The 144,179-nt window shown below is 38.4% G+C and overlaps 4 protein-coding genes and 1 long non-coding RNA gene across 13 annotated transcripts in view; 3 read left to right on the top strand and 2 right to left on the bottom strand.

Moving 5' to 3' along the window:
* The first annotated feature begins 23,472 nt into the window (after nt 1-23,472).
* On the top strand, nt 23,473-64,793 carry LOC104587169 (splicing factor U2af large subunit A-like). 2 transcript variants are annotated; one of them, XM_010244661.3, is made up of 17 exons: nt 23,473-23,900; nt 39,824-39,996; nt 40,578-40,697; nt 40,931-40,998; nt 41,662-41,732; nt 41,852-41,896; nt 41,986-42,045; nt 49,858-49,918; nt 50,057-50,169; nt 56,454-56,569; nt 57,405-57,503; nt 57,737-57,812; nt 59,178-59,266; nt 62,333-62,486; nt 62,967-63,048; nt 63,417-63,484; nt 64,360-64,793. In XM_010244661.3, exons 1-17 carry the CDS (start codon nt 23,763-23,765, stop codon nt 64,495-64,497), a joined length of 1,671 nt encoding a protein of 556 aa, XP_010242963.1. In that variant the 5' UTR covers nt 23,473-23,762; the 3' UTR covers nt 64,498-64,793. The 2 variants fall into 2 exon arrangements, with proteins under 2 accessions (XP_010242963.1, XP_010242964.1); XM_010244662.3 differs by having other exon boundaries at nt 23,477-23,900; nt 62,336-62,486.
* Nucleotides 64,794-74,663: 9,870 nt separating this feature from the next.
* On the top strand, nt 74,664-76,239 carry LOC104587170 (stem-specific protein TSJT1). The gene is made up of 4 exons (XM_010244663.3): nt 74,664-75,118; nt 75,246-75,486; nt 75,594-75,714; nt 75,901-76,239. The coding sequence occupies exons 1-4, from the start codon at nt 74,907-74,909 to the stop codon at nt 76,089-76,091; spliced, it is 765 nt and encodes a 254-aa protein (XP_010242965.1). The 5' UTR covers nt 74,664-74,906; the 3' UTR covers nt 76,092-76,239.
* A 6,812-nt stretch (nt 76,240-83,051) lies between these two features.
* LOC104587171 (small ribosomal subunit protein eS25y) lies at nt 83,052-85,953 on the bottom strand. Its single transcript, XM_010244664.3, has 4 exons — nt 85,761-85,953; nt 85,560-85,634; nt 85,151-85,285; nt 83,052-83,284 (listed from the first exon to the last, which is right to left on the bottom strand). Exons 1-4 carry the CDS (start codon nt 85,761-85,763, stop codon nt 83,171-83,173), a joined length of 327 nt encoding a protein of 108 aa, XP_010242966.1. The 5' UTR covers nt 85,764-85,953; the 3' UTR covers nt 83,052-83,170.
* A 6-nt stretch (nt 85,954-85,959) lies between these two features.
* On the bottom strand, nt 85,960-104,014 carry LOC104587172 (uncharacterized). Its single transcript, XR_002022097.2, has 3 exons — nt 91,159-104,014; nt 89,601-89,635; nt 85,960-89,436 (listed from the first exon to the last, which is right to left on the bottom strand). It is a non-coding gene; the product is annotated as an uncharacterized LOC104587172 (long non-coding RNA).
* A 32,728-nt stretch (nt 104,015-136,742) lies between these two features.
* The window catches only part of LOC104587173 (putative serine/threonine-protein kinase), a 9,776-nt gene continuing 2,339 nt past the window's right edge, over nt 136,743-144,179 (top strand). For 2 of the 8 annotated variants that reach the window (XR_733559.3, XM_088886812.1), the window contains exons 1-5: nt 136,748-136,968; nt 137,973-138,110; nt 141,626-141,738; nt 143,326-143,536; nt 143,630-143,867. Coding sequence is in view for 2 of the 8 variants with exons in the window: in XM_088886812.1 (XP_088742938.1) it covers nt 138,035-138,110; nt 141,626-141,738; nt 143,326-143,536; nt 143,630-143,867 (638 nt within the window). In the remaining 6 variants the exon portion in view is untranslated. Of the gene's footprint in view, nt 136,969-136,992; nt 137,877-137,972; nt 138,111-138,689; nt 138,850-139,667; nt 139,747-141,625; nt 141,739-143,325; nt 143,537-143,629; nt 143,868-144,179 lie in introns of those variants that run through there. The other 6 variants (XR_002022098.2, XR_016071255.1, XR_016071286.1 and 3 more) reach the window with 6 other exon arrangements.

The raw sequence follows: 144,179 nt of genomic DNA, 5'->3' as shown, positions 1-144,179 counted from the left end.
GAGAAAATGGCAGAACTTAGCGTAGACAAGAACAAGAAATGTCAAAGAGAACATGGTGGAGAGGATGGCGGTGACGACGGCGAGGCTTGGGTGGAACACCATGATGGCATCGGGTGGGGATGAGTCCTCCGCTCATGTCCTGTTTTAAGCATCGACATGGGCGAACAAGAGAAGGAAGAGGAATGAAAGGAACAATGGATTCATAAGGAAAATGATAGAATATATGTCCGGAATTTTATGATCTTCCGACAAGCATTGCAGACTGCAGAGGTTTAGTGAGTCCTTGGAGATGGAGACTTGGATACGGCCGCCATTTGCTTTCTAGGATGTGAAGAGCATTTCCAGTTTTTATACTTTGGAGAAGGGTTTCCGTCCCTCGAATCTAGGGGAGGAATTGGTGGAGTTTGGACACAAACTTTAGAGACTACCAAACTCCAAACACCAAAGCTTGCCTATGAATTCTCATTTTTTGCATGGCCATCTACCATAAAAGAAGAGTTTCCCAACAACAACCAGATCATAGAGTATCTTGATTTGTATGCCTGGGAGTTCAACCTTCTTCGCCATATCAAGTTCAATTCCAAAGTCAATGGCATCGACTACATATGTGTTTGGTTCTGTTGGCATTTATTGAAAAAATGCCGCCACATCAACACCACATAGGTATTGGGTGTTTATTGCACGTGAAGCAAAATGAAACAACTTTTTGGTTTCACCATTTATCAAATAAATGGTAAAAAATTGAAACACTTTAATTTTTGTACTTGGGACATTTGGGAAAACACCAAATTCTTATTTCCCCCAATGCCCCAATGTTTCTTGAAACCAAATGCTAATGTGCTACACTTTAATGGTATTAATCTGAGGTGGAGAATAAAAAACGTTTAAAGTAAAGTCCAACCAAACAACAAAACTAGGAAACATTAATAAACGTTTAAATTAAAAAGGCACAAACGAGGGAGTTTCTACAATTCTCTCCCGAGAAAGACGAGCAAAAATATGCATTGCCCTTTCTTGATATTTTTCTAAAATAGATATTTCATTTTAATTATTATATAAAAATATTATTTTTTATTGATATTAAGGGCAAAAAGTTGCCCTTATATGCTACAAACCCTTATTTTTTTACATTGGATTAACAGAGCACCTATTCCTTTTTGCAAATGTGACTCAGAATGTAAAGTTGCGCACGTTGTCAAATTTGTGAACATGAACACCATCTCCAGTTCTCCACGATAGAACAGTACTTACGCTTCATTATTTCTGGTTTTCTTCTGTACATTTCAATGAGGTAGCCTGGGGAGGGGTGAGGTCCAAATAAGACAACTGCTTAGGAAACCAAAGTGGTTTCGGTTTTGAGCTCCGCCCATAGGTGACCACCTCCTCCCCAACTCTACGCCTGTGCTCAAATTAGATTGGAAATGCGGCAATCTATTCGGCAGACTTCAAATTGTCATTGCTACTTCATGCATGAGAAACCCGATTCATCGTTCTCCGTTTATCCCTTCTCTTCTCTTCCTTGTTTTCCACCTCTTCTCCACTTTTGCAACTTCAACACCTCGGGATTCCTTGAATAGAGGATCCTCTGTCGGTAGGAGATTATGCATCGGATTTCCTTACCTCGCCAGACAAATGGTTCACTTGTGGATTTTATCTTGTTAGGACAAAGGTCTTCAGTTTCTCAATTTGGTTCACCAGTGTAACTGATAAAACCATTGTCTGGATGGCCAATCGAGATTCGAGACCATCCCGTCAATGGCCAACGCTCCAAAATTTCTTTGCGCAAGGACGACACCATGGTTCTCACCAATGCCGACAGCTCCATCGTCTGGTCCACCGACAGCACTGGCAACGGATTCAAAGTCGAGTTCCTCAACACGGGGAATCTTGTCCTGAGAGACTGTCACGGTAACTTATCCCGGCAAAGCTTTGATTCTCCTACTGATACTCTTCTCCTTTTTACAGTCCCAAATGCGGGAAGAGCAGACATATCTCTGCCAGATGTTCATTAGGAAGTTTCGGTTGCCCGGCGATTCCAACGTGTCGACCATCTCGACAAATTGTAAAAACGAGGTTCTCACCGTCACCGTCGAGTTCAAATTCATGGCATGGAGACGGTGTGCAAATCCGTAATGGCAAAGTTGTACCTCACACAGTCCTCATCTGATTCATCCACTGATACCGCCGGTCTACAACATCTTTAATGTCGGTTGCTTCATTGTGGTGAGGAGGATCATAGACGGCACCGGGTCTCTACATCCACAACCTTGACCAGGAGAGCCGCCGCTTTTTTGTCCGGCCACCAGAGCCGGACAAAAACTAACTGACCAATAAATTGAAATCACAACGTGGAAGTAAATAAGGTGTTATCAAAATTCTTTTTATATCGTATTTTTTCTGTAAAATGGGAAAATCTATAATGTAGAAAAAATATGGTATGAAAAGATTAAAAATATATATAAAATTATAAATAAGAAGGTAAAACAAGTATTTTTTAAAAAATAACATATCAATCAAATATTTTTCGTGTAGTTTAATAACGAAAAGAAAGCTTATGTTGAATTTTCCAGAAGTTAAAGAAAGATTTTTATTAAAGTAAGATTTGAGAGATTTTTATGATTTTCATAAATCTCAGGGGAGAGGTTTTGTATTTTACCCAATTAGAGAGGGAGTGGTGGAGCGGGGTACATACATATCAATGTCAAATGATGTTTATGTATTACTGTAATAAATGAGTACAGGGATGGATTTCTTTACTTAATAAATGATGATAGGCTCCATAGCTATAACCACAGCCACAATGTTTCAATTAAATAGAGAAAACGACTGAAAGGCCCGGCAAAAAAAGTTACCCTAAATATTCGTGCCGGCGATAAAAATCATATTAACATGACGAGAGCACAATAACCATCCGTACACCGCCTTCTTTCCGGCCACAAACGTAACCATCCGTACACCGCCTCCTCTCCGGCCACAAACGTTATCATACTGGTTCAAAGAACATTTCTCCAGATATTAATATTGTAGATATTCCCGATGTGCGGTCAATACATGATGTAAGATGGTGTGGTGATGGATCTGTGAAGAATAGATTGGGATTAAAGGACGAAGACAGAAATTGAGACCACGGAGTTGCAATCCGTATGGTGGGACCACCCACGTGACACTGAAAAGCAACGATATGGAAAGGTCACGTTGTAAATGGGGAAGATTCCTCGCCAGACAAATGATGCAGTTGCAGTGGACTAGTCGAGTTCCTCATCGGGAAAGGTCACGTTGCAATGGAAAGGTCACGTTGTAACTAGTCCACTGCAACTGCATCATTAATTCGAACCGGATCTGGATCCATTCCCGATGTATAGCAGATTAGCAGTAATACTCTCTTGATGTGCTCCTCACAGAAGGCTACTCATACCAACCTTCGCACTAACTTTACAAATGCCTCCCAGTGGTACATTGGGACTTTGGTATTTTGTGCTGTTATTCATAATGAGATATTTTCAATACACTGTGAGATGGAGCTGTAAAGGGAGTGTGAGCAGCAAATCCCAATCGATTAATTATGAATGGATTAGGTAATACAAGTTCAACAATGCTTTTTTATCATTCCTTTTTTTAATAATGGTCGGGTCATCGAGCACTCAAGTCATTCCTTTTTATGATAATTGTTGGGTATATTTGAATCAACGTATAGTGGAATCTAATCTAATAGTGTTTATGTCAAATCCGGTCCAATCCGAACATTCAATTGGATTTAATAGAATTCGATTTGAATTTAAATCTTATTGGTAAATCGGATTTTTGCATCCGATTCATTTTCTTTAAAATTAATAAATTATTAAAAAATAAAAAAATATACTAATTTATAAAAATATATTTATAAATAAATAACATATGTAATATGTATTGGATCGGATCTTTTCAGATCGGATAGGAGTAATCTGCATCGTTCTGATTTCTGATCAGATCATATTATTCGATCAGATTCAAAAATCCGAACAAGGGTGATCTGAATTCAATCAAATAGGATTGGATTCATTTGCACTCCTAATTATATATATGGCATCTTTAACGGCTTTGGATTCAAATATCCAGTTCAGATCAGATTGGATTCAAGATTTATATTATTGATTCAGTTTCAAATATACCCTGATTTGAATCCAATCCCGATCCATTTGCATCACTAGAGAGAGAGTCATCCCTTTTGCATGAAAATGAATCATTTATATATGAGGGAGTTTCTAGAATCTTGTTGTAAATGATGTCTAGACCTACTCATGGGCCGGGTAGCTTGATGGCCCGGCGGGCCTGACCTCGGGCCTAGCACAGTAAGTCCGACTGTGTTTCGGACCGGGCTCGAGATTTGTCAAAAAAGTCCGGCCCAGCCCGACTCAACATTATATATTTTACAAAATACATAATATGTATTTTATATATTATATAAAATATATAAATAATATAATATTTATTGAAATATATATTTATAATGTAATATATACATTTTTTATTTTTTTCTTTATAATTTCTCTCTCTCTCTCTATTCAACCGCTTTAGTAGTAGTAACAGCATGGGCTAAATTTTGGGCTCGGGCCCAAGCCCAGGCTTCGGGCTTTTTATGAGGGTCGGGCTTGGGCCCAAGTTGTAGGTCCGATGGTCGGGCTGGACTCAGGCTCGGGCCTTAGAAAAATCTGTTAATACAGAGTGAAAGCCCGGCCTGAGCCCGGCCCATGAACAAGTCTAATGGTGTCGCATGTTGTGGTGATAGTCTTATATTGTTCCTACATTACTGTTTGGTAAGTTAAGTTAGAATGGGTTTGTGGAGGTTCAATGTCCATACTCTTACACAATTACAATACAATGAAAGCTCCGAATGAAATGCATTAAGCAGATGCATAGAAGTCATTCCATCTTCTCAGATGCATAGAAGTCATTCTATTTTCCCAATTTTTGGTACAAGTAAATTGAAATTTTGATGTGTTTTTTATTGAACTGCTTTGAATAAGCCACTAAGGGGGCATTCTTTTTCTGGATTTTGAGAGGGGAAAGTTGGTCAATGTGATTTTGATTCCCATTGACCAAAAATCCCATGTTCTTTTTTCAGATTTATGTGGGGACCAAGGAAAGTTTATTTTCCTAAGTATCACTTACCCAAATAAGTGATACCCATCTCTTAGGTGGATAAATAACTTTCCCACCTTAGGGAAAAGTTTCCAACACTGAAAATGACAAAAATGCCTCGTATAATAATAGATTTTTATGGGTAAAATAATCATTACCTTATTTACATAAAAAATAAAAGAATATGGGATATCATTACCAGGGTAAGTGCATTTACCCAAACAACTTACCGAACTGTGAACGGGGCCTAAAAGAAATTTCAGCGGAAAGCTTTATTGTTGAAAGACAGCTATTATGGTCTTCCCAGGGTCTTGACCAAACATAACTTATGAGCTGCGCAGGTGGAGCCTGCCTCATAGCCGAAAGTCACTACTTAAAAGCCCTCCCAAAGTGTGGCTCTACAGAGTCAGACATCATTTTTAATTTTTTTATGTCGAGCCCTTAGGTTATGTTTGGTTTCCCTACCTTTCCATTTCATGTATATAATAAAAATAGAAAATATCAAAATTTAAATACACAAATTGATAGTTCCACAGTTTCTGGTTGTTTGTAAGCAATACATTATCTAGATATTCTTTTCAGCTACAATCTCACAAGTATCTTTTAGATATTGATCAATTGGTAGTTTATGTTTGTTTGTTGTGCAAATTTATACAAAATTTCACCTCATTCAGTTTCGTATCCATTTGTTCTTTACTACAATTTGCATTTTTTATGCAAAATTTATATTTTGATCTCATTTGCATTTATACAATAATGATACAACCCACTTTTACTACAATTTAGTTTGAGTGCAACATATCAAAGTTCAGATTCTTGGATTTAGCCCTGTGCTAAAACCATGTCGTAGCAAAAAAAGGGCTAAAACCATGTCGTAGCAAAAATGAACTAGTGCTGATTGCTGAAGGCTTAATTATATCATATGAAACTGTCACGTAGAAAGAGTCCATGGACGGCACAAGCTGCCAAAATCTGGATAGCAAAAAGTTTTCTCCTTGGTTCTCTTTCATATAAAGTGGACAACATCGTTTTGCTCCCCTTAGTAGTCCTTCCAAATAAATTGCCCTCCTTACCTCCATTCTCTTAAAATAGGGACCACATCCTTTCACTTCCAATTTAACAAACAAGGCAAAATCAAATCTTAGAGTAAAGCAGAATTTACATTCAGCCCATTGGCACTGCATTTACATTAATACAAACCAATGCGAGACTTTCATTGTTTCATCAATCTCGAAGACATCCTACCTTTCCCCTCCCTCTCATACTCTTTCAATTTCATATCTTTTCCTTCCCCAACCTTTTCTTTCAAACCATATTTTGATATAGGGTTCCACTATGATGTCAAAAAAACATGAATTTTTTTTACCATATCAATCCCATTCCTAATTCTTTTTTATAAAGTTGAATAATTAGAGCTTTTTTTTTTTGAATTTTGAGAAAAAAGAAAGTTTATTAATGCAATTTTGGTTCTAGTTGACCACAATATTCATGTTCTTTTTTCAAATTTATATAGACGCTATGGAAAATTTATTTTTTCTATGTATCACTTATCCGGGTAAGTAATATCCATCTCCTAGATGGATAAGTAACTTTTCCGTGAGGGGGATAGTTTCCAACACTTAGATGGGACAAAATTGCCCTTTTTAATAATAGTTTTTTATGGCTAAAATAGTTATTATCTTATTTACCTAGAAAATAAAAGAACATGGGTAAATGCATTTACCCAAGCAAATATTTCCCAAGAAATACTTGCATGTGTAAGTAACATCTCGAAAAATGAATAAGACCTTACTATTTTTTTATAGGCTGCATTTGTTTGAGGTGTAAATTCAAATTTTACACCATGAAAAAAATGAACCGATTTAGTGATTGGAGGAAATTAAAACCGGTTTATTTTGAAAATTTATACCTACCTTGTTTGGTTGTCAAGGTGTAAATTCGGTGAGATGGTGCAAAGGAGGAGAAGACGATCTATAGAGGAGGGAAGCAGGGCAAGAAGAAGAAAAAGGAGGAGGAGGAGAGAGAAAGATAGAACAAACAATTGCTCCTCTCCAGCTAGTTGCAGTGGAGATCTGCCTTGTTGGGTTTAGATCTACTGTTGCAGCTGCTCCTCTCCTGCTCTCCCTTCGGAGGTGGGTTCAAATCTGCCTTCAGAGCTGGGTTGCAACTACTCCTCTCTGGCTCTCCCTTCGAGGTGGGTTTAGATCTGCCACTGCAACTAGGAATGGCAACTGGGCGAGGCGGGGACAGGGAGCCTCTCCCCACTAATGGGGATAAAGTTATCCCCATCCCCACGGGGATCCCTATCCCCGCAGGGATCCCCATTCCCCGTGATTCTTTATAATGCTATTTGTTTTTGTTTTTTATTTTATTTAAAAAAATAAAAATAAAATAATTAACATTTACAATCGTATTAGAAAATATTCAAACATATTCAACCATATTTTTAAAAATATTAATATATAGATGAATGTTTACATATTTACATATATAGCGTATGCATACATATATATTAGTAGGGATCCTACGAAGTTGGGATTAGGGTCCCCGTAGGGTAGGGAGTGGGGGAAAAATCATCCCCATCCATGCCCCATTCGGAATGGATCCCCACAAGGGTCGGGGAAATGGGGAAAATTGCCATCCCTAGCTACAATTAGCGGTGACGAAAAAAGAAAAACGGGGGGAAGAAGAATAAAAGAGAAGGAGAAGAGAGAGAGAGAGAACGATGTATTTATTACATCGATTATCGATGTAAATTTAAATCAAAATGTAATTTTTTGGTGTAAATTTACATAATTATCAAATACCAGTAAAATCGAACCATGGTGTAAAGTTTACTCCGATACGATTTTCCACCTCAAACAAATGTAGCCATAGGAAAACTCAAGAGAGAAAAAATTACATGTAAATATCATTTGCACATGGATGAATCGATTACTAGAGACAAGAAAAGCTTGTGGTAAGACAACAAATTTAGCAGGAACTTCAAAAGAGAATCGAATTAAAGTTCCCAAACCCGAACACAAGTTACACAACAGTTGATAGGTAGCAATGTTAAAGAATCTAGAGATGATGACGGGCCCTTGGAAGAGTTATCTGTTTTTATTTAACGTCATGTCTACCCTAAAATTGATGAGGTAGGGCCCAATAGTCAAAATAACACCATACATATGTGTCTGACAATAGCCTTTAAAAATCTGAAGGATCTAATGCTACACCTATACTCATAACTACATCATGTCTTCAAGGTGAACAACCTTTGATTAATTAAATAATATAAGCAAGAAAAATCAAGAACAACATACAGCATTCAACGTACTATATATTTTTTAGCCAAATGGCCCAGAAATGATCAAGAGCAAGGGCAAATTAAAACTCATACACGTGCTGCCAGATTTTAGCAAACCTTTTTTGTACTATAAGGTTATAATATTACAGCTAGCTAGGCCATGACAAATTATGAAAAATACAATAATAAAAATAGAAGTCTAAGATGGAATAACCGAGAAGCCCCTTAATTTGTCCCGGTTTTTTTATTTCTCATATAATATTAATATATGTGGGAGTACTAATATAAATAATAAATGATTGATGTTTAGTAAAGTCTTAAACAATCGAAAGCTTGACAACTGGGCTTCTAGAAAAATATCTTTGTTAATTTTTATTTACACCATGTTTTACTGTTTTAACCGAGATCAAATCAAGGCTGGAAAATTATGAGCATAGCCAAAAATGTCATTGGAACTTGTGAAGAATATAGAAAGAATAGAGGTGTGAGGGTATGAGCTAATCATCCATTTTGCTATAAACCCCTCATCCACTAGACCACCTCTAGGTATATCCACTAGTCTCAGTGAAGTTTTTGCGCATGATTATGGAACCGCCGGTGATCCGATGGTCAAATTATTCGGCCTGAGAATCATTTAGGCAATCGGTTTTGTTTTTATTTTAAATTTAGGTCTTAATTAAAAACTGTTGCATTAATCAATAATTCGATAATTTAGATGGTTAAACCGGATCTCCTCAACAGTTTTTAACTGTTTTTATTTTTAACTTTTTTTAGAATAAACCGTCCATTTGAACCAGACAATCGAATTATCGACTTATAAACTAGTGGTAAGAACAATTCCATTTCTGAATCGTCTTTAAAAACCATGATTTTTAGTTTAACCTGAAAGAAAAGGAAAAAAAAATAACATGCAACTGATCCTCATAGCTTTCACTTTGGGTAGGTAAGTGTGCAAAAACAATAAATATGGATGTAAATGCAATTGGTCAAGAAGTTTAAATGCAAATTTGGTTTAGCTTTGTATTAATAAATTAAATTGTATTATATTTAGTTGCGATAGGTACAAATACAAATTTCAAATACTATTTTTAATTCATTGGATTGCACAATGGGAGCAGCATTTCCCATGCTCATATCCTCCTCCCCAAGGTCCCCAACCCTGGTAGGAGGTTATGAGCATGATCCCAAGTCTATGTTGGAATGAGCCAGGCACCAAATAACCAACCACCATCTAATAATCAATCGAGTATATAGTTTGCTATCATATTTTGTAATGCAACCATGTTCCCATTTTAACTATAAAAAAAAACAATTTTATTATATTTTTACTATAACTAAACAATTGAAAATAAGGGTGCTTATAGTTTGGTTAACCTAACTTTGGGTATATTTTTGAAATCAAATCGATACTATTGGTGACCGAAACTGAATCATTGGTTTTTTATATTAATTAACTAAAATCAAATCGGTACCTTGATTTTTTAAAGTATCAAACTGAAATCAGTTTAATCAGTTCGATTAATCAAAATTTTCGATTTGGTTTCATTGGTTCGGTTCAAATTTTCAAAGTTTTAGATTTTTTTTTTACCTCTAGGCTGTGGTTGGAAATGATGCAAATATGTAGAGTGTAAAATGGTTCATATAAATTACAAAATTGGGTTAGTTTTGCACTGACAAATTTACTTTCTTATCAAACAGACTTTTAACTGTAATGCAAGGTTTTAAAAATCGACCTGGAAACGGAATCGTTATAGCTAGTTACCGATTTTTGGATCAGCGGTTCGACCGTCTAGGTTGAACAGTTCAGACGGTTTGCAACTTTGCATTAGTGCAAATATTTATATGTTTATATGAAAAAAGATAATGGAGAAGAGATTGTTGTCGGTTGAGAAAAAAATAAAAAAAAAAGAAGAAGAAGAAAAGAAAGAAAGGAAGGAGAATGGAAAAAAAGAAAAGAAGAGAAAGGAAATGAAGGGGGAACAGACACCTCGCTGGCAGCAACAGACAGATCTGAGATTTGAGATCTGAGTTCTCAGATCTGCGATCGATTTCTCTACAACGTTTGTACGATAGTCTTCTTCTTCTTCTTCTTCTTCTTCTTCTTCTTCTTCTTCTTCTTCTTTTTGTCCTAGATCTCATATCTGAGTTCGTGTGTTTCTTTCCTCTCTACAAATTTTTTAAACTACGAACTGCTGTCCAGGTCAAACGAGTCGACAGTTTGACCGCCTGGGTCAGCGGTTTTCTAATGAAGTCAACGGTTTTTTACCCAAGAACATGTCAAGGGTGAAACGGAACCAGTTGCTTAGACGATTTCTGGGCCAAACGGTCCGATCATCTAGGTCAATGACGGTTCAAAAACATTATTGTAATGGATGCAAGCACAAATCCCAATAAAGCATATGCCTTTTTTTATCAAAAGGCATTAAAAAAATATATTTTCTATGTAAATATGCCTTTTTTTATTTTTACATCTTATTATCAATGTAAATATGCATTAAAAAATATATTTTCTATCATTTATCAATACATAAATATAATGTTGTAAAATGCAAATTTACCCATTTGCATCGTTTCCAAACGCAGCGTAATGGAAGAAAAGAATAGAAAAGGTTTATGATATTTTAACAAAGTTATGTGTGAACAATATACAGTGCAATCTGAAGTTGAACGTGCAATGTGTCACATCCACTGATGAAGTGAGAAGGCATCTGCACATGTCAATGCTTTGGATCATGAGCCAAAGAAATGCTTGCTTATCCACTGGCTAAAATTGGACATATATAAGATTATGATATTTGCCAAGCTCGGAAAGTTAAATCGGTGGCTTTTCTTTCCCCTCCTTTTTCTGTATGAGAGGTGGATTGTGGAAGTCGAATGATGAGAGATAGCCATTGCTCTACCTGGTAAAGCCCATGACAAATGGAAAAGTTGTCAAGTGTGTGCCACAAGTACTGATTTGGCAATATAGATCATGAGCCAAATGACTGTAATAAGAGTTGAGATAGACGAGGCAAGTATGGACCCACCCCTGAAGAAAGAGAGATGCACTAGGCAGGTAACCTCTTGTAATTGTACATTTAGAATATTTCCCTGTAAATAAAAAATGCAAATATAGAGATATTTCAATGTACGATTGCAAAAGGTTGGGTTGTGAAAATGGTTTTATGATGATAGAATCCAAATTTTTTATGACAAGTGGTTATATTTCAGTCCAGCAACAGCTTTTATGTGTGTGTTTGAATACAACACCGCACATTGAAAACATTTCCCTATGAATATTTTCAATATAGGGCTGGATGCCCCTACTTTCAGAATGTGTGCAGAGTTTTTGTTTACATGAGATCCCACCGACCATCGCCCCTATATATAATACCTTGTACATGTAGCATCTCTGGTTTTCTTTTCCGTGGGAATCTTATAATTGGTTATGGAATGGCTCTTGGTGTTTATGCCATTCGCTCAATATACATGGCCAGTGTTTACTCTAGGAGACTACCCATTCATGAATATGATTGATGGCCAAATAGAAGGGATTATTATCTATTAGGGCCCTCACCCAACTCCCAACCCAATTATTCACATTAAAACAAAACACAATGCATAATTATATGATTAATAACATTGTGTTCAGTTTGTATAAGATTGGCCAAAGCATTAATCCTAACCTTTAAAAATAAGGCAGTGTAAATATGTCTAATTGCAAGCTCTTTATGACACGATTAGTGGGCCTTACATTTACTTTGCTCTCTCCCCCGTACATGCTATTTTATTAATGTGTCAAAAAAGAAGAAAAAAATAATATTTTAATCTAACTTGATTAATAATTTTTTGAGGTTTTTTACTGTTCAATCCACTCTTAAAATCCTTTAATTCTACCGTGTATGTGGGGTGGGTGTCAGTTCAGAATTGAGTCAATTCATAAGCGAGTATGAGTGTTATAGGTCAAATTGTTTATAATTTTAAATTATTATAGGTCTGCAGTCAATCAAAATTCTGTGGTGGAGTGCAGTTTAAAAATCCTTAAATTTTTTTAAATAATAATAATAATATCATAAACTAATAACTAATCACATATTAAATCAAATTGACATTTTAGGACTCTAATCTTATCCACCCCAATATTTTTTTGGTTGGATTCGAGTTAACCAAACCCGAGTACTTAATTGGAAAGTATAAAGATCAATTTCTATGAAACCTCTTTCTTTCTTTATTTTGAATAAGAAAATATTAAAAAAAAAAAAGAAACATAAATTCACTTTCATTTACGGTACAAAAAGGTATTCTTATTGGACACCTGCAACAATGAATTTAGGACCACAGTGTTCCCAGTGGTGGTTTAGCTCGTATTGTGTGGGAGGATTGCTTATGGCCTCCGTGTTCCCGTGTGTAACCTACTAACCTCTCTTTCTTCAATAAATTTAGGACCACTCCGAGCTCCGAGCCCAACACGTAACAAGGCTTGTAGCCACAACAAATTGGGTAGGCTTCCTCGTCAGCCCACGGATTGGCTCAACAAATGGATTGTCACTTTCAAGTTCAGAAAGATAAGTATACCGAAGGGGCATTGATGAAGAAGGAGACAGGTCACTTTGAACACTTTTGGCTGTGCGGAGGGGGACAAGTACTTTACAAGTCCAGAAGATTCCAAAATAGACAGAGAGAGAGACAGAGAGGCGCACATGGACATGATCCCCTAACCTGAGGCCCTGAATCCCCGATCAAGTTATGACTTATGAGGCAGATTGGCTGTCACAGTTCCGTACCTTTCACAAACGACAAACCAAGTACAGAGATGACGGATGGACGAAAGCTGGAAACGATGGATGAGGTGAGGCGACGTTTGAGACTGAACAGGGCGTCTGCTTATCCGGCCTCTGCTCCTGACACCTGGTATCTCACAGGCGCCTCACACTTACATTCTATCACGCATTAGAATATTTTCCGTACTTATTAATTATTATTTACAGAAGATGCTCCTAATACACGGTGGATGTGCTTGTAAGGCGCCATGAGGAGCAGATCCCGCTTCTCGCTTATACCCCCCTCTCTCTCTCAAGTCTCAAGCTCTATAGTTTATTCTTCTCCGGAGTCTGGATAAGAACGACTCCTTCTCCTACTCGTTTTCACGTGGGGATACGTAATCCATGTGTTTTGGGGATTAAAACGGACCCGATCTGGATTTTAGTCCATATCAGGCTTATCGGCAATCAGAATCCAGGGTTGTTAAAAAGGATTTGGATAAAGGATACCGTGGATAGACCCATACCCGCTTCGTTTATGTGTTTTGGGCCTTCTACACCACGTGAGATGGAACATGGATATGGGTCTTGGTATCATACTTGATGAGAGGTGATTTGGCCCGATCTATTCACACATGGATATGTGGAAGTGACCTGTTGATTGGATAAGTATTTGGCACTCTGTGCAACCTTAGCAGGCTAGGTCACCTTGGACACCTCAGCCAAGACCAAGGGCTAAGGAGCTCATGGTAGCCTAACCTGCCAAGGTGACACCTAGCCAATTTCTATAAGCTAGCCAGCTATTTTCGAGCTTCACGGGATCACGCCGCACGTTTTTAGGTCTTATCCTCATCCCGCTCGGATCAAACGAACTTGATAAGCCTTATCGGCTAGCACAAAGTTCACCTCCTAGTGCGAAACGAACTCCTAACAGCACGTGCGGAGATCTCGAAGGTATTTTGTGAGACGCATGACATCTCACTTATATAAGGGCATTGACCCCAGGGATATAAGGTATGCGCGATTTAATGCATTCTAGCTCTTTAACTCTCAAGCTTTCAACTCGCACACAGATTATACTAACTTAAACATCGGAGCGCCCACACCGGGTTAGCCACCCCAGGTCCTCTGAGCTCTACTTCATTGCAGTTCGACCGACCAGGTAAGCAACTAACGTTCGAGCTGCCCTCCAGCTAGGAGCAACCAAATCGCGCACCATCAATACCTTCTCAGCATCATAGATATTGCCTAAGGTGCAAGGTGTGAGTGATCATGTTGTAGAACGATCTTTCGATTAAGAATACGACGTTTGATGTTTTTTTACGATATATTTGATATTTGGATTAAAGGTCAAAATGTGGTTTCATGAAATACATTCATTCCATGTATTTGATGAATGTTAATGGATTGTTTTTCTCACAATAATTAGAGGTATTGTCAAAATTTGAATGGACTTGGCCCGAAGGTCTGAAGCAAAGGTATAATAAAATGCAAACTTGGTCAAACCTAAGTTGCGCAGCGCAACAAAGAAGGTAGGGGTGGCTACGAGCCAAGCTCTTTACGAGCTACTCGAGCTCAGCTCGTGAAAAGCTTGGCTTGGCTCGGTTTCAATTGAGCTCCAAGCCGAGCTCGAGCCTAATTTACAAGCTCGATTATTAATCAAGCCAAGCTCAAGGTATAATAAAATGTAAACTTGGTTAAACCTAAGTTGCGCAATGCAACGGAGAAGGTAGGGGTGGCTACAAGTCAAGCTCTTTACAAGCTACTCGAGCTCAGCTCGTGAAAAGTTCGGTTTGGCTCAACTTCAACCGAGCTCAACAACAACAACAACAACAATAATAATAATAATAATAATAATAATAATAATAATAATAATAATAATAATAATAATAATAATAATAATAATAACAATAACAATAACAATAATAATAATAATAGAAAATTATAGAAAATAATATATATAATAAAAAATATTATATATATAATATTTTTTATTTTTATATATAATAATAACTAACTATTATAATTCTTAATTTTTAAAATATAAAATAAAAATATTTTTATATTTAATTTTTTATTTTTATAAAATATTTTTCTCAAATCAAACTCGAGCTTATGAACTTTCGCCTTGAATCATGCTCGAGTTCAAGGTTCTAGCTAAGACTGAGCTCGAGCCAAAAAATTTGGCTTGGTTCGAATCCACCCCTAGGAGAAGGTTTCAAATGATTCAATTGCTAAAATTTGTAGCTAGAGCTGTAGTGAAAACTTTGGGATTGAATCTCGCCTTGACAAGGATTGAGGAGATGGGTTGGGTAACAGCCCCATGGTACATTTCTAAAAGGATGCCACCAGGCTTAATACATGACATATTCTTGTGTGGTCAAAATCGCTTGCTACTCAGATCAATTCAGCAAAATAATACAAGTTTAAGATAAAAAATTGAGTACATGGATGGTAACGCATGAGATATCTTCATCATCAGATCCTTAATATCTTTGGAATAGAAAGATTTCCGAATCATTTCGACAAAGCCATGTCTTTGTCTCGACAGCAATAAAACATGCATTTGCCATAAAGACATTTATTAAGAAAAGCCACAGAAACATAAGATATGATATATTGATACCGTTTATGTCATCGTCAACCATGTACAATTGATCCAGATTGTTGCAGCTAATGGGCTTCCCTTTGTATTAGAAGCGTAACCCAGAAGCTGGGTCCATCCATTAAGAATGGTCCCTGTGGGCCACAAAGATGGGTCCGGTCCAATTGTGCCACCCTTGTACACAGCACGCTTGATACTTAGAGCCCATCAAGAGTTGGCCTCAAAACACCCATCGTCAAATGTAATTTGCCTTTTTATTTGTGGCGCACGGATAGTTGAATCAGCAGTGGCCGTCTTTACAATCGTAGATAATAAAAATAATAGTAGGGGTGTTAATTGGATGGGATTTGGTCTAATCCAATATGGCCCAATATGAATCCATAACAAATAGATCAGGTTCAATCCAATTTAATGAATATTTTGGACTATTTTAGATTGATCGAATTTAACATCTGAACCATCCAATCTGCTCAAATCGGTTTCAATCTATATTGTTTCCAACTCAAATTTGGTCGATTGACACCTGTATTCTTAACTTCTATCAATGGACCAGATATTGATTCAATTTGGCCAAATCCAATATAAATCTATTAATGGACCAGATATTGATCTGTCCAATTCATTCAAATTGATTTTGATTTGAACACTGTCCAACCCAAAACCAATTGCATTGGTACCCTATAATAGATTAGGTATTATATCCTCTCTATTGCATGTATGATGGGCTGCAACTATGCCAATGTTTGGATTTGGACAATCAAGCAGGATTCCTTAGGCCGAATAACATTTTACTCAAGTTGCAACTTCATTCCAAAATCCAAATCGACTTTATGCCTTTTTCTTTCGTCAAGGCTTTTATTGGGCCAAGTGATAGTCATAAATGTAAATTAATCTAGCTTGGGTCAATCCTCAAGCCCCATGTTGGTCCAGCCATGCATGAGATGTCTTTACTTCCATAGTTCCATACGTTGATGGAGCTCGTGCATTCCTCGTGCTGACCCAAACCCGATCCACCCCTAAATTCAGGCAAATCGAGTCTATTTATTAAGGATCTGTTTGATTTATAATAGGAATCTGAATTGGAATTGAAATGGTCTGTTACTATAATTTGTTTGATTTACATAAAAATCAAAATCGGAATTGGAATAAGTTAGAATAAAATTTCATTCCAAAAAAATAAAAAAAAAATGACCATTTTCTCAAATGGGAGATGCCATTCTATAAAGAATAGAAATCGGATTCCGATTCCATCCATCCAAACAGTTGAGTCATTTCAATTTCAATTCCAAACCCCTATTATCGCAAACCAAACAGGTTCTAAGATAGGCAGCAATGACATGTGTCAGCAAAATGATCAGAATGATACAAAGCATAGGCTCCCACAGTCCCACTCCATCAACAATAGATTGGAACTCGGGTTTAGCCCAATACATTCTAGGGGCTAAATTTATTGGTGTGCATGACTAAACCGACGTCAATCAAAGCCTAGCCCATTGGCAGGATGCTCATGGAGTCATGGGTTCAATGTTCAAAGTAGGCCTGAATTTGGCCTATTCATTCTAAACAAGCCCAGTCTACTGTCAGCCAATGAGCCGAACCCATCCCCATGCCAATCGGCCCATCGGCCCAATCCTACTCTTGTATGTAGAGTTAGAGTTCACTATCACTAAGGTTTTTCAAGTACTCATGTAAGTTGGTGTAACTACAAAACAATTCATGTGAAACTTGATGATTTAAGGCTGTATTTGGTTTGAAGGAAACGGTATAAGAACTTAATGGGGTCGTTTTACCCTCCAATAATTGCTTTGACATGTGGCAGTGTGAGAAACAATTCATGTGAAACTTGATGATTTAAGGCTGTATTTGGTTTGAAGGAAACGGTATAAGAACTTAATGGGGTCGTTTTACCTTCCAATAATTGCTTTGACATGTGGCAGTGTGAGGAACATTTTATTGCCCCACATCACAACACATGGCAGTACAATGCTTGATAGCACCTTGGATCACTAGTGGCAGCCACACCCGGGTATATTGATGACAGTCGACCTCTGACCTAGAACGCGCCCTAATAGTGTTGCTATCATCGGGAGATGATGTGCTGTGCGACGTTGTGGGGCACCTCCTTGTGAGGCACAGATGTGAACTCTTCACGAGGAAGTGGGTCCTAAGCAATCTTCAAGAATTGCAAATGTACCATTGTAACTGCTTGGACGTGCCTACTAACACCTACAGCATTTCTCACCCTTCACCCCCACATTGCAGCTTAGGCATGACCGCATGAGTTCTATATAAAGGTAAGCAGTTGGTGCTAGAGACCATCTATTGCACTATGATTCCTGCTCTAGCATTTTTATTTAGAGGTGTAAATCAGGCCATGCTGCTCGTGGCCCGGTACGACGGTCCACGGGCCATGCCAAGCCCGTCACGACCATGCGGGTCGTGCTAGGCCTAGGGTTTTAGGTCCAAGGACAAGCATGGCATGGCACGATTGAGCGGGCCGCCCGTAGACCGGCACAACCCATATATATTTTATACAATATTATATAAATTATAATTATATAATAATATATATTATATAATATATTAATAAAATAAATATTTTTTATTTTATTATACTAATTTATTTAATTATTGTATATATAAGCATATGTATACACAAAATTCATATAAAATTAAAATTTTAAGTTTTTTGTCATTTTTTTAAATAAATAGCTTTGCCTGATGCATGGCCTGACCGACCTGGCCCAAGGCTCGGCCCACAGGCCAGCCCATCCTATGGCATGGCACTGACCTAGGCCATGGGCCGTGCCGAGCCAACCCCCAAAATTTTTATTGAGGAGGGCGGCACAGCCCACTTTACACCTCTATTTTTACTACCTTGGGCATCTCAATATACACTGACTTAAGTGTCGGGTCCATAGCCTAGGATCAAGGTTTGAAGCATTGGAAACGTCAAGTGTATCAGAAAATCAATTTTAAGAAACGTATTGAGATACACCTTGGATACGCATGCGTATCGGAGAAAAACTAAGATACGCTTGAAACACTATAAATACTTTAATAAATCATAAAAATATATCAATAGCACTAAATATAAGACCTCAATGAGGTGTATATACATTAAATTAATATATTTTAATGGTTTTATGAAGAAATATATTATAGTTAATTATAATTTCATTAAACATATGCTTAACTATAATTTATAAATTATAATTCTTAAGTTTTAATGTTTTACGGGATGGGAAAAACCCAACTCTCCTATCCAACCATAAAACATGCATTGGCACAACTTCTAAGTGAAAATATAATAATAATTATTTATTATTTATTTCCAAAAATTATAAAAAATAAATAAACATGATATAATATATTCAAAAAATAGTTATTAAAGAATAAATTTCAATTGCTTTGTGGATATGATAGACCATCCATAGAATTATAATATATTCAATCATTGTGATCAAATGATAAAATATAATTAATTAATTTTTTATTTTTTAATTCTAAAAATATGAAAATAAAAAATAATTATTAATTAAGAAATTTCAATTGGTTAGTGGATATGATAGATCATCCACATAATTATAATATATTCAATTTTTGTGATCACATGATACAATATAATTAATTATTATTTATTTTTTAATTCTAAAAATATAAAAATAAAAAAAAAACTAAAAAAGAAATTTCAATTGCTCTATGGATATGATAGATAAATCCATAGATATAAAACATATTTAGTCTTTATAGGCAGAGAAAAATTACATTTTCAATTTTTTTATTAATTTATATTTTCCCCAAATATCTTCATGAAATTTTCATAAATTTATTAATAACACAAACAAAAAATATGATTTTGAATGTAAGAAATGTAGATCAACATAAATTTAAACATTTAAGAAAAAAAGAAATCACAAGATATTATAAAAATTTGAAAAAGGCAACCTATTTTTGCTATATTTTTTCAAATTTTGAAAAAAAAATCAAAAAATTTAACGATTCACACTTGTTTCTTGCAATTTTTTGCAAATCTAGCACTCTAGGAATGAGGTTTGGAGTTTTAGAGTCATTTGGGGGTTAAAGAAGGCTTATTTCAGGGAAAATAAGCTTGCTTTCTTCCCATTATTTTTTTTCAGTTTTTGGTCATATCTTTTTTGTCGATACGCTCCAATACACCCTCGATATGCCCCGACACGCCCCCAATAATGCCCTGATATGGGTCCGATACGCATGAAAAAAAGATGATACATCCGATTTCCATGCGTATCCTATATCTATTTTTCAAAGATACGATACAATAATGCCCCATATCGGGAATATCATGTCAAAATTTTAAACCTTGCCTAGGATGCCTACCCGGGCCCTCTAATTGTTGTTTCTTCTGCATATTCTACCACTAGAGTCCACATCTTAGCTCAAGGGTCCCATTGCATAAGGGATCAAGTTCACTTTTGATCTTCTTAAAACTCGTAGAAATTTCGTACAGATTTCCTACCTTTTCCTTTAAACCAAACACGGTCTATTGACTTTGTTTTTATAATCATGTTGATAAACTTTTTGTTTCAAATATATATGATTTGATATTATGTTTCATAAAGTATGCAATTATTTAATTAACCTTTTATTGTTTTATTTTTTATTTTCACTTGTGCAATAAATTTAAATCCATTTAAAATGTCATTCATAGGAGCAAGGTGCCAACCAACTAGTTGGTAAGGTCTCTTGCTGGTCGTAGTAGAGACTTCAAATCAAATCCCACCTACACATGGGTTAGGGGATGGGCTACCCCTCATTGTGTAGCCCTTCACAAGATATCAAAAAAAAAAAAAAAGGTGCGACTATAGGAGCTTTCAGCCACACTTATGAGATGTTACATAGGAAATTTGAGTAAGTGTGCAATTAGGGTGCAACTTGAGGCCGGATTGACTCAACCTAAAATTTTACATGGGTTGGGCTTGGATTTTTTGTCCTTGGGCAAGGTTTGGGCCTAAGACTTTAGGCTTTTTCTTATTTGTTGGGTTAGACTCGGGTGTAGCACTTAGGTAATTTGAATCCAGCCCAACTATATGCATTCATAAAAATAGATATATGTATTTACATATATACACACATATTTGCATAAATGCATACATATATGTGTAATTTTAGAGTAGGTCCATTTACTAACCCGAGCCCGGCCCTAGCCCAAGCCCAACTCGAGTGCATCAAATTACAATACGGGCTAAGCTTGAGTTAAGAAGATTGGACTTGACCTTAGGCTTAGGCCTTAGGCCTAAATCTTAGGGTTGGGCCTAAGTTGACCATAAACTTGACCCAACCCACCTGACTTGCACCCTTGCATGCAATACATCAGGGCTTTGTTTGTGTTACCGGTTTTTGTTCTCCACTATCACTAGATCCCATGCTAAATGAAATTACCTGATCCTCCTTTGACTTTGGATGGTCACATATCACTTCTTTGATATAATGTGTATAGTGTTTACCACGGTATAGAAAACTCTACCTTTCACTACGTGGAAGTTGACATAAGCAAGTCATAAAGTGGAAGGCATGCCAATTCAACATTACAAGGGATTATGGGGGTGGGGATTAGAAGTGGATTAGAGTCGAGTTGAGTAGAATATTTGGCTATTCGAGTTTGACTCACTAGCAAGCCATGAGGCTCGAGCACAGTCAAGCTAGAGAGTTGAGCTCGAGTTTGGCTCGACTCAAAAGCTCGTAAGCTCGAACTCGACTATGAGTCAAGCTTCTTATAAAATTAAAAATTTATAAACACAAACAAATTAGTTTTTTATTTTACATATAAAAATTAAGAATTATAAAAACTAGTTCTTATTATACATATAAAAACTTAAAAAATGTATATTTAGGTTCGAGCTCGGCTCGATTAGAAGCAAGCCTATATATTGGGTTTGATTTTGGCTCAAAGCTCAATTTAGATTGAACAGAATTTAGCTTTTTCACGAACCAAGCTTGAATAACTTGTGAAAGGCTTGATTCATTTCCACCCCTAGTAGGGATAGGGCAATTTGTAAGCACTTTAGATATACTACCTACAAACTACTCCCACATCCCTACTATGGAACACCATCATTGTTTATTGAGAACATTTCCCCATGATGACAAAAGAGATATTCCCAATGTACAATTGTAATGTTTTACGAGTAAGGATATAGGAACAACTTGTGGGTAACATATTCAAGACTGGGTGAAGGAGATGCTATGACTATATTCAGAGGGATGCTAAGTGTTCAACGCAGCTATTGGGTCATTGGAAAACATGATTTTGTTTTCAAAAATATATTTTTTTATTGATTAATAAAGCTTAAAAGTATAAATACATATAGTTTGACATGGGATTTCTACATATACTTGCATGGGGCCATGATGTGTGGCAATTAAAAATATTAACTATACTATATTTCAACTTTTTAGGATGACATGGATTTTAGTTTATTTTATAGCCAATTCAATTCACAAAAGTGGTTATTCTTTCAAACAGCTGGCATCTTATTTTTTTTTAAAGAAATAGCCTCTCAAAGGTGTTTACTCGTACTTTCAAACAAAATCTTCATTCTCATGGCACGTGTCTACATACTAAAAAAAAGCATAAACTTCAAATTTTAGTTACCTACACCCTTAAAAAAGGCTATTAGTAATTACTTCCATTAAAAATAAAAATAAAAACAAAAACAAAAACTCATTTCAAATAATGGGGGATTCATAAAAGTAGGTTATTATTTAGAAATGAAACTTGATTTAATTTCTTAAATCAAATAACAAATTTACATATAAAAAATATCAAAAAAAATAATAACCTAAATTTACAATATAAAAGATGTGTGTCAAACAAAATTTATGAGAATACATGAATAAAAAGGGGGAAAGCATAAGATATCAAAAAGACATGTTTTTATGAGGGTTAAATTTCCTTGATTATCAAAATTTACATTGATTTTTGATGGTTATTTACCTTTCATCCAAACGACTACGAAATTCGACTGAAGTGTAAAATTCCTTGGATACGGTATTTACACCTTAAACAAACACAAGGTTTTTGTTTCGAATCCCTTGAATGGGAATGTGGCCAATGTAGACTTGTTCATGGGTCGGGTAGCCTGATGGGCTGGCCCAACCCAACTCGTTCTAGGTCAGGATTGAACATGACTTTAGGCCTGTGGATTCGGGCCTAAAACACCAATCTGACATTTTTTTTGGGGCTGGGCTCAGGCTTTCTCAAAAAAGCTTGTCTTGAGCTCAAACCCGACTTAATAATATATTATATAATAAAACATATTTTATTTAATAAAATATATATATACTATATATTTTTTTCTTTTTTCCTCTTATCTTTTTTTTTTCAAATAATAGTGATTATTTATTATTTTTGGGTTTTGAGGACTTTTAATATAAATAAAACATTTTTATTGAATAAAAAAGAAAAAATTTTGTTTTCAAATTTATGGCTGGACTTGGACTCAGGCCCGTGCTTCAAACTTTATATGAGGACCGGGCTCGAACTCAAGACCTAGGCCCAATAGTCGGGCGATGCTCGGGCTTGGGCCTGCTTGTATTCGAGTCGGCCCGGCCTGTAAACTGGTATAATCGTCTAGACCAATGGCCCGCAATGGGAGGATGCCTGCATGTGAGCAAGCGTCTCGTGTTAGGAGACAGGTGTCATCAGATCATAATGTGGGGAGGGTTGTGGGTAGTGTCTCAACCACTTTGAGTAGCCTCGAAACAGTCTTCGGTGGACGTACTTACCTACTTGCTTACCCCCTTCAAACCCTTAAAACGCCATTAGTATTTTTCTCCATTGCAGGCGCTCGACAAATGTCCAGGTAGATGGGGGCGAAGCAGAGACCAAACAGGCGGAAATTGAAAAAACCGACACAATTTCATCGGGTTGTTACAGTAGTTTAAGACTTAGGGTTAAAGTTCCAACATTGCACTTCCTATTGCAATAAGAATCCGAATTTCAGGGTTACGGTTTGGGATTCTCGCTGGGATGTCTGATTACGATAGTCGATATGATGGTAATGGCGACGCCTATAGACCATCCGGTTCTTCTGCAGAGAACAAGTGGGCTGATCATGGAGGATCCTCTCCTTACGATGTATTCGATGATCCGGACTCGCTAAATAAGGTTGGTTTCGCCTGCCCTTTCATTTTCAATTTTATGTTTTCGTTTATTATTATTATTTTTTATTTTTCTTAATCATGCTTGTTTCTTGCTGCGAGTCAACAGAAAACTCAGCACTAGGTAGAGTAGCATCACGCAAATAATATAATACCTTACAATACTCCAGAACGAACAAGAATTGTAGAACAACATAGTTATTTCTATCTTGTATACTTCATTTGGTTGTATATTCAATTTCGTTGAATAAATACTATGTTGTTGACTCCGCAACCGCAAGATGATGAGTTTGGGTTGGGTCCAAGTACAAAGGGAAAATTCTCCATAAAACAACAACTAACTTCTGCACTATAACTCAAGTGAGGATCAAACTATAGTGATGCTAAGGAAGAAGATACGAGAAAAAAAATAATAATAACAGTAAAAGGTCAAGCCCAGCAAGAATTATCAATAGAACCTCTTCTATAATATCAGGATTTAATAAGGCACTGGGGTCTTCCATTATGAATAAAGAAAGGTAAAAGAAATAATTATTTTAATTTGATGGGAAGCCCCAAGGAGCATAAAGTCTGCTTCAGTCCTTGTGGTAGGAGCAGTATCTGCAGGGTGTTTGGATAGTCATTTACTTAGCATATTAGTTTGCATAAGAACAAGAAGTTTAGGTGCAACAAACATCAGTTTTTACTAGAGGCCTCGACAGCAATAGAAGAAGTCCTTTGGTTTTTTGTTTTTTGTTTTTTTTTTTTTAATTTCTTATACTTCCTAGAAATTCAACTCTAGTTATTTCTTCCTTCAGTTCCAAAATCCCTGTTTAACTCCCTTTAGCCGTCTTGGAAAGCTCTGGTTTCTTCATGAAATTCAACAACTCTTAATAACTTCTGCTGTTCTTTCCAGGTCACCCCATTTAACTGATTTCTTGAAAAATTAGTAAGTTTAGTTTACTCGAGGGGTGTCTTGTATCAAACTGGTAATTTTAATTGGTGCTTTAAGCCTAGAATCCAGCCATGCAATCTGATTTGGAGGATTCTTGCTTTACTCAGCTTGTCCTACTCCTTCATGTACTTGGGAGCACTGTACCTGTTCCAAGTCTCTCCATGTATTCCCCTTTCCTTTTGAAGTGCATTAATGAGTGCTGTTCTATTACTAATAATTGACTTGTGCCAACATAACGTGGTAATATGATAAGGCCCAGTCTAATATGAGCAGCTTGGCCCAGGTAGATAGATACCAGGGGAAGTTCCAACAGAAAACAAGTTAACAGCAAAGGAGCTCCAAACCTGATAGCAGGCCTGATGGGAGAAGGGCCTATGTTATAATTGTGATGAGAAATTTGCACCGGGTCATTGGTGCAAAGCCCAACAAGCTCACCTCTTACAAGTGGAGGAGCCGACAACAGAGTTGACCCAACTCACCCTAGAAGAGTTGGACAGACCACCAGAAGATAGAGAACCGGGATAGTATGAAATTTCCTTGCAAGCTCTAACAGGACTTCCTTTGCCCCAAACATGTGTGTTTTGGGCTCATTATGGGCTGGGAAATCTCTATACTGATTGATAGTGGGAGCACTTCAAATTTTATAACTGCTGACCTGGCCAAGAAACTGGGCCTAGCTGTTTTCAACCCACTACCCCATTCTCAGTTCATGTAGCAGATGGTAACCAGATTGCTTGTGACAGTATGTGTGGTCTCATTGGGTCAAGATTTAGGGGAATTTCTTTAAGGTGGATCTCTATCCATTGAAACTCTCAGGAGCTGACGTTGTGTTGGGGGTTCCTTGGCTAAGCCAATTGGGCACAGTGATGCATGACTAAGCCAACTTAACCATGGACTTCACCATTGGGAACCAGAAATGCCACCTAAAAGGCTTACCTACTAGCCAGTCCAACAACTCACTTCATGCCATGCTCAAATACTGCCAACATGAAGATGTTTCCACACTAATGCACCTAGGTCCTTGGGCCTTGGAACTAACTTTATGTCAAAACAAAGAGCCCATGCACTCCACTCCTGACCCGACCCAACTACTTTACAAGAGTATGACCACCAGGTCCACCGGATGTGTTTTCAGAACCCTCCAACCTTCCACCACACCAGGTCCATGACCACCAGATACCTATTACAATCTGGGGCACACCTGCTAATGTCTGCCCGTATAGATATTCGCCTTATCAATAGACTGAAATAGACAAAATGGTCCAAGACTTGTTGGATAAGGGTTTATACAACCCAGTAGAAGCCCCTAATCTTCTGCAATTTTGTTGGTGAAAAAGAAGGATGGATCTTAGATGTTCTGTGTTGACTATCGGGTGCTGAACTAGATTACTATCAAGGATAGATTTCTCATCCCTTTGATAGAAGAATTGTTTGATGAGTTGGGACAGGCCCATTTCTTCTCCAAACTAGACCTACAATCTGGGTATCATTAGATCCGAGTTTATGGGCCTGACATACACAAGACGACCTTTTGGACTGCAGATGGTCATTACGAGTTTGTGGTTATGCCATTCAGCTTAACCAATGCACCATCAACATCCCAAAGCCTAATGAATGATATTTTTTGTCTGTTCCTAAGGAAGTACATCCTGGGTTTCTTTGATGATATACTAGTGTACAACGCAAATTGGACCCTTCACATGGAACATTTGAGAAGCACTCTTGAACTACTACGATGCCATAAGTTGTTTGCCAAGCCCACTAAGTGTTCATTTGGCCAGACTCAAATTCAGTACCTGGGCCATATCATCTAGGCCGGAAGAGTGATGACAGATCCAGAGAAGGTTGAGTGCATGTTACAGTGACCCGGACCCACTACAATTAAAGGCCTAAGGGGGTTTTTAGGTCTTTCAGGTTATTACCAGAGGTTCATAAGGAGATATGGAGTGTTAGCTGAGCCCTTAACTCGCCTTCTCAAGAACAACAGTTTCACTTGGGATGACCAGGTTGAGAGAGCATTCCCTTATATGAAGGTAGTCATCACCTCACCTCCAATGCTAGTCCTTCCTGATTTTTACAAGGAACTCACTGTGGAGAGTGATGCTTTGGGCAAGGGCATTAGGGCTGCGCTAATGCAGCAAGGCCAGCCCATTTCTCTTCTTTAGTAAGGCCTTAACACACCAGGCCCAACAAAAATCTACTCATGAGAAGGAATTAATGGCCTTGGTGCTGGCCATTCAGAAGTGGAGGGCCTATTTAGTGGGTCAGCGTCTCATAGTCAAGATCGACCATCAGAATTTGAAATACCTCGTCAGTCAGCATGTTTTATGTCCAGACCAGCAGCATTGGGTCACCGAACTCTTGGGGCATGATTTTGTGATTGAATATAAGCCTGACATTCTAATCAAGCTGCAGATGCTCTATATAGAAAAGAAGAGCTGAAGAACTGTAGACAATGGCAATCTCTAAGCCAACTTATCTCTTATTTGAGCTGATTAGACAAGAGCCACAACAAGACCCAAAGCTGATGAGCATCAGGTCCAAGCTGGAAGTGGACCTAGCTTCAACACCGGGGAATGCAAGTGTGGGCCTTGACTTATTCTTTCATGTCCGAATGGTAGTGGCTCAACCCTTGGCCCATATACAACAGCTCATTGCATTATTTCATGATTTGGCTATAGGGGGGCATTCAAGCATTTTGAAAATATATAAGAGAATAGCTGCCCATTATTATTGGCCAGGAATGATGAAGGGAAGGGAGATCCATCATATGGATGGCCGAACCTTGTAGAGAGGTTGGGTGAAATTTCAAAATTTTCTCTCTCTTCTGGGAATCCTATTCCCTAATTTAGAAAACTACATTTTCAAGGTTTGTTCTTGAAACAAACTGGACCAAATTTGAAACCAAAAGGAAGCAAGTAGGGATGTACCTAATACAGAATAATAGTAACTCCCAACGTAGGTGTTCACATCTAAAGAAGTGACCAAAACCCGCATTCACTGAATATGACACAACTTATGGTGAGGCAGGATCAACAAAGTGGTTCTTCAGCAAGAACCCTAATTCTTCAGCAAGAATCACGCAAGGGGTTGGTGAGCACGATTTTAATTTGTTTCTTCTAGCAAGAAACAATATCAAGAACTATTCTTGATCAGATCCAATAGTGGAAATCGAACTGGGTAGGGGCGGCAAGAACTGGAGGAGAATTATGCAGATTGCTAAGTGCATAAACTGGTGAATTCGCCCCCTATTTATAGCCTTCTTTGGATCACCTTCCTAATCCAATTAGGAAAGAGTTTCTTGATCCAAATCTGATATTTGGATCTGGACTCTTAAATGGATAAGACTTATCTTATCCTTTAGCTAATCTTGATCAGATTATAAATAAGAATTCACCCCCTTTTAATTAACTCACTTAAGTCCAGTTCGAAATGGGCTTTAGGCCCATTTAGTCACATAGCTCACTTTCCCTTTAAATGCTGACTAGCTTGGCTCTCTTTGTATGGCGTGGGATCCTAGCATTGATCTACACATCAACCACATGGGTTCAACCTAGCCTTTGTTATAAGGCCTGACCGAATTCACTACTGAATACAGTGAACCCCTGAGTCCATCAGTATGTGCTCTTAATGGGCCCAACATTTATACTAAATGGTCATTGGGTCCAGCCACCTTATGAAGGCCCAAGGACTGTGGGTAGATGCAAGATTAGCCCATCAGGTATAACCCTCAATGGTCTTACACTTAACCTCTCAGCCCTTAATGATCAAACACTGCCCGACAAGAGAGGACCTCTCCCTCGGCTGCAAGGTACAGTGTTGCACTCTCTATTCACATGGATTCCGGGAATTAAAACATTTTGCAAACATTTTGTGAAACCATAATATATATGTATATCTCTATATAAATATATTTTGCAAAAACAAATCTCAACAATTTGAAATCAACTGCCGGCAATTTAGGTTTCCATTAGAGAAAGTGCATTCCTCGATCATTCACTTTGTCTGACAAGGGGGCTGATCCTGTCACTATGATCACCCACTCAGGTTAAGTCTCGGACTATCCCAACATGCCCAGGTATTGACCCCCTTTAAGGATCTCATTGATTGGCATATCAAAAACAACCCAATCCAACACCTAGTGCAGTACCATAATCGAGTCTTGGGGTCAGGTGTAACATTCTAGTTTTACCCATCTATCTCCAAAGTCTAGGGTAATACTGGAATTTGGTCCAGTTCAGGGTTTCAAGCAAACCCACACTACATGTGCCTCAGGTCTCACCCTAACAACTAAGACAAGTCACCCCAATCCACTTGGTAGCACATCAGTGTCAGCCTTGACAGGATAAATCTCCCCAGATCTATCCAACAACTGTGAAGATTCTAAACTAACACGAGTCTTATGAGTGTCCAGTTTAAGGGTATTATACAGAGACACACCAATATAACATGAATCAAATATGTACTTTATTCATTTACAATAAATGTCATAATGTACATCAAGCTGATTGGAGATAAGGGCATACATTGTCTAACAAATGAAGAGGGCCATTTCCTCTTATATAGCTTCTTGTGCCACCTACCAACAACAAAAATATTCCACCCAATCTCTAGCCGATGCAACTATTGCCATTTCTAGGTTGTATATGGGATGAGATCATCTTGGGTTTTGTGGCTGGCCTTCCTAAGTCTAATGGTAAGTTCATAATTCTAGTTATAGTAGACAGATTGAGCAAGTATGCTCATTTTGTGGCTCTCTCTCAGCCTTATTCAGCATCCACAGTGGCTAAGGCCTACATACAAGATGTGGCCAAGCTTCATCGCATACCCATCACTATAGTAATAGATAGAGATCCTATGTTTATGAGCCATTTCTGGGATGCCTATTTTTTCATCCTTGGGGATAGACCTCCATCACTCTACCAATTACCATCCACAAACCGATGGACAGTCGAAGTGGTGAATCGATGTCCTGAGACTTATATTTCAGGTGTTTTGTGGGGGACAGACCCAAAACTTGGGCCCAGTGGCTTTCCTGGGCAGAGTTCTGGTATAATACATCCTATCATGTTTCAGCGGGCACTACACCCTTTCAGATCGTGTATGGGAGAGAACTACCAGCTATTTTGCTGTATGAGAAAGGATCAGCTGTCATTGTAGAAGTAGATGCCTAGTTATCAGCCTGTGATGATGTTCTCAAAGCTCTCAAGGCTCACCTGCGCAAAGCCCAACAGCAATTGAAGTTCATTTATATGAAAACTTGGCATGAGTGAATTATGTTGTATGAAGATTGTTGTTTGGGGACTGTGAGTTGAGAAATCTTACCAGATAACGAAGGGAGAAGAAACTAGGTTCCGTACGACAACGAGGTGGAGACAAGAGTTAAAGCTTGAAGCAAAGAGGTTTGTCTTTGAGGAAAACAGAACCGGAGGACAGGGCTCTTTGAAAATCAGGGAAGAGAAGAAAGACACAGTGTTTTTAGTGGGAGAAGCTACACTATGGCTGAAGGGTTTCATAGAGGGAGCAACTTTTTCGGTAAAAAGAAATGGCTGGAAGACACAGTTGATGTAGTCAAAGAAAAGCTATGAAGCTGTTTTGAGGTGTAATAGCAAGGGCTAGTTTGTTATAGTTACAGAAAACTTTGGAGATGGGAAGAGGCAGATAGTTTGTATACCGGAGGGGAAGAAGAATGAAGGTTGGAATAAGTTTGCAGATAAGCTTTAACCATACCTGATTCTTATGGAAGAAAGTGTGTTGTGTAAACACTGTGACAGTCCAAAGTTTGGTGAAGCTCGACTAAGAGGAAAACATCGAGGAGGATGGAGACCTAACAAGCCCTAGTGCTGCCACTGAAGCCAAGGAGCAGGACATAGCTATTGCTAGTTCGTTGAAGGTTAAAAAGTTGGAAATAGACGTTGAAAAAGGGAGATTTGTTCTCGCAACAAGACAGGAAATTGTAGATTGGAGGCCAATCGTGAAGTTGATAGTTGAGAAATTGCAGATCAAATCCTCAGCAATGGTGGTTCCTTTTAGTAAATTGAAGGCACTGCTCTCGATATTGGAGATGAGTCGGTGGAGTTATCTTTGTTAAAACTGATGAGGGGCCCATACCGATAGAGAAGTGGCATATGTCGTGTAATGAACATGAGATTACAATGGGAAGCTTCACAGTAAAGCTAATTGGGCTCCCGTTCAACTATTGGAATGAAAAAAGCCTTGGTATGATCGTTAGATTTCTGGGAGGGAGAATGGAAGGGTACAATATCAACAACTTATAGGCGACATGTCTAAAAATCTCGGGGGTTAAGCCAAAGGAAATTCCATGATTATTGGCTCTATTCATCGACAAACAATAGAGGAAGTGGGTCCTGTTTGAAGTGGAAGCTCTGTTGTTGAAGGAATGCACTGGGGAGAACAACGATGTTGAGGTGGAGGTAATGTGCTCATGTGGCAGGAGAAGACAGGTTGAAAGAGGAAAAGATGTCGGTTCTCCAAATGGGGAAGGAGAATAGTCAGCGTTTGGAAGTCGAACCATCACCTACGAAGAAGAAGAAAGTATTTCAAAACTTTTGAAAATAATAAAGAAAGAGGGAAAGGGCCATCCTTTGTTGAGGTAGTTAAAAGGGGGGAAACTGAGCCACTGTAGGGTCCACCAAAAATTTAAAAGAATGCAAAATATTGGTCTGAACTAGTTGGAGACTGGGTCAAGCCAACCTCCTTTGTAAACCAACCGTAGGGAGAAAGAGAACCAGACCATGTGACTTTTCTAATAGTAACGTGGGTGGGAAAGAAAGGGGGACACTGTTAGATAATAACTCAGGTCTATCTTCATCCCCAAAACAGTCTCTCGAAGAATCTGTCCAGGACTTCTGCCACACGAACATTGCAGTAAATTCCAATAAAAAAAGGCAAAGATTTGGATGCTGTAGACAGGATCAAAGATCGCCCGAATCCTTGTTATACAAGGGGACATACAAATAATAATGAAATGGAGGACGGTGGTTGGGTGGACTTGGAATTGTCAGACGAAGAGGTTAATGTTGCCAAAATGGAATCTGTGGATTGGAGTTTGGAGGATGAACATGAACAAGAAGATGAGGGTGGAATAATGTGTCATATTGCCTCACTTTTTGCGGAGGAGATAAACAAAGAGACTTTTACCCAAAACCTGAATCTGCTTGGGATCAGAAAAAGGTGCAACGAGACGAGAATGAGTGCAGCTTGGAAGTTGGGGAAGAAACTCTAAACCTTAACAAGGGGAAACCAGACCAAATATTGGAAGGTCTACAGGATGGTTGTAAGGAAATAGTGGATGATCACCAACGGCCTGTCAAGGAGAATCCTAATGGGGATAAGCGGCAGAGTTATGGGAGGAACTACGAGTGTACATTAGAAGCAGAGGGTGCCTTCCAACAAGTACCTAATTTTGGGACGATTGGTGAGCCCTAAATTGCAGAATGTGGCATCACAAGCCGAGCTCTTTGCGCCTCTCTTGTGCCTTCCTCCCTTTCTAAACCAGATCTCTGTGTAAATTCTGTTTTGGGTACTAACAGTTGCTTTATATCTATTGCTTGTTCTCTAAGGTCCTAGGTTGCCATCGAGTCACAAGCCTGAAGTCCAAATTGTTGATGATGGAGGAGAGGTGGGGTCGAGGGACATGGGAGGGGAAGATGGAATAAGCTTAAAAATTTGGGAATTAATAGAAGATTTTCTTGTAGAATTAAAAAGAAGAAATGCAGAAGGAAGAAAGAGACAATGTAGAGCCACATGGTGAATCCTCTTCTGTAAAGTTAAAGAAGGTGGAGGAAAACAATGAGAGGAAACAATTAGGGGTAGAACTTAGGGGGTGATAGAAAGCCACTTTGGAGTCTAAGTTAAACAAATTTTGATATAAGGTGGTCTAGAAGTGTTTGGAGGGCTAGGGGAATAAGCTGGGCAATGAGTCCATTTTGGGGCTCTTCAGGAGGTATAGTGACATTAAGAATGAGGTATTAGAAGGGGTGGGTGAACTTGTTGGTAGGTTTACGTTATTTGTTAAATTGTGACAGTTGGTAGATGGATTTGAGTGGGTTCTGACAAACATTTATGGTCCCAATGGGTACAGAGAAAGAGAGGAGTTGTGGAAGGAATTGGGAGATATTAGAGGGCTATGGGAATGGCCTTGGTGCATAGGTGGGGATTTCAATGTAATCAGATTTGTAGGGGAGACAAATAACCTGAGGCAAATAACTACAATAAATATGATGAACTTTAATGAGTTCATTAATTCTTTTGAACTAAAAGAATTGCCTTTGTTGCATACCAATTTCACTTGGGCAAACCTTCAGACAAACCCTATTTGCTCCAAACTAGATAGATTTTTGTTTATTGTGGATTGGGAGGAGCATTAGGGAAACCTACTATCCAGAGCCTTGCCTAGGGTAACTTCTGACCATTGGCCTATTTCCATTGCCAAAGAAGGTTTGGGTGGTTGGGGTCCAACACCATTCAGATTTGAAAACATGTGTCTAGGTCAAGCGGGATTTGTTAGAAAGATAAAGGATTGGTGGGATGAAAGTAACCCAAATGTGAATTGGGAAGGGATGAAATTTCATTGGAAGTTAAAGGAGCTGAAATCTAAGATTGAGGAGTGGAATATTCAACAATTTGGAAGGATTGAAGAGAAAAAATAGGAAGTGATAGATAGAATTGAGGAGCTGGACAGCAAAGAGAATGAAGGGACTTTTGAGGAAAGGGATGTGGAGGAAAGATGGATTTTAAGGAAGCAATTAGAAGATCTGTTATACAGGGAAGAAGTTAGTTGGAGGCAAAATTCCAAACACAAATGGGTGAAGGAAAGAGATAGGAATACACGATTCTTTCATGCTATGGCAAATAATAGAAGAAAGAAGAACTTAATCTCTAAATTAGTTGTTGATGATGTAACACTCACCCAACAATCTGAGATAGTTGGGGCCTTTGTAGATAATTTCAAATCTATTTATAGGAGACCCCTAAATGGAAGAATTTGGCTAGAAGGGTTGGATTGGCCTAAGGTACCTGAGGAGCTTAAGGTGTGGCTTGAAAGAAGTTTTGAGTTGGAGGAAATAAAGGAAGCTGTTTTCTCAATGGATAGAACTAAAGCACCGGGACTAGATGGTTTTATAATGGCTTTTTACCAAGATTGCTGGGACATTTTGAAACCTGACCTTCAGAGAGTCTTCAATGAATTTTTTGAGAGGGGTGTGATAAACCCAGGATGGTGCTACTCGTCCTAAGAGTTTAGACCTATCAATTTGATAAACATAGTGTTTTAAAAGTGCAAGGCGTAGGGGCCAATTTGCGCTCGAGGCGCAAGGCATAAAGCAAGACGAATGCCTTTTTGAAGCAAGGCACAAAAAATACAAGAGAAAAGCTAAAAAAAGTCAAAATTTAAAAAAATGCCAAAAATAAAAAAATAAAAAAAATTAAACATAATATTAATAAAAAATATAAACTTAAATTTCAAAATAAATGTTTTAAAAAACCTATTATCTAAAATTAAAATACATAAACATGACATATAAAGCGTATTCAAATGAAAATTTAAAAATAAAATCAAACATATAGAACATTTTCAAGCATGTAACACCCACAATCTCTTTTCTTCCTCAATTGCATTACTTCAAGGAGCTAATGTGATGTAAAACATATTACATTCTTGATTCTACAAGCCGCCTTTGTGTTATGCCCCTTGAGGCAAGCCCAAACAAGTCCATGTTAGGGTCTTAAATTCTTAGTTCACACACAAAAAATAATGATTTTATATTTTTAATTGCTTTTTATGTAGATATTTCAGTAGGATGAAAGAATGAACAACATTAGCAAATAGGGGGTTGTCGGAGAAAAAAAGCGTAAAATTTTCAAAAGGTGCATGCCTGGGTTGAGGCGCAAGGTGCATTAGGAAAGGGCTACGCCTAGGACCTAGGTGAGGCGCATACCCTAAAATGTGCCTTGCTTGTGCGCCTAGGCATGCCTTTTAAATCACTGGAAACAACCTTTACAAAATCATTGCTAAGGTGCTCTCAAGGAGAATTAGGGTTGTGCTTCTCACCTCATTTCCCAAAATCAAGGTGCCTTTGTTAGCGATCAGCAAATAACGGATCAGATCTTAATAGCCAATGAGAGTGTGGAGGACTTGAAAAGAAGTAGGAGAATAAGGTACTCTCAAGGAGAATTAGGGTTGTGCTTCTCACCTCATTTCCCAAAATCAAGGTGCCTTTGTTAGCGATCAGCAAATAACGGATCAGATCTTAATAGCCAATGAGAGTGTGGAGGACTTGAAAAGAAGTAGGAGAAAAGGAATGTGTGTATGCTGGATCTAGAGAAGGCTTATGATTTGGTGGATTGGTCCTTCTTACCGGTCTTGGAAAATTTTGGGTTTGGGGTTAAATGGTGTAAGTGGATGCAAGGCTCTATAGATTCTAGCCGGCTGTGCCTCCTCACCTCATTTCCCAAAATCAAGGTGCTTTTGTTAGTAATCGGCAAATAATGGATCAGATCTTAATAGCCGATGAGAGTGTGGAGGACTCAAAAAGAAGTGGGAGAAAAGGAATTGTGTGTAAGCTAGATCTAGAGAAGGCTTATGACTTGGTGGATTGGTCCTTCCTACTACAAGTCTAGCCTTCTTGGAAAATTTTGGGTTTGGGGTTAAATGGTGTAAGTGGATTCAAGGCTGTATAGATTCTTGCCACTACTCTATTTTGGTGAATGGAGTAGTGATAGATCATTTCCCTGCAATTAGGGGCCTTATGCAAGGGGACCCCTTCTCCCCATTTCTGTTTACATTAATTGCTGAAGTTTTGGGCAGACTAACTAGGGCAGATTCTAGACACCTAGTGAGGGGATGGAGACTGGGCAGAGATAGGGTATCAATCACCCACCTACAGTTTGCCAATGATACCATTTTGTTTTGTGAAGGTGAGGAGCTTAGATGGGTTAGGAATTTGAAATTGGTGGTGCAACTCTTTGAAAAAATGTCAAACTTAAGAATGAATTTTGACAAAAGTTGTGTGGTGGGGATCAATATGGATGAGAGTGATTTGGCTGATAGGGCGGAAATTCTAGGATGTGTAACCTCTGAATGGCCTATAAATTATTTGGGTTTGCCTTTAGGAGATAATTCGAGAAATAATAGTTTTTGAAACCCTATGGCGGATAGGTTCACTAAGAGGCCATATAGTTGGAATTCTAGAAGGAATAATAGTTTTTGAAACCCTTTGATTAAGTCTACCTTGACCAACTTTCCAATTACTTCTTATCTGTATTTAGGATTTTGGGAGGAGTGAGCAAGGTGTTGGAAAAATTGTTGAAAGATTTCTTGTGGGAACTAGGGGAAGAAAAAAGAGACCATATAGTTGGGTGGGAGGTGGTCACCATAAGTAAGGAGGTGGGTGGATTAGGGATAGGAAGTATTCAAAGGAGAAACGAGGCTTTGCTTGGAAAATGGTTATGGAGGCTGCCAAGGGAGGACGATGTTGGTGGAAATGTCGGTCATCCAAATATAAGAAACATATCAGAAATATCATATGGAAATATTGTAAAAACTATAGATATGGTGGAAACATTGTAAAATATGCAAAATATAGAATGGTATTTTATGAAATGATAAGAAGCATAAGCACACCTTTTTAAATAATTATCATATTCCAAATCATTAAACAAATCTAAGAAACTAAGGTTATAGACAAAATAATGTGTTTTGAAGTTGCCCTGTAAACCTCAAGATTCAGAGATTCATGATAGAATGAGTTAAAGAAAAATTTAAACTCATAGAAAATGTAAATCGTTGTAATAGATCAACTAAATAATCTATTACACAAACAAAAACTAATACTTCATATTTGAAATGAATATTGAGTTGGCTCAAAGTGGTAATCATTATAAGTTAGGTGGGCAATAACTTGCTAATTCACATACCTACAATATTGTCACCAACTTATGTTATAATACTATCTCTTGTACTCCACATAGTATTGGTAGTGTTCATTGGGGTATATGTCAATTCCAGTAAAGTTCCATGTCATTTCCCATGGAAGTGAAAATGGAAATATGTTATAGAAACTATCTCTTATACTCCACATAGTGTTGGTAGTGTTCATTGGGGAAATGTCGACTCCGGTAAAATTTTGTGTCGCTACCCATGGAAGTGACTTAATTGACATCCGTTAACTGGTGCATCCTTTGTAAGGCAAATGGTGAGAGTTGCTATTCACTTACTATTATCTTGCTTTCTTGTTTCATATATTTGGGAATGGTTTTTCTCTTTATTTGGTTGTAGATGGACGCCCCCACTATATGTACAAAGCTTGTATGCCTCTTCCTTTTTCAGGTGGCCAAAGAAGAGGGGTAGAATTCTTTGGAGATGTGTCAGAGTTGCCATATGTTGGACAATGTGGGAGGAAAGAAATTCAAGGATTTTTAATGAAAAGGAGAGGAATAAGGAGGGCATTATTGAAATAGTTACTAACTTACTATTAGAGTGGTGCATTGGTGAAATCTCTAGATTTATTTGAGAATATCTCCACAGATATGATAAGAAGAAATTGGAAGGAAGTGGCTAACTCAGCACCTGCTAAAACCAAGATTAGTCCCAATTGGTCTCCCCCGGCCTTTGGCTTTACTAAGATGAACTTTGATGGGAGTAGTGAAGGTAATCCGGGGCCTTTTGGAATTGGAAGAACCTTCAGGGATGAAGATGGGAAGTCATTTCTCTATTCTCTGGCCCTATTGGTGTAGGCGATTCTCTTCGAGCTGTGATGGAAGGAATGAAGAAGGCACATGAGCTGGGCTGCCACGAGCTCATTATTGAAGGGGATTCAAAATTGGTTATAGAATGGTTGCGAGAAGACAAGAGGGCTCTTTGGAAGTTTGCCAATGAAAAAAGAATGTTCAACCGGCTAGAACAAGGAGTGGAGATTCAGTTTGAATGGGTAAAAAAGGTGTGCTAACTCTTTTTGCGGATACCCTTGCTAAGCAGGGGGTGGGAAGGGAACAACTGTTTCTGGCCATTTTGTAATTGAATTATATTTCTTATTGGGGAGGGTTAGGACAGTTTACCCCTCCCTAGTCCTTTGTACTTCTTTCTCTATTGAAAGTTTAATGAAAGATTATGTTATTGATAAAAAAATGAAGTTCATTTATGATAAAAAGCACCGTGAGGTCACTTATGCAGTAGGGGATTTTGTATACCTGAAGCTACAGTTGTCAAAAAAAAAAAAAACCTGAAGCTACCTTACAAGCAATCTTCACTTGCCCAAAGAGCCTGGCAGAAACCGTCACCCAGGTACTTTGGTCCTTTTCAGGTGATTGAGAGGGTTGGAGCAGTTGCCTACTGCCTGAACTTACCCCTAAATTCCCAGCTGCATCCTGTATTCCATGTAAGCTTGCTGAAGCCAAGTGTCTCTCTGGCTACCACAGTCAGTCCTTCACTTCTCCTGTTCACTGAAGATGGGAAACTAAAAGTTGAACCCCATCTAATAAAGGATTGGCGATGGATTAAAATTGGCTGCAAAATTGTGAAGCAATCCCTAGTTATTTGGTCCAACCTACCAGTAGATGATGCCACATTGGAAGACTTTGAGAAGCTTCAGCAGCAGTTCCCTCGTATAATCCTTGAGGACAATGTTTCTCTCATTGGGAGGGAGTTGATAAGGCTCAGCCCAATATGAGCAGCTCGGCGCAGATAGATACCAGGGAAAGTTCCAAAAGTAAACAGGTTAACAGCTGCACACAAGCTAACAGCAAAGGAGCTCCGAACCTGATAGCACCTCTGAAGTTTGTTTACACTAGAAGGCCACATCAGCCTTAATCTCTGATGGTTGTAACTGTCTAACAAACTGAAATGAGTGAGTATATAATACTACCTCTGCATTGTTTTTGATAGGAAACAATAACTTTCATTGATTGGAGGTAGATCTGAATTTTCCCCAACTTCCCTCTTCCTCTCTTCCCCTCTTCCCCTTCCCCAAGCAACCACTCAGGAGGTTGAGCTCCCTCAAAGCAGCTCAGTTCTATCATAATATGTGAGACTACTGGAGTCTCAATTGGTTGTAACTTGTAAGTAGCTCAAAAATCAATCAGAAAGTCCACCTGCTGTGGTCGTGTTTTGTTGACATTCTTACCTTTTTCATTGATTGATCTCCGCAAACTACTTTTGGAATTTCTACAAGTTTTGTATTGTTTGATCTCTGTAGTGTGTAGGACCAGTCTTCTTGCATCATGACACAAGATTAACAGTAGCATTGTTGTCTTTTGGAGATCTGTTTACTTGAAGGGGGTTTTCCTCCTAATTGCTACATCAAAGGTATTCTCTTCCTAACCTTCTGTCTTCATGTCAATCTGGTGCTTCAATAAGTCCACAACCTTCAGCTTAGGGAAATTCTCTGATACAAGATAGTAAGAATTCAAGAAGATCTGAAAAGGAATTGCATAGAGAGGGTCTTGCAGGGGGAAACCTCCTAATGAAGAGCATTAATGTTCTTTTTATAAAATTTGTTCTATTCTATAAACTACTTATTTGCCACTAATGATATGTACTCTTATTGTTACTTTCCTATGCAACTTATACTATGAAATAAATGAAGGTTTTTCTTGCTTAAATGACATTACTCCAACAACTAAAATGGCAACATGCATTATACATCTTAGTTCTTTAGCATCTTCTCAAAATCAGTACTCCAAAATTCAAATTATTTGATGGTGTTCAGGTGTTTAACTGACTAACCACCTGACCTATGAAAAAGCAAAATTTACTTGATTGGCTTGTATGGTGATGTTGTTTCAAGATCTGGTGAATATTCTTAGAACATCCAGCATCTTTTGTCCTTCAGGTTTCATTTTAGCTAGTTGGTTCATAGTTTCTATGGAATACTCATTTTTTGAAGCCTTTCCAGTGTCCTACTCCTACCTAGATAGAGTTTGTATATGTATTTAGTATTTACTTGCAAAACAACTAATCCATGTTTAAACTATCCCAGCACACTTATCGTGGATCAGATCATGATAGATCAAGGAATAGAGAGTGGGATCGCGATAGGGAAAGAGATCGAGATCGCCATCATAGAGATTACAAGGATAGAAGCGCGAGGGATGAAAGAGGAAGGGACAAATATGATGATTATGACCGTCAACGGAGCCGTGATTATGACAGGTAAAGTACAAACTTGGTTTTGATGATAGCACTGCTTTTAGTTTTATCACATTTTTAGCAATAATTAAATAGTTGGCTGTAAACTTCAAGATAGCTTTATCTTGATAACAATAGAAAAGAAAAAAAGGAAAAAAAACTTTTAGGAAGCTCTACTGCATCTTTTTTCAACTGCTTTTTGGAATAATCTAAGATGTTTATTCATTGATAAGCTAATAAGATGTTTCCTTCCCTTTCTTCCTCCTAACTGAATGGAGTAATAATTAAACCAAAGTAATGCAGTGCTTTTGTTTTTGTTTTGCAGGGGAATGCCACTTTTCATTTTTTTTGATAAGTAAAAAGATTGTATATTAATAGTCACAAGTAGTAAACAATACAAGCATCCTATGGAGAGGCATGAGATGCTACCTCTCACTTAGACATTAGAAAAACAGAAATCAATTACAACTGAGCCCAATACAAACTGTCCCTGTTTACCACTTCTTTAGCTAACCCATCTGCTATAGCATTATCTGTTCACTTTTCATTTATTTCCTTCTTTCTTTTTGGGTTAAAGCTTATGTGATTGTCTTTTTCCTGTACAGGCACCGAGATTATGATCGAGATAGAAGTAGGAGGCATAAACATAGGTCACCCTCTCGTTCAAGAGATAGATCTAGGAACAGATCTAGATCACGTTCTCGTTCTCGTTCTCGTTCAAAAAGGTAGAAAATTGCATGTTCTTGTTATTTATTTTTGGCTGGATAAATAAATGGAATTTCTTTGCTGATGATCCTTTTCTCTTAGACTGAAGAAAATCCGATAGATTGTCTTGTGGATAATCACCCTTGTAATATTCAAAAAGTTCTAAATGTTAATGGTATCACAAATTTGTCTTTGAATCTTTGAATCGGCTTCAAAAAATTAATGACGAGCTGTGGTTGTATCTTCCCTACAGCAAAAGGCAAAGTGGTTTTGACATGGCACCACCAGGTGCTGCAATGCTGCCCGGTGCTGCTGCTCCAGGTCTGTATATGGCTTTTCTGCCATTTTGTTTTTGCTAGGTTTGCCTATACTTGACTAACCAAATGTGTTTTTTTTTTTTAACGTCATAGAATAGTGGCAATTTATTTCCTAATGGCACTTCCTATTTTCAGCAATTGTTGCTATTAAATATGATTTATTTTTATTCTTTACGGTGCATTATTCTATTTTAATTAGTCATCTTACACTGAAACTGAGAGCCATTGTTGTGTTGTTTGGCTGTTGTTTGTGGTGCTTTGTTTGTCTTTTGTGTTTACCATTTGGGTAAGAAGGCAATGTTGGACTACATGTCCCACTGTGCTACCCATGGGCGTGATCACTGTAGATTTTATGTTCAACGAGGAACCAATGCACCGATTTGCTGGATCTTGTTCGCCTTCAACCGGCAACTTTTGCCATTTTGGTAGACTTACGAATATTTCCCGAACATCTGCAATGATGGAATTTCTTTCTTATTTTTTTATTGATTGGCATTTATTATATGAGATATCAATAAAGGTTGTTAAGCCAGAAGCTAAGGTTATATGCTTAGTTACTTCTAGCTGTGTTGTTGTTGCTCAACTCATGGTAGCAACACATTTCAATTTTGTGGTTATTTGATGTTATATTCCATATTTACTTCTTTGCTTTCTGTCAACTGCATAGGAGCACAATTGGGTGTTCCTCAGACAACGCCAGGAATGCTCCCCAACATGTTTCCTTTTGGGACCACTCAGGTAGCATATATATATATATTAATATTCTTATATAGCATTATCTTTATTTTTATAACTATTTTTTGTTATCTAATTGAGTTATTTTGGGATTCTAATGTTAACTGCAATGTCTGAATTAGCTTGGGACTATTCCACTTGTGCCCCCCCAAGCTATGACTCAGCAGGTATGTTCTCTATGTTTCCTTGTTTCCTCTTCAGCTTTTCCTCCAGATGCTTCTATCATTACCATTTTTCCCATCTTCCATTCTTGTAGGCCACAAGGCATGCACGCCGAGTATATGTTGGTGGTCTCCCTCCTATGGCAAATGAGCAGGTAATTTTTGATCTTCTTCTTGCTTTCATCTTTTCTGAGGTTGGATTTATGTAGTTGTTTTCATGGTATCAGTAGAAAAGAAACTTATATCTTCATCCCCCTTCCCATGTTCCTCTGGTGCTACTTCTTCACAAAGAGCTGTGGTCCTGAAGATGTTCTTCTGGTTGCCAATATTTTTGTCTTTTATATAATCATTCAATAAAGAAATATGCTGTCTCTGGAAACTATGTTGGACTTTTATTTACTGGTGCTCTTATTTCTTCCACCCAAATGGAAAACCATGCTTACTGCCTTTTCTTTCTAGAGCCTGTATCAATAGTAGCCCTTCCAAAAATGCCACTTCATGTCTTTTCCTTATATGTACTCTGTAAAGCTAAATGGAAAGCATCCTCCTGTAAATATTTATGTTTACAGGAAGATCTTTAAGACATATGAGGCTACAGTATTGACTTGTACAATACAAAGTCACTAAGAGTTCTTTGCAGTCATGTTCAGCATATTGGATGTCCATAGATTAATGTTTACAGCAACATAAAAAAAGTTTATGCAAACATATTGTCTCATCAACATCTTTGAAAATAGCATATTGAAATCAGTTTTCTAAAAGGCGTGGGAGGCGTTGTCCTGGAGGCGCGCCTCTAGGCGAGGCGCTCCCAAAACACCCTAAGGCGTATGCCAAAGGCGCTGACACCTCTGAGGCGTACGCCTCTTGTGCTTTTTTCATGAGGCGTGCTAGAGGCGTATGCCTCATCCGCCTCATGCACATTTGATATAAAAAGACAGAAAAAAAGAAAAAAGAAAAAATAACGGTAAGGAAAGGGAAGGGAAAGAAAAAGAGAGAAGAAAAAAAGAGAAAAGGAAAGAAAAGGAAAGGAAAGGGAAGGGAAGAAAAGATAAGGGGAAAGAAAGTGGTTTGCCCCCTGCCCCTTCGGCTGGGGGGCGAAACCCCCCACCCCCTTTTCGATGCAGCCCAATTTTCTTTCTTTTTTTTTTTTTGAGTTAGGGGGGTCTTGCTCCGCTTCGGCGATGTTATGCATCTTTATTCTTCTTAATATAAAAGATTTTTATTAAAAATAAAGAAAAAATGAGATCCCCCCTTCCTCTTCATCCTCCTCCTAACCCCCCTCCTCTTAAGGAGGCTTACGCCTCTTGCTTTCTGAACTACGCCTCACGCCTCGTGTCACGCCTCCGCATTTTAAAACATTGATTGAAATGTTGCCAATATAACAGAATCTCACTGTGTAGGTGCTATCTTGTACTTTTTTTTTGGTTTTATGAATAAAATACTTTACCTTACAATTTCAAAAAGAAAAAAAATGTTGCCAATATTTTTTTTGATGAGTAACTGAAAATTGATTAAATGAGATAAAGAAGAAAGAATGCTTTACATACAAAATGCCAATCATCCCTAAAGTTACAACTTACAATTGCTTACACCTTGAGATCCCTTAATTGTTCCCAAAAAGGTTGAGTTCTATTCATACACTGTCTCAACAAGGCATCAGCCACACAGTTAGCCGAATGATGTACCTATTGAATAGTAATAAATCTCACCCCTCCAAGTTCCCTTATTTCCCTCAAGATGCTTCAGTACTGCCAAGAGGTTTTGCTGATGTTTCTTAGCCTGCCCACAACCCTGAGTCTCCTACCACGATTAAATTCCTGAGATTCAGATATCTTTCTAGTCTCAAGCTTTGTGGTGCTATTCTCAATTCAGCCCTAGTAGAGATATTAAAGTCCTGGAGGATGAGAAACCTTCTATCCATTGCCAACCTCTGAAGAAGTTTTCCCTGGATAAAATATAAAAGACTTACATTTTCTTGACCCAATGAACCACCTTAATTGTAACATTTCTTTCTTCCCAACTTGACTAAAGTATTGCTGCCCTTGTGCATTTCTACATGGTCCTTCCTTTTGATCTTGGTGGAATGAAGAAAAGGCTTTCTAGACCAATACGAATCCATCTAAGGCTAAAGAGAGTAAAAAACCACCCCCAAATTCGAAAATTCCCACAACAAACAACAGGAGATTGACAAATGTCATGTAGCTTCACTTCTATTACATATGAGAAAACAGATATCTGGAGATAGAAACCAATTATGTCTTTTTCCTCTGAAGAGTTTCACATGTTTAATATTAACATTCTCCCAAGCTCCACAACTCTGCCTCCCTCTATGATCTGCTTATCTGGGTAGATGCCATATCGAGTTGGTGCTTTGTTTGAAGAATATCTAACCATAATAGAACTTCTATTAAAAAGGAAAAAAAATTCTAACTATAATACAATTTGCCTTGATTGCTATTTGCTCTTCAAGTAAAACCAATGCTCTATCATGAGATTTTTTTTTTTTTGATCAATAACACCATCTTCATTAAATTAAAAGAAGAGAAGGAATAAGGATACAAAGGGGGAGATAAAATAACTTAGCTCCCCAAAAACAGAAAACAAAGGGAATGCAAAGAAAAAGATTAAAAACTAGCCCAAAAAACAGACTCCCTATTCACTCCTTGCTTGGCCAACCCATCCGCAAATGAGTTGGCACTCCTCTTCACCCAGCTGTACTGAATCTCAATGTCCCTACCCAGCCATAAGAACTGTTTTTTTCATTGTTAAAGTTCCACAAACCATTGTCCTCTGTCTTCAACCAACTAACCACCACCTTCGAATCACCTTCCAGAATCAAACGACTGATATTTAATTCCTTTGCTCTTCGAATTCCTTCAAGCGCTGCAAGGATCTCAGCCCTAAGAGAGTCACCTTCTCCAATAGGGCCAGAGAATAAAGTAGTAACAATCCCTTCCTCATTCCTGAAGACTCCTCCAATCCCAGAGGGCCCTGGATTCCTTACACTGCTGCCATCAAAATTCAGCTTTATAAAGCCAGAGGGGGGAGGGGACCAAAACGAATAAAGAGTCCTCTTGCATCTAGCAATGGAAGCAATCTCTTTCCAGTTTCTTAGCAAGTCATCCACAGGAAAATCTGAAAACAACTTCAAAGATTTTAGCCAGTGGACAACTCTTAAAAGGATTCGATCTAACAATTCTTCCAAAGTTCTTTCCTTGTTAGAAAAAATGCGTGAGTTTCTTTCTTCCCACCAAGACCAGCATACCGCTGCCCTAATACACCTCCACATAGTCTTCCCTCGCTTCTTAGGCCAACTGAAAAAAGAAGGAGAAAACAAACCTTGGACAGTCTCTGGAGGATACCAAGAACACCCAAAACGGGAGAAAACCCACTCCCAAACAGTTTTAGCTGCCTTACAAGAGACCATGAGGTGGTTGCCAGATTCTCCATCAGCTTTACAAAGAGCACATCTATTAGGAAGTAGACAATAGTTGGGTCTCTTTCTCTAAAGTAAGTCTAAAGTGTTGATTCTTTCTAGGAAAATTTCCCAACAAAAAAAACCAACCCGAGGAGGAATAGTCCTGCTCCAAATTTCCTTAATTGGAAAGGACAACCCCAAGGGGATAGGAGGCTGAGTTAAGGTTTCAAAGAATGAAGCACAAGAAAAGGTACTAGAGCTAGAAAGGGTCCAAAATCTGGTGTCTTCCTTAGCAGGGTTTAGGAAGACACCCTCAAGGGAGGTTAGCAGAGCTACCATGCTATCCAAATCTGTATCCTTAATTGCCCTACGCAGGCCAAGGTTCCATCCAAAGCCAGAAGTGGAGGCTGAAGGGACCAAGAAAGAAGATATGGGTTCATTTTTCAAGTCTGATAGAGCATACAAGGAAGGAAACGAATCTTTCAAGGAGAATCCCCGACCTAAAGTTCCCAGAATTTTATTCGGTTACCAGAGTTTAGACCATACCTGATCCAAGGGGAGAAAACTGGAAGCAGATTGTGAATGGATTTCCAAGGAGAAGCTACTGAAGCCCTTGCCAAGATTCCAGGATCCCAGCCATTGTCTTCCAGCCCGTGAATGCTAGCCACAATCTTAGTCCACAATTTATCCCTTTCCAATGAAAACCTCCACAACCACTTCCCTAGTAGAGCCACATTCCTTTTCTTGAAATTACCAATCCCAAGACCTCCTAGTTTTTACTCCTAGTGATCACCTCCCAACTCACCCTATGATCTTTCTTCTTCTCTCCAGGCTCCCAGAGAAAGTTCCTTATTAATTTTTCCAAAAGATTTGAAACCTTTGAGGGGATCTTAAACACTAATAGATAGTAAACAGGTAGGTTAGCTAGGGTAGACCTAATGAGAGAGACTCTCCCTCCTAAAGAAAGATAATTTCTCTTCCAGGCCGCTAGCCTCTTCTCAAACCTCTCCACTACCGAAGTCCAAAAGCTAACATTCTTAGGATTATCTCCTAAAGGGAGGCCCAAATATGTCAGGGGCCAGTCCGTAATTGCACAACCTAGCTCACCTGCAAATTCCCTTAGGTCATTTTCGTTCACATTCACTCCCGCCACACAATTCTTATCGAAGCTTACCTTGAGGTTAGATATTTGCTCAAAGAGTTGTATTGTCAACTTTAGATTCCGGATCCAATTAAAGTTCCCTCCTTCATAGAAAATGATAGTATCATATGCAAACTGTAGAAGTGTTAAGGGAACCTCCTCCCTTCCTACTCTCCACCCTCTTATCAAATTCCTCGAGTCTGCTCTATGGATCAATCTCCCAAACACATCAACAATCAGGGTGAAAAGAAAAGGGGAAAGAGGATCTCCTTGTCTTAGACCTCTCAACGCAGGAAAGAAGTCAACCACAGTCCTGTTCACCAGGATAGAATAATGGCAAGTCCTAACACAACCCCAGATCCACTTACACCACCTGTCTCCAAAACCAAAACTCCTCAACACCTCCATCAAAAAAGACCAATCAACCAAGTCATAAGCCTTCGCCAAATCCAATTTGCAAACCACTCCCTTCTTCTTTGACTTCCTAAAGCTCTCCAAGCCCTCATTTGCAATGAGAATCTGATCGGTGATTTGTCTTCCCTCCACAAAAGCACCTTGGTTGGGTGCAATAATAGAGGGGAGCACCTTCTTTATCCTGAGAGACAGCACCTTTGCAATGATTTTGTACAAGCTAGTCACCAGACTAATAGGTCTAAAATCCTTTGGTTGAGAAGCATCTTTCTTCTTTGGGACTAAGGCAATGAAAGTTGAGTTCAAGCCCGAGTTTATTACACCCCTCCTGTGGAACTCCTCAAAAACTGATCTAAGATCATTCTCCAAAATATCCCAACAATCTTGGTAAAAGGCCATTGTGAACCCATCTGGACCCGGAGCTTTTGTCCTATCTATAGAGAATACTGCTTCCTTTACCTCCTCCATATCAAACATTTTTTCTAACCACTCTCTATTCTCTGCACTTAGAGTCGGCCTATCCAAACCTTCCAACCACACTCTCCCATTTATAGGCCTTCTAAAAATAGATTTGAAATGGTTTACTAGAGCCTCTGCAATTTCTGCCAGGTGAGACAACACTGCTCCATCAACTTCCAAATTAGAGATGAAATTCTTCTTTCTCCTCCCATTTGCCATTGAATGGAAAAACCTTGTGTTTCTGTCTCCCTCTTTTAGCCACTTACACCTGGATTTTTGCCTCCAACTGATTTCCTCCTTAACCAAGATGTCCTCCATCTGCCTCCTCAAAACCCATCTCAACTTCCTTTCTTCCTCTCCAAAGGAGCCTCTCTCTTCCTTCAGGTCCAAATCCTCGATTTGCTCCACCAGAACTTGTTTTCTCTCTTCTAATCTTCCAAACTCCAGCCTATTCCACTCCTTTAATTGTGATTTTAAGTAATGGAGTTTCTTGTGGAATCTCATTCCCTTCCAATCAACTACCGGATTAGCTTGCTCTCACCACTCTCTAATCTTCTCAATGAAATCCGGATGAGTCAACCACATGTTTTCAAACTTGAAAGGGGTAGGCCCAACTCCTCTTATTTCCTCCTTGACCAACACTATAGGCCAATGGTCTGAAGTAAGTCTAGGGAGAGCCCTAGAAGTATTATTGCCCCAGTTTTCCTCCCAATCTGTTGAGAACAAAAATCTGTCCAACTTAGTGCAAATTGGCCTTGATTGAAGGTTGGACCAAGTGAAGTTATTATTTAGGAAAGGAAGTTCTTTGAGTTCAAAAGAGTCTACAAATTGGTTGAACTTCCTCATACTTGTTGTCACTCTCTGTCTGGGTTGTTGGTTTTCTCCGTAAATCTCACCACATTAAAATCCCCTCCCACACACCAAGGTCCATCCCAAAGGCCTCTAATGTCACTCAATTCTTCCCATAATTTCTCCCTCTGCCTATAGTCATTGGGGCCATACACATTTGTTAGTACCCCATTCATATCCATCGTCCATCTATCATGAGAATTTGTGCACCTTCTTTTGAAGAAAGAGGGATGGATGACCATGCCCAGGAAGCTCTATTTCGAAGTATTAAAAAAGCGGCCTATCCTATGGTAAGGTTTGTTTATTGCTGTTGATTGCAAGAGAGTGTCTCTAGGCACTACATAGGAGAAGACGCCTTAGACAACATCCCCTTGAGCAGGAAATGCCTGAATGGTGTTTCCTCTAAAAGTGACTTCCACATAACCTGAGACAAAAGGCAGTATAGAACATTTGTACCTGATGAGCCCAACCAAACAGGATTATGGTCTAGTGAAGTCTAATAGCCTATGTGGTGCTGATGTGGCAAAACACCCTTAAAAAATACTTGAATTAAATAGTTTAGACTGTTTAGTTGAGGCAGCTGGGCACCGTCTGGGGTTTTTGGCTTGGCAAGGTGAGTTGACATCTCTGCAGCAAATATATGTATTTATATAATGTATATTAATAGTTATTATCATATTTGCCATTATAATGTAATCGATTTATTATAAAATTAAAACTACAAATTAAATCCTAAATGATAAAATGTTAACTATAGTACAACTGATCCTCAGAACAATAAGATTTTTGAGTATCCTCCAAAGTAACAGAGAGAGATTAAAAGCCCTATCAAAAAATGGATTCTACACTAGTATAAATATATAAAATGGGGGAAAATTACTTCCTGCTTAATTGTTCATATCTTTACTACTTGTCTAGTTGGTTTCCTAGATGATGGGCCTCCAAAATGCATGGTCAGTCATCTAGTCAATGCCTAGGTGATGTTTTAACTACATTGAACAAAATAAAATCTACACCTTATAACTAAGGCCTAGTTTGTTTGCAGTGCAATTTTACTTGCACTGGTAGGAAAGTGCAAATGAGTTGAGAGAAAATTATGATTACCAGAAATTGCACTACCATGCATTTGCACTGCAAATAGAGCCTACATCACACAAGATAGAAGTCAAACTGGGCATCTTAAACTCAACTAAGAGAACTTGCAGAATACAATAAAAAAAAAGCAACTTGCAGGATACAAAATGGTGAGTACACAAGCCACTCTATCTAAACTTTAGCTTAACATACCTTTGAAATGACCCAAGAATTAGAAGCTGTCACAACCTCTGGAATCTCTAAATATGTTGAAATAGAGCCACATAGTTCTTGGTCTGTAGGTGTAGACTCCAGACCCCATGACTGCATCATGTATGGCTGTGCTCATCTCTAAATCAAATTTACTGGCCTTCTCTTGTGGATGTATATTTCAAGGTTCTATTTTCTTCAGGAAGCTGAACCTTGATGGCTGCTACAGTGGATATCTTTTCACAATATTTCAAAGCACACACTATTCCTGAAAACGTTATGGTGTTTTTTAAGTTATTGCAGGCATTTAGATCTTGATATTATATTTAATTCAAAATCTTACTAAATTGCAATATTAATCTCTGAACCTCTCGTGCTGAGTTTGTTCTTTGTCATTTGGAACAGACTATTGCAACCTTCTTCAGCCGGGTAATGGCAGCTATTGGAGGAAATACTGCTGGTCCTGGTCAGTTTGGACTTTTAGTGTTCCTGCAAATTTATGCATTTTATCTATGTTTGTGTGTTTGTTTATATTTTTACTTCATATTTGCATCCTTACCATTCAAAAAAAAAAGGGAATTTATCCCAACACTTATATTTGTAGGTGATTCTGTGGTTAATGTGTATATCAACCATGAAAAGAAGTTTGCTTTTGTCGAAATGAGATCTGTTGAAGAAGCAAGTAATGCGATGGCACTGGATGGGATTATATTTGAGGTATTGCCATTTTTTTTTTTTGGATAAATAAGATAAGATAAATTTCATTAATAGAAAACTAATGCAGTTACAAGCTTCCCATGGAGAGGCACGAGCTGCGTCCTCTCCTAACAGCAGGAAGAAAGACAAAAGATAGAAAACAGATTCAGTCTACAATTGAGCCCAATACAAACATTCCCTGTTTACCCCTTGCTTTGCAAGACCATCAGCCATAGAGATTGCTGATCTCCCCACTCATTGTATTCTCACTGTCAAGCTCCTTGTCAGGCAGTTGAATTTTTTAATTTCATTCTTAAAACACCACACTATAGAGTCTGGGTTTTGTAGCCAGCCCACTACCACCTTGGAGTCCCCTTCTATTATCAACTGTTCCACGCCTATCTGCACTGCTAGCTGTAGTCCCTGGATAGCGGCTGCAAGTTCTGCCCTAGTAGAGTTTCCAACTCTTATGGGTCTTGAGTAAATAAGAACCACATTCCCAGCCTCATTCCTCAGTACCCCTTCCACCTCTGACGGACCTGGATTACCAAGACTACTGCCATCGAAATTCAGCTTCAAGAAGCTTTCAGAGGGGGTTCCCAAGCCATACTCACTTTAGTCTTTATGGATGAACAATTAGCCACTGCTAACCAATTCCTCCAAATATCATTAAATGAGAATTGATGGAATAGGTCCAGTGATTTTAGCCATAGGATCACCCTATTTTGAATGCAGTCCATCTCTTGTAGTCTTCTCTCCTTCTCTTGGAAAATTCTGGTTATTCCATTCTTCCCACACGGACCAGATCAGCACTTCTCTTGCACACCTCCATTCTTCCCAAGGGAAGAAAGCAGATAAAAAATCAAACTTGCATCTGCTGGCCTAACCAACCTGCACCAATGAGAAGAGCCACTCCCATAAATCTGCAGTAAATGAACAAGATATTAGTAGATGGTTACAGTCCTCACCATGTGACCTGCAAAGAATACACCAAGAAGGTGAGAGACTCGGAGACAGAGAAAAGGTCTTCTTTTTTGTAGAATGTCTAAGGTGTTTATTTTCCCATAATGCACTTCCCAGCAAAAAGCCATAACCTTAAGGGGGACAGGCCTACACTAGATTTCCTTAATAGGGAAAGGCTGGTTGGGGGTAGACTGAGTAATGGATTTAAAGAAAGAAGCGCATGAGAAGGATCCATTCGGCTTGGGTGTCCAAATCCGTTTATCAGGTTCAGAAGGGTCCAAACACACTGTATCAAGTAGGCTTAGCAGATTTGTTAGGGACACCATTTCCTCTTCCCTTAAACCTTTACAAAACCCAAAGTCCCAATTTGGTGTTAATGGATTATTCATAATGGAAAAAAAACTTTGGCTAAAACTCCTTTTTATACCTTGAAATAGAGAACAAAGAAGGGAAAAGGTCCTTCGATGGAGCCTCTCCAACCCAAGTATCCTCCCAAAATAGGACAAAGTTACCATTGCAAACATCATACCTGACAAAACTGAGAAACTGAAGAAGAATGCCATGAATAGCTTTCCATGGTGTTGCCAAGGTTGCCCACCGTGATACTCTAGCATCCCACCCATTTTCTGTTTTTTTTTGATCAATAACGCATTCATTAGCAATTTCATTAATTCAGGATAAAGATGATTACAAAGAAAAAGACAAGCACTCTTGTCTTCCACATACAGCTAGAGAACTTGAGAAAAGAAGAGGAAATGGAAACAGTAGTTTACAAATGGCCCAAAACATTGAGTCCCTTTCTACCCCTTGTTTAGCTAATCCATCAGCCAAGGAATTAGCCGATCTTTGAACCCACCTCATCTTCACTTCCATCTCCCTCACCAGCCACTTAAACCTTTTCCTCATTACTGTAATTTCATAGGCTACTGTTATCTTTATTCAGCCACCCTATTACCACCTCTGAATCCCCTTCAATTATGATTTTTCTGATACTCATCTCCTTAGCTTTTTGTATCCCTTCCATAACTGCATAAATCTTAGCTCTAAGGGAGTCTCCCACTCCAATTGGACCCGAGTATAATGCAGAAATGACCCCATTCTCATCCTTGAAAACACCTCCAATCCCTGACTGTCCAGGGTTCCTTCTACTACTACCATCAAAGTTCAGTTTTAAGAATCCAGCAGGTGGGGGGTCCAAGGCACACTCATTGCTGATTTGCTCTGTGAACAGTTTGCAATTTCTCCCCATTTCCTTAGCATATCTTCCACTGTGAAATCTGTAAATAGCGCTAAGGATTTCAGCCACTATACGACCCTAATATGAATTGTGACCCTCAGTTCATCTACCCCCCTCTCGACTTCTGAGAAGATCCTGGAGTTTCTTTCTTCCCATAGTGACCAACATACTGCAGTCTTCAGTCCCTTCCACATAATCTTTCATCTTTTCACTGTCCACTTGAAAAAAGAAGGGGAGAATAGACTCAACATGTTTGATGGGGGATTCCAGCTTCACCCAAAGAGAGAAAAGGCCCACTCCCAAACAGACTTTGCATATTGGCAAGATACCAGTAAGTGGAAACCAGTTTCCCCCTCCGCTTTGCAGAGAACACACCAATGAGGAGACAAGCAAGTATTGGGTCTCTTTTTTTTTGGAGCAAATCACCAGTATTAATTCTTTCCAAATAGGCTTCCCAACAAAAACTACCAACCCTGGGAGGAATTGGTTTGCACCAAACCTCCTTAATTGGGAAAGGGGGGGTAACAGGATCAGTGGACTGACTTAAAACTTTAAAGAAGGAAGCACAAGAAAAAGATCCAGTTGGGGTAAGGGTCCAAATTCTAGAGTCCATGTTTGAGGGGTCTAAGAAGACATTATCAAGGAGATCAAGGAGGCTCGAGATACTGTCTTGGTCTGAGTCCCTCACAGCCCTTCTCAGACCCAAGTTCCACCCAGGCCCAGAATTGGAAGAGGAAGGGGTGATGAAAGAAGAAACTGGCTCATTCTTGAGGTTCGAAAGAGCATACAAAGAAGGAAACTGATCTTTTAAAGGTATAGACCACACCCAAATCTGTTCTCAAAATTTTATGGAATTACCTGAATTCAAGTCATACCTGATGTAAGGGGAGAAAATTGGTAGCAAATCATGAATTGCTTTCCAAGGAGAGGAACTTGTGGTCCTAGCTCTGATTCTAGCATCCCATCCATTTTGCTCCAGCCCATGTATGCTTGCCACTATCCTAGCCCACAGCTTCTCCTGCTCCAAAGGAAATCCCCACAGCCACTTCCCCAAAAGAGCCATATTTCTTTTTCTAATGTTCCCGAGCCCCAACCCACCACAACTTTTACTCCTGGTCACCATCTCCCGTCTAACTCTGTGATCCCTCTTCTCCTCTCCTGGCTCCCAAAGGAAGTCTCTCATCATCCTCTCCAACCTGCTAGACACATTTATTGGGACTTTAGATACTGACATGAAGTAGATGGGTAAGTTTGCTAGCGTGGCCTTAATCAGTGTAATCCTTCTACCAAGGGAGGTAATTCTTTTTCCAGGATGCAAGTCTCTTTTCAAATCTTTCCACCACTGGATTCCAAAAGCTCTCTCTCTTAGGGTTATCACCTAGAGGCAACTCAAGGTAATTTAAAGGCCATTCCGAAACTTCACACCCAAGCACTTCTGCACACTCCCTAATCTCTCCCTCTTCCAAATTCACACCCACTACACAGCTTTTCCCAAAGTTCACCTTCAAATTTGACATTTGCTCAAAAAGTTGTATCACCAACTTCATGTACTTGATAAAACCTACATTACCTCCTTCACAAAATAGGAGTGTCATCAACAAACTGTAACTAGGTGAGGGGTGTTTCCTCCCTTCCAACCCTCCATCCTCTGATAAGATCCCTAGAATTTGCCCTGTGTATCAACTTCCCAAAAACATCAGCCCCACCCATTTTCTGGCATGAATACTACCCACCACCTCATGCCAAAGTCTCTCTCTCTCTCTCTCCACTGGCCACCTCCAATAGCTACTTCCCCAGTAGTGCTTTATTTTTTTAATCAAATTCCCTAAACCCCAATCCCCCCTCCTCTTTATTTTGGCATACCACCTCCCATTTTATCAAGTGATCCTTCCTACTTTCTCCTGGCTCCCAGAGGAAATCTCTCATCAACTTCTCTAGCTTCTTAGCTTTCCTAGGTGGTATCCAAACACAGACAGGAAATAGGTTGGTAGGTTAGCAAGTGTGGCTCTTATCAACGTGATACTACCCCCCCAAGGATATATAGTTTGAGGTTAACTTCTTTTGGAACCTCTCTACCACTAGACACCAAAAGCTACTCTCCCTAGGGTTTGCCCCTAACGGAAGCCCCAAGTAGGTCATAGGCCAGGACGAGATAGAACACCCTAAGCTTCTTGCTATAGCCTCCACCTCATTGTCCTCCAAGTTAAAACCAACTACACAACTCTTTCCAAACTTGATATTCAAATTTGACAATCTCTCAAAGCCTCTAACTAGATCCTTGAGATTTCTCACTTTCTCAGTATCATCCCCATCACAGAAAATCAGAATATCATCTACGAATTGGAGATGGGTGACCGGAATTCTCCACCCTTTAATCACATCTTCTCTGTCAGCCTTTGAGATCATTCTACTAAGCACCTTTGCTATTAGAGTGAAGAGGAAAGGTGATAGAGGGTCCCCTTGCATGATACCTCTACAAGTTGGGAAGAAGTCCTTCGCCACTCCATTAACTAGGACAGAGTAATGGAAAGAACTAACACATCCAAAAATCCAACTGCACCACTTATTCCTGAAGCCACAATTTCTCAATACTTGTACCAAGAAGTGCCGGTCCACCAAATCATAGGCCTTTTCTAGATCCAACTTTCAAACAAAGCCTTTTCTTTTAGATCTTCTCATATCCTCTACACTCACTGGCAATTAGGATATGATTTACTATTTGTCTCCCTTGTACAAAGGCTCCTTGGGCTTAGCTTATTAGGGATGGGAGAACTACTTTAAGCCTCAAAGACAACACCTTAGCCAAGATTTTGTAAATGCTAGTTACCAAACTAATTGGCCCGAAATCCTTAGGTTGGATAGCATCTGGTTTCTTAAGGACTAAGGCCAAAAAAGTGGCATTGACTCCCGGACTTGATATATGATTCTCAGCAAATTCCTTAACAGCAGCACATAAATCCTCTTTCAAAATGTTCCAACAATCTTGGTAGAAAGCCATAGTAATACCATCCGGACCTGGCGCCTTAGATCTATCCATCATTAACACTGCCCTTCTAATCTCCTCTTCTTCAATATTCCTTTCTAACCACCTTGCTTTACAAAGGTCCTAGCTATTTCCTCTTGATTGGTAATTACCTGCCCTTCTAACTCTAATCTAGCCACTAAGTTCTTCCTCCTACCATTTGCCAAATCATGAAAGAATCTAGTATTCCCATCCCCCTCCTTAATCCACTTGTTCCTTGACTTCTGCCTCCAACAAATCTCTTCTGAGTAAAACCTCTTCTAGATCCTTTTTCAATTGCCTTCTTGATTCTCTATCCTGCACACAACTACCCTTGGGCTTCAGCTTTTCAATTTGTGTGAATAGGTTCAGCTTTTATTCCTCTACCCTACCAAAGTGATCTTTATTCCACTCCTTCAACTTGACTGCACCATCTCTAACACAATATAGTGGACATAACAGTTCTTATTACTCTACTCTCTGCTCTTTTTTCTTATTACTCTACACTGCCTGCCCCCAGGTCGGGACCCCAGTACATGACAACTCTATGTTCTTCTCCTCTAGCTAGGGAATCAACAAGAAGTTAGCTGACCTGGGATCCACATGAATGTGGTGGTCAATCTGTAGATGAAAACCTAGGTTCCCTTATGTGATGTAGGTTTTTATTTTGGGTAAAACCTTGTATGATGTTGTTAATCCAAGGAATTCATTACTCACCTTTTAACTATCCTTTTACAACTTGTGAATCTCCTTCCATTTCCAATCTTCCACGTTCCAATGACACAGTTAATCTCAACCCTTGTAAGAGTGAAAATGATTCAGCTTGAATGGAGTTACCTACAATCTTGTCTTGAATTTGGAACTCTTTGGTGCAAAACTTAGAAGCACTTATGCCTTCTGCTGATTATGCCAGCCAATTTACATGGTTAGTGATTTCTGGGAGCACCATGTTTTGGTGATCTTGTTGCCGGTTTTTATTTTGTTTTAGTTTCAAAGGAACATGTAGTTACTGCCATGAAGTAAATTTTAACCACATTGAATGATGTCAGTTTTTCTTTGGAGCAATGATAGTTTTGCATTTCACTGGAGCTTTTCTCTTAATAGGGTGTCTCTGTGAGGGTTCGAAGGCCTACTGACTACAACCCTTCATTGGCTGCAGCTCTTGGGTCTAGCCAACCAAGCCCTTATCTTAACTTAGCTGCAGTTGGTCTTACACCTGGGTAAGTTGATAATATCAATAATTTGTGAACTATTGATGAAAGTCATTTTTTACTTGAATCTGCTTTTCTGAGTAATTTTAGTTTCTCTAATTCCAAAAGCCTTTATTTTAAGGGCTGTAGTCAACTTGAATTTCTTTATGGATTACTAACAGAATTTTATTAAAATGTTTTAAAGTAGCAGTACACCTGTTGGGGTTGTTAACCTCAGCTAACAACCAAAATACAAAGACAGGAAAACACCAAAGTAGTGTTACAATTACATCACTTTGACCCCCAATACAAACTATCCCTTGTGGCCCCTTGTTTTTCTAATCCATCAGCCAACCCATTAGCAGATCTTGGAATCCATGAAATATTTGCTGGGTTGCATATATTGTTTTTTTATCTGTCTTATAGCATATTTGTACTTTCAAGGAGGCCCTTGGTTTCCCCTTATCCAACCAATTACTACTTTAGAATCCTCTTTGACAGCCAGGCTTCTAAGATTCATTGTTTTGGCCTGTCTTACCCCATGTAGAATTGCCCACATTTCTTTCTTAAATGAGTCTCCAACTCTATGGGGCCCAGAACAAAGCTACAATATTTCCATCACCATTTCTGAAGATCCCCCCTACTTGAAACTTGGTAAAAAAAATTGGGTGTCTTTAGAGTTTGTAGGAATGATTATATAATCTGCTTTCTTGAGGTCCCATGTTCCTAACTTCCTACTGGATTGGAATGTAGGCATTTAATTGAGTTTTTTCCTTGTAAGATTATTGTCATTGCGTATTGTATATATTACTCTTACAGTTACCCACTAGCATTTTTAGCTTGCTGATTCATGTACTGTTGACAGTGCAATTGGTGGAGCAGAAGGACCGGATCGTATATTTGTTGGTGGGTTACCATATTATTTTACAGAAGCACAGATAAGAGAACTGTTAGAGTCCTTTGGGTATGAGACTGAGCCAAATTTCTGGTGATTCTGTATTTAAGTTATTATTTATCCCACTAGGCTTCCTTGCTAAGTTGTTAGTGGTTGTACCTTGTTCTTTTTTCTTTGGCTCTGATAAGATCTCACAAGCATCTGTAGGCGAACCACAATTTTTTTCTTACTTGTATAGCCTTTCTCCAAAAAATTACATGCTCTTGCTGCCTTTATTGGTATGATTTTGACCTATATTGCAGACCTTTGCGTGGATTTGATCTTGTTAAGGATAGGGACACAGGAAACTCAAAAGGTTATGGATTCTGTGTGTATCAGGTATGTGAAATCAAGTATCAGAATCTCAAATGCTTGACTTGTATTGCATTGAAGATTATAAAGAAGCAAATAAGACTGGAGGGAGAGGTTTCCTCAACAGCCTAGTACAATGAGTCAAAAGAAATATCAAAGGCATTATAAAGTAAAGCTATCATCCCACAAAATACAGTCCCAATAATTAGCAAAGTGGTTGAATTTCAGATCCCTCAAAACTTTCAAAACTGACTGTTAATAGAGGCCTATTTGAAAAGAACTCCTTCAAAATTTCCACACAGCTTCATACTGGGCTGAGAACTACCTTCTAAGGTTTGGTCGTTCTCTATCCATAAGCACCAGCAGATTGTAAAAGGGGTCATATTCCATAGATTTTAACCAGTCTATTTTACTTGATCCAACAATTGTTTGTAATAAACCAACCAATGAGAGTTCTGATTACTCAATTGGGAAATAATTCTTCATTCTTTTTCTTGCCTCATGCTCAACTTGCTACCATAGTTGTCAAGGTGAAGCCTATGCGCTCTTGGAGGGTTGCCTCACCTAATCGCTAATCAGATTTGTACATGGTGTTATGAAATACTTTTATATTCTTAAGTTTTTTAGATTATAATTATAGAACAGACATATTATTAAACTAAAACACTCATTTATGTGTTTATATTCTAGTTTCTTTTTTATTATCTTTTTATTTGTTAGGGCTTGATAAACACAAATGCTACATGCTGTCTTGAAAACCAATAAGGAAGAACTTAAAATTTTGTCTAATTAACACATTTTCTTCTTCTTCCACCTTTTCTTCTTTTCCTATAAAAAATAGAGGTGACACCTATATTTTCTGAGTTTTCTGTTATTTCTTCTTTTTCTTCTAATGAATATGTTGATTTTCATAAGAGAAGTGTAAATTCTTTTGCATATGGCTTAGCTAGACAAGGGGTGAATAGGAGCTTTGTTTTTTGGGCTCAACTGTAACTGTGTATTTTGGGTGTCTAGTGACAGTTTTGGGGAGTTAAGCTATTTTAGCTCCCTTTCTATGTATTTTCAATCTTTAACTAATTAATGAAATCTCTGTTATTGATAAAAAAAAAGATATGTTGATTTTCCATACTTAACATGAAGTTCATACTTTTCTTTTGGAAATTATAGATAATTATTAAGGAAATATGGTCACCAGTTTTTATGGAACCTAGGGAATTACCCTAAGATATATGATTTTTTACTTGAAAAAAATCCATTGCCTAGAGTAGGCAACAAGGACCCCCCCCCCTTGCCTGCCTAGCCTTGCCTTGGCATCTTGAAAACTATGCTTGCTAGTTTACATCTTTACTTTTGGACGACTGTTGATATGTCACATATGTGCATGTATTTCAGGATCCTGCGGTGACAGATGTTGCTTGTGCTGCACTTAATGGTCTAAAAATGGGTGACAAAACTTTAACTGTCCGACGGGCTACTGCTAGGTTGGTGTTCTTTAACTAACTAAATAGGGAAACAATAAAGAATTCTTAGTGTTTCCTCTTTCAATTGACATATATTGTTTTTTCATAATGAGTTCTTCAATTTATTCCTCCACACCATCTCACCACCTTCCTTTGATATCATCCTCCTGGATGAGGTGACAGGCTGAACTCTGGGGTTTATAGACTGCTTTATCATCTCTACGATATTTCCAAGAATTCAAATATTGATAAAAATGCTTACTTTATTGGGAGGAATTTTGCAGTAACTTCGCATTGACTTTCCCTATCTAGAATTCTGGGAACTTTTGGGATCAGATATCCTGGTATTCAAAATTTTGTCATGCAGTTTTCCTTCAATCCAGGCCGCCCTCCTAGGGTGGGCAAGTGGTATTTCAAAAAACATTTAGGGTCTGTTTGGTTTGCAGTTAGAAACGGAGTTGGAATTGAAATCCCTTGGAATTAGAGTGGTCTATCCCCCCACCTGTTTAGTTCAGACTGCATTTGGAATCGGAAGCGGAATCAGAATAGGCTGGAATGGATTCTCATTCCCAAGTGAGGGGTCGGGACTGGTCATTCCCTGAAATGGGGGAATGCCATTCCACCAGGAATGATAATTGAGTTACGATAACCATACGGTTGGAATCGGAATGGACCATTCCAGTGTCGATTCCAGACCCCTTTTCCTGCGAACCAAATGGACCCTTAAATTTTTTATATAATATATTTTGTTGGGCATCCTATATTGGAAGCCTCTTAAAGCCCCCCCCCCCCCCCCCCCCCCCCTTGAGGTTGTATGCAAGGTTCAAAATATCGATTCGCCCGATACACCGGTAGGGGTGTATAGGGCGTGTATCGGGCGATTTTGATACTGTTTTGATACTTTTTTTATTTATATTTTTCGAAACCGGTTCAAGGGGGCCGGTTTAAGGCTCCTCCACCCCCTGAACCGGTCAGAACCCCGATACACCCACTGTAGGGGCGTATCGGGGAGGTCCCGGAACGATACGTATTGGCCGATACGTGTTGATACTTTGAACCTTGGTTGTATGATGTACACGACCATATATGTAGTCAGAAATCTGTATTACAGTCTCCTCCCCCAAATCTACTTCATTGAACTTTGAATAGGCCTGGTCTTAAGCCCAAGCCTGAAGCAGTGTCAATGTTAATTCTGGCTAGCACATTGTGCAAGTTGCACTCCTAGTACATAGGCCTTTATAATAATTGTATTATGTAATATGCTGGGGTTTTAGGGCTCACACAACCCTGGCATATTCATCAGTCATTGGCTCAAAGGTTTCATCAATGACACATGTTATTGACTTTCTCTTCCAATGAAGAGATGGAAGGTCTCATGGAGATGCACTAGGGCAGCAGTTTTATGTATGGTTTTGGAAGAGAGAACACTAGAATATTCATAGAAGAGATCCATACCAAGGAAGTGGTAATTGCAAATATCATGGTAAAGGTGGCACATTGGGCTAAATCCTCCATCAATGGGCTTTTATAAAATTAAACTTTGATGTTTGTAGTTTGGACAAACCCGGTGATTCAGGTGTTGGAGATTTTAGGGATGACTGTGGTAACATAATGGCTATTTTCTTGGGATTCATTGGCCTAGGAAATTCAATCAGAGATGAAATATTAGCAGTTCTTCAAGACTTGAGATTAGGGGAACCCCTAATTGTAGGGATATTATAGTGGAAGTGGATTCAAGGGTATTTGTTGATTAGCTCAAAAACAACAAACCAGGTACGTCAAACATGCTAGTACAGACATAAATTGAGAGAGGAAAAATCTGGCTTAGGGTTCCAAGGGCTTTCTTTCACATGGAGTTAGAAATCTGCAAATAGCATGGAAGATGCATTGACAAAGCAAGGAGAGAACCACTTATATTGGGAACATGCTAATTTGGGGAGTATGGGAACATAAATGTGAATGGCCAAAAGTTGGGTTAGATAGCTAGTGCTAGATTAAAACCTGAAGGGTAGGCACATTTCTTATCTTTCACTCTTATCAGGTTCGTTTTACGTGTACTAAGACATTACACATTTAACAATCCAAGAAAAAAACTTTTGAAACTTTTGAAACTTTCAAGCCAATGAGTGAGGAATGAGAGACGGCTCACATGGCTTTTACCATGTAAGGACTCTCAACTGGAAAAGACTCAAAGAGCAATGTAATTGACTATTAACAGTTATTTATAAAAAAAAATATCAAGTATTTGAGTACAATTTGGAATGAGGGCATATGGCTTAGACTGGCCATCCTATGGGATGCTTGGCATCTTTGTAAATACTTCTTGTACTTTATATTATTCAATAGAGTTCTTTACCAATCAAGAAAAAAATATGTAATCACTTCATTTTATAGGGAGATTTGGTGGACCAATAGGTCCCTATATGTGATCGTAAATGCCAACACAATACCTTTTGCAGTTTTGCTATGTGGCAAAAGTGATCCTCGTCTAAGCTCTTTCCCACTAGAACTTTGAAACAACAGTGGACATTATAGAAGGGAATGGTCCACTATATGATGTGCCCAAAAGCTGATGCCCATATATGGAAATAAGACACATAACTACCGTACAAGGTCTCAGTCTAGTGCAGGGCACATTATTCCTCCACTTAGTGAAGAGATTACCTTACCCAGTAAACATTTCATACATGGCCAGCTCCACTGCTACAGAGCCCCAAAATGTTGCTGTGGCAGGTCCAAGCCCATCAGCAACTGATATCGGTCTACCCACAAAGAAGCCACCCATTCACTATGTCTATCACAGGCAGCTACATCAGATTGTTAGTTGGGATTTCAGAAGGCCCTTAAGGGATTGAGGTGATAAAAGCATGTTCTTGTTTTTTCTTTTTGTTAAACTACATTGTTATCCTTTATGCTAAATTGTGTTGCTTTTTTTTCTAGATATTGTTATGCTGGTATTCTATATAGGCATGCTTTAGCATAAGTTATAAGATGACATGAAAACGAAAAAAATTGTCTTGTTTAAGAAAAGGAAGAAATTTCATGATTGTGATATATTGCCTGATATTATTTAGTTGACTTCTACAGCAGTGGCCAGACAAAAACGGACCAGGAAAACATATTAGCACAGGCTCAACAGCATATAGCTATGGTCCTCCAGGCTGGCACTGGAAATTTTCCTGGAGCTATGGCAGCAGATAAAACTGCTGAGTTTCCAACTAAAGTTGTCTGCTTGACTGAGGTATTTAATTTAATTTTCTAACTTTCTTCTTTATCTTATAATTATTTAAATTATATTCACAAATCCGATTGTCTTGGTATTTTTGCAACTTGGGCATATAAATCTGAATTGGGCTACAGATCTTTAGGTTGAGTTGGGCTGGCATCTCAAGACCTTTTTGTTCTTGGGTTCGGAGGTCATGGTCAATTGGGCTTTAGGTCGTCAGACAATTTGAGCCTGGCATATGTTTTGTATTATATTGTGCACATTGTCTGCTTCATGTTTGGTTGGATTACAGGGGTTATTGGTGTTTATGTTGCTATGTAGTGGGTACACTTTATATCATAATTTCTTAGCTTTACTATTTTTTCTACATTATTTTTTGAAAGGGGGGAAGGGGGGGGGGGGGGTCCTAAGGTATTCATAAATTAATTGCAGTCTCTGATCTATTTGTTTGTGGACAATTATAATGCCCTTTCCTGATGGTGCTATAACAAAAAGGTTGTTGGTGCTGATGAGCTGAGGGATGATGAAGAATATGAAGAAATATTAGAGGACATGAGGGAAGAAGGCAGGAAGTATGGTATGTCTAACTTGATCCTTGCTAAAAACCTAAAACTGGTATATTTTTTTTCAACTAAAATAATGTTTTAGCTGATTTTGTACATGTTTATATCTAATTTTATATCTTATAAGTTTGAGGTGGAACATGCCATAGCACCTATGCCTGCTATGCAGTTCATAAAATGACATCACAAATAAAGGGTACTCCAAATTTGTCTGAAAAGCTGTTTAAACTGATTGAACTAGATGAATAATTTTGAAAACCTAACAGAACTGGTCTCCAAAGCTGGTTGAAATTTGGAGATGATACCCTTCTATCTAGACAATTTTTTTAATACATTCAGTATATCAGTGATTAAAATTATTTGACCTGACTGGACTAAACAGGTTCCTTGGTGAATGTTGTTATCCCTCGCCCAAGTCCAAATGGAGAACCAACCCCAGGAGTTGGAAAGGTACTCTTTTCTTTCCTTTGGTTTTACATCTAATATTTCGCTTGGTTTCCAGATGTTTCAGTATATGATTGTGGGCATTTTAACTTCACAATTCTGGAAATGTTAACTGCTAAATGAAACCTATATGACCTTGATACAAGAAAGTTTGTTGATGTTGGCCACATGTGGTGAACTCAACTTGCTTGCATCTTGGCCACCTTGATACAACAATTGATTATTTTGTTTAACCTCTCCTTACTTGGGGAATCCACCATAAAGTGAAAAGTTGCTCAAGTGCTGGCAAAACAAATAATAAGGATTTGTAAGGAGATATATATGGACTCTTCCAAATGGATAAAGTGTCCATTAGGGGGTTTTCATGGGTTGGGCCAGGCCTGCAACTTTAAATTGTCATATTTAATATTATATATGTATATATGTACATATATGTGTTTATATCACCCCTACAACTTTAAATATGAAAATATGTAGTTATGTACATTATGTCATATTTTGATATTATATATACTGGGCCGGGCCGGGCCGGGCCGGGCCTGAGCTAGATGATCACCCCTAGTCCATGTTGAAATGCATTGGATTCTGACACTTTAGGGATAATTGAGGGACACTTCAACATGACATTTTCATTTTCTCTCCTTGCTCGTTTAACATAATTGAACAACTAACGTATACAATGGATGTCAAATTTCCTATAAAACACTATTTCATAACAAGCATAATCTTTTAGGGTTGTCCTTGTGATTTTTCTTTTCAAAATTTGGGACTACCCATGTACTTTTATTTAGTTAGAGACTGCTTAATACCTTCATAACATCTATGCAAATTCTGTGGTTTTGCTACAATCGGCTCAATAATGTGATTGGACATTGATTCAGGTGTTTTTGGAGTATTCAGACATTGGTGGTTCTTCCACGGCGAAGAATGCGCTGAATGGTAGGAAATTTGGGGGAAATACGGTCACTGCCATTTACTGTCCTGAAGATAAATATTCTAACAGAGACTACGAGGGATAAATTGATTAGGGATCACAGGTACATTTATTGCTATGTAGCTTGAATTGCAAAAAGTATATCCTAAAAATCTCGGTAATTGTAGAAATTTTCCGAGCTAATTGTTATTGTTGTCATCTTAAATATATCACAAATATAGCATGTTTGTCTCTGAACAAGAAACATTTTCTTGTGAAGACAAGTTTTCGGGTTTGGCCATCTTTTCGGCCTTCGGTTGGAGTTCTTAACGTTGTTGAAGACTATTGTGCTTGTAATTTTGGGCTGTTGGAAATTGGGATGGTTCACTTCTCTTTGTTGAATCAGGATTCAAGAGTCCATTTTATGGAAAGCTCTCATCTGAGGGCCACTGGCCCAGTATGGTTGAATTATATAGGAGCATGATCGGGCCATCCGGAAGGTGACTCCTGGCTGGATGATCCATGGGATCTGGAGGTGCTATATATGGCAGCACCACACAATTATCTTTAGGATGACCTAGTATCTAGGGGTCAAGTGCTTTTCGGGCATTGACATTAAGGGTACAAAAATTGATTCGGGTTAGTGGGCTGAAGTTCGGGTTCGGGTTGAAACCATGAATTCGACTTTTCAGTTGGGTTAGGTTTAACTTTGAAGGTAGCAATTTTCTAATCTATTTCAAGTATGATACTCTTAATACCACCGTAACATTGTGCATGTACATTATAAACCTTAATCCGTTGATATTAAACCCAAAAAAAAAATAAAAAATGAAGTGGAGACTGAGCCAACCCAACCCAACTCGAGTCCAACCCTTATTGGGAGTTCAACAATTCCGGTTGGGTACTTGGGTAAAGGTTCATATCGACACCCTCATTTATACTGAAAAAAAGAGTAACGAATTTTTCAAAGCCTCGATATGATGCTATACTTTCTTCGGTAGTCCATTCCAGAAATGGTTACTACTGTACAATATTATACTTCACCAATGGATGCCAAATGCTGGGCAATCCTGAGAGGTGTAACTTGTAAGAAAGCTCCACAAACTCAACTTCACCTCTGTCGCTTTGAAGCACAACCACCTTTTAGCAAGTTGGAGCATACGAGGAGACGTAATCGATGGCATCAGACAGGACCTCTATTTTTTTGCTGGTTTCTTTGTTATGCATGTAAAAAGAACTGAAAACCAAATAGCTCACTATCTGGCTAATAGAGCCTGTAACAGATAAGACTCCTTTTTGAATCCTCTTTAATGCCTTGGCATGCCTTGATCCTGAGAAGGCTCTTCTGTTAGTTGTTTGTTCGTTTCTTCTTTAGTTGTTCTTAATAAAATCCTTAGCTTACCCCCCTCCCCCCCCCCCAAAAAAAAAAAAAAAAAAATCTTGGACCGATTTGCACCCCTAATTGACATGGCAAGAGAAGATCAAGAAAGGGCATGGTTTGGCTGAAATGGCATGTAAGCGTTGTTTGTAGTGCATGTTTTGTTTGCATTATTGGTGTAAATGCATGGGAGTGCAAATGGACTGATTGTAAATACTGGTTTATTTTGGGTTTGATTGTTTGGCTTGTTTGGAAGTAAACCTGTTCATGGCTAGGCTTTGGGATTGGTCCATGAACATTTTACACTGTTGCAGGCTTGGGCTTCAGGCCAGGCCTATTTAAAATCTGGCAAATTTTCAAAATGAGACCAGCCCATGACAGGTTTGGGAGGAGTTAGATAGGAAACAAAATAGTTGCACTCCCATGAGAGAGAAGCAAGGTGTGAAGTGAAATTTTACATCGATTTTTTATATACAAAATTTGCATTATCAATGAGTGCAAATTTTGTATGAGGTAACAATGCAAATCATGGTTATAGTAAATAAATGCATCTGGTTCACATTTATGCTGCAAACAGGGCCTTAAAGCTACCAAAAAATGGAACTAGAGGTGTAATGTATGCTGAGCTGGTTGCGGGTCGGCACAGCCCTGATGCTACAGTACCGTGCTGGGTACGGCATGGGAATCCAGGTTGTCTGGCCAAGGCTGCGGAGTGGACCGGGCCTCCAAAGCATGACCCAGCATGGACCCAACATGTGAGCCGGCATGGCATGGCACATGCGTGGCCCGTGGCAGAATATAGCTGTTCGGGGGTCCCAACAGCTATATTTGCTTTTTACAGCTATAAATTGCCATTAGGGGCATTTATGTATTTTTATAATTGGGGGCAAACAACAACTTAAATGCCTATATAACAGCTAGCTTAGGGGGGTATTTAAGCCAAGTAACATAAATAACTAGTTTTGAAAGTTATTTTGGTCAAATTAACCCCAGGCCCCAATTCCTATAAAAACTCCTACCCTCCCTCGTTCTCATTACAACAACTATCATATTCTCTCACATTACATTATATACTCTCATACTCTATTACTCTCTATAAAAGCTCAATTCAGCAATGCCAGGTCTCTCTCTAGTAACTGCCACAGAAGGAGAGAATTATAATGGAAATCTCTGGAAAGGGGAGAAGAAGAATAGTTTGTGAAAAATGCAAACATGATTTTAAATGCTACAGCAGTGGTGGCATTGGCCATTTGTATAGACACATGGCATCTCACTTAAAATAGGGAAGATGACGAGAGCAACTTTTTTTTTTTTTTGAAAATCCGAGGAAAGCAACTTGAATGAATGAATGATCAACTCCATTATATTAAAATTTTAATATATTTTTTGTACACATTAAATTTAAAATGACAATTCTTTCCAACTTATTGTTGATTATTCATGTTAATTTTATGTTATTATATATTTTTTTCTAATTTTTCTTAGTTTAGGAAAAGTGGAAAACAGCACTAGAAATCTAGAACCTGTAACCGGAGGCTCAGCCTGCCATTTCCCGGCTCCTCAGGCCCAACACATCACGGCCCAGGTTCCCAGCCATGCCGGGCCTGACCTGGTAGGGTACCATGCTACCCAAGCATGGCCCGCCAAGGCCCGAGGCCCAGCCCAGCCTGGCATGGATGGCATCCGGGCCACCTTCAATCCGTGCCATTCTGGCTCAACACAACCCACATTATATATTTAAATGGAACAATAGGGATGTCATATGTGTCAAAAACAAAAAGGGTTTTTTACTGTTCAGTCCATCCCTGGAAATCTTAGCTCCACCGTAAAGTGGAATGAGTTCTGACTGTGAATCGATACTAAATCGACGGGTAGGATGCAGTTTATAGGGAGGCTAATAGTAGATTAAGAAGGAACTGTAATTTCAGATTTATGAGATGGAGTGCAGTCATCCCAAAACAAAATACGTCCAATCCATGAGTTCTTTTTGGTTGAGGATAATCTGAGATGATGATGATGATCCCCTCTATCCAAGAATGTTAAGATGCTTGTTGGGTCGTGGGTGGGATTTATTGTTCAAGCTGAACCATTCTCATCGTGAGAGGCTTGATCTTTGAAGAAGTTGTCACCCCCTCAGCCTCCGAGATGAAGAACTGAACGAGTGTTGCAGCTCCTATGTGGCCATACTATCACTCTACTCGATTTATGATTCAGCAGCATGGATAAGATGCTCGGCACGATATCACAGTCGAAAAAACCAAATCGACCCAATTATGGTAATGAGCTGGGGTTGTCAGCGGATGACGCCCTATCTACTACGGTCCATTATGTGCTTTTGTCCATTCAATTACCCTTTACCATATTCTGTTTGACAAGGTCTGTCTGCTGTGTCCATCCACATCTGTATTTCATACAAACCCTTTCACGATTTTTGAAGCAAAAATGTATGCTGCCCATCTGATTTACCTGTACCACTTATTTCTTGGAAGAATGACCGATCTTCAAAATTTATAGGCTCAAAGTATTGTGGGAGTATGTGTCAGTTCGGAATTGATGCTAATTTACGGGCGGGCATTGGTGTATAGAATGTGGATTGTGGACCTTTTGAATGTTTATAGTTCTACAGTGGAAATCAGAAATCTGCATTGGATAAATTCGTACTTCACTTATTTCTTTATTTTCTTTTTTATTTTTCTATAGGAAAGAGATCGTTTTAAGCAAAACATATATGAATTTATGTTTCTAATTAAAAATTTATTCTTTTGCAACATTTTGATTTTTTATCAAATTAAAAGTTAAAATTACTTTTACAGAATAAAAACTTATTCAGCAATGAAGTATGGTTTGGGATAGATGGATTAAGAAGTAGGGTTTATTATAGATTTAAGAAAAAATAAATATATATTTTTTAATTTTAGGAGTTGGAGGAGTAGAGAGTGATCCTTTATATTTAGTTCAAGCTTTTTATTTCTTTCTTTCCAATCTCGACTAAGTAACCATATGAATAATGGTTTTAACAAAAAAGGTTTGGGGGGGGGGGGGCAAGGACCCCAACCAATATACTTGACTCTGCCTCTGCAGCAGCCTCAAGTTGCAGCTTAAATTTTAAGTTGAATGGTTCTTTGTCTCACCCGTCAACTTAAGTTTTCCTTAAGATGGTATTACAGTTTGTTTGACTAAGTCGTCTAATTCCATTATAATTAATTAAATTTTCACACAAGGTATGAATGGTGCTTTGTTTTTCCAAGTCCAATGGGCTTTTTGTGTGAAAGGCATGTTAAAGAACAAAAACCTATTCATGGGACCTCACCTAACAGCTTAAGCTCTTAGGTTGAATGATTCTTTGAGAATTCTAAACAAACTTTACTTTTTTTTAGGCTGTGTATGAGTTTTCCTACCTTTTTCCTTCAAACCAAATACAGCTTTTAAGGTTTTTCATTTCTCATTTGAATTTTGAAATGCCTATTTTCCTGTTTTATTAAATGAAGTTTTAATTCCAACCTTTTACTGGTTTAATTTGGTTACAGAAATCATGTTTTTCATAATATGGTTAGTCAATTTCTAATTAGATTTCTTGCCAAGTTAGGTTGGAATCATATCCTGCTTCTTGGCCTTTTCTCCTCATAATTGTAGAGTATCCTGCTTCTTGACCTTTCATTATCCACTTGTTCTATATGGTGGAATTATTATTTTATACCTAATATAAAACAAACAATCTCAGTTGACTTGTCATTTTCTTCCTTTTTCGATGTTTTGCTTCTCATCAATATACGTTCATTTTTAATCTTATCCCTGATATTGCCATTCTCTGAAAATCCTAATCCTGGATTTTTCTTATTTATTTATTTTGAAAACCTAATCCTGATTATCTTCATTCAATAGATACAATCATTTTCCTTTTCTTAGGTCAACCAAATATGTCTTGTTTGATTTGTTTGGTTATGTCCATTCAATTCCTGCAAAAGAACAAAAGAAGCCATCCTCTTTAAGAGCTTCTAAGTTTTCAGTTTTCACCCACATCCATAAATAAATAAATAAAAAGAATGGCTAAATATTTGGATACCGTGCTTGAACACGGATCTCCTTAAGTTAAAAATCATGTAAACATTTTGAAAGCACAACATCCAATTAGACATGGGGAATATCTTTCATACATATATGTTAAATTTATGAGAAAATGGTCTCGATGTATAACAGAAAGATATGATATCTGAAAAAATTTTAACCAACTTGTATCATAAACGTGATACCCAATAATGTATTATTTATCAAAATTCATGAATGTGTTTTAATTGATCAAAAAACTCTTCCAATACCATATCTTTTTCAATCATAGATTTTCCCTTCAGAAAATCCCATCTCACTACGATTGGGAATTGAGTGGGTGGAATTAGGATTGTGAAACCACAACAATTATGAATTATATGGGTATGGCGGCTAAACCATTTGGTCCATCGCTGAAGCCCTAAATTGATTTGGATCAAATTTCGGTCTAACATGCACGATTTTAGCTAATAAAGTTTCAATAGTCAAATTGGTTTCGCGACTACTTTTGCATCGTTTGAATTGTAGAGGTTTCTCAAACTATTATCTACCAGTCAGTACTCATGATTATCGTCTATTGTATTCCTTGAGAATTTTATTAATGAATCCTACCTTGTGGCTTAAAAGAAAAAATAAAAAACGAATATCCAAAAAAATTGGTCGAACCGCTTAGGCCGTGAACAGCCCAGCTTTAGGCTTACCATCTGATGTCCCAAATCCCAATGGTCCAATGGGATTTATGACCGAGTTCATTTTGCTACCAGTGTCGCAGCACAGGGTTAAATTCGAAAATCAAGGCCTTTGGTTTATGGCTTTGGCTATGGCCCCGCTAAAACGTTATTTTATTTAGCGCTGTTCACGGGTTGGTTTATTGAGATTTTTTTAATCGATTTGACTTGATCAGGTTACCTAAAATTGAAACCGAAACCGATCCTGTGTTAAGCAAAACCGACCTGGCCGATTGGGTCAGGTTGGATCGGTTTGGGCCGATTTTGGCTCTAAGTTCAACCATGCTTGAGAGTCAAATTGTATTAGAAATTGTACTTGAGTTGAGGGGCTAATGGGGGTAGACCAAGTTAGAATAGAAGTTATCAAGAAAATAGAAAGTCAAAATGTATTAGAGAAAGAAGACTGAAATTTGTATATTTCAAGAAACCTTCTAATCTAAGTAAAAAATAACACCTAATTATAATTATAATTGGTTGCCTATTTGGTGTAAAAGACCATAGAAATTAGGATCATTTGATTCTTTTTTTTTAATTTTTCTAAAAAAAATCATTGTCTAATTGTTTTACAATACTTGTCATTAATGTCATTTTTAACTAGAAGACTAGAAATTAAGTTAGGTTGTAACTAAGATAGAGACAACTTAGTTAAGTAGGAACTAAGTATGTTGTAACTATTAACTAGGAATTAACTACTAACTACTAGGTCGGTTTGGTTCGGGTCGGTTTCAGTTTTCACACATGAAAACCGAAGCTGACCTGAACCATCGGTTTATAATTTTTTACAACCCGAAACCGACCGATATTGAAGAAAGCCTGGTCAACTCGGATTGGGTCAGTTTGGGTTGATCGGTTTGGTCGGGCTGGGTCTTCTTATGAACAGCCCTAATTTTATCTATTTCAAGATATGGTTGTCAATGGGTCGGTCTACCCAGTAGACCTGAACCATTTGAACCATATTTATCCGTTCTGATTCTATGATTCATTCTGATGGATCAGTTCTGATTTTAATTTATGTGTCTCGATTAATACCGGTTTGGGATTGGTTTTGACTGTCCCAAACTGATTATATATACATGTTTTAGAGTTATACGTATGCCTAAAATTGTAATTTTACTTTTTACACTTAACCTCAAGCTCAAAAGTTTTTGGTCTTTACCCTTTTGTTTTGCTTTTGCCCGTTGAGGTTTTAACTTCTCTCGTCACTTTCTCTTTCTTTGATAAAGTTTCTCATCATTATCTTTGTGTCTCACCGATTCTCATTCACCACCGTCTCCTATACACCAAGCTCTACCATGGAGAAAGAAAAAGAGAAGACGGTCGGGTAGAAGAAAAAAAAGCTTATCACAGTTTAAATGCCACCAATGTAGACTTGGGACTAGGAGTAACAGATAAATGAACGGCTAATAAGTGGGCTCTAGATAATCACTGGATATTTCAATTCTTGAATAAGTAGGCAGTCTAATTTTAAGATCACTCGGTATATATAGGTTTGCTTAATTTTTTCCCATTAGCTTCAATTTAATTGCTATTATTCTGATTTTAGTAAGGTTAAACTGAAATTATATAAGACTATAGGCTGCTGATTTTTAGAAAAATTATATCACAGGTTTTTTTGACAAATATCTTGCTGATATTCTGATAACAAGTTATTGAATACAATGTTCTTTTCTTATCAAATTAGCATCAAGTAAGCCATTTGTTGCTTTGTATTCATTAGTAATATTAATTAATTAATTAATATAGAATATTTTATCAAAAACTACAGGTCTCACTATATTAAGTATGGGTTTTTATTTATAGGGTGTTTGGTTCTGTGGGCATTTATTCAATAAATGTTGAGACATAGGCGTCACTTCAGCAATTTCCCCCTCTTGCTCTTCTATACGCATCGAGAATGACAAAAGTGGACTTCGATTTTTGTGCACGCCTACCATTTGGGGAAGTTATTTTTTAAAGCTTCCATAAACAGTCAGGTGTTTTTCAATTGTTACGCTGATGTAGAGCCTAGTGGCGCCTAATTGTCATAAACGGTTGTAATTATCACATTTATCAGTTTTGCAAGCAAATAAAGTACAAACGTTGAATGAAAAAATGTAAATGGAACCAAACACATACTTAATCGAGTTAAACCTGATTATTCCAATTGGCTCGTTGGTTTGGTACCGGTTGTGAAATAATAAAACCGATTGGGTTTGGTTCGGTTATGATACTGTCGATTTTAGCAATTGGTTTGGAACCGTTCTACCCTATCCCAAACCAAACCCAAACCGTTGACAACCCTAAATCAAGATAGTGCCACATCAAAAAAGCTTTAGGCCCCATTTAGTTCGCAAGAATAAAGGTCCGGAATTGGAACCGAAATAGGTTATTCCCATTCATGTTAGAATGGCATTCCCCCATTTGTGGGAATGGTAGTGGTGCAAAATCCGATCCTATTTGGTCGAATTTGGATAACCCCCGTATCCAATCCGATGTATTATATATTTATAAATATAAATATATATTGTACATATATATGTTATTTATTTAATTATAAATATATTGTTTATATTATATTTTTATAAATTTATTATATTATTTATTTTTTTATAAAAAACATATATATATATATATATGATGAAAATAATTAAAAAAATACTTGTATAATATTTTTTGTTTTTTTATTTAAATTAGCATATATTTTTTCTTTTAATAATATATTAATTTATAAAAAAAAACAAGTCGAATCAAATCAGATCCAATGATCCGATAGGATTCGAATTCAAATAGAATCATTTGCATCCCTAGGGAATGGCCATTTCCTCCCCCTCCGTTAGAATGAATTTCCATTCCTGTCTGAATGGACCATTTCAATTCCAATTCAGACTGCGAACAAAACGGACCCTTACTTTTGTTTCTGTCAACGCTACGATGGCAAAATGTGATTATTCACCACATCAGTTCGAAGTTGTCTTACGGAAAATAGACCAGATGAGGTGGAACCCAGTCATCTGTGGCTGATGATCCTTTGCGCTCGCTCTGGATATCCGTTGCGTGTCTTGAATCAAACTTGCACGTCCTTTTAGCTCGACGTTTCCCTTCTCTTTCAATTTTTTCGCTTCTCGATTCCCATTCATTCCAAAGGTAGAATGGGACCCACCGCACACCACTTTGAACTCTTACTAATCAAATACGGTTGGCGCAATTTGCAGAGACCGGGCGCCTAACACTGATGGCAACATCTCCCGTACGTATACGTTAGTATTCACGGGAGATGTTCTTAATGCATGGTGAGATGTACCTGTAACGCGCCCGATGTGAGGAGCAGATTTCAATTTGCAATTTCAGGAGGATTTGTCAGGGCCTATACTTTTTCCACCTTACCCTCGTACTTTCCACTTTTCTAGGACAAGTAAATCTCAACCGTTAGATTAATCGACCGAAAACATATCATCATCGATTCACCATAATTCGTGATCTACATATGGCCCACAAATAATGGTACGGTCTAGATGATGTCTTACGGGGCGTACCGTCCGCTTTATTTGATTTGACGCGTAGAATTGTAGAAAGCTCTTTCTAGCCACGTGGCGTACATGCAATTTTCTACTCAGTAATGACGTGTAAAGTGCGGCCAGAGAGGGGAGAAAGTGTTATAAATAAAGGGAAGAAGACATCGTAAAGATTCTGGGTTGGTCACGTGGTATTGTCGGACGTCTGACGTGGCAACTTCAGCGAACACCCGCGTCCCATCTATCCATTCCATCCACAGATTAGTCCACATACGGTGAGTCGCTTTGAGTAAAGCGTGGGCTGTGCTGACTCGGTGCATCGTCACAGTGCTTCCCTCGGTTGCCGGTTCTGGATAAGTCTCCCGTCTCCGACACTTAATTCTTATCCACTCTTTTCTAAAATTAGAAAAAACCTCTATTCGTGCATCGTTATGCACGCTGAGTAGCCTGTATTATCCTTAATCAATAGCATCGAAAGAAATCTCGTGTAGGGACCACTCGGCAGATTGGGTGGGTACGGAGTGCTGGAGTAATAATTGATACACGAGAGAGCATCAGAGGCTCAGAGCAACGTGTCGTGATAATGATGGATTAGTTCTATCAAAAGAAACGAAAACAGAAAAAATTAGAAGAAAGGATGTCGAGAAATCGTTAATCTTATCTCTCTACTCACAGTGAGACATCGGTTTAATATGACCGACTGGATAATTTTGCCACGCCATAGCTGTACTCTATCACCCTCCAACTATATATATACTCCAGGACGACTCCTCTTTCCATTCTTCATTGCTTGCTTGCAGGAGAAGTTAAAAGGCAAAGAAATTCAATTCTCTGGATTCTTATATTGTGTTTGCTTAGTGAGATAGAAGAAGAAATGTTGGCGATATTTCACAAGGCGTTTGCTCATCCTCCACAGGAGCTGAACAGCCCTGCCTCATGCAGGGTGGCTAGAAAGCTTAAGACACCAGAGGAGACTCTCAAGGAGTTCCTCTCCTCTCACCCCCATAATAACTTCTACATGAGCTTTGCTGACGCAGCGGTGTTGGCGTACGCTCGCCCCGGCCGCTCCTACTCCATTTACCAGAGGTACGTACGACGTCTCTGGTCTCTGTTTGGTTTAGTTTGATCTAATGGTGAAGCTACTAATGAATGAGATATCTTGAGGAATTAATGGGTTGGAAAACTAATTAACTAAGGGGGTATTTATTTGCAGGTTGTTCTGTGGATTTGATGACATATACTGCCTGTTTCTGGGGAGCTTGAACAATCTATGCACCCTCATCAGGCAGTATGGCCTGTCCAAGAATACCAACGAGGCGATGTTCGTCATCGAGGCCTACCGCACTCTCCGAGACCGTGGGCCTTATCCGGCCGACCAGGTCGTCAAGGATCTCGAAGGCAGCTTCGCTTTCGTCATCTACGATAGCAAGGCCGGAACCGTCTTTGCTGCACTGGTACGATCTGCCACCATTCTTCTCTCTCTTTCTCTATCTCAGACAAAAACACAAGCACATTATTGATAACGGCTTGATTTGCGGTTGTGATGAATGGTGATGTGCAGGGGTCGGATGGAGGGGTCAAGCTGTTCTGGGGCATTGCAGCGGATGGGTCGGTAGTAATTTCAGACGATGTGGAGGTCATTAAAGGAAGCTGCGCCAAATCCTTTGCGCCTTTCCCCACAGGTACGTGACGTGAGGGGCATTTTGGTCATAACATGTAAAGGATCGGGGCTATAGCTCACAAATTACATCTTTGTTTACATAATAAGATACTACAACCTCAACATGCTTAATTAATAAAATAAGAAAGTAATGGCAAAATTACTAAAATAGCCCTTAAGTTTTAATGGTGGGTGGGACCGTGTGTAGGATGCATGTTCCACAGCGAGGGAGGGCTGATGAGCTTCGAGCATCCGATGAACAAGATGAAGGCAATGCCAAGGGTGGATAGTGAAGGAGTCATGTGTGGGGCCAACTTCAAGGTTGATGTATGTTCCAAGATCTACAGCATGCCACGTGTCGGAAGCGAAACCAACTGGATGCTATGGGAATCACATTGACATAGATGGCAGACATTGCTGTATTATTTGTAGTTGTGTGGCATGTTTATGTGTAAAGTGTAATGTGTATGGGGGGTTTGGGTGGATGTGTAATTTCTCTCTTTAATGAGTAGAAATATGAAATAACATTTCTTTTCTCTTTGATTAATGGTGGAAACTGGAAATTGTTAAGGAAAGAAGTAGGTTTGCATTGCAAATGACGACGATTACTTTTTTTAAATCCTGAATTGTAGCAATAAAATAGCAAGTGCTCCCTCTTTTGCATCGGATGCGTCGATGTGACACTGAATTGATTCGCCCATTAATTACCAACCATTCTTACACCGGTAGAATTCATTGAGGGCGTTATATCCTTTATTTTTTTTGCGTTTGGTAAGAATATAGATGTAAATATGATTAGTGATTAGAATCTTATCTTTGTTTTTTACATTGATCAATTTTGAGTGTAAAGTTTGCATTTATTTCTTGGAATTCAATTTTGCATTCATTTTGATTGCGAACATATTAGAAAAAAACAAATTGTTGTCATTTTTAGTATAGAAATGACTCTTTCGCTCAGTTTCGAAAGAGTACAAAATCTTATATTTTGTATCATTTTGTATCTATTTGCAATGTATATATAGCCTTTCATTAAGACTCAATTTATTTAAATCATAATTTGTTTTTCTTCAGATTTGACTTTGTCTTATTTGTTCATAATTGGTAAAATAATGATAGTAAGAAAAGATGCAAATTTTGTATAGTTTTTGAGAGTCAAAATTTATTTTTTCAATGAATATAAATGAGAAAAAAATACAAATTTTATATGATAAGAATGCGAATCATAATTATAAACAAACATATTCAAAACTGAACTAAGTTAAAAATTTATATCCAGTTCAGATGCAAGCGGTTTAAAGGAAAAAGTAATAAATTCCAAGTTTTCAACACAGCCCAAAATGTACAAAGCAAGCCTGAACTCCTGATGATTTGAATTTTTCAAGTTTTCAAACAAACAAAGCGAAAAGAGTCGTGCAGGGTGTGACTTGTGAGCAATCAGCTAAGTGACGCTGGGCACCACTAGAAAACGTAGTAATCAACTCCGCATTGGACATTTGGAGATAAGACAAGATAAAACTTTAGGATTAATGAAATCGAACTTAACTAAAATACTAAACAGGCAATAATTAAGTGGCCGTTAAGTGCAGTGGCTTTTGGCTTTCTGAGATTGGTCCTACATAGACAATAGATATTCATGGTCGGGCTCGGGTTTGGGTTTCGCCAACATTTGAATGGGCCCGTCCCGAAGCCTGAAGCCCAACCCAAAAACAGGTCTAGCGGACAGTTTTAAGTATGCTCCTTTTTTGGACTGTCCGTTGGGCCTCTTTAGATAGCTTACTTGAATGCCTCAATAACAGCTGAAACAGCTTAGCTCTGATTGTTCAGCTCAGCCCTGCCAAACGGGCACTATCCATCTTCCAATCCGGATGATGGTGGCTTGATGAATACAGATTAAGGTACGATCACAAAAGTGCGTTTTGGTTTTGCTACAAATATTTGGACCATATATCCTAAAAAATTTTAGCTTTCTTGATAAAGAACCTTTTCGATCATTAAGAGGTGCCTAAATCACCCTTCCTAAACATAATAGATTTTTTAATTGTTTCTTTTAAGGTTTTAAAAATCGGATCGGACACGGAACCGTTATAGGACCAGTTCCTGAGTTGAATAGTAGTTCGAAAGGGTTGAACAGTCCGATCATCTGCTTCGAATGGACAGCCTATTTTGACTTAAAATGAATAAATAAAATAAAGCTGACAAAACCCGTTGTTTGGGTCAATGGGTCAATGGGTTGGTCGCTCGGATCAGCGAGTCACTGACAAGATCAACAATTTTTTAGACAAAAAAAATGGTTTTAAGGTGAAACAGAACCGATTACCTAATCAATTCCAGGGTCAACCGATCTGACCGACTAATCCAGTCCGGTTTTCAAACCATGGTTTCTTTGGTCTATAAGCTTTTTCTTTAACGTCTAATTTGCTTCCAATACAATTTCATTTACACTGGTTTAAAAACGTATGAAATCAAATGGGCTGAAGAGAAACTCTGTTTTACTTTTGTTCTAAATTCTATTTTGTTTTGTTTATTTACATTTTACACGGTGAATGAAGTACAATAAAAACTGATGAAGGGTGATTTAGTCCTCCAATGACATTGTGACACATGGCATGATAGGATTGCCGCATGATACCTTAGCGTCATACGAACAATCGCGGGTCCCACTAAATCAAGGAGGCACATCCCTGACCAATCTGAGCACCTCGTATACAGCTCGGGCACCTTGAGAGAGCGGTTAGCAACACTTCGTCCAAGGTCGACTTGTGGTACCTCGTCAGTATTGGTTTGAGGGAGGGACCTCGACAGGAGGAGCGACCTCCCCCGATGCACTTATCAGACTAGCTGAGGTCCAAGTGGTGACCTACGAGATGTGCTCGCCGACCTCCTCTACGTGAATCTTTTCACTCCCGGGTCCTTTAGAAATCAGCTTCCACACCAATCATTCCAGAGGCAACTGGATAAGGCACGAAAGCCTAGTCCGTGTGCGAAACAACCTCCAAGGACTTTGGATCGGTAAGTCACATCCTCCTAGGGATCTCAGACGTAGTGCTTGAAGCTCACACCAATAAGGTGACCCCATTTTCTAAGAAAGGTATGTGCAACTTAGCATTCATAGCACTCTAGCTCTTTCGCTTTTAGTTCTCTCAACACTCTTCGCTAACTTAAGCATCAAAGTGTCTATCCTAACTATAGAAATCTGGACACTCTGATCTCTCTCTCTTGCAACTCGACCAGACAACCTACTCAATATGACATCCAAGGTGTCCACCAACAGAAAACACTAGATCGCACATCATAAAAAATTTAAGCAAAATAAACAAAAATATGAAGCAAAAGCAACAAGTTGTCCATGAGCCTAATTAAAAGCAGCAAGTTGCTCTTTATTTTGGCCTCACGAGACATCAAGTTACACATGTATAATGGAAAACCTAATGACATGCTGACTGCTAGTACATGAAAATGCAGAAAAAAAAAAGTTGTAGCAAATGAAACACTTGACTGCTGTAGGAGTCTGTCTAAACAAGCAACTGAGGTTGATAGCCAAAACCTCTTGCTTTTTTCTCTGGAATCGGCGTATTCCCCCTGTTTTAACTAATTGCCTGTCCTCTTAAATTCAAGTCATAGAGCCTATGCATCACCTCTATGAACTTGAGATGAAGATAAACAGGCAAAACTGATAAAAATAGGAAGAATAAACAGCAATCCGGCTGTTTATCTGCTGCTGCTGTTAACATAAACAGCAAGACATTAAAAGCAATCCGGCTTTTTGTTTTTATGCCCATGAACTTTTCCCACATCCCTACCCACAAAATGTTACTGCCGTGAATTGGGAATATCTGCCTAGTGTTTTTAAAACCGGATTAGACTGGGAAAACCAGGAACCGATCAGGTCTTCAGTTTCATTTCACCCTAAAATCGCTTTTTGGCCAAAACTGTTGATTTGGTCATTGAATCATTAACCCAGGTGGTTGAATAGTTGAACCATTGACTCGGATAATATTTTTTGACCTTTTATTTTTTTTGTTAGAGTGGGCCATCCATTTGGTCCGAACGATCACACCATTCGACCTGAGAACGGTCAGAACGGTTACTTGCCCGGTCCGGTTTTAAAAACCTTGCATTTTCCCATGAATGAAAAGAATTTATAGGCAGGAGATCCGAGCTCTAATAAAAGAGGATGGAACGTGTTAGTTGCAAATTGCAGTGCTAAACAATAATGGATGACAAAAACCTTCAAAAAATAAGCCATTGGATCATTTGCTTCTGAATAACATAGCCAGTAATTGTACTGCCATACAACCTTACATCATTAAACTTAAACCTATCTGGAGTTAAGAATTGAAACGTTACAAAACGGCGCCTAAATTACCAGTACTTTACCTCATTTACGACTCTTGTAGATAATTTGATCTTTACCGTGTGGACATAATATACGAATCGCGGGTTGTTTATTCTTAGTTCCATAAATGGAGTGAGCTTCTCCAAAAAAAAAAAAAAAAAGGAAAGAAAAAAATGGGGCCAATATCGATATGGGTTTGATTACATCCAATCCTATTAAAATCCAAGTCCAATTAAATTTAATGAATTGGCCTCATCAGGCTTCCGAAAATAAGGTTACTTGTAATCAAACGACAAACCGAAATTTTGGAGTCCATTTGGTTCATGGGAATAAGAGTTTGGAATTGGAATTAAAATCTAACTCAATTCCAACTATTTGGCTAGGTAGAATTTCCAATTCCAACTGTTTGGATGGACAGAAACAGAATTTGATTCCCATTTTTGGTAGAATGGCATTCCTCCAATCTTCTATATGACTAAGGGGTTATTCTATAGTGTGGATGAGAAATTGGTGGGTGTGAACTAGTCCACACTACACCCTGTAGTAGGGACTAATCCACACTACACTATAGTCCACAACTGTTCTGAACTGTGGATAAACTGTATGAACTGGACCAGTCCACACTCATAGTGGTGTTTTGTAGTGTAGTGTGGACCGAAATGAATGATATACATAATTAATCATAAATATGTAATTTTTGCATTTTGTATGATAAATATTTAAAAAAATGCATCAATGAATTAATATTAATAAAAAAATATCAATTTCTTTTTTATAAAACAACAGTAAAATAATTAAAACATATATAAAATACTTAAAAGATATTATTTTATTGATAAAAATATTAAAAAAATAAAAATTAAAGAATTTAGTAAGACAATTAATATTTTATTGACAAAAATATTAAAAATAATATTTAAACAATTGATACGAGAAATATTTTGTAAGATAACCACGACATCTAACGATTTATACAAACTAATAATCCACTTATTCCCGTACTAGTTGTAAGGCAAGCATAATGACAAAAAGTAGCACTGTTTGATTAGAATTCATTTGAAATTTAGAATTTCTTCACCAATCCCGGTCTCAGAAAATTGGGTTTCTCTAAGAAATAGAATTAGTGCTTGTGGGTCAAAACCAATATCAATTCTAGGGAAAAATCTCTGTGGCTTCTGAGAAAACGATTGTAAGCAGGAATGAAAAATGTCTCTGGGCTTAATATGGAAGAAGAGCAAATTGATTTGCCTCCTGGTTTCAAATTCCACCCCACCAATGAAGAGTTATAACTCACTACAAGGTGGTCGACAGCAGCTTCTATGCTATAGCAATTGGAGAGGTAGACTTGAACAAGTGTGAACCTTGGGATATGCCATGTAAGTTTTTTGAAAGAGATTTTGTCTCTCTCTCTCCAGTGTTTGTTCCTGGATATGAATTATGTTTTAACTTTAACATTTGTGTTTTGTTGAATAAAGGGAGAGAAAAAATGGGAGAGGAGTGGTACTTCTTCTACATTAAAGACAGAAAATGCCCAACTGGTTTGAGGACCAACAAAGCTACTGAAGCTGGTTACTAGAAAGCTACAGGAAAGGATAAGGAGATTTACAGAGGGAAAAGACTTGTCAGAATGAAGAAAACTCTGGTTTTCTACAGAGGAAGAGCTCCAAAAGGAGAATGGGTCATGCACAAATATAGGCTAGAGGGAAAATTCTCTCTGTCTAACCTACCAAAATCAGCCAAGGTAGAGTGGAGAGCTCTTCCTCTGCTTTCCGTTGTTCATCGACAATGTTATTGTGTGGTCCTTGATGAGTTCTTTTTCTGGTGTCGTTCGTTCTTTTATAGAACGAGTGGGTGATATGCAAGGTGTTCAACAAGAGCTTAGGTGATAAGAAAATTCAAGACTGTCGTTCGATCGTTTGTTCTTTTTCTACTGTCATCAGGTGAGAAGAAAATTCAAGACTGCATGAAACACATTATCAAAGGCAACCCGTGGAAGAAACCCATCCACGAGAAGAAACTGTTGTCGAGAAAATAAGGTGTGGACCGGTCCTGTCCACAATGAACCGAATGCTGGCGTGGATCGAAATGGTCCATCCACGAGATGAAAACAGTACCGAACAGCACCTAAATAGCTATTCCTTCCCCCTCACATGGGAATGAGAATTCATTCCCTATTGATGGGAGCAAGGTTTAAAATATTGCAATGTGTCAGGTCGTATTGGTTGATACATATCATTCCGATAGGAAATTGATACACAAAACATGTAAAAAATCATGTGTTCCATTTCTTTTCATATGTATCAGCAGATATGGGCCCATATCGGGCTATTTCAGATCTGTATTGGTCGATACAAGCTAAGTCTAATTTCTTCATTAATTAGTTAATTACTCCTATATTGAAGACAAGTTTAAATTGAGCGTTGAATTTTATTGCCTAATTACAATTCTCTCATTAATTCTATTAATTAATAATTCTCTCTCATTAAATTAGTTTTGTTAGTGTAAAACCTACAAATATTAACAATAGCAAGACTTGAACCTTGGTCACTAGATTTTAATGCCCATAATTTCGCCACTAAAGTACTCCGATTTATTTGTTATAATTATATGCATTTTTAGTTTTAAGTCAATTTTCTTTTTTCCTAAATATACTTTGCTTATTCATTTTCTGGTATCGGCTAAAGCTAGAGTATGGGGATATAGAATCTGCAGTGGGAAGAGAGACTCCGCAACTTCACCTGTCCCATGTTTAGATCATCTAACCCCACCATCATGGGGCTTAGTGGTCAAGTCAGGTTGAAAATGGGTACAGGTCGAATGGCTAGCACAAGTATAATTATCCATTTGTAGTTTATTTAAATGGGAGTGCAGTACACTAGTAGACAATTGCACACCCTTAGGTTGTGTTTGGTTGGAGTGCAAATGTTGAATCGTTACAAATTGTAATCCTGTTCAGATTTGCATATATTTAGTTATACTTTAAGAAATAATTGGTTTTTATGCAAATTTGTATATAGACTTGGGTTTGTATCGAGGAGAGGAGAAAAAATTTCTTCCTTAAAACGAAAGAATAATTTTCTCCGTAAATTAATCAACATCCATAATATAAAACAAAAAATAACAAAAGAATAAAAAAAAACGCCTAGGTATTAGTTGCCCTTGTGTAAATCTGCTGGCTTGCATGTGCAGACACCATCCTAATAAGACCTCTTGCCATTAATTCCCTGATAGCCCGCCGTGCCAGCGATCCATTGATCTGGGAGTAAAACAATGAAATGAATGTGTGTACTTGAGTAAAGACAACATGTACAGAGTGGTAGTTGGAGAACAAAAGCATGCTTCAAATTATTTTTGGGATAATAATAATTTACCCAGTTGTCCGAATTTTGAAAGTTGAATCAATACTCAATAGAAGTTACAAAAAATGCACTCAAAAAATCAAAATCACACATTCTGCTAATTGGCAAATAAATATATAAGAAAATAAGCATACACATAAATATGTGTTATTAATGGTATAATATAAGTATCTATAGAGGCTTTGAGATGCTCTACCACCCAAGATAGCTTTGAACTTGGTGCTCTGCCACTGTTTCAACTTTCTGCTTTTGTTTTCACTTTGCACGCCATTATACAAAGAAACAGTATTATAAAAGGCATACGGGTGAGTCTGATTTTAGGGGGGCGTATTCTCACCTGGATTATTGCTATATGTTGATGAACTAACCTTAAACTTGAGGTTTGACGAGGTAATTTATCATATTATAGACTGAAATTATTACTTTTAGAGTTTGAATAGTATAGCCTATGTTGGATTTAAACCTTCAACCTACAATCATTGTACTACCATAATGAAGCTCTAACGAATTCACCTAAGAAGACTTTCTTTTCAAAATTTTGATTCCATATCGTTGTATAATAAATTCTTTTTTTATAGGTGACCCCCAACTTCATTCAGGCGAGTGCCTCATGCATCAGTCTCAGGCTCAGACTCTAGGAACTCCACTGCACATTCATTAAACACAAAATATACACAACTCATGCAAGACCTGTCCATGTTAAAAGGCTCGTACAATATAGTACGCATGTCTCAGAGGAGTTCTTCATATGATAACATGTCCCAATTGATATTTTTATCACTTACTCCTCTTCCTCAATATCTAAGAGATTTTTCAAGTCAATTCCTATGTTAGGGCTATCCTACAAAGTATTATTATTATCTTTTTTTCAGTTGCACAAACAGTAAATTATCAGAAACAAATGTACCATATCATCATCATCATCCTTATCCCAACTAAATGGGTTCAACTACATGAGTCCTGTTTCTTCAATTCGTTCCATTTAAAGCCATTCATTGTTAAATTATTAGTGTCTATTGATGTCCTTTTTGGTCTACCCCTAGCCCTACTAGCCCTTTCAACTTGTAACAAATTACATCCTGTAATCAGTGCTATTGATGGTCTTCTATGCTCATGCTCAAACTATCTTAGTCTACTTTCAGCTCATCCATCTTAGCATTTGCATTTCTACCAAATTCATTTTCTAGACATGTTTTTTGACTGCCCAAAACTCTGCTCCATACAACATAGCTGGCTTTGCAACTGTTTTTTAGAATTTTCCTTCTAGTCTAAGTAGTATCCACCTATCACATAAAAGTACAGATGCATCCCTCCATTTTGTCCGTCCAGCTCTAATTCTTTGAGTGACATACTCCTCAATCTCTCCTTAATTCTTTAGTGACATACTCCTCAATTTCTCCTTTATTATGAAACGCCTATTCAATACCTTGCAATATTTCATTACAATAGCAATATAGGTACATGAAATAGGGTTGAAATACTAACTACAGTTGTTAATCTCTAACCAACAACAAAACGAAAACCATTTATAAATGTTCCTCACTAGAACTAATAGTCATCACTTCATCGATGTCAGACTTCAACCGGTAATTTTAATGTCTGATGAATCGACAATATCGTGTTCAAAAAAGAAAATTCATTGTTTATTAAAACTAAACCATTAACTCAAGAAGTTGTCAAAGTATAAAAGGAGAAAAGCTTAATAATTTAACATATGACAAGTAAAATAGCAAGGAAGACAACTTAACAAATGACAGGCTTACCCTTAATCTGTCAGACAAAATGGAAGGGGTGATGAGCTTATATTTGGGTGCTTCCGATAGGAGCTTGTCGTAGGTCGCCTGGTCAAACAAAACCATGTTGTTCACCTTCTCCTTTTGCTTTCCCTTGCTCCACTTCTGTGTCATTGAAAGTAAATAATAAATATATATTAGTAAATAATAAAAATACATATAATAGTAAATAATAAATACATATAAATAATAAAAACATCCGTTTTTCCTAAATAACAGAAATCAGACTGACTAAAACCAAAATCAAATCGAGCCTCAACAATGAAAATAGTCCCCAGACTGCAAAAAATAATAAGAATAAATAAAATAAAAATGAATTAATCAATAGACAGATGAGATCGTGTAAAAAACAGAGGTGGAAGATAGGCATTATTTAAACCTTCTTCTTCTGTTTACCGCCCCCAGATTTGGCAGGCTTAGAAGATGGAGGAGGAGCCTTTTCTTTCTTTGGCGCCTGAAAACAAAATAGCAAGTTCGTTAAGGGTCAGTTCCTCGTCTGAATTTACAGGAACAGCAAAACTAATGGAATTAGCATGTAAAGTTGGTAATAATGAGAGGTAAAAAAAAAAGCAATGCGTACCATCCAATTTGAAGCAGTGAATAGTTACAGAGGAGGAACGAGGGCCCTGACGATGTGGAGATGCAGGTGCCTTGGAAAAACCCTTGATCTGGTTTTCGGTGATTTTATACGAGAGGTCTGATCTGAATCAATCAATTCAATATGGCATGGGATTTCTGAAAAAGCAATCCAGCCGCACATCGGGAACATCTGTCTACTTGTACGGAAGATATTATAGATGACTTAATCTCAGTGTTCACATGGTCCTTGAGCCGACTTACCTTATAGTCTAAAACACTTTCTATAGTTTAAGACCTATTTAATTAATGTATCTTTCACAAGAATTGTTTGTTTTGCCATATGGTCAACAAAACTTAGTGAAAATGTTTAAGGGCATGGCCTAGGGGTGATCTTTTCAGCCCGGCCCGGAAAATCCGGGCTTGGGCCTAGGTTTTTTTGTTAAGATTCGGCCTCGGCCCAAACGGGTTGGGCTTGGGCCTAATTTTTTAGGCTCGACCCTAAATATATATATATATATATATTATTTAAAAATATTTGATAATTGATGTTTTATATATTAAATAGAGATTTGTAGGAAATTAAATATTTTAATCTTAGGGTCCTAGATCTTATCATATTCTAATTTAGTATTTAATAAAATATAGAAATTACTAAACCCTAATCTTTCCATTCTCGATTCTCTCTCTCTCTCACCAATTTTACAAAACCACTGCCCAATTTCACAAAACCACCAATTGAAACTTATAAATTACAAAGTATAATTATTTAATTTCTTTTATGTTAGTATTTTTTATCTTGATATTAAATTTAAAGTTTCATACAGGTACTATAGTCTCCACGATAATAACTGAAAAAAAAAGGTATAATTGTTAGATTTTGGAACTGAAATACACCAATTAGGCTCGAAACCTTGGCCTGGCTCAGCTCGGGCCCAAGCTTATAATTTTAGGCCCATAATGCGGAACGGGCTCAAGCCTAGCCTCAGCCCATTGTTATGAAGGCAAAGCCCGGATTGGCCCATGATCACCCCTGCCATGGCCTCATGATTATTTATTTCAAAAGTACCCTTACCACTTCTTTGCACAACAAACAAAATTGACCAAATAGAGCCAGATAGAGTAGTTGCTCGTGTCTTTGTAGGGACAAAAATGGTATGCTCATTTTTATTTTCTTTTGATTAAATTTATTGAAATGGACATTAGGGCCAAAATTGTCATTTTTTACAATCATCTAATGGAAGGTAAATTAAATAAATGGATTGCAAACTATAGGGGTGTTTTATTAAAACTCAAACTATAGGTAGGTTTTAGTAAATCCATGAAATTGTAGGGAGCATTTTAGTAAATGGCACTTGCATAAGGAGATGACAGTGAATAATTATAGGGAGATGCCAATGAATAGTGAATAGTGACCGATGAATAGTATGATTAGAGGGTTAACAATATGAATAGTGAATGATGGAGCCAATGGAGAAAAGAATATGGAGATGAGTATGTTATGCAAAAAACATATTGAAAACAGTGATTGAAAATATTTCTTAATATAATGAAAACAGAGATTGAAATATTTCTTAATATTGATAATTATAGAGATATAGATCAAACAGATAGATTCTTAATGATGATACAACAACATACAATCTCTTACAAAATTACAAAGCTCACAAACAACACACTTCTAAGATCACTCGGAAAAAAAACACTCAAACTATTACAAAGCATTGAGAACTAGGAGACTTCTGCACTTCGGAAATTTTTTGAACACTCTAAACAAAGAGAAGAGCTCCTTATATAGAGGCTGCCGAAGCTTCGAGAGAGAGACAGTGATGAGCCACTTTATTCGTTCTTATCTTCAAGGCTTCTATTATTGAGATGCCTTTTAACTTTTCCTTCGCGCATCTGAATTATTAAGTTGGTAACTTATCTTCATATTGTCCTATTAAGACCAACTGACGTAGCTTTTACTATTCAGGATGAGATGGAATATTCAATTAGTGACTTGAAGAGTGACCTTAGTGCGGGCTGAGAGATCGGACACTCTGTCTCGATGTCCTTCGAGATTCCTTTACTTTTTTCTTTCATTCTTTTGGCCATTCGAAGGGACATGTCTTCGAGTTCTTTCATCTTCCTCTGAAGCGGGTTTAGGGGTCTTTGTGAGATGAAATTTATCCCACCACTTAATTTCAACTATGTATCAAGATGGTAACTCCATTTTAGAATCCAAGAAAGACGAAATGTTTTAATGAATTCGAATTGCTAATGTTTCATTACATTCTTTTTTCATAGTATATAATTTCGGACTCATATTGATGTATTTTTAAGATTTATTTTAATTTTCCAAACATATTTTAATTTTCTCACCATATTTATACCTAACCAAAGCATATCTCAATTTATCTTCTTAGAAATGCCTTTCCAATTATTTGAACTATCGTCCTAAATATACTTTGCTTATTCATTTTCTGGTATCGGCTAAAGCTAGAGTATGGGGATATAGAATCTGCAGTGGGAAGAGAAACTCCGCAACTTCACCTGTCCCATGTTTAGATCATCTAACCCCACCATCATGGGGCTTAGTGGTCAAGTCAGGTTGAAAATGGGTACAGGTCGAATGGCTAGCACAAGTATAATTATCCATTTGTAGTTTATTTAAATGGGAGTGCAGTACACTAGTAGACAATTGCACACCCTTAGGTTGTGTTTGGTTGGAGTGCAAATGTTGAATCGTTACAAATTGTAATCCTGTTCAGATTTGCATATATTTAGTTATACTTTAAGAAATAATTGGTTTTTATGCAAATTTGTATATAGACTTGGGTTTGTATCGAGGAGAGGAGAAAAAATTTCTTCCTTAAAACGAAAGAATAATTTTCTCCGGTCATCAGTCGAAGTAAATAGGTATTGTCATTGCATCAGTAAATAGGTATTGTCATTGCGAGCGAGAAAGGTAACTCTAGTGATCTCCACGATCTCTAAAATTTAAGATAGGTAAATCTGTTCCCGTTTTGATATTTGGTCTCTCATTTTCTTTTTTTTTTCCTGTTTTCAGGTCATCTACCTCTCTAGAAGAAAGATTTTCTCCAAATCCATTATTTGTCTTCGTTTTTACCTTCATTTTCCGATTGCATATTTGGCTTGGTATCTGTATGTCTTGGTGTGATGGTGCTTGTTCATATTGTGTTTTAAATGTCTTCGGATATATATGTTGGACCAAAGGTTTATACCTGTCTCTCTGCTCATAGAGATTGCTATAGGTTAGATTTATTGAGAAATTGAGTATCTTCTAGTGCTTCAAAAGGTTCTTGTTGTCCCGATTTCTCTCTTTCTGTTCCAGAAGATCATTAAGCATATAGCAAGTTTTCTCAGGGTTGAAAAGGAACCCAAGTCGTTTTGCATCTATTTGTACTGTTATGTGGTTGTTATCATGTTAGATGTTACAAAGAGATGATTCAAAAAATCAAAACAGAACCAAGGAGTAAACTCATTTTTACCTGCTCAGAATTAACAAACTAATCATTCCCAGTTAAAATTATAATAAAATGAACACTCCCTTTTTCTATTGAGTACCATGGTTTGTCCTTTCCAATAGTGGACATGGGAAATATGTCTCATAAGGAACTCCACATTCTCCACCAGAGTTTGGTGTTTTGTATATTGATCCAGAGCTTTCAAAGTCTCTGTAAATGTTATAAACAAGGAATTATATCAGCTAGCTATTGAAAAAAGATGAAAAAGAGCAATTCAAGCCCATAGAGGCTTGATATATTTACCATTAGTTTTCTCATATGTTCTTCTATAAGCATCCACAAAAAAAAAAGAGTTTATAAGTGAGAAACAATACCTTTCATGGTTGCCAATTGCAATCATATAAGAGACCTGAGAAGCCATAGGTTTGATGGGGTGAAGAAAGAAATAAGTGGAATAAGGCTTGTTCAAAAAAACTAATGAATTCTGAGAACATAATGTGTTCGGTTTTTGTTTTTATTCTATCAAGGAAAAAAAATATGGTAAAGATAATCTTTCGAATTGGTCTCTCTTTTGGTAACAAGAATTATGATTATGATGGTCACTTTAGCTAATCTATACATTCAAGCAGTGTTGTAGGGAATCTGCTAAAATGGATGAAGCCATTTAAATCATAATGTTATTTTCAAAGTGGGGAATAAAAAGAAAAAGAAATCCGTCACTGCATTATGAGAACAAGACAATCATTCTTAGTTATGGAATTGCAAAATTCAAACCAAGGCATATGTGCTGTGAGCGTCGGAAAAACCGAGCTCACTTGCCACTTGGGCTGAGAATGGAGTTGCCACCCATTAAACATGAAATTGGAGTTGATGGGGCCCACATGGGATGCTGACAACAAATATCTGCATACTAAAAGACTAACAACCTGAATTCATTAAAGATTTAAAACATATTACTAAACTTAAATGAACCTAAAAGAAGCATCAACCGGTCATCACAACAAAGAGAGCACGACTTGATACAACAAAATCTGGAAAGAGCATGTAACAATAAATAAACAACAAAGATGAAACTCAAAGCATCATAACTAGAAGTAAACACTTATACTAATGATATTCGGTAGAAGCAAAGTAGAATAAAAAAACTACTTGATAAAATGCATCAAAACTAGCTAAATTCGTTGTTCGGGATGGTGGAATTAAAAGCTATCTGAAGAAATTCCAAATTCTGAAATAATACCGAATTGAAAATTGATTAACAAAACATATCAGAAGCTGAACTAATAGTTTAGTGAGATACGTAAGGGAATTAACGGAGTTAAAAGCTATTTGAAGAAATGAGAAATTCTGAAATAATGCCGAATTGAAAACTGATTAACAAAACATATCAGAAATCGAACCAACACAGTTTAGTGAGATGCATCAGATAATAAACGGAATTAAAAGCTATCTAAAGAAATGATAAATTCTGAAACAATACCGGATTGAAAACTGATTAACAAAACATATCAGAGGCCGAACTAATATAGTTTAGTTAGATGCATTAGAAAAATAACGACAAAGGAAAAGACAAAGACCTATTGTTACAGTTCGGTAAATGTATCAGAGAAAATCTAAGAAAGAATAGGAACGGAACCGACTAAACTTTCTATCCGACGGCCATCACTTTGCATGAACTACAAACTATCTGAAAGAAGAACAATATACCCCCAGGCGTTCATCTTTAGTAAAAAAAATCCAACTCAAAGAAGAAATGTAACATAGAAACCGAACTGAAACTAAGAAAAACTAGTAGGATTAGGCAGAGTATGGGAACTCATAGAAAATCGATTCTTTCCCTTTCTCATCCCTGGTTCACAAATATATAAAAGTAAAAAGAGAAAGGATAAAATAAACTAAAATAGAGAGGCAGAAATCTGATTGGGGGATTACCTGACTGCGCTGATTCCCAGGACGTCGCCGGCTACTACAAAGGTTGGCCGAACTTCAGTAGGAATAAGGTTGGTCCACTTCAGGATCTCACAGAGTCCCGGATTGTCTGGCATAATCAGGCACCGATGCTGCACAGGAGTGTTCGTTCCAAGCAGGAGTTAGCTATACAACTCCTTTGTTCTGCGTTGAAGGTGGGATAGACGACAACAGGAACTAGCGATGGAGAAAACTATGCTTTTCAAAACAAATAGAACTAGAGGAAGAGAATAGGGGAGAGTCGGTGGTGGTAGAGATTCCGTCTCACCGCCACTGTGTTACTGGTTCTGGCGGAAGGTGAGAAGGACAAAGGAGAGGATGAAAAAAAAAGACTGAGAGAGGAGAGAGAATAAGGGAAGGGGCTCGGCAAAATCGCAGAAGGAAGATGTTCTTCTCTGCTCCGCCACTGGTTCGAGTAGAGAAGAAGATGAACAGTTAACTCTTCGATTCTTCCCGATTAAGGCGAATGAAGAGTTTACGTTGAATTTATATGGGAAGCGGGGCATTTTCATAATTTTGAGTCAAATGGGGTATTTTGGTAATTTTTAGAAGGCTAGGTTAAACTGGGTCTAAGAGGGTCAAACCGGGTTCTTGGTTCAATGATGGGTGGTCTCGGGTCAAAAGATAGAAAGTTGAGATGAGTGGGTTTGTGTGTGTGGGGAGAGTGGGTTTGTGTGTGTGGGCTAATAGGATTGATAGATATATAATCTTTTTGGATGAAGAGGCAAATAGGGGTATTGATTGAAATTTCATGGGGTGGGGCTTTTAGACATTCTAAGTCAGCTGGTGGGGTCAAATTGGTCCGGACAGGCTTGGATTGGGGTAGATGTGGAAAGGAATCGATATGATTAATTTGAGGGCTCGAAATAGAATATTTGTGTGATGAAGGAGAAAATAAAGATAGTTTTGGGTGAAATTTCTATGGGAGGGATTTTTGGTTTGAGATGACTGGTAAAATAAAATTGAGGCAACTGGGCCCAAACGGAGCAGATTTGGAATGAGCTTTAAAATGGAATCTTTGTGTAATTTAGGGTAAATGAAGGTGTTTTGGGCTGGAATTTCATATGGAGGGGTTTTTGGGTATTCTGGAGTGGTTGGGAAAGTTTGATTGGTTTAGATGTGTTTGGATCAAGCGAAGATGGGTTGTGGGTGTGAGAATGGTCAAAATGAAATCTTTGCTTGATGGACGGGTGAACGAAGGAATCTTGAGTTCAAATTTAATGGGTAGGTGCTTTGGGATGTTCCGGGTCTGATGGTCGTGTCTGATTTAATGGTTGAGGTGTAAGTGAGGGTCGATCGGGGCCATCGGATAGGTATCAAGTAGGTTTAACGGTGTATTTGAGGGCTCTCGGGGTGAAATTTGGGTTTTCTAGGTTTTTGGGTGTTTTGGAGAGGTCGGAAGAGTCTTATTGGGTGTTTGGGGTGAATTGGAAGTTCAGGCAGCGAACTAAGCAAAAATCAGATGTTGACAACTGCCCCTCTTTGTTGTGAGGTAAGAAACTATGAAACAACAAAGACAAAAGAAGCACACAGAGATTTTTCGAATGACAAGCTTAGAAGAAGGGCAAGACGAGGAAGGAGAATTATAGTAAGGGAAGGTAAAGAAGAAGGGGAATTCTTGGCAAAGCGACCTTCCCTAAGTATCAAGAACCATCAGAATCAAGTTACATTTGCCCTAAAAGAAAACGATTTATAATAGGAAAAATATTTGGAGAAAAGACCCCTCCTTACGGAATCAGGGATATGTCTGTGAAACTAGATTTGAGTAAACCTACAAAAAGAATTGCATCTAGATAAATATGCGAAATCTGGATAAAAGTAAATATACGAAATTTGGAAATGGAAAAATCTGGGTTAAAGTAAATCTACGAAATCTAGATCTGGGTAAGCTTACGAAAAAATTGTATTTGGATAAATATGTGAAAACTGTATTAAAGTAAATCTCAAAAATCTAGATCTGGTAAATCTATGAAAAACTGGACTAAAGTAAATCTGGATCTGGGAAAAATACGCGAAAACTGGAATTTAGTAAATCTAGGAAATCTGGATTTGGGATATCTGTGAAATCTAGGATAATCTACAAAAAACTGAATTAAAGAAAATCTGGGGAATCTGGATCTAGGATATCTGTGAAAAACTTGACTAAAAGTAAATATGGATCTGGGAAAAATCTATGAAAACTGGAATAAAGTAAATCTATGAAATCTGGATTTGGGAAATCTGCGAAAAACTGAATTAAAGAAAATCTGAGAAATCTGGATTTGGGATATCTGTGAAAAATTGGACTAAAGCAAATCTAGATCTAGGAAATCTGTGAAAATTGGAATAAAGTAAATCTAGAAAATCTAGATCTAGGATAAAAATGTGAGAAATTGGATTAAAGTAAATCTATGAAATATGGATCTTGGAAAATCTGGATTAAAGCACATCTGTATCTGAAAAAAATCTGAATTAAAGCATATCTAGATCTGGAAAACTAGATTAAAGTAAAGCTGGATTCTAGATCTGGGAAAAACTATGAAAAACTAAATTAAAGTAAATTTGGGAAATCTGGACCTGGGATAAAACTGTAAAAAACTTGACTAAAGTAAATCTGGATCTGGGAAATATGTGAAAACTGGAATAAAAGTAAATCTAAAAAATTTGGATCTAGGATAAAACTGTGAAAAATTGGATTAAAATAAATCTGCGAAATCTGGATCTTGGAAAAACTGGATTAAAGTACCTCTAGATCTGGAAAAATCTGGATTAAAGTACATATGGATCTAGAAAACTAGATTAAAGTAAATCTAGATTCTGGATCTAGGAAAAACTGCGAAAAACTAAATTAAAGTAAATATGGGAAATCTGGATCTAGGAGAAAGCTATGAAACTGGAATAATGTAAATTTGTGAAATCTGGATCTAGGAAAAAGTTGTGAAACTAGAATAATGTAAATTTGTGAAATCTAGATCTAGGAAAAAGTTGTGAAAACTGGAATAAAGTAAATATGTGAAATCTAGATCTACGAAAATCTAGATTAAAGTACATTTGAATTTGGGAAACTAGATTAAAGTACATATGGATTTGGGAAACTAGATTAAAGTACATTTGGATTTGGGAAATTGGATTAAGGTCTATGAAATCTGGATCTGGGATAGAACTATGAAAAACTAGAATAGAGTAAATCTGGGAAATCTGGATGTAGGATAAATCTATGAAAATTTGGATTAAAGTAAATCTGCGAAATCTGGATCTTGGAAAATTTGGATTAAAGTACATATGGATCTGGAAAAATCTGGATTAAAGTACATCTAGATCTGGAAAACTGGAATAAAGCAAATATGGATTCTAGATCTGGGAAAAATTGTGAAAAACTAAATTAAAGTAAATCTATCACTAAGAAAGACATGTGAGAGACAAACAAATCAATCATTAAGACAAAGGTTCAAAATTCTTACGAAGCACAACCACAAAACACCAACAAATATTCTTTTGTGTTTTTTAGAACATTTTGGAAGATTTGACAGAGTTTCAAACATTATTCTTCTCTTTTTTCCTTTCCTTTTGTTATTTTTTTCATTATTTGTATCATCTTTATTTACTCCATTAAAACTAGTACTAGTCAAGGGAAGGAGATTTACAAATGGGATTTCTAACACGGGTCAAGGCATAAAGGCTGACATGATCGATGGATTTTCTGGATAAGCAAAAGTATATGATGTGATGGTAAATCCAAGATAGAAGTTGAGTATGCACTAAAAAGGTCAAGCATCTCAAATTGTGGCATAAGTATTTAATTATCGAGCAGAGCACATGGGCATGAAATCTAGGAATGGTAAGAAGGGAAAACATTAAAACTCAAGGGTAAGAGTGCCTTCAACATTGACTCATATGAGAGTAATTATGTCAAAAAAAGTCCATGTCTAGTTCGCATCAAATGAAAGCATATATCTGGTCACTACTCGTTGAGCTCATAAGCATGTGTGATGGAATTGTAAATTGTTGAACAAGGGATTCGTCGTAAGAAAAGCCCTATCATAGGGGGTCCGCCCCAATTTTTTTCTCTTCCTTTTTCTCTTTTCTTTTCTTTTTTTTTTTTGTTGAACAAAAGAGGTAAGCTATGAAGTTGATATTTTAATGGAGAAAGTGACGATTATGATCCTTCATCGTCGGCCAAATAGGTTTGTCTAGTGCTAACTTGTTGATTTTTCAAACATCGAGGAGGTCTTGTTTATTAGGATGAAACATGGTATGGGATAAAAGTTACAAATGATGGGTTAAGAGGCTCAAATAGCAATTAATATAGGCATCAAATGCATGGATCATCTCTTGGGAAATTTGATTGAGAGTAGCTCTAATCATCATATTTTCGTCATCATTCCTTTCTTCCTCTTCTTTTTTTTTATTTTTTTATTAAGGTTTTTTCTTCTTAGCCATATGGAGACTACTCTTCATATTCTTCATCAACATGAATCGTGCCTTCTTATTAATCAAGAAGGACTTTATTTTGGGACGAAATGTAATGGGTAGGGAAAATCAAAACTAACATGTGGGTGTCATCATAGAAACTCCCATAATGATGAAATCACCTTAGTGGACCCAGTTTCTTTTGACTGCTTCTTGATTCTCCATTTGTCAATTCACTTTTGCATCAATCTTCATTGATAATTGCTCCACTTTACTTGAGCATTTAATTCTTAACAAAGCTGCCAAAAGTTTTTTTTCTCTCTTTTTTCTTTTTGCTCTTGCGCGATTGCTCTAATCACATTCTACTTATTTTGACACCCACTCACTAGAATGTGTTTATTGCGAAGAAAAGATTGATAGGAAGGCTCAAAGGGCCAACTAGGGGATTTTAATATATTATCAGGATGGAATGCACAAGGACAAGCAAGTGGCCAAGGATGGTCTCCATTTCATTATTGACTGCACGTTGCATATTAAAAAAGCATATGTTGAGCATAGTATATGTCGAGCAAAGCCCTTTGGGCATTCTCCTTCCTGTCTCTCTTTCTTTTGTTTTTGTTTTTTTTCTCTCTTTTTTCTTTTTCTCTTCTTTCTTCTTTCTTTTTTTAGCCCTTTGATGATCCCTAAAGTGCATTCTACGGATTGGCTAGTTTGCCGAAAAAAAGGTCTAACGTATAAGCTCAACTAGTTAACTAGTGACTTTTGCAAATTCAAAGGATCAATGAGGAAAGAGGAATAACTAAGGATGCCTTCAAGTCATTTCTTTAATTAATCGACAGAGCATTAGGTTAGAATTGTGCCTTTATTCTATGCGAGCTCAGGCAATATTCAAAGGGAATGTGCTATGCTTGAGCAGTTGCAGTTCTGCCCTAGTTTGGACAAAGAAGATGGCTTTATTATGGATTGGGGGATCTAAAGGAAGTTCAACTAAAGAACTCTTGATCAACAACTGACTTTTCTTCAAGCATGCTTTTGGGATAGACAACCCTTAATGGACTAATCACTCTTATATGAATAAGCATCTCAGGCAAGGGAAAGAGGAATGGGGGAAAATAATATTTTATTTACAGAAGTGGCCGAACCCATGAGATTGGCTGCTTTATGTACCCCTTTGAAAGGGATCAGGCCAGATGTAGTTCAAAATGGAACTGGGCCACATTAAGGAAGAAACAATCAGATTTGCTAGTTGAGAAGTGATGAAAAGAATTTTGTGCCACGACTCGATAACTAATCTGATAATATACGCCAAGTTACGGGTCTAGGTCAAAGCATTCTTACACCTTTCCTTTCGAAATTTGGATTTTATTTTATTTTTTTCTTCTCTCTTTTCTCTTCTTTTCTCTTTTTTTTTGAATTTTCCTATTTTTTTTTATTTTATCTCTTTTTGTCTCCTTTTTCTTTGCATTGACTAGTTTTGCATCAGAATAACTGGGAATCACTAGATTAGTATCCAAACTAGGCATATCTCTATAAGCCCATGCAAAAAATCACTATTTCCACCAAGCCCGCTCTTTGCTCATGGGACAAGTCTGCTCGGTGCTCCAGTAGATACTTCCTTTGGCTCACCTTCAATACCCAAATTTATGGCCTCAAATTCTATTTTTGGATTATTCTCTCCAAATCACTCTATTTGATCAAGAAGCTCTTTCGGAATTTTCACACCAGGATCTTCTTGTTCAATGCCCATGAAGGTGAAGTCTAACTTAATATCAAAATCGTACAGCTCAAGTGTGAATTCCTGGAACAAGAAAGTAATGAGGGGAAATATGAAATACTTACGATAGGGGTCAGACCCGTGATATGGGCAGCACTATGTACCCTTGTGAAAGGGATCAGGTCGAACGTAGTTCCGCTAGTGTCATGGAATGACATAAAACATTATTGTATTCTGACTATTTACATTAGAAACTCTCAATATGAAAAAAAGTGGGGTAGAGAGCATTGATTCCCCACTCTGGCATTACAATTCAAACCTGAAAAAATGATTTAATTTCATTGTCGGCTCCCAATACTATGGGACAGGCACTCCAACCGGTAACCTCTCCTAGGCGGATTAAATGCGTTGGATCGACATGATCATCTTGGTCCATCTCGCAAACACTACCATTATAAAGCTTTGTGCCAAGCCGGGGATGAGATTCTTCTCCCTCTTTCGGATTAACAAAGATCCCCATTCCACATTTTATGAAGTTGATGGACAAACTGGGACCAGCTCCATGATTAGGGAGAGGGTTTTGTGTTATGCTTATACCTGGTTGTGGTGAGGGGTCTGATATTGGATTGAAGGTAATTAGGTTCTTGTCAATCAAATCCTGGATAGCAAACTTTAATGTTATGCAATGATCTGTGGTCTGGCCGGGCCCCTGGTGAAATGCACAATATGCATTCTCATCATAATGCTTGGGTTTGGGCTCTTGAGGCGGCTTCCACTTCAATAGTTTCAAGTATCCTTCTTGAACCAAGGTAGGCAATAACTGAGAATGGGGATATAGGATATGGATGAGTTCCCTCCATTCCCTGCAGGGATGAGGACCCGTCGGGGGATAAATATGAGGCATGTTGTTGTACCTGGTAGGGGGATGTTGGGGGTTTACTGTAAGTGCAGGTTGATAGGGCATCATCGGGTTCGGTGGTTGCGATGTAAGTGGAGGGTTCATTACCAAAGGTGGTCTGGCAGGTACAGGTTGAGCCTAAACGATGGCTACAAAGCCAGTTTGTGGAAGGGGATAGGTGGAGACTGCATGGATCTCAGTTTCAGCCTTCAACCTGGGTGAGGGTCTCTTTGGTCCAAGAGTAGAGTTTGGTCGAGATTCCTACCCCAGATATGACGGGATTCATATGCCCGTGACGCATAGACTCTTCTATCCTCACAACACTCTTGACAACATCGCTGAAGTCCTTTAATGGTTGGGCCACTAACAGTGTATGGTAGGGATCCTTCAAGGTCCTAATGAAGGTCCTAACCATTTCCTCTTTAGGCAGGGGACGGCGGAGCTTGGCTGCCACCTCACACCAGTGGTAAGCATAGTCTAGGAATGATTCCCCTGACTTCTGACTCATTAATTCCAAATCGGCTTAGTCTAGTACCAACTCCATGTTGTAAGAAAAATGATCAAGGAATGCCTCCGAAACTTTTTTCCACAATTTCTTTTTGTCCTCCTCCAAGTTAGCGAACCATGTCTTTGCACTGCTAGTCAAACTTTTTTGGAACATCTGAATCAATAACTTTTCATTGGACCCGTACTGAAACATATCTCCACAGAAGATTTTCAAATGAGTTTGAGGGCAACTCTTACCATCATATTTTTCAAAATCCCGGATCTTAAACTTCTCAGGCAGCTTAGCGTTGGGGTAAAGACATAACTCTTTAAAGTCCTTGACCCCTAAATTATGCACTCCTTTCAATTGTCTCATCTCCTCCTTCAGTTTTTCTACATCATCCTTCAGAGGGGTTTGAAACAGGGGAGGTGGCATAGAGAATTTGGGTTCCTCCTCCCCAAAAAGTGTTAGGGAGGGTTGGGTATAAGCTTGTCCTGGGAAGCTAAAGGAAGGCTGTCGTAGGGGTCGATGGTAAGATTATTCTGTAAAAGACAACTGAGAAAAAGGCTGATGATACGTTTGCTCTATGGAGCTAAATACGAGTGGGGCGGAGGTGCAAAATTGAAGGATGATTGGGGCGAGGATTGTTGAGACGAAGCTATGAAGGTAAAGGGAGGGGGTGTAAAAGTGTTGTTGGTGGTTGATGTAATGGGAGGCATGGTAGCGGGTGCGGTTCCTGATAATGGGGGCTGAGGATTTGGACTTGTGGAAAAGAGATGATGTGGCATTGATTGGCTATGTTCTTTACGAAAGCTGCAAACTGAGCTATTACATATTCCATTTGCTCTTGAAGTTTCAGGTATTCAATATATGGGACCAAGGCTGGTATCCTCGAGTTTGACAGAGCGACTGAACTTGTGGATGAAGGGGGTGTCATAATGCGATTCTTGTGCCATTGCTCTCGCAACAGATCTTGTGATTATATGCCGAGCTGTGGGCCTAGGATTTCCAATGGTGCTTTGATAAACCACCAAACTTATTTAGTAATTAATCGTCTCTTTTTTTTTTCTTTTTTCTCTTTTTTTTTTGAATTTTGGATTCTCTTCTTTTCTTTTGTATTTTGAGTTTCTCTTTTTTTTGGGGTTTTGATTTTTGAGTTTTTTATTTTTATTTTTTGGGCTTCCATTTTTTTATATTTTGAAATTTTCTTCTTTTTTTATTTTCCCATTTTTTAATTTTATATATTTCTTTTTTTTTGTATTTTGGTTCCCCCCCTTTTTTTTGTTTGTATTTCCCCCCTTTTTATTGATTTTGGGTTTTTCTTTTTTATGTGATTTTCTTTTTTTTTTGTATTTTGTTTCTTTCTTCTCCTTTTTTTTTGTATTTTCCCCCTTTTTTGTATTTTGACTTTTCTCTTTTTATGGATTTTAGATTGTCTCCCTTTTTTAATTTGCATTTTCTTGGGATTTTGGATTTTCTATTTATATATGTACTTATTTTTGCATTTTATCCCTTTTTATTTTTTATTTTTAATTTCCGGTCCGTTTAAAATGAAACATGCAATCAATTACAAATGAGGTAGCAGACCCCGAGAGTCCAAGTCAACATGCAAGCTGGATACATGAATTCAAAGGAGGAACCCGGATCCCGCGGCTGCAAAATCTCCCGAGTTTTCCTCCGTCCTCACCAAATTAGTAGGGTTCTAGAATTCTAATCAGTTGGGAGGAAGCCGGATACATGAATTCCAATGACCCAGTCCTTGGTGGGGTTCTAGAATTCTAATGATTGGATGCAATGCATGCTTCATTCATAAACTAATCACCACAAGGCATAACTTAAAGTCATGAAAGCAAATACCATAATCCGGCAAAATCCAAGACCCGAGTCTGATTACATGCCCATTATTTTCTATTTATCCTTCTACTTGTAAAAAGAAACAAATATTCAATTAGCCATTCAAAGCAATACTTAAAATAAACGATGATCAGTCCGATTAACCCATGTGTTGAGTTTTAGAGGCCCTATAACCCCATTGTACTAACATTAGCATTCGGCTACCACAATAGACCCTCCTTGAACTTTAAACCAGAAGCTTAGTGCTGCTAGTGGGCCCCTTTTGTCTAACGATAGCCACCCAAAGATCTCTCCTTCACAGGCGCATCGATCAGCACACCCAACCAAGACTGCAATTAGTGTCAAAGACAAAATGGCCTACCAAGCTGAATCGGTCGTAAATTACAATCTCCCCTACCAATCATTGAGGCAGAATTGAACCCAGGCCCATCCAAAAGGAACAACCAATGCTATTGTGAATAGGTGATTGACAGAGTGCCGTAACGCACCATTCATACCAGGCCCATCCAAAACCTAATCCTAGCTTTCTAGGCTTGCATACAAGAAGGGCATAACCTATAGTTAAGCAATAACCAGTTGAAAGGAAAAGGACACTTGGGCTTTATTTTCAAAATTCAAAGTGCAGATCCACAAGAGCAATATAGTGCGCAAATGGTACATCTGACCCTAGAGAAGCAGTGTACCTGAACCTGAATCTTAAAGGATCTGCACCTCACTCTTTGAATTCAAAAAACCAGGCTTAAACTTCAACAGGAATTTAGCTTTTATTGAATTTTTTATTTGATTTCATTTACAAGCAAACAAAAAAAAATAAAAAGGAAGAAATTTCAAGAAAGAAAAGGAACTTCAAGAACTTCTAGTGATGCATCCTCCTTCAAGACATCAAGAACTTCTCTTTTGCTTTTTTATTTCCAATTATATATTTTTTTGACTTTTTATTTGATTTTTAATATTTTTTTTGGGATTTTGGTTATTTTTAATTTACTTTTTTTTTATATTTTCTTTGATACTCTTCTAGGTGTAGCCTAAACTTCCTATCCTTCTTTTTTTATTATTTTTTTTTATTCTTATGATTTTTCTCTTTTTTTAATTTTTGATTTTATTATTATTTTTTAGTTTTTTTATCTACATATATTCTATCCCATTGTTCTATTTCTATTTTAGTTTTATTGGACTCTTGACATTTTTATCTATTTTTTGTTTCATTTTATTATTATTTTTTATATTTTATATGGGTCCCACAAGGGTTAAGCAAGCAAACAAAGGGGAAGTGGCTAATATCTTGAATAACTAGGTTGACATGTGGACAGTGATGCATGAGGGGAGAGTTTGACACCTAGACTCAAGGCTCCAACAAGGTTGTTGTCGGCCTTCAAACCTCCTCCCGTTGTGCAAACAGGCTTCTTTGGTTGGTTGCTGGTTTGTGGGTTGTCGATGCAATCCAAATGGCCTAGCACCTACTGCCCCCCTCCTAATAGGAAATTGGATGCTAAAATTTAATGCAAATGGTGTGTGAAGAGTGTGGACAAACAAACAAGAAATCACAGAAATAAAACAATAAACAGATATCTACTAATCATCAAGAAACAAGCAATTATTATTCTAATAAAAGAAAAGCAATATAGAAGCATGTGTATACAAGAAAAAGCTATTAAGCCAACTGGACCCAATGTAGGCCCCACCTATGGTCCAAGAAATCGTCATTTTATGAGCGTCGAAAAAACTGAGCTCACTTGCCACTTGGGCTGGGAATGGAGTCGCCGCCACCCATCAAACATGAAATTGGAGTTGATGGGACCTACGAGATCGACATCGGAAAGCACATTCAGTTTAATAGTGACTCCCACCACCTAAGGCACCGGCCAAACCAGTATGGGGAAGCCTCGGATGGTAGAGGAAAGAGGTTAGGCACTCCTCTCCCAAATCCAATAGGTGGGGCCTACATGAAATGCTGACAACAAACATGAGAAGAACATGTAACATATTACTAAACTTAAATAAACCTAAAAGAAGCATCAACTGGTCATCACAACAAAGAAATCACGACTTGATACAACCAAATCTGGGAAGAGCATGTAACAATAAATAAACAACAAACATGAAACTCAAACCATTTAGAAAGTAAACACTTATACTAATGATCGGCTATTCGGCAGAAGCAAAGTAGAATAAAAAAACTACTTGATAAAATGCATCAGAACTAGCTAAATTCGTTGTTCGGGATGGTGGAATTAAAAGCTATCTGAAGAAATGCCAAATTCTGAAATAATACCAAATCGAAAATTGATTAACAAAACATATCAGAAACCGAACTAATAGTTTAGTGAGATACATCAGGAATAAACGGAGTTAAAGCTATCTGAAGAAACGAGAAATTCTGAAATAATGCCAAATTGAAAATTGATTAACAAAATATATCAGAAATCGAACCAACACAGTTTAGTGAGATGCATCAGAGAATAAACGAAATTAAAAACTTTCTGAAGAAATGACAAATTCTGAAACAATACCGGATTGAAAACTGATTAACAAAACATATCAGAGAAAGAACTAATATAGTTTAATGAGATGTATTAGAGAAATAACGGCAAAGGAAAAGACAAAGACTTATTGTTACAGTTCGGTAATATGTATCAGAGAAAATCTAAGAAAGAAAAGGAACGGAACCGACTAAACCTGCTATCCGGCAGCCATCACGTTGCATGAACTACAAACTGTGTGAAAGAAGAACAATCTATCCCCAAGCGTTCATCTTCAGTAAAAAATCCAACCGAAAGAAGAAAGGTAACACAGAAAACGAACTAAAACTAACAAAAACCAGTAGGATTAGGCAGAGCATGGGAGGTCATAGAAAATCGATTCTTCCCCTTTCTCATCCCTGGTTCACAAATATATATAAAAACAAAGAGAGAAAGGATAAAATAAACTAAAATAGAAAGGAAGAAATCTAATTAATGGAGGATTACCTGACTGCGCTGATTCCCAGGACGTCGCCGGATACTGCAAAGGTTGGCCGAACTTCGGTAGGAATAAGGTTGGTCCACTTCAGGATCTCACAGAGTCCCAGATTGTCTGGCGTAATCAGGCACCGATGCAGCACAGGAGTGTTCATTCCAAGCAAGAGTTAGCTCTACAACTCCTCTGTTTTGCGTTGAAGGTGGGATTGACGACAATAGGAACTAGCAATGGAGACAACTTTGCTTTTCGAAACAAATAGAACTAGAGGAAGAGAAAAGGGGAGAGTCGGTGGTGGTAGAGATTCCGTCTCACCGCCACTGTGTTACTGGTTCTGGCGGAAGGTAAGAAGGACGAAGAAGGAGAGGAAGGAAGAAGAAGACTGAGAAATGAGAGAGAATAGGGGAAGGGGCTCGGCGAAATCGCAGGAGGAAGAGGTTCTTCTCTGCTCCGCCGCTGGTTCGAGCAGAGAAGAAGATGAACAGTTAACTCTTCGATTCTTCCCGATTAGGGCGAATGAAGAGTTTACGTTGAATTTATATGGGAAACGGGGCATTTTCATAATTTTGAATCAAATGGGGTGTTTTGGTAATTTTAAGAAGGTTGGGTTAAATCGGGTCTTAGAGGGTCAAACCGGGTCCTTGGTTCAATGATGGGTGGTTTCGGTTCAAAAGATGGAAAGTTGAGATGGGTCTGATCACTGAGAGTGGGTTTGTGTGTGTGGGCTAATAGGATTGATCGAAATAGAATCGTTTTAGATGATGAGGCAAATAGGAGTAGTTTTGAATGAAATTTTATAGGGTGGGGTTTTTAGACATTCTAAGTCGGTTGGCGGGGTCAGATTGGTCCATATGGGCTTGGATTGGGGTAGATGTGGAAATGATCCGATTCAGTTAATTTAGGGGCTTAAAATGGAATCTTTGTGTGATGAAGGAAAAAATAAAGGCAGTTTTGGGTGAAATTTCTCCAGGTGATGTGTTTGGATCAAGCGGATATCGGTTGTGGGTGTGAGAATGGTCAAAATGGAATCTTTGCTTTATGGGCGGGTGAACAAAGGAATTTTGAGTTCAAATTTCATGGGTAGGTACTTCATGGTGTTCCAGGTCTGATGGTCATGTCAGTTTAATGGTTGAGGTGTAAGTGATTGTCGATCGGGGCCATCAGATAGGTATCGGGCATGTTTAACGGTGGATCTAAGGGCCCTTGGGGTGAAATTTGGGTTTTCTGGGTTTTTGGGTGTTTTGGAGAGGTCGGAAGGATCTGATCGGATGTTTGGGGTGAATTGGAAGTTCAAGCAGTGAACTGAGAAAATTCAAATGGTGACATATGCATAATTACCACTACAAAGTTTTTGGTGTATTTGTTGTTAATTAATTAATCAATGGACATGGTGCTACCACTAGCAATCTCAAAACCTTCTTGAATTGTGTTAACATGTGATAAAAATTGAATGGGACCATCCAGATTTAACATGGAGTACACACTAAAAACACAACTTGACAACCTAAATGAAACTTTTGTTGAAAAGCTAATCTAACATATATGATAAGTATTTTGTTCCGTATACACAATGGCTTTAAATGTGTAAAGATATCTATTTTTCCCATGTTTAAGGTTTCGCTCATGGTTATGGACAGCTTGAAAGGGTAGTTGAATTGAGGGGTAATAAACTTCTTGCATCTTTCTAACTCCATTCCATTTGTATAAAACAAATCTGGTAGATTGCAAACCATTACAACTATCAAACAAACTAGTTAACTAAAGTTTTCTAAGTAGATATTCCAAGTTATAATATTGTTGATATTGGGTCTGTAGTAAATCTTTGCTTTAATTTTATTGGGTAGATTATAGACTTTCTTTTTCAATTTCTCTACAGCCATCTTTTGTTCTTCCTTAGTCAATCTAGAGTTTCCTTGTGGATGTGGTTGTATATTTCATCCTCCCCTGTGGGAATTGTAGGTCCAAATGCCTGAATAGAGGATTCACCCTTTGTGCCGTTTCATTATGGAGAACAAGAACTTTTATTGAATTGCGAAACCATTCATGTTGATGGTAGTATGTCAGATGATGATAGATAACAAAGAAAAGAAGGTATAATGAAGATAAATAGCTTGATAAGATAATATCTTGGACATTTTATTGATAACATATAGTTTCAAAACGAGTTCTAATCTTTATATTCCAGTTTCAAAATTACCTTAAAGCTTGTTTGTTCTTCTGTCATTATCATGTAATTTAATCAGTTACTAACTGTTGTTGCTAAGGATGGGCCGAGGGAAATAAGGTAACTTTGCTTCCTTTGCCGAAGGTTGACGTGTCTGAGAGCCGACCTATCCGAAGGCTGATGTGTACAACCTGAGAGTAAGAAAGCACATCAGAGGCCCCAAGTGTTATCCTAGGGGCAGTGTCTCCAACGGTCAAGTCAGTCGAGTGCACAACAGAGGTCGGACAAGGTTTGAGGTGAGAGCTCAGACAAGGTAACTCGGGAACAAGAAAGCTAGAGAGCAGCAATTGGTGAGATGCCAAGATGATTTACCTAAAGGGGAAGACCCCCATTTATATTTGACCATGGCTGGAGTTAGTTAGCAGCGGACGGGCCAGATTGCTTCCTGGCGATGCCATGTGGCACCATTCTAGCCCCTGCCTCATGCGCCTACATCACTAACTTAATGTTATATTTTTTACATTACTAAAGCTACTAAAAAATTGAAGAGGAAAAGAGAAAAGCCTATATATTGTTATCCGAATTTCAAGAATTTTCATATTTGTTATGCTTTTAATATTTTTATTGCTTATTTTATTTTTAGGAACGGTAAGAACTAAGAACCATTTTTTCTAAGAGCACAAAGAACAATATATGATAATTTAATTGACAATCTTTTCTATTTTGTTTTGTAGAAACTTAAACAAAAAAAAAATACTTATAAGAATATGTACTACAAAATAAATTTTTGCTTTTTTTGTTCTTTGTCATTTTCCATAACCTAGGAGACTAGGCTTTACTACCACGTAGAATCCCTATGCCTTGACAAATTCATGTATCTTGTAGAAAAGAGTGAAAATGGGCTGGATTGTTGTCATTTTTATTATTTATATTTTGTTTATTGTTTACATTTATCCACTCCTATTGAGCCCTATGAACTGTTCTTCCATCTTCCCTTCATCTCTTTTCTCTTCTCTATCTCTTTCTTTCTCATTGTTGAAACCTCTTTTTCTTGCACAATCTACACAAAATCCTTTTAACCATAATTGTTTTTTGGACTAACAACTTGGTATCAGAGCCAAGTTTTGTGCAGAATTCTTTTTCTCATGTAGTCTTAATCCAACCGATTGCATGAGATAGTGGAGGGTTGTATCAATTACTTCTTGCGACTTGGTTCAGTGGTTTTTGGGGAGTTTTGTTAATGTTGCCCAAGTGGTTCACCATTGACTTGGGGAAGATCCCAAGTCAAGGAACCAGAGAAATGAGGAGATTTCAGTTTTGGATTAAATGCTTGCTTTGGATTGAAATGATGGAGATTTATGTTCTGTTGTTGATCCTAGAAGGGGTTGATTGCATTAAGCTTTACTTTGGAGGAAGGAGTGAGAGAACATTAGTTTGTTCTCTATTTGCTTGTTCTTTTCATCGTGGGAAGGTTTTCGGGAAGACTATACACCGATTGGCTGCATCTGTAATTGTTCTTAGCATTGTATAAATTTCCAACATTTGGATTGAAATGTTGGAGATTTATGTTTTGTTGTTGATCCTAGAAGGGGTCTATTGCATTAAGTTTTACGTTGGAGGAAGGAGTAAGAGATCAACAGTTTGTTCTCTATTTGCTTGTTTTTTCATCATGGGAAGGTTTTCAGGAAGACTATACACCAATTGTCTACATCTGTAATTGTCCTTAGCATTGTACACTGATTATTCTCTATGTTGGTAAGTTAACGGAGATGTTTGGAGCAGATTCTAAGATAGGTGGTGACACCTATGTGAGCTTAATAGTTGGTGATCTATTTGCCTCTCAAGTAACCATTACTAGGTTGTAAGGAAACAATTACTTCTAAGTCATTGTTAGATAGTGTATGCCCTTAACTCCAATCAAATTGATGTATATATACATTTATTGTAAATGAATAAAAGTACATTATTGTTTCATGTAGATATTGGTATATTTCTATGAAATTACCCCTTAAACCGGACACTTATGAGATTCATGCTAGTTCAGAATTTTCTTAGTTGTTGGATAGACTTGGGGAATTTATCCTACCAAGGTTGACACTGGTGTGCAACGTGTGTTTGGTTGAAATACTGAATTCGGATCATTTTCTAATTATGCCCTAGACTTTGGAAATTGATGGGCAAAACTGGAAAGTTACACATAACCCCTAGACTTGAATATGGTACTACACTAGGTGTTGGATTGGACTATCTTTGACATGCCAATCAATGAGATCCATCAAGTGTTAAAACTTGGGTATGTTGGGGTAGTTTGAGAATTCACTTGAGTGGATGATCATAGTGATAGGATCGGTCCCTTTGTCCAACAAAGTGAATGATAGAGTTTACACTCTCTCTGATAGAAATCTAAACTGTTGGTAGTGTATTTCAACTGTGTTAGAGATTTGGTTTTGCAAAATATACTTATATGATATATATAATGTATTATGAAAAATGTTTGCAAAAGACTTTAATTCCCAAGATCCATCCAAGCAGAGAGTGTGACACTGTACTTTGTAGCCAGGGGAGAAGTCCTTCCCTGTCGAGCAGTGCTTGATCATTATGGGCCGAGAGGTTAATTGTAAGAGACAATTATAGGGCTGATTACTTGATGTGATTTATCTTACTTAAGTCCATTATCCTTGGATCTTCATAGGATGGTTGAATTCAAGGATAATTTAAATGTAAATGTTGGGTCCATATTAAGCCAATTGTGATGTGCTTAGGGGTTTCACTACGTTTAGTACTGAATTCAGTCAAGCCTTTTCATAGAGGTTGGGCCAAACCCATGTGGACTTATGTGAGGTTATTGTGGGGTCTCATGCCATACCAATCAGGCCTAAGTTGGCCATGAAACACCATTGGGTCGTGAGCCTTATAGTTGATGGACCTAAGGCCCATAGTTAATACGATTAATTAAGTTGTCACATAACAACTTAGGGCGAATGTGGGTTTGGATCTAAGTATGGAGCACCTAATCTTATAAGAAGATAAGGTATATTTCTAATTAGAGTCCAAATCTGATATAGATCTGGATTATCTCCTAATTAGATTAGGAGATAACTCCATAAGAGATTATAAAAGATGAGGGGGCGGACCAGTCCAATACAACATATTTTCGTAGTTTCTGGTTCTCTCTACACCTTTTATTTCCCAGTTTTTCCCAATTCGACATCAGCTATCTAGGACTGATATAGATTAGTTTTTCCTCTAATTTTTACAAGAAAAATTCAGGGGACATTAGGCTCATCATCCTCAGTTTGATTCAAGCAATTAGATCTCAATTTTGTTGAAAATTATGTTGTTGAATCATCTTCACATATACATTGTGTCATCTTCAATAGAGGCTAGTTTTAGGATTGATTTGGGCGTGAACTTCCACCTTGGGATCTACGTTTGTGGTATCCGTGTTAGGCACAAATCTCCCTCTTTGTTTGGTTTCAAATCTAATCCAGTTCAGTGTAAGACCGATTCAGAAAAATGCATTTTTCTTTCAAAACATAGGAAATTTGATTCTTAGAATAATTATGAAATTTTTAAAATTTCACCCAACCATTTAGCATGGTTCGACCATCCATATAATGGATCATTTCCCTTCCAACAATCACAAGATATAAAGATTCGCATTTGAAAAGAAGCCAAATTTCTGGGACCCTAAACATGCTAAGTGGGTCTAGGGAGATATGATAGTAATTTCATGGCTAATTAATTTTGTACAACCTGAAATCAGCCAAAATTTTCTATGGATAAAGACTTCAAAAGAGATCTGGGATAATGCTTATGAGACATACTCTTAGGCTCTTAATGTGGCTAGAGTTTACCAACACTAACATTTATTAATTTCGCAATTTCGCAGATTCTCATTCATTTGTTTCTTTTTTTTTTCTGTTATTAAGTGAAGGTGTCTCTGACACCTTCATTTGCATCTGATTCAAGACTATAAGGTAGAGATTCAAACTGCTATGTTGTTGAATGGATAGGTTGCTAATCAGGCTAATTTTTTTTATTCTTTTTATTTTTTTTCCAGCTAATCAGGTTGCCTAATTTTCTTTATCAGGTTGCTAAGGTGAATAGGTCTGAGTTCATGACAGGTGCAACTTAGGTGCTATATGTTTTGGATAGAGATATATATGGTGTTTTGGGTTTGAAACTGGTATGAAACTGGTATGAGTATGTTTTTATTGGAGAACATGGGCTAGGTTTAATATATGCATGGTGTTTTGAGTTCATGGCAGTACCATTGGCTGGGTCATGGTGTTTTTGGTTCATGGGAGGACATGGGCTAGGATCGATTTATATAAAGTATTAATTAATATTAATATATGTATAGACAAACTCCTAGACACTTGTGCTTTACATTTAAATTTTATTGCAAGCAACCAAACGTATGCTAAAATACAGGGTTGTTTACACGGTTGTTGATGAAGGAAGATTTGGCCCGACCTCGTAATCACTCAACACATGGCAAAGGCAAACAGTTTAGAACAACAGCGCGCCCAAGGCGCGAGCACCAAAGGGAGGAACCAGCAGTCCGAACTCCCTACTAGGAGCCCGAGCTCCCTACTAAGAACCCGAACTCCCTACTAGGAGCTCGAGCTCCCTACTAAGAACCCAAACTCCCTACCAGGAGCCCAAACTCTCCCTTAGGCCCTGAACCTCGCAAGGCAATGACCCGAACTGGCCCGCCTCATGGCAGTTCGGGGCACTCCCCTATCTGAACTCAAGACTTGATCTCGCTCACCACTCCAGCACTTCGCCTCTAGGACGCTAGACTGAACAAACGTACCATACTTGACACCGAGGATGTCCGTATCCAAGGGCGGCGCACCTGACTGACTTGGGATTTGACGCTTGACAACCGCACTTCAAACGGCCACCTGCCACTGTCGTCACCAGCCACAGAGACGGCTCCAACAAAGGGAGCAGTGGTGGTTCTGCCCAACCAGAGGGGATGACATCCGAACTGGCAGGAGCTCAGAAATAATCATACCCGATCTGACAGAAGCTTAGAAGTGAGTGCGCGAGGTGGTTATAAAAGACTCCCTACCCCCAAGAACAAGGTAGGTGAACTTTGTGCCATCTGGTTTTATCTTGCCTTTGAGAGAATTCTAACTTGAGCTTCGGAGCAATCACACCGGGTTCCCCTCGGAGCTTCCTCATCTTCTCTGTTTCAGGTCCCCTGTAGCTCCGTTCAGAGGCTAGGTCGTTGACAGTTAGGACCAGCCGGATTGCGCACCATCAATTGGCGCCGTCTGTGGGAATTGCTTCTAAAAGCCTTCCTCTAAAACTCTCATAACCTCCTCTTCTTCCAAAAATCCCAACACTCATGGCTTCTTCCAGCAATGCCGGACGTGGCACAGAGACGAGCACCACCGGGGAACAACTCCAAGCCCCCATGGTGTGCATCGACAGTTCACCATCCTCCTTCCGGTGGATGGGATCCCCAGCTTGAATGCGCCTCAAACAGTGGCGCCCAAAAACCTTCTTGCCATGAACGTCCCTCTTCCACTCCTTATGGAAACAACTTTTGCTGAACCAACTACTGTCCCCTTGGCGAACCGCCAGAACCAGTTTGACGACCTAATGCAATGCATGCGGGCAATGCAAGCCCAAATGCAACAATTCCAACAGCATGAACTCCAGCAGCACCAAGTACTACACCACCTCTCTCAACATCACTATCAGCAGCAATTCCCCCAACTACCCCTGAACCAGTCACTGCTTCCACCTCGGCACCCTGCCCCGAAGCCGGTTAAGGCCTCCCCTCAGGGTGGACGCCCTCACCTGGGAGAAGCCTCATGGCTCCAGAACCCCCCTAATAGCCAGGCCTCATCCCCAGGCCGAAGGGAAAGAAAAATCACCCCCACCTCGCAGCTCGCAGGCGGGTCAAGAACCTCGCCCGCAAGGTCAGCACCTCGGCGCTCCAGGCCCGAGTTCCCGCTCACAGAGAACCGATTCAGTGCCCTACCAGTAGGCTTCCAACATTCCGGGCAAATCGAGCTCGGCAACACAGAAGCCAGCAGCGCCAGTACCAGACCCACTCAACAACGAAGGCGTCGGTGAAGTTGCCGAACTGCCACCCGTGTCCTGCCCGAGCTCAGAGGTAAGGAAGAGACGAGCTCGGACGAGGTAAAAGCTGCCCCGATTCTCTCAGTTCCTTCCCCCCTCTAATCAGAACTCCTGGCAGTCCCCATGCCCAGAGACTTCAAGCTCTCACCTTTGGACAAGTATGATTGGTCCTTTGACCCCAACGACCACGCCGATGCTTTCCAATCCCAAATGCACCTTGCTAGGACCAGTGAATCATGCATGTGCGTGGCCTTCACCACCACCTTCAGGGGGGTGGCCCGCACCTGGTACAGGAACCTAGCCCCAGGATCAATAAGAAGCTGGACCCAGTTCATGCAGGCCTTCACAGCACACTTCATTACCAGCAAGCGGTGCCCCAGAACTGAGGAAAGCATCTTCGGAGTAGTCCAGAGAGAAGGAGAATCTATCCGAGGCTACATCAAGCGGTTCAATGAAGTGTGCTTGCAGATACCGCGATTAGACCCTGCAGTACAGCTCGCGGTGGCCAAGAGAGGAGTAACGCACAAGGAGTTTAAATGGCACATGGTAGCCAGCCAGCCCGCGACCGTGGCCGAATTCCTCAAACTCGCGGACAAGTTCATGAGAACAGAGAAAGAGATCAACCAAAGGACCGAAGGCGGGGTTGAGAAAAGGAAAAGAGAAGGTGAGCCCCCCAACCCAGGTGACAGAAGAAACCCGGCCCGGGAGGCGAAACCGAGCCAGCCGTCCCGAGCTCCCTTAGCAGGTCAGACGGATTACACGCCATTAAACACGAGGCGGACCGATATCTTGATGACGATCAAAGATGCCCCATACGTAAAGTGGCCACCTCGCCTAAAGGGGAATCCAAATGAGAGAAATAAAAATCTGTACTGTAGTTTTCATAGAGATCACGGTCATAGTACCGAACAGTGTAATAATCTCTGGGACGAGATAGAGGGACTCATCCGTCGCGGATACTTGAGAAATTTTGTACAGCATAATAATAATAATAACAATAAGACAGGTCGGCAAGGGGAGCACGAAAAGGATGCCCCCGAATCCAGCAGCAGACCAGCCGAAGCGTTGCAACGACAGCCTCTGGAAGAGAGGCCAGTTCGGGGAACCATCCATGTGATAGCGGGAGGTTCGGTGGTAGCAGGGTGTACTTCGGCAGCAGCCCGGACGTCAGTTCGCGAGGCAACCCGAGAAGAACAGAACCCTCCAAAGAGGCCGAAGACAGAAGAACCGATCTTCTTCACGGAAGACGATGCGCGAGGTGTCCACTACCCCCACGATGACGCGCTCGTCATAAAACTAAGGATCAACGACTTCGAAGTCAGGCGCGTACTTGTGGATTCAGGTAGCTCGACGGACATCCTCTTCAAGTCGGCATTTGACCAACTACAGTTGCAGAGAAGCGAGCTGAAGCCCTCAAACACTCCTCTGGTGGGTTTCAGCGGAGAGGAAGTCAGGCCCCTCGGGAAGATAACAGTACCTGTGGAAGTCAGCACATGGCCTTGTGCGGTCAGACTCGACCACGATTTCCTGGTGGTCGCGATCCCCTCCCCATACAATGCCATAATAGGACGGCCATTTACGCATATTCTGCGGGCAGTGGTCTCCACCTACTATCTGGCAATGAAGTTCCCTACGGACTTCGGTGTGAGGGTAGCGCGGGGCGACCAGCTTGAGTCCCGCAAGTGTTATGTTGCCGCCCTGAAGGGAAAAACCAAGGCGGCTGACGACCTCGAGCTGGAGCGGCCTACGGAGCAGAGCGAGGAACGAGCTTCACCCACAGAGGAAACAGTCGCAATTCCGACTTCGGCTACGGATCCAGCTCGAACGATACAAATCGACGCTTTCGTCAAGGAGCCTCTACGAACCGAACTGGTGAGTTTCTTACTTCAAAATTTAGATATTTTTGCATGGTCCGCGACCGATATGCTCGGTATTGACCCTGACCTTATAACTCACAAACTTAACATTGACCTTGTAGTCAGACCCATTAGACAAAAGAAACGCAACTTAGCCCCAGAGCGCTGGAGGGTGGTCGACGAGGAGGTTGAAAATCTCCTCGCAGCAGACTTCATAAGGGAAGTTCATTACCCGAGCTGGGTGGCCAACCCAGTGCTGGTGAAAAAGACAAACGACAAGTGGCGCATGTGCGTCGACTACACCAACCTGAACTGAGCTTGCCCAAAAGACTGCTTCCCCCTCCCCAGAATTGACCGCCTAGTGGACGCAACCTCGGGACATGAGCTGCTAAGCTTCTTGGACGCCTACTCAGGTTACAACCAAATCAGGATGGACCAGTCCGATGAGGAAAAAACCAGCTTCATAACCGAGTTCGGCCTGTACTGTTACAAGGTCATGCCCTTCGGACTGAAGAATGCTGGGGCGACCTTCCAAAGACTTGTAAATAAGCTATTTCGGCCCTTAATTGGCACGAAAATAGAATGTTATGTAGACGACATGGTCGTCAAGACGCAGTTCTCACATGAGTTAATACAAGACTTAGATTCTGTTTTCCAAATTCTGCATCGATTTACCATGAAACTAAACCTCAACAAATGTGTCTTCGGTGTCACCTCGGGTAAGTTCCTAGGGTACATTGTCAACTGGCGCGGTATTGAGGCCAACCCAGACAAGATAAAGGCCATCCTAGATATGAGACCACCCTGGAATAAAAGAAGTTCAGAGGCTAAACGGTCGCATAGCCGCTCTGAGTTGCTTCATGTCCAAATCGGCAGACCGCTGTCTGCCTTTCTTTAAGGCAATCAAAGGCAAAGGGATCGAATGGACCCGAGACTGTCAGCTCGCGTTCGACGAGCTAAAAAGCTACCACACTACCGTACCAACCTTAGCCAGGCCTGAGGAAGGTGAGGTCTTAGAACTGTACCTCTCGGCAAGTGACGAGGTGGTCAGTTCGGTACTAATAAAAGAAGCAGATCGGGTCCAGCGACCCGTCTACTATGTTAGTAAAATTCTGCAGGGAGCAGAGGCGAGATACCCGCAGATAGAAAAGCTAGCGTATGCACTGGTAATTGCAGCTCGGAAACTCCGCCCGTATTTCCAAGCTCACACTATCGTGGTCTTGACCGACAAACCTCTGAGGCAAGTCTTACTTAAGCCCGAGGTTTCCGGTCGGCTAACAAAGTGGGCCATTGAGCTCAGCGAGCACGACCTCCAGTATAAGCCACGAACTGCTATTAAGGCCCAAGCCTTAGCAGATTTTATCGCCAAGTGCACGTTCAGCCTCGAAGCCCCTGGGCTGGTTGAGCCCGAGATCCCCAGTTCGGGCGAGCCCGGAGCTCCCAAGCCAATAGAGTCTGAACCCCGTGAAGTAGCAGCTAGTGTGGCATCTCTCCTAGTTAGGCCAAACACGAACTAGGATGAGGAGCCCTGGATCCTTCACGTAGATGGCTCCTCGAATCAGTAGGGCAGCGGGGCTGGAATAGTCCTACGCGACCCAGGTGGCACGAAATTGGAATACGCACTACGCTTTGAGTTCACGGCATCCAACAACGAGGCAGAGTACGAGGCACTGATAGCCGGGCTGAACTTAGCGCAAAAGGTAAGAGCAAAGCACATAGTTATCTGTAGTGATTCCCAGCTCGTGGTCAACCAGGTTATGGGCGAATACGAAGCACGCGAGCTCACTATGATCGCATACTTGGCAAAAATAAGGAAGGCTCTGCTCAACTTCTAGTCACACTTCATCAGACAAATCCCAAGGTCAGAGAACACTGAGGCCGACGCCCTGTCCCGGTTAGCCAACACGAGTCACAACACCATAAGAACCGTGTACATAGAGGACTTACCTCGACCTAGCATTCTCGGTGGGGCAGAGAAGGTCGCTCCCGTCCTTGAAGCAGAGCCAAGCTGGATCGACCCACTCACGAGCTTCTTGCTAGATGGATCCCTCCCTGCGGACCGCAATGCAGCCAAGAGGGTGTAGCGCCAGACAGCCAAATTCGTCATAATAGACGAACGGTTGTACCGACGGTCTTACATGCTCCCCTACCTATGTTGCTTGCGACCTGCCGAAGCCAAACTCGTACTATGTGACACCCATGAAGGTCTGTGCGGCGGACACCTGGGGGGCAGAGCCCTCGCCCAAAAGGCACTTTGACAAGGATACTACTGGCCAACGATGAAGGTAGAGGTGGTCGAGCTCGTTAGGAAATGCGACAAGTGTCAGAAGCATGCCAATATCCACCATCAGCCTGCTGCCGACCTCAAGTACCTCACCAGTCCATGGCCCTTTGCACAATGGGGCATCGACCTCCTGGGGCCTTTCCCGCCAGCAACAGGTGAGAGAAAGTTCCTAGTGGTGGCAGTAGATTACTTAACAAAGTGGATAGAAGCTGAACCTCTGGCAACGGTCACAGCCCGAAACATACAGAACTTCTTTTGGAGGAACATAGTATGTCGCTTCGGGCTACCTCGGGTACTGATCTCCGACAACGGCAAACAGTTCGAGGATATCAAGTTCCAAGAATGGTGCCAAGATATGGGAATTCGTCAGAACTTCACATCGGTCGCACACCCGCAGGCAAACGGTCAGACATAAGTAATGAACAGAGCCATCCTTCGCAGACTGAAAGCACGACTAGACCGAGCTAAAGGGTTGTGGGCAGATGAGCTACCAAGTGTTCTATGGGCTCACCGAACTACGGAAAAAACCGCCACGGGAGAGACCCCCTTTAACCTCACCTACGGCACCGAAGCGGTAATCCCAGCAGAAATTGAAGTACCTACACTGCGACTAGAAGCATATGACGATCAGACAAACGGAGACGAGTTACGCACCAACCTCGACCTACTGGATGAGGTAAGAGACCTCACGCACATCCGGACAGCGGCTTACCAGCAAAAAGTAGCTCGGTACTACAACGCCAGAGTAAAAAAGCGGAGCTTCCGCGTCGGCGACCTAGTTCTCCATAAGATCATGGTACCCGAACCTGGCGTGGACAAACTTGGACCAAATTGGGAAGGGCCCTACAGAGTAAAGAAAGCACTTGGGGGGGCATACGAACTCGAAACCTTAGAGGGTAAGCAAGTACCCCGAGCATGGAACATCGTCAACTTAAGGCGATACTACGTATAGACCACCAAGCGAAGTGGATAAAATCGCTACCAAAGCCAAAGGGCTAATGCCGAGCTAACGAAGGAACCTCGGCATAGGCAAGCAAAGAAAAGTCAGCCAAAGGCGAAGTGGAGACAACGAGCTAATAGGGACATCGGCATCTCAGAGACGGTATTAACACCAAAACAGGTCACGCGAGTGCGGCCACCCGAGCAAGAAACAGACCAGACGTATGGTCAGTTCGGTAAATACGTTCAATTCGGGAGAAAGAACAACCAACACTTAACCAAAAGAAAAGTCATTCCATTTCAAAATAAGGGAGTACATTTCAAAAAAAAAAAAAAATTTACAGGCCCGGAGCTACTTCTTCATTATCGGAAGGCACTTCAGCAATACCCGAAGGCCCTGCCTTGCCCTCTGAATCTGGCTCACCATCAGCAGCATTGGCCATCTCCTGAGTTATGCGTGAAGTGGATATGGCACTGATATCGAGCTCGGGGTACGTATTCCGGATCATCCACCGGCTTAGTTTAAAACCCCTTCTGTACGAGTCCACCATCAGGTCATCAAAGCGTGGCGAGGCAATGTACTCATCGACGGCCTTCTTCTTGGCATCTTCGATGCCTTGAGAAAAGATCTGCGTCTTCTCCTTAATGTCCTCCTGAAGGTACTCAATCTGATGCTGCAGATCCAGCCTCAGGTCCGCCATGTGCTTCATCACTACTCCCATGGCCTCGGCATCTCTCTGAAACCTCGCCTGCCTGATCTGTGCAATGCGAGCAGCCGCCTCAGCAGCTCGGGAAGTCGTCTCGGCAGCACGAAGAGCCTCTTCGGTAGCTCGCGCCTGCCTCGAGCTCCTTTCCGCCTGGGCCGCCAAGGCATGGATAGAAGAGTTCACCTACCAAAAATAAAGAACAAGTGATCAAAAGAACCGACAACAAGAAGGATAAAAGCAAAAGAGCTCGAAATAAAAAATCTGACTTACCACCATGGCATGAGTGACAGCACGACAGGTCACCTGGTGCAGAGGGAGATCAGTCCACGCCGCGACCTCCTCGAGGAAAATGGCCTCCTTACTCTTCTGAAGAGCGTGGGTCGGCGACAGCACACTCATGAATTCCCCTAGGGCCCCCGAGCCTGAGGGCCCAGCTCGCGTATGAGCAGACCCAGAGTAAGCAGGTGCACCAGAGTAGGTGGGAGCCCCTGTGTAAGTAGTCTCAGCATAAGGGGCCCCTACCGCTTCTTGCATTGGAGGAGCCATCTCGGGCTCCCTGGGCGGATCCTCTGACGAGTAGCCTGGTACCTCGGGTTCCGCATCCCGGGGCAGCTCAGCGCGAGTTCGCTTGGTGACTCGCTTCCTCCTCTTCATGCCTTGAAACAAGTGCCCACCACGAGTCCTTTCTGAGTCCATCACACCTGCAAAAAAGAGTTCAACATCAAAAAAAAGCAAGAGAAATAGAGCAAAACAGAACCTCTAAGTAAGGAACCTACCTGAACTCAGGCCGGCCGCAATGAGCTTGGCCTCCATTAGATACTGTTGGCACTTTAGCCCAAGCCGCGCCCATTGCCGGAAGCCCTTCACTGTCTCTTTGTCAAGCGTCACACCGGAGTCAGGGGCGGCCATCCCCCACCCGGTCTGAAACGGCCACCCTAGCACACTTTGCACCCCGAAGTAGTCCCGCTTCCACGCCAGGACCTTGTTGGGAAGTTCATGTAAAAGCTTAAAACCCGGGCGAGGAGACAGGTAATACGCCCGCCTACGCCTGGGAAGGGGACCCGCTTGCTTCTTAAGCATTAAGATGGAAGAGAAAATCTCCAAGTCTAAAGGAAAGCCCTGTTCGCAAAATAGGGAGATTGTCCCCACCAAATTACGAATGGAGTTTGGGTGAAGCTGGCCGACCGTAATGCCGAAGTGGTTCAAGACCTCCACAAGGAGGGGATGGAAAGGCAATCGCAGCCCCGCAGCGAGCTGCTCCTGGAATATCACGATCTCATCAGGACCGTGTTCCCAAGGAAAGCTACCCGAAGGTATGAAATAAGCGTACTCCCCAGGCAAGTTGTAATAAGTAATAAGGGATTGGAGCCCCTCAGGCATCATGGTCGAGGGGCCAAACTTGTCTAATGTCCGACCCCGACGAGAGGTGGATGCCAAACTACCCGGTCCGACTCGACCTACGGGTTCGAACTCTTCCTCGAGCTCTACCTTCGGCTCGCTAGAACTGTCAGGAGATGCAACTCGGTTCGTGGATCCTGCATCTGACCCACTCGAAGAACCGTCAGAGCTATCCGAGCTAGACATCGAGGAGAGAAGGTGGATTCTAGGAAGGTACTCACCCGGAAAAAGGCTTGAACAGACTACGGGAACTTGAACGAGCAAAAACCTTGAACGCGAACTGAAAGCCTGGACGCGAGCTGAAACTTGGACGCGAGCTCAAGAGGCAAAGCACAGAAGTGACAAAGCGACTGGGGTCCCCCACTATTTATACCCACAGTGACCGAGAAGCAACAACACAGATCAAAGCCAATCCGACAGCCCGCAGTCACGCTGATCGCACGTCCCCTGAGACCGAGACGTGATTAGCGCACGTCTTTCTGAAACTGACAGAGCGTCGGCGCATGTCTTTTTGAAACTGACAGAATGCCAATGCACGTCTCCTCACATTAGAGGCGGCAACGACACGTTTTCAAATCTGAAAATACGCCTGCTGTCACGTCTCCCAGCGGCACGCTTTTTGAATTTTTGAAATAAAGTGCGCGCTGTCACGTATGTCAGCATTTGTAGGCAAGTCGGCGCGTTTCCCGCCTTTTGGGCGCTCAAAGAAACCCAAAAAACCCTGACAATGCACCTCACGCTATCAGTCAACCGAGATTCGAAGTACGGGACAAATCCACCTGCCACCTTGCGAACTCCCCGTGCCAGGGCAAGACCCTTGGCACGAGGAGTGGGGGGCAATTGATGAAGGAAGATTTGGTCCGACCTCGTAATCACTCAACACATGGCAAAGGCAAACAGCTCGGAACAACAACGCGCCCAAGGCACGAGCACCAAAGGGAGGAACCAGCAGTCCGAACTCCCTACCAGCAGTCCGAACTCCCTACTAGGAGCCCGAGCTCCCTACTAAGAACCCGAACTCCCTACTAGGAGCCCGAGCTCCCTACTAAGAGCCCAAACTCCCTACCAGGAGCCCGAACTCTCCCTTAGGCCTCGAGCCTCGCAAGGCAATGACCCGAACTGGCCCGCCTCATGGCAGTTCGGGACACTCCCCTATCCGAACTCAAGACTTCATCTCCCTCACCACTCTAGCACTTCGCCTCCAGGATGCTAGATTGAACAAACGTACCATACCTAACACTGAGGATGTCCGTATCCAAGGGCGGCGCACCTGACTAACTTGGGATCTGACGCTTGACAGCCGCACTTCAAACGGCCACCTGCCACCGTCGTCACCAGCCGCAGAGACAGCTCCGACAAAGGGAGCAGTGGCGGTTCTGCCCAGCTAGAGGGGATGACATCCGAACTGGCAGGAGCTCAGAAATAATCATACCCGATCGGACAGAAGCTTAGAAGTGAGTGCGCGAGGTGGTTATAAAAGGCTCCCTACCCCCCAAGAACAAGGTAGGTGAACTTTGCGCCATCTGGTTTTATCTTGCCTTTGAGAGAATTCTAACTTGAGCTTCGGAGCAATCACACCGGGTTCCCCCCGGAGCTTCCTCATCTTCTCCGTTTCAGGTCCCCTGTAACTCCGCTCAGAAGCAAGATCGTTGACAATTAGAACCAGCCAGATTGCGCACCATCAGTTGTTAACCAAACGATTTGAATAAGTGGTCTTGTAATCTGGTTCCCATTTGCATTCACTTAAACCGCTACACAATTGAAATGTAACGTACATAGTTTTATTTGCACCCCTTCCAAACGAAGCCTTAATAGATAAATTAGTTTAATTCATAGCATTAATCTTTTGATCGCCAAGTCGGGTCCTTATATCTGATCTAATGCGACGATAAATGGATTCACTTTCATTCCTTGGTAGACCTATTCATCATCGGGCTTGGGTTTAATTTTTGTCAAAATTTGAATGAACCTGACAAAAAGCCTAAGCCTGAAACAGTATAAATTACAAAATATTAATGGCCCAAAAAACCGAAGCCTGGCCCGTAAACAGGTCCATCACATATAAAGAGTAGGAAATTGCTAAAACAATTAGTTCAGCAAAATGTAGAGACAAGCTAACTGATTGCATAGATTTGGCTTACCACCCTCAGTCTCACCCCAAGACACTAAGACCAACATATTTCCTTTTGAAAGTCATCGCCTGACATGGCGGACTAGAGTATAAGTATTCCATTTGTCATTCCTTGAAAGTTGATGGGTCAACTTTTCAACTAGCAAGTATTTGTTACTTTACCTTTTCCCAGTCTGGCCAGGACTTGATCTAGATATCTCAAAACCTGCCTTGCAGTCATCTAAGGGAGCCGGTCTACTAGTGGTTTAGTGAGCTTTCAGAGACCAGCAACCTTCCAAGTAGGGGTGCAACCGATCCGATCCTATTTGGTCGAATTCGGATCACCCTTGTTCGGATCTTTACTTGGATTGAATAATAGGATCCGATTAAAAATCAGATTGAATTTGGATCTATTTTATTCAATCCAAAAAGATTTGACCGATATATATATATATTATATTTATAAATATAAATATATGATACATATATGTTATTTATTTATTTATCTATAAATAATTTTTTTATATTATATTTTTATAAATTTGTTATATTATTTAATTTTTATAAAAAACATATATATATATATGTGATGAAAATAATTAAAAAATACTTATATTTTTTTTACTTTATTTAAAATAGTATATTTTTATTTTTCTTATAATAAATTATTAAATTTTAAAGAAAACAAGTTGAATCGGATCAAATCCAAAGATTCGACTTACCGATAGGATTTGAATTCAAATAAAGTCCTATCCGATCCAATTGGGTCGAATTCAAGGTTTAAAATTTCGTCACGTATCAACTGATACGTATCGGTTTTTCAACTTACCGGCACGAGAGACAATCCTAAATCGAAGGTACCATCTCTTTTCGCCGTGCCAAAACAGTATTGAGTTTGTACATGTTGGTATTGGCCCGTTTAATACACGATGAATTCACTGTTGTGGAAATACGAATAAAATAGCCTTCGAAAGAGGGCTTCTAAACCCATTTCAGAAGACCTCTTTCTTCCCCAAACCCTCCAGAAACTTTCTTCACATTCCTAGAGACTCAAATTTAGAAAAAACCCATCAAAACACCTACAAAATTGAAAGGTTCAACAAGTTTTTCAAGGTTGTTTAAAAAGTGGCGAAAATATGTATGTCTTTTCAAAATCCTTTACATTTTCAGCCAATGTTTTTCTGTTTTTTAGTTTGGATGCTTAAAAACATCTTTATGTATGCTGATCTGCTTTTCTTGTGCAAAAAATCCTACTTATTTTGCTATTATATGTAAATCTTTGTGAATATTTGAAGAAATTCCAGAATAATAAAAAATCTGAAGAAAATGAAATTTTTAGGTTTTTCTTGTGATCTACCTCTAGAAATTGATTATGTTGTAGACCTATGGAAGATCTACCATGTCCATAGGTTACTTGAATTTTTTTTAAATAATTTATTTTTCTTAATTTTTGGAATAAAAAATATATAATTTCTTTAATTTTATGTAATCTAACCCTATAGGTTGAGTATGTTGTAGATCTATGGATTATCTACTATGTACATAGATCGATTGAATTTTTTCTAAATAATTGGTTTTTTTATTTTTAAAAAAATTTTGGAATAATATATATGTATATGTATATAATTTCTTTAATTTTATGTGATCTAACCCTATAGGCTGAGTATGTTGTACATCTATTGATGATCTACCATGTCCATAGATCAATTGATTTTTTTTTTCTAAATAATTGATTTACATATATATATATATATATATATATATATATATATATATATATATATATATATATATATATATATATATATGTTTTTTAATTTTCGGAATAAAAAAATTATTTATAATTTCTTTAATTTTATGTAATTTAACCATATAGGCTGAGTATGTTGTAGAACTATGGATGATCTACCATGCTCATAGATCAAATCCATTCAATTTTTCTGTTACATATTTACTTTTCCTAATTTTAATCTAATTTTTAGAATAAAACATGAAAACTAATTATTTAGTTTTTAGAAAATTAGAATGAAACATGCAAAATAATTACTTGATATATTATGTCCATAAATCCATTCAATTTTTCTGTTTCATATTTACTTTTCCTAATTTTAATCTAATTTTTAGAATAAAACAAAGCAAAATAGTTATTTGAATAAAAATAAATAATTATTCAGTTTTTAAAAAATTAGAATGAAACATGAAAAATAATTACTTGATCTATTATGTCCATAAATCCGTTCAATTTTTCTGTTACATATTTATTTTCTTAATTTTAATTTATTTTTAAAATAAAACATCCAAAATAATTATTTGAATAAAAATAAATAATTATTAAGTTTTAGAAAATTAGAATGAAACATGCAAAATAATTACTTGATCTATTGTGTCCATAAATCCATTCAATTTTTCTATTCATATTTACTTTTCTTATTTTTAATTTAGTTTTTAGAATAAAACATCCAAAATAAATATTTGAATAAAAATAAATAATTATTAAGTTTTTAGAAAATTAGAATGAAGCATGCAAAATAATTACTTGATCTATTATGTCCATAAATCCATTCAATTTTTCTATTACATATTTACTTTTCTTATTTTTAATTTAGTTTTTAGAATAAAACATCCAAAAATAATTATTTGAATAAAAATAAATAATTATTCAGTTTTTAGAAAATTAGAATGAAACATGCGAATTAACTATTTGATCTATTATGTCCATAAATCCATTCATTTTTTTGTTACATATTTACTTTTCTTAATTTTAATTTATTTTTTAGAATAAAACAAGCAAATACATTGGAATTGAATTAAGTACTTTATTAGATAGTATGTTTTTATCCCCATATATTGATTATAATATGTTTTTTTTTTCATAAAACCCACTAAAACATGTTATTTGTATACATAAATAGCTCATTTATGTGTTATATTTAGTGATATTGATGTTTATTTATGATTTATTGGAGTATTTATCGCATTTCCATGTATATCTTAATTTTTCGTCCATATCCATGCGTATCCAAGGCGTATCCTAATACGTCTCTTAAATTTTCCTTTCCGATACGCATAGCGTTTCCAATACTTTAAACCTTGATCGGATTGAATCCAACATGAATAATGTCGGATTGATTCAAATATGATCCAATCCGTTTGCATCCCTACTTCCTAAGTGACAATTTAGTAATGGTGATCGGTGGGCTGATTGCATTTCTAATTGAGCCAAGCAAAGATAACCAACAAGACATGATATTTTACCATCTCCACAGAGTTGATAGAGTCCACCCAGGCAAACCAGAATGAACAGATAATTGAATACATCGTTAGTATAACCAACCATTAAATCGCAGTTATATAGCTTTAATGCAAACCATGGAGTGATTAATCTGCCAATATTGTTCATAACCAGTTGGTCAAGTTTCACTCCAACTTCATATGGAGATTTTAACTCTAACATACGTGTATTCCATTCATCTTTCTTTTTGAAGCTCTCTTTGACCCCCAGCCCAAAGTGGCGTAACCCAAACTCGTTAGCACCTACCAAACAAGTGCAATCAACAAACATTGAAGTTGCAGATGAAAGGCCAACTCAAGAGACCATTATATTATCCATGAACCAATTCAAATCATGAAGAGAATGACCCTTCACGAGTTACTAATACTTTAGCCCACCTTCTGGTCAAATGAGCGGCAAACCTTCTAAGGCCCATCTTTTTCTAACAATCAAAGCTTATTAATACAACATATCCCGGTTATATAAAATGGTATATAAGAAGAAACAAATAAATAAATCTCATCTTCTAAATGCCCACCACCTTTCAGCTTGAAAAAATACAACCATATGCTTCTTGATGACATATTAGGAGGTATCTTAAGCTCGAGGAGTTCCCGTACCCAGTGGAACAAACATGGCATACTGACAGGTTGATCATTCCTTCCACATATCTGCAAACTCATCGGGCTCCAGTGGATTTGACAGCTCATGCATCTTCCTCCTTGTCTTAGCTTTAATCTTCTTTGCATACTTGCCAGCCTTTTTCTCTTCTCTAATGCACAAATCTGAGTATCATATATTGGAAACATAAGAATTTGTGAAATCAATTAGGTTTCCCAAACAGGGACCCTCAAGGATTCAAGAGGACCCTTCGGGTCAAAAGAGAAGGTGGGGGGAGGGATTTTCATCCATAGAGATAGTTTAACCTGGTTTGGAGATACGTAAAATGGGTTCTCGTACAGTGTTGGACCTCCAAAGCTGCCACCAAATATCTTGATTGAATTTAAACAGAACCTTGGGCCAACCTATCCACAACCAATTCCCAAGTCAAATATTTACTTTTTTGCACCACAAATGCTGGATATCTTAAAATTGAAACTTATAATGAAAAACCTCAACAAGGGTCATTTTATCCAGATCGTCCCGATCCACTTTATCCATTTCAGTGTGAGGAACAGAAATCTGTCAAAGAGAGAATATCATCATAACTAGCTTTTTGAACAGGAAAAAATTAAAAAAACAAAAAAAAAACAGCAAATGATGTGCAAAACAAGGTGAAGAATTGAATGGAAATATTGTCAGGGAATGCTTAATTATGTAATATGATGCAAGGTTCAAAGTATCAATATATATCGGCCCATATCACCAATACATATCGTTCCGGGACCCCTCCAATATGCCCCTACAGTGGGTGTATCGGAGGTCTGACCGGTTCAAGGGGTAGAGGAGACCTAAACCGGCCTCCCTGAACCGGTTGCAAAAAAAAAGGCCTAAAAAACTGTATCGATTCGCCCGATACACCTATACTGGCATATCGGGTGTATTGATATTTTGAACCTTGGAATGATTACAACACTCTAATATAATATTTAACTATACTATTATGTGAAAATAGAATAGTATAGACCATCCAATCAATCACCTAGTACGGAGATATACACAAAATTCAACCAAATGAACTCATTACATTATAGCTTCTTTGTGGTCATCTGCTCATCCCCTCATAAACATCCAAAAGAATATGGGATATCTAAACTGCTTTTTCTTGGACTAAGTGGCCAACTAACTGCTGGCCACTCATTTATAGCCCCATACAAATGTCAAAACATACACTATCCATTCATTATTTGCCAGAATCCCAAAATCTCATACCTGGTAATAGGTTTCTAATTGCCTCAGTTGGATGAACACAACATGCATAATTATTGGCAGGGTTCCACAAATTAATTTTTCAAGCTAAAGGGCAATTGTGCATGTTCTTGAGCAGATAAGGCAGTTCTATCAAGTTAACTTTTTTGATGACTAATAGTAAATTTTATTAATTCAAAAACTGATTTAGAGTTGTAAATTCATACAACATCCCAGGGAGAGGTGCGAACTGTAGCCCCTCCTTGAATCTTACAAGTAAACTAGGAAAGAAATATAGGAATCATAACTGAATCCAAAACAATTCTTCCCTATTTACCCCTTTCTTGGTTAACACATCGGATAAAGTATTTGTTTATCTCCCCACCCACTGTAAAGATACCAACATATTCCTTGTCAACCAGCTGAATTTCTTCATTTCATTCTTGTAGCACCATATAGCATCTTCAGGATTTTTCAACCAGCCCACCACCACTTTGGAATCCCCTTCAATTATTAGATGTTGTACCCTCAATTGGTTTGCAAATTGCACCCCTTGTACAACAATTAATAGATCTACCCTAATAGAGTCCCCAACTCTTAAAGGACTCAAGTAGAGCAACAAAATCTCTCCCTTCTCATTTCTCAAGACACCCCCAATTCCAAATAATCCAGGATTACCCATGCTACTTCCATCAAATTTCAGCTTCAGTGAGCCTTCAGATGGAGGAGACCAACTTGTAATTGACTTGTCCTTTAAGAGTGAACACCTCACAATTGCTAACCAGTTTCTCCAAAGTTCATTAAAAGAGAATTGATGAAAGATTTCCAAAGTCTTCAACCAAAATATTGCCCTGTACAACACATAGTCTTTTAATTCCTAATTGCTCTTTTCCTTTTCTTGAAAGATTCTATCATTCCTTTCTTCCCAAAGAGTCCAAATCAAGGTAGCACAAGAACATCTCCACATAATTTTTCCTCTTTTTGTAGGCCAAGAGAAAGTAGAATGGTTAAAGATCATACAAACATCTGCCGGTAGACTCCAACTACTCCTAAACAATGAAAGTAGCCAAGTCCAAAGGCCTAGAAAAGAAGGACAAGATATTAGTAGATGGTAAAAATCCTCCCCATGAGCTCTATAGAAGGTACACCAATTGGGAGAAATACAAAGGAAATGTCTTCTCTTTTGTAGGTTATCTAGACTATTTACTTTCCCATTGAATACTTTCCAACAAAACGCCATAATCTTTGGGGGAACTGGCCTACACAAAATTTCCTTTAACAGAAAGGGTTGTTGAGTAGAATGCTGAGAGATGGACTTGAAGTAAGAAGCACAAGTAAAGGTTCCTTGGTGTCCAGGAGTCCACACCCTTTTATCTAGCTTGAAGGGATCCAAGCAAGCCTGATTAAGGCAACATAGCAAATCAAAAAGAGATTCAATTTCATCATCCCTTAGTCCCTACAAAACCCAAAATCCCAATTAGGAGCCAAGGGTGTTCCCAATGGTGAGACAAATTTTGAGACCATCTCTTTTTTATACAAAAAAAAAGCATGAAATAGCAAAGGGAAAAGGTCCTTTAGAGGGGTGTCTCCTACCCAGATGTCCTCCCAAAAGCGAACAACATTGCCAGAACAAACTTCATACCTAATAAAATTGAGAAATTGAGGAAAGATGTTGTGAATGGCCTTCCAAGGTGCTGCCAAGTTAGTTTGCCTTAATACACCAGCATCCCATCCATTCTCTAATCTCCCATGAATGTTTTCCACCACCTCATACCACAACTTCTCACTTTCCAATGGCCATTGCTACAACCATTTCCCTAGCAGAGCTTGATTTTTTTCAAACACCCTCACAAGTCCCAAACCCCCCTCTTCTTTACTTCTGCAAACAATTTCTCAATTAACCAAATGATTCCTTTTTTCTTGTCCCGGCTCCCACAAGAAGTCTTTTATCAACTTCTCCAACTTCTTAGCTTCCCTAGCTGGTATCCTAAAGATAGACAAAAAGTAAGTAGGCTCCTAGCTTCTAACAGGTTAACTTTCAAGTTCTAACTTGTGCAAAACCATCAATATGATTTTCCAATCATAACACACCCATGAGATGTCACATGTTGAACACTTTGGAATGGTTCAAAGGCAAAGACATGTATAATATGGGGTAAAAGCAAGACCAAACATGGTGTATTTGTGCTAAAATGCATGGTACAACTTAAATTGGATCAGCTGAGTTACATAAAGAAACGGTTAAAAACAAGGACCAAAACAAAACTTCCAACAAGAAATGCAAACCATACCTGCTAATTGCAGAAAGGTTTAGATTTCCTGTGATCCATTAATTTGGAGTTCCAAATATCTGGAAGTGGGTAAAACGAAAAGATGTCACATTTTTAAATAAAAAAAAATGAAATTGTACCTAAATATTAAATAGTGTCACCAAACTGGATTAACTATAAAAAGGTCAGAATCAACCATATGAAAGCATAATTCCTTCAAGGAGGTAAACTAAACTATCTATAAAAGAGAGCATCCACCAATAGCATTCATGACACACATACAAGGATTGAACCAACAACTTGGTTAATCTCTTGTGGTGGTTCATGAATACTAGTGGTTCTTAAATGAAAATCCCACAATTAATTGTCTCAGCTCTCAGTTAAGTGTTATCCTTTATCCCCTATTCCTCTTATCAGTACCCTACTTTAGTGATTTGCTACCATACATATTGATGTTTACACATCCATCATGTCAAAATTGGCATTTTGTGTAAGTGAGCTCAGCAAACTAATGTAACTTCAGACGGATTGGAGAAAATGTGCTCAGAAAATGCAAATAAAAGATGATTTTGGGTTAAAACACTAGTGAACAATAACACTGGGTAAAAGACTAAATGATATGGTGATTTAACAAAGAACCAGTGAGCCTTCAGAGCACTATATATAGAGGGAGAGGTTCATACATTATATGGGTGTGCCTTAGAAACTTAGAGAAGGCCTAAAGGTATCAAGTACAAGATGGGAGATGGGTTGAGAGTCAAAAAGGACCTTTATTTATTTATTTATTTTTGATCCGTTGGAGAGGACCATATTTTGACAATTAACCTCTTAAGGAATCATTTCCCGCCCTATTTATGGTTGCCAAGGATAGGGATATTCTGCTGATGAATTGTTATGATCTGATGGTTAGGAGGTTGGAGGAAGTCTTATCCAGAATAAGGTACCATTCCATCATCTATGTTGGGCTGTGTGGAAGGCAAGGAACAGCAGAATTTTGTACAACAAAGAAACTGAGATTGAGGGGGTAATTAGGAGAGTGATGGCTGCAGTTCACTTTTGGCTATCAGTGAAAGGGGTTCAGGGATGTCCCTCAGTCGGGTTATTTTCTCCCATAAAATATGTTTTGGTTAATGGTGTTGGTAAGGAGACTAAATGTTAGTAAGTATGAAATTTTTTGTATATCCCAAACATTTCCTCTAAAGCTAATACAAGCAACACATTAACTTTTTCAAAAAAATAAAAAATCAACTTAAATAAAATAAAATAAAAAGAATCAAATAATCATAAAAAATGCTAGCAAAATTACACAAATACTCTTACAACTACCTAATGAACATATCTATATCTAACCACTGCAAAATGTCAATGATGCATTCAGTCAACAAAGTCCTAACGTATAAATTCGATGGTCAGTTCCCAAAATAATAACATATGGGCCCCAAGTTAACCATGGCAATGTGTTTTCAGCTCTCTATCTCTATCATTATTGCATTATAAGCCTATTCTTGTCACCTAAAGTGGGGATAGGATTAGGAATGATCATGTTCTAAAACTTCCTTTTGCCTTTCCTCTCACCCTCCTCACACATAGCCTGAATGAATATCAAAGATGCCCCTTTCCTCCTTTACGGTGTTGTTAATTTCATCATAAACAAACATGACTCTGAATGTGTTGCTTAGTCATTTGCAACCCTAAGAAAGTGGATGTGGGTTTAGGGTTTATTTACAACTAGTTTGGACTTTGCCGAGGCATTCCACTCGGAGTCGGACAAATCATGTAACCCCCTTCACCTCTGCTGTTATTTCCCTTTGTCATTTTTTTTTTCTATCTCTTTTGCATTGGTCTTAGCCGGAGGTTTAGGAAAGGGAAGAAGGCCGACAGATCTGTTGAAACCAGCTCCCGTAGGCTCTCCTTCCTTTCCTGGCCCCACCGTTTCTTTTTTTTTTCTTTTTTTTCCTGATGCTAATATCTTCTCTGTGATATCGATTGATTGGTATGATTGTTGAGTCATGGGATTAAAATCTCTTGTAGTGTTAACTGTTAAGTTCTATTATTTCACTTAAGTGTTCATTTGTGTAAGTTCGATTCTTATTTCTTTTTTCTTTTTTTTTTATGGAAAATCCTCAATTGCTTCAAGCTCTTTTTATTGTATTCAGCTGGATATTTTGAATCTATGGAATGGTAGATACATTTGGATTTCTAGTTGAATTCGATTTTGATGACACCTGAATTTGGTTTCACTTGTCTTTCATGCTAATTTCAGAGTCGCAAGAAGATAAGACCACCGCTGTCAACCTTTTTTTTTTTCCCAAATCAGTTAGCATGTTTTATTTTAGTTTACTTTCTTTTATCATAAACATGTTTATCCTTCCTTTAAGCAGAAATCTTAGCAGTTAAATACACAGCATGTTCTTTTTTATTTTCGTTATCGAATAATATAGTTAAGGGTTGTCTTAAGTATCGATTAGTTGCTCATGCCTATTATTGGAATTTTATGTGGACCTCACCTATTGGATTCGGGAGGGGATGCCTAACCCTTTTCCCCTCCCGTCCAAGTCTTACGTGGATTGGTTAACTAGTGCCTCGGGCTTTGGAGTCACTATTAAAACAAAAGCATTTTTGAAAACCATTTCAAGAGACCCCCCCGTTACCTCAATTTCATATGATTGATGGATGGCGACTCTAAATCCGGCCCAAAGTAAATCTTTTCGGGATGTTCACACCCACTCAACTGTTCACAGTTGAACCTTGGTCAGATGATTGATGCACTTATTCCATTAAATTATATCTATTGAAGTCACAATTGAATGACTTCAATAATAAAATGAAGTCTGCCTTTTTTTGACAAAACAAAATAAAATAAAATAAATAGTAAAGTCTGCCAAATGTTGCACATAGGACTATAATAGATTATAAGTAGTCTTTTGAGTCACAACACCTTAGTGGCCGTGCTAGCTTGGTTAAGTTGGTATGATTGGGTTCAACTCACTTATCGTTTAAGGCGTTCAAGGCTACATTTGGCATTCCTTATTTTAAGGATTTATTTCCTTTTTGCTGTTAAAATACTCATATGAATATTAAAATTTTAGAATTCATATTGGTACCCCATAGAACGCACCCCACAACACATCCCAACCATGTATTGGGAACATCTCCCAATGATAAGTATGAAAGGTGTTCCCAGTGCACATTGAGATGTGCATGTGGGGGTGCTGATGTGAACTTAAATTTTTAACTGCTAATGGAGATAAGTCCTTAAAATAAAGAATGCCAAATAAAGCCTAAGATGAATTCAGATGGGCACCCCCACAAAGAGTGCCTCACATGCACCCCACAAGCACATCCACCCATGCATTTGGAACATATGTCGTATTTGTTAGGGGAGATGTTCCAAATGCATGGGGATGTGCCTGTGGCACGCGTGTGGGTCCTGTGGGATGCACTATGTGTGGAGCCCGTTTGAATTCATTTAAGAGGAGAGTAGCTTGTGGTTGTTTTCATGTAGGGTCCATATAGATACTTAGACAGCCTATAAGTCATGTTTGGTCAAAAATCCATAAAGCCAAATCAGCTATGCCAATGGAAGGATTGTCAGCTTTAGCCTCTTTTGAATGCCTTATCTATAGGGCGCCTTGCTAAGATAATCTGACTTCTCTCACTTCGTATGCAGCTAAGCTGTCTAGCAGACATACGAACTGATGGTGGCTTAATTGATAAGTTATCTGATTTGTTGGAATAGAGACTTGGGCTGTGTTTGGAAACGATGCAAATAAAGTGTAAATCCTGGTTCGGGATAAATTTGTATTCTGGTTCACTTTTGCCTGTATTTGCCAATATTACATTTATGCATTGACAAATGGCAGGTCAATGCATATTTACATTGATAATAAGATGTAAAAGCATATCAATAAAAAAAAGTAAATTTGTATTCAAGTAGGCTTTTGATGAAAAAAAATGGGCATATGCTTTATTGGAATTTGTATTTGCATCCATTATAACTAAAAGTCTGTTTGGTAAGAAGATTAATTTGTCAGTGCAAAATTTACCCAATTTTGTGATTTATATGAACCGATTTACATTCTACATATTTACATTGGCACTTATTTGCATCGTTTCCAAACGCAACCTTGGGATCAAATCCTATTGCCACCCAAGTTGGGGGCTAAGGGAGGGGTGCCAAGTATATCCATACTCTGAACCATGGTTGAATCAGCTTAGCTGGAACTAAAGCTTATTTTCAGTTGAATCATCCTAAACAGATCCTCAATAAATCTCCCACTAAGGGGTGTAATTTGGGCGGGCTCAGGTTAGGGTTTTGTCAAATATTGAATGGATAGGGCTTTTCTTTTAAATATATGGATAACTTCTTATTTGGGGTAAAATAAAGTAGGAGGTCAGTCATGTGTTTGAAAGAGGTCATCTTGTTGGATAACGTTACTTTGCCCTAAGGCTCAGACCTGGATTAAGCCTAAGGGGAGACCGAATCAGCCCCTCACAACGTCCCACAGCACATCTCCATCATGTATTTGGAACATCTCTCAATGATGACATCATCATTCTTAGTATTATCATCGGGTGATGTTTCCAATACATGGCGAAGATGTGCTGTGGGACATTGTGGGGGGCTGATTTGAACTTGTCTAAGGGTTAGGCCTGGGCCCACAATGGCCCAACCTGAAGGCCAACAACCTACACCCAACCCATATAAAAGTGTGGGTTGGGTCAGTCCAAGTTTAGAACGGGTCCGACCAAGGTGTACCCCTGCGTGCATCATCCTAAAGAGAAGATTCAAGAGGCCTGTAATGATCAACATAAAGACAAATGAGCTGACTTGATATTTTGGCATTATCATCACAAAGAGGAGCTTCCGGATTTTTGTTTCTTCCTATTTTCGGGGAAAATTTAATCATGGGATTAAGAAGTTTAAAACTTTCTATTACATATCCTTTGTAACTAGTATTTGGGTGTTTCTGCTTGAGCTGTAAGAGATGAAATTCTCGTATACAGTTCTCAGAGGGGGAGTCTTCTTGGGTTACCTATCTCAATAAAGTATATGATTGGTTCGAAGAACACCTTAAAATTCAGGCAATTACAGATGATATAACTAGTAAATATGTTCCACCCAAAAGAGACATCCTGAATTCATATGAAGACTTGTCCAAATCAACCATCCAATACTATAAAAATAAATTGCATTCATCTCGGTAAAGAAGATGTGATTTCATGTGGACCAGGTGATCTATACAACTATGGTTGTAGTGGAAGAGAGAGAGAAAGAGAAGAGAAGAGAAGAGAGAATTTTTCAATTGGAATTTGGGGGGAAAGAAAAAAAAGTTCCCATCAAATTTAGAAAGAAAATGTAGAATCCCTTGCTACGTTCAAAAAAATCTTGTCAAATACACCTGCTTTGTGGAAAAGGCTCACACACACCAGGTTTGATTAGATCATCCAAAAACCAAAAGTCTTAATAGCGCGTCCTAGAGAGATACTCTGATAAAATTTGCGGTGCGATTTGCATTCTATGGTAGAAGACTTTGGATGGTTTGCTCAATTGTCAAACAAATGACAAAATTTCAAGCCAAATTGGTTGATTTAGTGCGTTTGAAGATGATGAGAAATGCATAGTCAATTGAAAACACCATATTGTGAATTTAAGCCAAAAAAGTGTGAACAAGATGTACAGCGAAAATCTATGATGTGAAAAAGACGTGATATTGAAAGAGCTTTGATCAATTCAAGCAGCCATGAATTATGACGAATACCACCTGATTGATCACCTCTTACTTGATTGGATGTAAATTTTGTTGATATCATGTCTTTCTGGTATTATAGTCGAACCCTATGCAATAAGAACCAAATTGGAGTGTGTGAAGGGAGGAAAAGAGGTATCTACGTAAAACGTGGTAAGTACTCAGTTTATTTTTGAGCCAGAATTCAATTCATTGTTCATTCCAAACACGGTGATAAATTCTTCAAGTCAAACTATGCACAACTGGACTGATGGGCCGGGGAGTCAGTCCATGAATGATAACTTTGGCAAAGATCCAAGAGCATAAATCTTCTGCTTTACCAAAAAACGAGAAAAAAACAAACTTTCTGCTTTGAGAAAACAACTAGTTTCATTTTGCAATTGGTTTGGTAATTTGCAAAGAGGTAAGGTCTGCTAGAGTTTATCTTCGCTTCATAATGTTGTGTTTGGTACCATTTAGCATCATAGGCTCAAACATCTAGAGAGATCATGTCAAACCTTGTTTTGTTGGTACTTGTGTTGATCAGGTGTTGAATAAATATTCGGTATATTGATTCTCATCCAGTGGTCAAATTAAAAAAAAAAAAACAAATGTTTACTGGTAATTAAGTCATTATTACACATCTAGATGCACATCTAATGGTTATGCAAGCATGACATCAAGGAAAAAAGAACATTTACTATGGAGGTAGGGTTTATGATTCAGTGGCATATATATATCTGATGCACCTTCGTATACTTCTAAACTGTCACATAGGATACTAACTAAGATGGTGTTTGGTTCTATTGTCATTTATTTAAAAAATGGTGCCAGTTTAGTGCTACATAGTGACATATGTGTTTCTCCTAAAATATTGTTTGGTTAATTCGTTTATTAAATTAATGTTTGTTTCTATTTGTGTGAGAGCCCTGTGTTGGAGGAAGCTTCTTTTTAATATTTCCCCCCAATATTTGGACGTTTTTTTCACTATTAAGCTTATGTGGTGTGTAATAGCATCTAATGGCACTGTGTGAGACATCAAAAAAACATTTTTCAGGATGAATAAAATATAAAACATTTATTAAATAAATGAAAACAGAACCAAACAGCTATTAAGAGTCAAGTCATTGGATGGTTTCTTCAAATGGGTAGAGCTGATAGAGGAACAGCACCAATGATCTCTGTAGAAATGTTTCATAATTGTTTTAACTCAAAATAGTTTCAACTAAACAAAAAATTAGCATTTAGGCTCAGTTTGGAAGGAATATAAATACAAATATGTTTAGTGCAAATACATACAAAATACAATGTTTTGTACTCTACATATTTATATTTGTACTCCTTCCAAACTTAGCCTTAAATTCAAAACGTGTAGTTGTAGTTTATTGTGGGTAAAGAGTTAATCCATCTAATTTATACCCCTAATTTATTAGAGGAAGCAAAAGGGATTGAAATATTTAAGAGGAAATGAGGGTTTTGGTGGGATTGCAAGAAAGAAAAAAACCCTATGAACTTTAGGTTTGGTTGCAGTGTAATTTTATTTGCATTAGTGCAAATGAAAAGAATACACATTCTGATTTAATTTTGTGTTGGGTTTTACTTTATTTTCATTTGTACTGCAATCAAACAGTTCAAATTTGTAACTGTTTGATTGTGCATCATGGTTGTGCATCAGTGCAACAGCCTTAGGAACATATCCCCATAAATTTAACATACATGTTCTAGCTTTAGTGGGAGAGGTGAGATAATTACAACTTACAAACATTGACTGTTGTAGAGAGAGATCTTATCGGAGAGAGTAAAGATAGCCTTTATTGAAAAGCACTGAGAGGAAAGGAGTCTTGACCTACCTCTTCCCTCTCTATAATGAAGTCCATGTGAGCATATAGAAACAAATCAAAGAGTCTTCATGTAAAAAGAAAAAAAAACGAAATTGGATAGCTGACTTTGGAGAGTTTTCAGGTTTGGAAGAGGGGCTAATTCTTTTTGTAGCCCATTTTCCCAACTAAAATAGTTGGGTTGATGTTGATGGATCTTTGGAATCTTTACTACCGCAATTTCAGGCCAACAACCACAGACCAATTCACATTTCTGAGTTCTGACCCAAAGGGGCACTGAGACGGTGAGACCTCACTACACTTGTTTTTATCAAGGGGCACAGTTCAGATATTCAAAATGGAGATCACATCTGCGTCCCACATGCACATCTCAGCTTGCATTGGGAACATCTCCCGAAGTTGTGGGAGATGTTTTCAATACATGCTGTGGGGTGTTTGTGGAATTGTGGGACGCAGATGTGATGATATAGTAATAGCAAACATCTGAGTTCTGACCCCACAAATTCCTGATGTTCGGTGTATGATCATACATTTTGACCAGATTTGATTCACCCGCCGTGCTCATGGTGTAAAGAGTCAACGACTCGAGTATCATGCTTGCATATGACTCTCAATTTCTCAAACGCGTGTATCGTATGATTGAAGTATTTTTATATGTTGTCACGGGAAATAGTGAATCGAGACCCAGTAAGAAAAAGATATTTTATTTCACGGGGGGAGAAAAGAAATACAGCGGAAGGAACGGTCTTTGTCTGCTTGAAAGGTAGGAAGGCTTGAGGGAACGAGATATGAGTTATATAACGCGTCGATGTCTATTTCAGTATTTTGTATTAGTGTCAGAAGAAGAAAGAAGAATCGTTAAGAAGAAGAAACTCGAACATTTTATTATTCGATTCAGAGATTTCTGGGGTTACACGAGTCCTGGAAAAGGCCTGAACCTGATTGTTTTCGTTTCGAGGTAAAGCTTTCTTGGAGGGAACTTAAACGTTGTATACTAGCTTCCATCCTATCTGATGGAGATTTCATCTTCTAATCCTTTTACTTTCTTTCTTTTTTTGTTTTTGGTTCGTGCAATTGGATCTTCATGGTGTCTTCTGTATTTGGAGTCAAACTTTTAGGTGTTTAAACTTTGTACTACCGAAATGAATCAAATGATTTCTTTCGCTCCTCAATTTATAGATTTGATATAAGCCCATTAGTTCTGAATTCGGTAAACGTTCTCTTTTTTTTCGGAAAGAAGTGAATTGGAAAGAATAATACTTTTAGAGGAGAAAATTGCTGATGGCTGCTCAAAGAGAATTCAGGAATCCAGAAACTCGAATTTGAAGCAATGAATATATATATATATATTTCTTGCAAAGTTGTGCCAGTTTCTTAGTTCGACTTGGCAATCCCAATTTTACTGGATTTTCATAGCCCTAACTTAGTTCTTATTTAGTTGAAGCAGCATCTCCATTGAGACCTCAGAGCTGGCTTCTCTTCACATGTAAGAATAGAAAAAAGAAAAGGACCACTCATCTAGTAAAACAGTTCGCCGCCTTTTAAGGAAAAGTACCCTTCTACCCAGATAAAACAATTTTAAGGAAAAGTACCCTTCTACACAGATAAAGCAATGTCTTGATTTGAAAGGTTATATTGCGCATGAGATAGATTCTGTTTCCTGTGCAAATCCATATGTGCCCAACGAGACAATTGATGTTTCAAATTTTCAGACGGTGAGGAATGATTAAAAGAATGAAAACCATGATACTCAAATTTAATATTATGTTTGAATTAGGAATGGACACGGTAAAACAAGAAAAAGGTATCTTTTCATTTTTGTAAGGGGAGGAAATCAAAACTCAATTTGGATTCATGCTATTACTCGTAGGTTCTTTTTTTCTTCCTGATAACTTATTCTTTTATCATCATTTGGTCTGATACAATATGGATCCATGATTTGTATGTAAATCAACTTGGCAGCCTGAAGGTGCATCAAATTGCACACATTGCAGAAAATTGACACCTGATATTTCTACCTGGATATGAGTTGTGGTTGCTTTGGTGGCTCAGTGGTGGAAAGGAAAAGGCATCCTTTTTGTACTCGTGGAGATGCAAATGGTATGAGTTTTTTATATGCTCAGTCTTCACATTTCCCTAGTCTATGAAAGAATTATGTGATGCAAGTGTACTTATCCATGATGTGATAGCCTGTTGTCATTTGACTCCTAATTCAGCTAGAACTTTGATACATTTGTGTCGCACAGATAAACACAAACACAAAAAACATGCATGAACACAGACACACTAGCAATGAGTCTCAAGGACATGTTATCTGACTTTGAGAAGAATATGAAAATTCAATTGGAATATTAATTTTTTGTTTTTTTTTTCATTTTGAAGGTCAACCATAACTGTTTGTAAGTTAGCCTGAGTTAATCAAATAAAATGGAAAAGCCATGGAATAATTAGCATGTTCTATATGGTGTAATCATGGTGATGGGGTTTATGCATCATGGCTTGTGCAAATGAAACACGTTTATCTCATGATTTAGCATTTCTACACATTGGCCATCTTCGATAATAATGTCTTGTTTCAATAATCCATAACCTGTACCGCTTTGATCCACTTCAATGTGGAAAGATATTATTATGCTATACTGAGATATCTAAAGAACATTGTTCTTTCTTCTTTGTTAGGTCAGGAAATGCTCTGCATTTCTTTTAATCATCTTTTTCACGAGGGCCCATTGCTTGGTGCAGTGGTAAAATGTCAGGCTGAGAAGTGAGAACATGGGTTCAAGTTTGACAGCATCCACTTCATGAACGAAGATGCTGAAGCCCCCTGCCCCCAGCATTGGTTGGTCCCCTATCTTTTTCACAGTGTATTATAATTAAAATTGTTAGTCCAGGTAGCAAGCTGAGACCAGCCACACATATTGTAATATAGCTATATTGGTTTAGCATAGACTCTTCCATTACAAGCCTGACCATATTGAATTGTGTCCTCAAAGTTTTCTTTTAAGCCCCTACATTCTAACACAAAGGAGAACCTTTTGGTTAGAAACAAAGCAATCCTAGTAGTACAAAGTCCCCTAAACTCTGGGCTAATGATGCTATTTCTGGCTAGCTCCTCACCAATTGCTTTTGTAGTCCTAGGTGTCAATTAAGAAATATGTTTAACTTGGAAGCCAGAGTGTAGGTCTGTTTTATGAAGTGTGTTAGATATCATGAGCCATAAATATACCTTTAATGAAACCAATTACCATCTTTGGGGTCTGCTTACACCCAGGCTTGTGTAGCCCTTGTTGTTTGCCTCTTTTACCAAAATTAAAAAAAAAAAACCATCTTTGAGTTGCTTTGACCATATATCCTTTGAATCAATTGAGGAAGATGAGCTGAGTGGGGCCTTTAAAAAAGGTGAATAAATTCAAAAGTTTTAACAAGAGAGAGAATAAACTTGCTGCAGTCGATTCTAAAAATGTCAAGTAGCTAAGATCAAGATCGTTTTGGAGGTGGGAGTGGCTGAAAATTGCGGTTGTTGTTCAGTTTTTTGGAGTGCTTTATGGGGTTCTTTTTTCTTCTTGGCTTGGGTGGCCTTTTTTTGGTTTGTGGGCTGGTGTTGTATTGGGGATTGGATTTGAAGTTTATGGTTCTCATTGTTGTTTCCTTTTCTAGGTTTGGGAGAGGTTGGTGGTTTGTGTTTTCGTCAGACGGGTTTGGTCTTTTAGAAGTTCTTGTTATGCTCTTCTCTCAGGTGACTTCTTGTCACTTTCTTGTATTATCTTTTTTCCTTAATAAATTTTATTTTTATCTTCAAAAAAAAAAAGGATGAGCTGAGACCAAAGGATAGTCTCTCAGCTTTGACAGAGTTGCCTACATTAATAATCTAAAGCAGAGTTCTGCTCTAAATGTTATTCACAAAACCAATCTTTGTGATGCTCAGTTTATTCTTTATTCTATCCTTACATGCTTTCCTTTTCGTTGATCAAACACCCTTGATCAAAAATGTTACTATTATAAACTGGAATTCATATGTGATATTCGTGGATTTGAGGCCAATGAACATGAATCTCATTTATGTTCTAATGAAGGAGATGCAATTGAAGAGAAATCATGGAGAAAGAATTTTTTAATATTTTGGGAAGAACATGGAAGTGGGGCTCACAGATCCTAACGGGAAGTCTATTAGGAGATGCTAGATGGTTGCAGTGCTAAGTAGTGTTCTACAAATTTACTATATTCAATAAAAATGAAGTTACAGTGTATAGTAACTTTGGGCTTACAATTTATAATATTTTCCATAAATTACTATTTATAGTAAAATAGTGCTTTACTTTTCTTTTACTTGTTTCTTTAGGTTAGGTTAGAAAATTATAGAAGTTTTTTGGATATTATGTTATGGTTTCACAAAATCTTTTCATCATCACTAAGTATCTGACTTTATTAAGGAAAGCCTATGTCTAGCCTACCATAGTGTTTTCTAAATCTATTGTTAAGCTTAACTTATTAAAAGATGGAATTAATATGATTTTTTGAAGTTGTGACCTCTCTCTCTCTCTCTCTCTCTCTCTCTCTCTCCCCCTCTCCCTCTCTGATTTGAGCACAAGCACTGTATACTTCTCCCCTCCACTATGATACCAGGACAGTATCTGATACTGTATCCAGCCATGTTCTTGCCATATCAGGGTAAAATAACCTTTTTGTACCTTATAGTTTATAGAGCTATTTCAGGTTGCGCCTTCTTCTTTTAAAGATTGGACATGCAACTTGTTTTTCACTCCTACCTAAACTTTCGAAACTTCATTTTTTTCCATCCTAAATCTACCAATTTCTTCTCTAAGCATACTAGAAACATCAAAAATTAATTCTCAAACATTTACTAGATCAGTTTCCTGTATAACCTACAAACTTTATTGCTGCTTCTCCATTTAGCCCATCACAGATCTGCTTTATATGACTATCTCTCTTCTCATCCTACATCATGTTCATATGAGCATGTATCATCTTAATTTATTTGTTTGGACATAAAAAAAAACTTGTATGATGCCATCATCCTGTAAATTGTAATGGACTGTTGAGGATCAATGTTTTTAAAGGTGTTTGAGGCATATGCCTCAAGGCTTGCCTCTAGTTGAGGTGCATTCAAAATACCTGAGGCATATGCCTCAAATGGAATTTGCGTGAGGCATGCACCTCTTTTGTGCCTCATGTGCCTCATGTGGAAGGGAAGGGAGAAAGAAAAAAAAGAAAGGAAGAAGGAAAAAAAAAAGAAAGAAGGAGAAAGAAAAGAAAGAAAGAAGAACTCCTCTTGAGGATGCTTACGCCTCTTGCATTCTAAACTATGCCTCATGCTTCTTGGTAATGGAACACCTTGTAACATGCCTCCCACATTTTAAAACATTGTTTGAGGTCTCCTGCCTATTCACAACTCTTCCTGAAAAAATGAAAAACTAGAGATTGTAATCTTTAAATCATGGCCATGATTTAAAGATTCAACTTTGTCATCACCAAGTTGTCTTTTGTTTGCAATTTTCAGATGCCCTTATTTTCCTCTTGTTGATCATCTTTCTGTTCTTTAACTTTCCTCTTTTCATTTCTTTATTTTTATTTTTTACTTCTATGGTTGTTTACAGAGTCTGTGCCAGGGAATGTTAAGATATTCCGTTATAATGAATTGAAGTTTGCAACAGACAACTTTCATGAAAGCAATAAAGTTGGCCGAGGAGGGTTTGGAACTGTTTACAAGGTATTCACAGTTCGAAAGTGGTAGTTACTTTTGGTTTGAAAAAATTAAAGAGGACAATGTTAACTGCATATGAAATCATCTGATATTTGATTTTATTTTTTATTGATAATCAAGGAATCATTTGGAAAAGAAGCAATGTAGATGGAACAAAAATACAACCTAAATGGCTTTGAGAAAAGCCCCAAAATTGGGGAAAAAATAGTGGTACATTGTATCCCAACCAGAATGAATAAGTTTTTTTCATTCTGTGTGACCTTGGACTCTTATGATTGTTGACCAAATAAGTTTTTTTCCTAGAAATTTAAACTGGGCTGCGTGGCCATGTAAATGAAAATGAAATAAGGCCATAAGAAAAATAACAACCTAAAACCATGTCTTATCCCAACTATATGGGGTTGGCTACATGAAATCTGTTGCCTTTGATACCCTGAATTGAAGATAGGATTAGCTGAATGCTTTAGCTATTCGACAGGCTGTGGAACCAATAATAACACTCCACACCAGTCTTAAAATACATGGGATCCACAACCATTCAACCTCTCAGTGTGGGCTCCATGTATTTTATCACCGGCGTGGAGCATTATTATTGGTTCTACAGCCTGCTGAACAGCTAAAGCCTTCAGCTAATCTGAATTCCCTGAGTTGATGTGAACATTGTTTTGCCTTATTTTAAAATTTATTACTTATGTAAAAAGGGGGATGTATATACATTGTGCTGTTTTCTGTTGCATGACCATATATGTTGACATTTGTATCACTCCTGCTACTGTATTTTCACAATAGCAGGATGTTCTTCACCCATTAATAAAAACCTCTTTGATCATTTTTATTGATAAAAAAATTATGGCCAATGCCACCAATCCAGTAAATTATCTAAATGTTAAAGTTGATGTTGTGATGTCTTTATGTCATGAAATGATTGGAAAAGGACGCCACATGTGAAAATGATCAAGAAGGAAATAATATAATAAAAGGAGGCACAAGTAAAAAGATTGTTTCTTCCTATTTCCTACGCATAACGAGTCCTGTTTCAACAAATCTTGATCTGTGATGAGCACACACTAACACGTGCTCTATAACTGCTCATCCCATTGATGAGGTCCAGCCATTAAAAGTTGAAGCACGATTTATTTGTGGATTTTCAATTGACATTATTTGTTAAGAAGCTAAACAATATTGTTGCTGATAAAAAAGAAGCTAAACAATATCTTTTAACACCTGAATCGTCTTGCAAATAAATTTCCTTTTCCACTCCAATTTATTCTATGCTCTTTTTATGCACCATTGTCCACTTATAAAACAGCAGAGCTTGAAAATTATCCATGGAAAAGCATCGGTTTTAGGTATTTGCAGAACAAAGGTGACCTAGAGAACTTTTTGTCTTGTACATTTTTCTTGGTCATCACTATACAGGAGCTTGTTGAATATTAGTGCCTTCACAATTTTTATATTTTCTAATGATCACAAACTTAAGCATTACTATTACATATGCTATTAAAGTTGAGACTTTTAAATGATATTTCTGTATTCTTTCTTCACTTCAGTGTCTAAATGTCTATATCAGTTAATTTTTATGCCATTTTACAGGGAATCCTTAGCAATGGAACACAAATTGCTGTTAAGGTCCTTTCTACTGAATCAAAGCAAGGGACAAATGAATTTTTGACAGAGATTCAAGCAGTCTCAAATGTCAAGCATCCAAACCTAGTTGAGTTAATTGGTTGTTGTGCTCAAGGAAACAACCGAATTTTGGTCTATGAATATGTTGAAAATAACAGCCTTGATGGTGCATTATTAGGTGATTTTCAGCAGCCACCACAGATGTATGACTTATTACTATTATTCTGGAGGAGGCATTTAAAAGATACTTTGCTTGCCTTGTTCTTTGTAGGTTCCAAGAAGAAAACCATTAACTTAGACTGGGATAAAAGATCTACCATTTGCATGGATACTGCCAGAGGTCTGGCATTCCTTCATGAAGAACTTGAGCCACATATCGTGCATAGAGACATCAAAGCTAGTAATATACTTCTTGGCAAGGACTTCATTGCAAAAATTGGAGACTTTGGACTGGCTAAACTGTTCCCAGAAAATATAACTCATATTAGTACACGAGTTGCAGGAACCACGTAAGTGATCAGATAGTAAAATAAATATGGCAGTTTATTTATTCTATTATATTGCATGTTATTGCTTTTTTTACCCACATTGGAAGCTAGATGGTTTATGCTGGCATTTTTTTTCTGTTGGAAAATTTTGGCTATTTTTTGTAGTCCTTGTAAATGTAATTGATTAATTGAACTTCAATTTTTTTGGTGTCTTATTTGATCTCTCTCTCATCCAAAAGAATTACTCGCTCTCTCTCTCTCTCTCTCTCTCACACACACACACACACACACACAATTGAGATGCTTCTTATATTAGCATTAATTAATATTAAA

Source organism: Nelumbo nucifera, chromosome 1 (genome assembly GCF_055504915.1).
Source record: "Nelumbo nucifera cultivar China Antique chromosome 1, China Antique-T2T, whole genome shotgun sequence".
Classification (NCBI taxonomy): Eukaryota; Viridiplantae; Streptophyta; class Magnoliopsida; order Proteales; family Nelumbonaceae; genus Nelumbo; species Nelumbo nucifera.
The sequence above is the reverse complement of the archived record's forward strand: the minus strand, read 5'-3'. Positions and strand labels throughout refer to the sequence as shown.

Coding starts and splice junctions, on each gene's coding strand:
- LOC104587169 (XM_010244661.3), top strand. CDS start 23,763: ATGTCTGATTACGATAGTCGATATGATGGTAATGGCGACGCCTATAGA. Junction 56,570..57,404: donor GCAGTTGGTCTTACACCTGG/GTAAGTTGATAA, acceptor TACTGTTGACAG/TGCAATTGGTGGAGCAGAAG. Junction 62,487..62,966: donor AAGTTGTCTGCTTGACTGAG/GTATTTAATTTA, acceptor TATAACAAAAAG/GTTGTTGGTGCTGATGAGCT.
- LOC104587170 (XM_010244663.3), top strand. CDS start 74,907: ATGTTGGCGATATTTCACAAGGCGTTTGCTCATCCTCCACAGGAGCTG. Junction 75,119..75,245: donor TCCTACTCCATTTACCAGAG/GTACGTACGACG, acceptor ATTTATTTGCAG/GTTGTTCTGTGGATTTGATG. Junction 75,487..75,593: donor GAACCGTCTTTGCTGCACTG/GTACGATCTGCC, acceptor GGTGATGTGCAG/GGGTCGGATGGAGGGGTCAA.
- LOC104587171 (XM_010244664.3), bottom strand. Junction 85,286..85,559: donor GCGGTAAACAGAAGAAGAAG/GTTTAAATAATG, acceptor TCAATGACACAG/AAGTGGAGCAAGGGAAAGCA. Junction 83,285..85,150: donor TTTTGTCTGACAGATTAAGG/GTAAGCCTGTCA, acceptor TTTTACTCCCAG/ATCAATGGATCGCTGGCACG.